Raw genomic sequence first — 140,163 nt, forward strand, 5'->3', positions numbered from 1 at the left:
TTTCCTGACCTTTTCTTTTTTTGAGGCACTGTGATGCCCATCTGAAAGATGTGCTTCTGGAGTGACCACGGCTTTTGCATACACTCTTCCCTCTAATCTGCTCACCCCTTCTCCCCTTCACTGGTCAACTCTTACTCGTGCTTCGGATCTCATTTCAAATATCAGTTCTTTAGGGAAGCTTCCTTTGACACCTCTTCCACCTCACCTCATATTTTCCCTTCAGAGTACTTATGATTAGTATATACCATTTATTTGAGAAATACAATCTCCCCCATAAAAATGCAAGTTCCATGAGAGCAGAGAGACTGCTCCTGTTTTGTGGCCACCAACAACTCAGCATCTACAGCAGTGTCTGCCACAGGATAGACTCCAGAAATTTTTGGGAAGGAGAAAATGAAATGCTGCATTGCACTTATTGTTTATGGAGAAGGGAATGGCATCCCACTCCACTATTCTTGCCTGGAGAATCCCATGGACAGAGGAGCCTGGCAGGATATAGTCCATAGGGTTGTACACAGTTGGACATGACTGAAGTGACTTAGCATGCACACACTTAATGTTTAACAGCGAGCTCTGTGTTGAGTTCTGGGCCATTTAAAAGGGAATTTTAAAGAAGGGAATTTAAAAGAAGCAGAAGCATGGATTAAGTTCCCAAAGAGCTTATAATTGGTTGGGAAAGCTAGTCCATTAGGAGAGGTGTCTTGTGATTTTTAAAAGTATATTGATTTTCTATCTTATGTGGCAGCCTGGATGGGAGGGGCATTTGGGGGAGATTGGATACTTGCATATGTATGGCTGAGTTCCCTTGCTATTCACCTGAAATTACCACAACATAGTTAATCAGCTATACCCCAGTACACAATAAAAGGTTTAAAAAAAGGTATATTGATTTTCTAAGCACATGCATTCCTTCAAAAATCACAAGTATTAACAGAGTAACATTAATACCCAGTAATAGAAGACATTAACAGCATAAGTTACATCATCAAATCTGTAGGCAAATTTATACAGTCTATTGTTTTACATTTTTTTTTATCATGCTATGTTCCCTTCTTTGGCTCTATTATGAGTACAGCTATATGTTCTTCTTCCTTTCTTGTTATTATCATCATTACTTTCTTGCATTTATCCTGGTCCTATTAGCACAGTGTTGTAATAGGTAATTTGAAAAGAAGCTAATGATTTTTGGGTAAAAAAAATCAACATAATGCCTGATGTTACAGGCCAAGATAAATCCAGAGTTTAGAAAGACAAGTATCTAAAGGTAAAGGGAAATAGAATGGGATACTTGTTAAAACTATGAAAAACAGATTAACTTTCTCCGATTTGAAGAGAGAAGAAACACTAAAAAGCAGACCTGTAGATTTAATTTGATAACATTCTTAGTTTCCTTATCAGCAAATCTAGTATGGCTGGCATGGAGTAAATATTGCAAAATATCAATTATAATTGTTTTATTATTGCATTGTAGCAATGAAAAAGGATGTAGCCAAAATAAAAAGAGCAACCTAGAGAAATGATTTTTAAGGGGAAAATATAACAAAGTATGAAGTTAATAGTTTAATTATTAAATAATTCATATTATTAATAAATGGGCAAATGATCCTATAGATATAAATACAAAAGAAGAAATTCTAGAAAACATCAGTTCAGTTCAGTTGCTCAGTTGTGTCGGACTCTTTGCGACCCCATGAATTGCAGCACGCCAGGCCTCTCTGTCCATTACCAACTCCCAGAGTTCACTCAGACTCACTTCCATCGAGTTACTGATGATATCCAGCCATCTCATCCTCTGTTGTCCCCTTCTCCTCCTGCCCCCAATCCCTCCCAGCATCAGAGTCTTTTCCAGTGAGTCAACTCTTCGCATGAGGTGGCCAAAGTACTGGAGTTTCAGCTTTAGCATCATTCGTTCCAAAGAAATCCCAGGGCTGATCTCCCTTAGGATGGACTGGTTGGATCTCCTTGCAGTCCAAGGGACTCTCAAGAGTTTCTCCAACGCCACAGTTCAAAAGCATCAATTCTTTGGCGTTCAGCTTTCTTCACAGTCCAACTCTGACATCCATACATTACCACTGGAAAAACCATAGCCTTGACTAGATGGACCTTTGTTGGCAAAGTAATGTCTCTGCTTTTGAATATGCTATCTAGGTTGGTCATAACTTTTCTTCCAAGGAGTAAGCGTCTTTTAATTTCATGGCTGCAGTCACCATCTGCAGTGATTTTGGAGCCCCCAAAAATAAAGTCTGACACTGTTTCCACTGTTTCCCCATCTATTTCCCATGAAGTGATGGGACCAGATGCCATGATCTTCGTTTTCTGAATATTGAGTTTTAAGCCATACATATAGAAAAAATATTCAACCTCCTTAGATTCACTGACTGAATTTACTAAGTAGTAAAAATTAAAATGTAACTGATAATACTATAGTAAAATTAGAAAGAAATTCAAAAGTATGCATGGATGATAAATCATGCTAAGAAATCATCTAAGATATTGAAAACTCATATTCCCCCAAAATTTTAACACAGAATTCTTTCACTAGAAGCCTGTTAAAATTTACCAGCAAAGAAGTGGTTAAATAAAATATTCTTCATATGTGTATCTAATCTTCTGCAACTATGAAAAGGGTGGGAAACATAATTTTAAGAAACATAATATTAAAAAATGTTAGCATTGGAAGGTAATGTGGTAGCATTTAGTATAATTTTATATATCCTCTGGTCTATTGTACTTCCAGATATCTGTTCTACAGAGCATGTATGCAAAGATGTCTGCACAATATATTTGTTGTTTGTACAAATACTGATTTTAAAGTAAAAAGTGGGAAACGACCCAAATATCTAACAATAAGGTTATGGTTAAAGTAATTTTTGATTTTAGTGTGGTGAAATATTATGTTATCAATCAAAAGAATGATATACCAGCATGGAAAAAATTTTCACTGTATACTGTTAAGTTTAAAAATATCACGTTGCTGAATAATGTATACAATAGGAACTAATTTTATTAAAATAAAACATGTTATATATGTGTAGTTCAAACACATGGCTATATACAAATCAGAAGAATAAATTTGAGAGTAACACATGCTGAGATGTTAAACAGTTTTGACCTCAGGGAAGGGGAGTAGTGAGAATTACAGAGGGGAATAATGTATTAATTTTTAATAATTAATTTTTTGAAACATGAGCTTATAATAATGTATTTCTTGTGTAATGTTAAAAATAATGTAAGAATAAAAGCTAAAACATAAAAAAGTAAAAGAGTAAAATCAAAAACAATACTTGTTATTTTAGGTCACAAGATTATGAACAAGTTTTTTCCTCCACAACTACTAAAATACAGTTATATTCCTTTTATATGTAAAATTCAGAAAGAAAGATTTTGTTAGATACGACTTTCCCCCTGAGACAATGGCTTGCAACTCTGGTTTTATAACACATCGGGGAAGAGGATGGGGAGAAATCCTTGCTTATCCCAGCTGGAATTATAAAATTCTTCTAAATCAGAAGAGTTTTAATTTACATAAAATCAAAGTCTCTTAATTTCAAGTTCTCCAATCCTCCTCCCTCCTTTTTTTTGGTTGTGGGGAGGTGGGGCTAGGGCAGCTGTCATAGGGATTTTCAATTCTCAAAGGTGGGGGATCACTGCTTTAAGAACTAACCATCTAAGATAGATGACATGTGACACAGACACTTAAATAAAAAAAAAGACATGCAGACAACTGTACAAGTATTGAGAAAACGAAGTATTTACATTGTGCATGAATAATATATCTTTGTGCACGTCTCTTGGGTGAACTTGTCAAGTTATCTTTCTCTTGTCAGCTTTGGTGTTTATTTCCAAACCATTTCTACCCTGAAAAATATTTTTGTATTGTTTTTGGACCCTCTGGGAATGGCTGACTATGACATATGCTTTCCTCCTATCCAGTATATATATGCGTGCTCGCACGCGCGCGCACACACATACACACACACACACACACACACACACACAGGGCTTCCTTTCCTCATAATTTTTGCTTTCTGATTTGTTAGTTTAATTTAAGCTAGATGCTGACTGAATAAAGATGGTTTCACCTTCCTTAATTTTCTTTGAGTCATCTCCACCACATTGTGGCATCTAATAATGGTTAAATAATTTATTACTGCTATATAGGAAATATTTTCTGAGATTTTATACATAAACACCTTCAGTAAAAACCAAATGGTTGAATTTACTCCTAACCATATTATTTTCAAAATAATAAGAATAAGGGCCAAAACATAAAGAGGTAAAAGAGCATAATACTCAAAGATAGTAATGATTATTTAGATCATGAGATTGAGGGCGAATCTGTCTCCTTTTTTCCCCATAGCTACTATACTGTGGTTAGACTCTTTTGTATTTAAAATTCAGAGACAAAGATCAAGAAATACAGCAATCAGCAGTTGTTTGCTTTCAAAATAATAGTTGCAGACTGAATTGACCCCCAGAGCCTTTCCTCATGCCTCTGTTTTTTGTTGTAGAAACCGCCATGGATTTGTTTTCTGCATTCATTTTTCATGTTCATATTTCTCAAACTGCATGGAAATTCCAGAAAAGCTTTTAATAATTTAACACAAATGAAGAACAATATTATAGTTGAAAATTGGTCTAAGAGAATGTAACCTTTTTATGTTAAAAAAAAAATAGGAAGGACAAGAAGAAGCCAAATTAGCTGAACAAAAAGGTGCATAATGCCCTGACACACAAATAGGAACGTTGTAAATTGGAAACTAAGTGCTCACTGAAGAGCAATGTGGAGACAATTGCTAAAAGTAAAATCAGAAGAGTTAGACCAAGAGACTAGATCCTACCACAAGACATTAAAAGGAATAAAGTTTCAGAAGCTTATTCTTTCCATGTATCTTTTAAGCTCAGGTACACAGAAGGCCACCAGGATGTCTTGGCATAATGAGAGAGCTTGAGACCATTTTTCTTCTCTGCCATCATCGGTGCCAATGGAAGTGGACAGCTCGCTTTGGAGACCCATGCACTGGAGACCCAGTCTGAGTTCTATGCCTGAGCTGCCTCTGCTGCTGACTTTGAACATTTGCATCAGCGTCTACAGCTAAAACCAGATCCCTTGTACCTCTCCCTGGAAACTGAACTTGATCCTGGGTGGTGTTGCTCCTTCCAAACTCCATGTCTGGCTCCTGGGTGAATAGAAGAACAATGGAGAGTGAAAATCCCACCTATTACTAAAGGCTGATCTTATCATTGACCCTACCCTTCCCTTTCCCCGTGCTGTCCTTAGGCCTAGTGGGACAACAAGAAGAGGCAAGTCTCACTGGTGGAATTCCAGGCTGTCCTCTGGTTTTTACACTTTTCATCATGGTTGGAATTTTGTATCTTACCCTTAGGAGCTCTGGCTTCATCCTCTCTCTCCATTTCTATCTCTTTTAAATATCTATATCCACAGAAAAAGATTTGATAAACTCAGTAACTCTAAGGTAAATTGCAAATATGTTTTGAACTGTGACTGCCCCCTTTCTGATATGCTTGTAATAGGCTTGAAGACAAGGCAGGCAGGGGGTGTTTAATTTCAGAAATTTCACAGGTGTTTGTTTAGTGATTCTAAAACTACTCACCACAAATCACTGCTCTTATAAAAGACTTCCCCAGTTGTCATCCATATAGTTTAAAGATTTTTTTTCATCAAAATAAACTTATTAAGTTGCTTTCCCCATTAATGATCTTATGGGTTGATATAATTTTAATCAAAACAGAAACTGAGGTTAGGCTATATAGTTTTAGGTTGACGTGGTTAATTTGTAAGGACCAATATGGTTGGATGAGAGAAAATGCCACTAAGTATTACAGAAAAGAAATGTCTCAATGGAAGATGTTTCCCTTGTAACCTATATTTTATCAATCATCAAATCTGTAAGCTCTACTTCTAAAATATATTCTGCATCTCATTACTCTTTACCAGACCCATATTTCAGATACAAGCTGAAGACAACATAACTTCTCACCTGGACTAATACATAAGTCTACTTAATTATTCCCTCTGCTTCCACATTTGTATCCTTTGTGCACTTAGCTCCATTTCTTCATTCAGCGACTAGGGCAATCGACTCAAAGGGTAATTCAGATCACATCACTCCTTGCTTAAAATCCTCAACGGCTTCTCAGTTCAATTAAGATGGAATCTAAAGTCCTTTCTAAGACCCAGGAAGCTCTAAGGGATCTGCCCCAAATTTCCTTGCTGATCACACCTATTTCTGTCCCCTCTCCCCATCCTAGGGATTTTGGCAACAATGGTTTAGCTTTCTTGTGTTTAAATAGGAAACATTTGTCCCTAGCTCAAGGCCTTTGTTCCAACCATCTGCCCCTGCCTAGATTAACCTTCTCTCAGATCGTCATGTGACCTTCCCCTTCTTAGGACTTATGTTTCAGCTCATTGTCCCCTTCTCAGACCAATTTCCTCAGACTCAAATTTGCCCTCATCTCCTGCCCAGTCTATTTCATCATACACTTTATTCTTCAGAGCATAGTCCCTGCCTGGAGTCATCTTGTTGATCTGTTGATGTGTTTATTTTTGTCTTCTCTCACTGGACCATGTGCTTCAGAAGAGCGGGAAACTGGGCTTTCTTGGTTACTGCTGCAATCCCAGAGCCTGAAATATTATGTGCCACTTAGTCAGTGCTCAATAAATGTTTGTTGAATTCAAAGAAAAGTACCAGAGGCACAATCCGCTTCATTGGCCCAGCCACGAAATATTGTCATCAGATATCATTTATAAACAGTGAGCAAGACACAGAGCAGTGTCTGAAAGCTAGATGTTTTTATAAAATGATTACTCCAAATGAAATAAGGGGGATTTATTTCGAACAGTCTGAGAGTGAATGGGCTTAAATCATGTCTGGTTGGATTGGGTTGGTCAACAAGTAGCAAAATAAACATCAGTCAGATTTGAGGTTTTAGTATGTTGTGCTTGCTTTTATTAAAACAGCAGTATTTTTAAATGACCTGAAGCTCACACTTCTATTGCAGTGACTAGTCAGCTTGAAAAATGTGTTTCTTCAGGGTGGGAGGAGAATTTTAAGTTCATAATTCATTTGCTGTGAAGTTCATTTGTTAAAGCTAGCCCTATTCTCTTGCATTATTTCCTTCTGGGACATTTTGCCTTTTCTCTCTCTTTTTATCATACTTTACGCATGTATGAACATACATATAAATAAGAAATTATAAAACACAGTTTATGTTAGTAGAAAAAGCATTTTGAATATTTGTATGTGTAGAGTGGAGCATGCTTTCTTATGTTTCATTATAATTGGGCTTGTAATGTTAAAATGTGGAGTGAATATGAACACAAAGAGCACATACTTTTTTCTCTCCCTATTTATGGCTCCAAACAAGAATTCTATCAAGTTTATGTTTGGAAATGTGGCTAAATCAGATCAGGGAATAAAGCTCACATGGATCTCTGAATTAATTGAATTATTCAGTTTCATACTAACCCAAGGAAACAACAGATCCCCTGTGGGGTAGAGGGTATAATCTGTGCATTCATCTCTGTGCAATACCCTTCTCACTAAGGTTCTGTTAAACCACCGCAATCATTAAGCTGGTGTGCAAATCACCAAATTAAACAAAGAGGCTATTTTTTACAAAAGGGGATGGGAGGCAAGGCAAAACATTTTTTAAAATAAAAAATGACTTTCCCTCAAAGCCCAGGAACAGTAGCAGAAGGCTTTAAGAACATAAACATAACCAATCTGTCTATTCTAGGGGATAAAGTCTATGTTTCTTAAACATAAAAGAACAAAATTTCTAAGTAGCAAGCAAGTTGGAAGCATTTGCATAATGGATTCTATTTACATAAATTACACTCCTTATAGCACTCTTCTGATAAGACTTGAGAAAAGTGGAAGGCGTAAGTTGAAGTGTAGTGAAAAGAGGGGTGAGTGTATAGTTCTAGGACCCTGTCAGCACTTTTTGACTTATCCCCATTTTTCTGAAGTCTGTAATTTTCTAGTGTCTAATATTTGCCTCTGACTTTACAACTATTGCGTGTCAAGAAGAATTAGATTTGGTCATTACTAAACTTTCTGTACCCCCGATCCTATTTTGTTCTCTTTCATGAAGGTAAGAACGAGTGCATCTGTCAACTGCTGCAGCATCTTAACTCCTCTGTGTTGGGCTTTGACATTCACTGACTGTCGAGTTTCTTGCCATAACAACCAAATGAAAATGTCACCAATGAATCTTGCGTCTAAGTAGCAGATATTCTCTTTCTCATATATACTCTTTCCCTTTGACCACATAGAAAATTTCAGTTATTTTATATAGCTCCAAGGCAAGCAACTTATTTCCAGTGTACAACATGATAGCTCACAGTCTACAGTCCTTCCAAGATTGCAGAAGTGTTGAGGGTATGTGGTGCAACTTTAGGTACATCTTGAATAGGATCTCAAGTTAAAGACATTCTGGGCTCAAAGACGTCTGGCTATAGAGAACTTACAATCTAAGATGGCTATTCCCCAAGAATATTTTGGCTTTCTATCTGAGATCTCCAGAACAAGTGATGCTTCAGGCTGAATGAATTATGGGAATGAGGTAGGGAGCTAGCTATTCACATTTTGCTCTGCTCTCCTTGTATAAGGTGTTTGATCTGATGAGAACTGGACAGACGAGAACTTGCTTACTCCTAAAGTTCCAGACTCTAGAATTTCATAAGCATTGACTTACACTAATTCATCTATAGTGAGATTGATGATTGAAATGTGGAAACCGTTGGCTGTGCTTATTGGATCAACTGGGAATATATTTGGCTGCAGGTATTAGCACTCTCAGCTAAAGGTGGCTTAAACACATAAATATTTATTTTTATGCCATAACAAGAACTCTAGAATTGGGCAGTTTCTGGCTTCGGTTCAGCTGCTTAATGATGCCAGAAGAAACCCAGGCCTTTTTCTGTTTTTTCACTCCATCATCCTCAAGCACTGGCTTTCATCCTTGTGCTTGTTGCTTCGTGGTTGCAAGATGGTTGCCATAACTTCATACATGGAAACATCATTTGATACAAGAAATAGAGGGTAGAGAGAAAATGGACCAGGCCAGTAGCATTTGCTTTCTTTTATCAGAAGAGAAACAATTTCCCTTTGAAAGTCACCCCCCCTCCCACCAGCCACCTTCCTCTCAGGGTTTTGGTTTTCTTTTGCTTATGCTTTTGTTTTTTCCATTTGCTTATGCTGCATTGGCCAGAGCTGTGTCAGGTGACCCTTTTTATCTGTTAGTCAGCTAGGGAAGCAAATATTTAGCTTCTACAGGCATCTAAGAAGAGACAAGTGAAGAAAGATGTACCAAGTGAGCCAAGCTACAAGGTCAGCCATAATTACCAAGGAATTACAATACTCTGGGTAGCTAAACCTTCCTCTACATTCACAGTCAGGAGCTGATGTTCTTTTGAGTATTTCAGAGCCAGTCCTAACTTTTCCTAGTCCATTGATTCCTACCTTCATCTAAAAAATGTGCAGGACTCGATTCTCCCTCTGTTTACTTCTCAGAAGGGTGGCTAAGGCTTTTGATGGATACCTTTCTCTGAAATGCTGAAATGTGATTCTAAATACACTTTAACTGAAGGGATAGTGACCACAATTTAAAGTAGAAAAGAAATGAGGTACTTCTTTCAGTATTTCAACAAATTTTGGTGTCAATGAAAATCTGGGAGGAGAAACCTTAGCCAGTTTGTAAACTGCTTTGAAGTTATTGACTTATCAATACAATTCACCTTTTCTCCTGGTTTGTCCAGAACACATATTCAAAACATGAGAGTAGAAACCCTTGAAAACTTTGATTTTCTCCCCATGAAGAATGCATACCCCTCATCTGAAGTTTCTCTCAGGTCACAGGGCAAACCTCACAGGATATTGCACACTTCCCAGAAATACCTTTCTGACCAGTGCTGCAAAGACAAAATAATGCATCTTGTAGTGAAAAGATGAAAACTTCTTACTCTTCCTTGGCATGAAGCAGGCAGCTGGCAAGTAAAGGAAACTGGCAGGGTTCCCAGAGACGGGGCTTGGGCCACAGGTTGGGCAGAGGAGCAGTTGCTGTCTCATTATTTCATTGTCGTGTGGTTGCTGGGCACACTAGCTGACATGCCGAATCAAAGTAAAAATTACTACTGTCAGAGACGTGATACTAATGGCATTGGCTCTGTTCAGTCCTTCAGTGTCTTCCAGGGACAGCCACCTCGATATAGTAGACCTGCTTCCAGCTGCATTAACCCCACTAGGACGGTGGCTGGAATATGCTTTCTGAACTAGAGACGCTGGGTGATTTGTTTTAATAATTGTTGGAGGGCCAGAGGAATTAGTCACTGTCAGTACAGGGAGGAGGAAAGTGTGTTCAGAAGCATCCCCATATTATGGCAGTAGGAAGAAATCAAAATGAAGCTTAAAGCTAAAGAAACAAAATACTTGTTTAGCCTTTTAAAAGAGAAAGCACATAAGACTGTTCTATACATCAGGATGGGGAACACATGTATACCTGTGGTGGATTCATTTTGATATTTGGCAAAACTAATACAATTATGTAAAGTTTAAAAAATAAAATAAAATTTAAAAAAATAAAAAAAAAATAAAAGAGAAATCACAGTAAATATACATCTTGGGGAACTCTGATACAGAAATGCCAAAGAGGTGAAAAATTCACTCATCATAATGTTCATCAAGAGGAAGTCAATAATTGAGTATTGGTACTTGGTAATTTATCATTTATTAGTCTCAGCACCTCTCCCCATTTTCCTCTCCTTTTCAGTTCTTACTTTTATTAGGAGTGCTGACTGTTTGGGAACATCTGAACTCTCTTTGTGATTATAGTGACCAAATGAACAGAGATAACCCAACAGTAGGCAGTGATTTATGTCCCCGGAGGTTGGATCTAGTGCTGCAGCAAGGTCTGTTGTAGCCTCTGATGTTATCTAATACTATAAAAGCACCAGCAGACATGAATACACAATCTTGTCTTAGTTCTGAGTATGCCTGTACTTGAGTGCCACTGTATCTTAGAGGAACATTAAAAGAAGAGTTTCATTATATTCTGTGTAAATATTTTAATCATGGCATATTCATACATATATGTGTATTTTGATTCTGTGTGTATAACATTTCATTAAACCCAAATTTTAAATGTATGAGTATATAGGATCACAAGATAAAGAGTGAATAAGAATAAAATCAGAATGAAAGAAAAATAAAGGTAGAACAGTAAGTTAAAGCCCTGGAAAAGAATATATATTATAAATGGTCTGAAATCTAAATTATTCACTCGAGATGGGCTGAAAATTTGGCTCTGAGATTTCTAGCAGCCAAAGAAAAGAAAAACATTTTATATGATTCTCAGTTCTATGTAATAGAAACAAAGGAACTGCTGAAAGGCAGCAAAAAGCTCTGTTCTACTATGAAATCTTAAATAATTATTTCCTACTGCAATAGGTAGGTTTCTTTTCACAGGTATAGGCATTCTGTGTTAAAAAGATGTGTTACCTTATGTATAAAGGGCTGAAGCGTGTTGGCAGCTAGTGCTACAATTAAATGAGCAAATTTAAAACTAGTATTATCATCTCTTTCTTTGAAATGTTAAATTGTCATCGGCTGTGTACCTGGGCCTCTGAACAGGGAAGTAAATACCATTAAAAGGAGAGCTTCCTATTAATGTTTTTAAGAGATTAGATAACATAAAAATCTGGATATTTTTATTTTCAGAGAGTCAGGATGATTCAGGGAGCTGAACTGAGTCATTAAATAATGTTAAGAGAGAACACACTTAGGAGACCCAAAGAGAATCAAGCAACCTGAATGTCCATCCCTTTCTAAAAGGTGTTCAGATGACCTGCAAAGCATTGCCATAGATTGTGCTGTGGTCCTTCAGTCACCAGGCAGAGCCCAGGGCCAGAGGGCATGTGCTTCATGGTGGATGGCCATAGTCCATGGACAGGAGTTTGGCTGATAACAGTCACTGCAGTAGATCCCTCTGCACCTAGAGTCTGGCCACAAACAGAGCATGCCATCAGTGGGAATGCCTCGCAGCATGCAAATGCACTGCTAATGACTGTTGCTCTTTAGAGATTGTACCTGTTCTCTTGACTGGAGGAATGAAGTGATCTTTTAATGCTTTCAAATGTAAAACATTTAGGCTGAGTGTTTGAATTTCCTCCCATGTTGAGCATCACCACATCCTAACAAATAAGCAGAGCCTAAGCTGGAATCAAGATTACTGGGAGAAATATCAATAACCTCAGATATGCAGATAACACCACCCTTATGGCAGAAAGTGAAGAAGAACTAAAGAGCCTCTTGATGAAAGTAAAAGAAGGGAGTGAAAAAGTTGGCTTAAAGCTCAACATTCAGAAAACTAAGATCATGGCATCTGGTCCTATCACTTCATGGGAAATAGATGGGGAAAGAGTGGCTTCCTTTATTTTTCTAGGCTCCAAAATCACTGCGGATGGTGACTGCAGCCATGAAATTAAAAGACTCTTACTCCTTGGAAGGAAAGTTATGACCAACCTAGATAGCATATTCAAAAGCAGAGATATTACTCTGCCAACAAAGGTCCATCTAATCAAGGCTATGATTTTTCCAGTAGTCATGTATGGATGGGAGAGTTGGACTATAAAGAAAGCTGAGTGCAGAAGAGTTGATGCTTTTGAACTGTGGTGTTGGAGAAGACTCTTGAGAGTACCTTGGACTGCAAGGAGATCCAACCAGTCCATCCTAAAGGAGATCAGTCCTGGGTGTTCATTGGAAGGACTGATGTTGAAGCTGAAACTCCAATACTTTGGCCGCCTGATGCGAAGAGCTGACTCACCGGAAAAGACCCTGATGCTGGGAAACATTGAGGGCAGGAGGAGAAGAGGATGACAGAGGATGAGATGGTTGGATGGCATCACTGACACAATGAGCATGGGTTTGGGTGAACTCCGGGAGTTGGTGATGGACAAGGAAGCCTGGCGTACTGCAGTTCATGGGGTCGCAAAGAGTCGGATACAACTGAGCGACTGAACTGAACTGAACTGATTGGTAAATAACTAAGACTTGAGTGTGCTGTCTTTAAAAAAAAAATCTTGACTTTATTTTAAATGATGTTACATGGAGAAACCTGTAAAATGGGCAGAGTTTAAGAGAGAGGACCACAAGTCAGATAGATGAAGTCAGATCTATGTCTATATCTGTATCTCTATTTATGTATCTAGAATGTCAACCTCTCAAAGTGGGCAAACTGCACAAACATTTAGATTCAGCAAGGTCAAAAAATAAAGTATGAGAAGCACTTTTAGGTCAGGACCACTAGATAGAAAGCAACAAATCAGCATATTCAAAAATTAAATTAAAAAGAAAACTATTATTATAAAAGTCACATACTTTTAACTCTATACCTTGTGATAAAGGCAAATAATTCAGGCACAAATCAAGATTAAAAAAAAAAAAGTAGTATTAGAAGACCAATGCCCCATTGATGTTCTTCTACATTATCTCCTTTGCTGCTGACAGAACGAAAAATTGTTTAGGTCTTTGGAGACAGCTTGGCCACCTTTACAGGTAGAATATTTTCTTTCCAGATGCAAAGATAATATTACATGGTTTGTAAAGATTGTAAGAGAATGTGTAAAGCCTGGTATTGAGGAAAACAGATAAAATGGCAAAATGATGAAATGGAACTAGCTATTAAAAATGTCCATTTCTGGCTCAGATGCATTCCTCTCCCCTTTTTATTTTCAAAATTGTCCCCTTTTGTCCCACTTTCTCTTGATTTCATGCAGCAGAGTTAGAGATCAATAGATAATGCTTTATAAAACATTCCTTTGTTCTGTGAGCATGAAATGGGGGGACTAAGGGAAATGGACCAATTGGGAGGTCAAACTAGGTCAGAGTTGGATCTGGCAAGGTGATTTGACTCTTTAAAATGTGCTGTTCAAGGGGAGTTTACAAGGTTAATTACTGGGACATTATAAAAATTAAAGATAATTTAGGAGGAGGAATTTGTTATGCTTGTGATATATTGTAAAATGGGTCAAGTAACCAAGTAACTGCTTGTTGGTGAACTACTGAAGCTTAGAAATCAAATATTTTTGGATGACAATCTTTATCAAACAATGTTCAGATTTTATAAGGAAAGGCAGAATACTAATGATTGATATAAAACACCATTTTTAAAAAGAAAGTATATTTGAAATTAAAAAAAAAAAGCTTTGGAAAGTTTGAGTTTCAAGAAAAAGAGTCACTCAGGAAACTTCCAGGAATGGAAGGGAAGGAGTGGTTATTATAGAACCTTTGGAAATAAGCTGGTGGGGGTTTCATGCATGTAGTATGAACTTTCAGGGTCCCAGTAAATCTTCACAACCAGTCCTCACTGGAAAAATAGGAACACAGAGCCAGAAAGCTTGTCGGCTAAGAAAGCCCTTGAAAGTTGAACTACTGCTGTGTGTGTGTGCCTGCTAAGTCACTTCGGTTGTGTCTGACTCTCTCTGACCCTATGGACCATAGGCTCCTCTGTCCAAGGGATTCTCCAGGCAAGAATACTGGAGTGGGTTGCCATGCCCTCTTCCAGTGGATCTTTCCAAGCCAGGGATCGAACCTGCATCTCTTAAGTCTCCTGCACTGGGAGGTGGGTTCATTACCACTGTTACCACCTGGGAAGCCCAAATCTAATACAGTTATGTTAAGTTTAAAAATAAAATAAAATTAAAAAAAAAAATAAAAAAACAAATAACTAACCCTGAAACAAGCTATCAACTTCTTATAGGTTATTTTTACATTTGAATTCTTTCCTGTCACAGTTTGTTTTCAAGGAAAGATAAGGGTATGTGTGCTAAGTTGCTTCAGTTGTGTCCGACTCCTTGTAACCCCATGGACTGTAGCCTGCCAGTTTCCTGTCCTCTGTCCATGGGATTCTCCAGGCAAGAATGCTATAGTGGGTTGCTGTTCTTTCTCCAGGGGATCTTCCCAACCCAGGGATTGAACCTGGGTCTTATATTTCCTCTATTGGCAAGCAGGTTCTTTCCCTGGTGGCTCAGATGGTAAAGCATCTGCCTACAATGTGGGAGACCTGGGTTCGATCCCTGGGTTGGGAAGAACCCCTGGAGAAGGAAATGGCAACTCACTCTAGTATTCTTGCCTGGAAAATCCCATGGGCAGATGAGCCTGGTAGGCTGCTTCACTCTTTACCACTAGCGCCACCTGGCAAGCCCAAGATAAGGCTAAGCCTCTAATATTTTTAAGGACTGCAATTTGTATATTATTGAAGCTATCAGTTAACAAGTACAAGTTTAGTTACCTAAGGACAGGCACATTCATTGCACAACAAATCTTTACATACATTTACTATGTGTCAGACATTGCCTTGCATTCTGGACATGTAGCCTGTGTATTTTGGGTGGGGGACTTTGGGTAGAGCTAAATAGATTACAAAATTGTACTTCTATTAGTTCTTGACTCCTATTATCTCTTCCTCTGGCCATTTTCTGGGGCTTAATTTATTAATTGGAAGGTGAAAGCAATCAAAGGAAAGTTTCTTTGGTTTCTACACTTTGTTTTTCTTCCTTCCACTTTCAGTGTTACTGTGAAGTACTGCTGTTGAGCATCTTAACACAGGCTTCTCTGCTACCAAGCACCATGTTGTATCTTTTTATTCTTCACTGGTATCACTTTAAATCATGGGCATCCTCCTAAACTCCTAATGGGTCTTCTTTTTCTGACCTTAAAGAAAACCTGATATAATTTGTTGAACTGTGATCCCATTAACTTAAACTTTTACTTACGAGAGGTCAAGGTGTTATAGTCACCACTTTTCTCAATCTTAGAAATAGATGAGGTCAGCTTCATTCTCTGCCCTCAAAGGTACATATTGGTCAAAGCAGTATAAAGTTTGATTTTTAAGCCACTTATAATAGACAACTGGTTTAACTTGAGTATTCATTAAATTGATGGTCATCTAGTTGATCACAAGTGTTTCTGAGTAGTTGAAAGTTCAGTGCTGGGAGAGATGGAGGCCAAAATAACTGGAGCTTTCTATATGTCTCATACACTATGCCAGGCACTGGAGGAATAAAGATGAATTTCATCACAATTCTAAAACAGTAAATTCTCAAAAGCTTTGGGTATATTTTTTTATATCAGACAGGTTTGAGGACTCATGCGTGGATAGGAATTTGCCTTTCCAGGTTTGTTATGTTATTAAAACTCTTTCTAGCGAGGTATGAGAATTTGTGGAAAATGAACTGTAGAATAAACACAGGGGCTTGATGAAGAATGAGATGGAAGGATAAGTCAAATGATGAAGACTGTATATTTCTTGTAAGAATCATTCCCTCCTATCAGACTCTGATATTTAAAACAAAAAGCAAACTATTGAAATGAACATTGGAAGCTCCTATAATTTGTAGAAACCCTAGCATGATACTCAGTGGAAGCTAACAAGAAAAAATATGTTAGGCAACTGAATTATTTTTACAGGTTAATAAGGTTGCCAGAAAGCAACAGAGAAAGTACTTTCAAGAAGGGAATTATTTAACATAATGACATTTCTTTTCATCCAAACCAAATTAATTTCTGAAAGTACATTAGAATACTCTCACCCCACCCCCTTTTACAAGTTTTCAAGCTAATTTGTGTTAGATTTACAAAAACACTGAAGAGCCCCCCTGCCTATCTTCAGGAGCCTTTAAAATGAAAATGTGTGGGAATGAGAGTAGAAAGAGCGATGACACAAACCAAGAGAACTAGAAAGTCAATCCATATCAAGGAGCAAGCATAAGGTCTGCACTGTCAGTAATTAGCATTCATACTGGGAAAGAAATTACATATTAATATACTGTGTGTTCTTTTATTAGGTGGCTCATTTTTTAGCAGTGACATGCCTGTGGACAGAAATGTAATTCTTCAGAGAGATTTAAAAGGTTGGGACTACATGCAACTCACCACATTAATCATGTGTTAGATCAAATAAACACCCATTGTGGGCTTTTTGTATTCATCAAGAGTTCAGAAGCAGTAACATGTTCTGTTTCAAAATTGTGAAAAAATAAAATCTGAGCTGAAAAATAAGGGGAGAAATGAAAGACCTGGAGAATCAAGGAATGTTTCTTATTTCCAAAATCCATCTTCTCTTTCTATAATCAACGTGAAACTTCAGACTAATCTTAGAGTCATCTAGTCATCTATCTGGCTGATATGAGCACTTTGTATTAATTCGTGTATGAGATAGGATAAATCAAAATGTGTAACAATCATGGGAAATAATTGTAGGGATTTGCTGCTGTTTAATCAGTATTTGAATGCCATTTTTATGCCAGTTCAATTCTTGCTTGTGTGTGTTGTATAATGCCTGGTAGTAGGAGAGAGGGGGAGAAAACCTTGCCTCTGATTATACAATACATTCCCATGGAAGTTATGGCGCACCGAGAGTGTACAGTGTGAGGCTAATCATCTTTAAATGTTGTGATGCGTTTTCAGAGGATTAGAATGTATAAGGGCGTAGAACTCCTTATAGTTTATCCTTTAAAAGATACCAACATTGGAAATGGATTTTAAAGCACTGTTCATGAGTCCATGTCATGGTATTGTCTAAAATAACATGATGTGAAGCACGGATTGCATTCATACATGAAAATGAAATCCGAATGCATTCTGCTAATGGAAGGCAAAAGTCAATTGTCATTTAGGTCACCATGTGATGGTAAGAAATCATTTTAATGAAGCTAGTCCTGTTCAAAACAGTTTGGATCTCAGCATATAAAAGAATATGAGTTCCTAAACAGGATTTCACTGGAGGCAAATACTATCAAGCGAGCAACTCAAGTGTACAGTAAAAGCTCCCACTAGCAAAAGGTTGAATAAGCTTGAATCAACAAAATAGATGGCTTTAAGTATTTTATTTTTCACATTTTTGATGACTTTCAAAGTAGTACCCTGCTGCCTGCACTGTCTGAACTTCAGGGACAGAATTATGCTCATTATAGCCCTTAAAATAGTTAAAGACTGTGTTTCATTTAATTAAAATTATACCCAAAGATAAACAATGGAGACTGTAGAATCTTCACTAGAGAAAACAAAGGCCGAAGTGTATTAATTATGTCATTACTCTTCAAGGCTCTCCTCCCTCCCTCTCCGTCTTTCCCCAATCAAAATTCCTTCATAATTTCCAATTCTACTTTTCCCCTCTCCTTCCTCAAAATTGGCAACCAGACTCTTAAAATGAAATCCTCAGCAAGCCTTCCAGTTAAAGGTGCTCTTTGTGGGAGATTTAATGGTAATAGGGACTGCAGGTTCCTACATTTACAATCTTTTTCAAAAGACAGCAAATTTTGGCAAGAAGCTAAGAAAGTACAGTCCTTAGTTCAATCTGCATTTATTCAAGGCCGTGCTGTATGCCCTTGGGCAATCAAAGAGTTCCGGAATGTGTGCCAAGTGTCATGTCATTGGGCTTGCCGCTGCCATCGTCTTCTCTCACCCAGGAAGGCTGCAGGGGAAGATGATGACTCTAGGGAAATCAAGTCAAGTTTATTCAGCATTCCGTCTCAGGCTATTGGGTAAGAAGATAATAGGAGTTTGAGATGCAAAGACTCTTCATACCTCTTCTCTCCCTTCTCTCCACTGAGTAGAGACAGGCAGCTGAATCAGTGCAGTCAGGTTTATTAACACCTGAAGATAAAGAGGAAGAAAATGTGTCCACAATAAACCTGTGAAACAAAACTTTGCAATTCTTTCTTATTACACACATTTTTGTTTCTGTTTAGGAATATGGGGAAAAAAAACAAAAAACAAAAAAACCCACGTATCCAAACTATAGAACATTGTTGTATGTATGCAAAATATTTGCTGGGAATCCTGCCCCCTAGTGCTTCTGTGGCATTTTAAAGTTAAAAATATATACTTTAGTAGACAAGTAAGAGAGCTATGAGCCAAAGAGACAGTTGACAGGCAGTATAATGGAGCCATTTGGACAGTGTGTAGTGATTTTGTATTAAGAAGAGCTGTCTGCCCTTGGCAAATTAATTCCTCTAAGTTTCAGTTTCCTCATCTGTAAAATGGCGATATTAAAATTAATGACATTTAATTGGATGGAGTGAAATGAGGTATCTGAAGAGCTTGGAATATTGTCTGGAACAAATTAAATGTTGGTTATTAGCAGTGCTAAATATTACAATAAAAATCTAAATGATTACATTTTAACTTTCATCTAGGTGTTTTGTGGGAGCTATCCACTATTTTGCAACAAAACTTGTATAGTTCTTTCTTCTGTCTGTCTTTCTCTACAGAAGGGTATTTCCTGTTGCCCAGGAATTTGCATTAGGGTTCATGGATGAAAATTACAGGTATTAAATATTCCATGTTAAAAAAAAACAAAACACTACATTGGGGGCCAGGCTTATGTCTACAGGACTTAATAAAGGGTATAGAATTACCATGAGCTACCATCCAGTCATCCCTTTGTCTGCCCAGGTGAAAAGATTGGAGGGGGAGAAAGAGTCTTCATGGCCCGCCTTGGAGCAATGTTTGCAGTGCAGGAACAGGATGAGGTGCTTACCTCTGCCCAAAGCCACGTGAAGGGAGCCTTCAAGGCAACCGCTCGCAGCCTGAGGACATCTACATTAAGGAACTTGACAGAGTTCACCTAGGCCCTTTGAGGAAATTTGGTGTGTGTGTGCTCACTCAGTCGTGTCTAACTCTGCAACCGCATGGACTATAGCCCACCAGGCTCCTCCATCCATGGAATTTTCTAGGCAAGAGTACTGGAGTAGGTTTCCATTTCCTTCTCCAAGGGATCTTCCTGACCCAGGGATTGGACCTGGGTCTCCCGCATTGCTGGCAGACGCTTTACGGTCTGAGCCACCAGGGAATCCCAAAGAAGGTGTATATGTGTCCACAAGTAGGCCAGTGCCTGGATGCCTACCACATTGAGGTATTGTCTAAGGGGAACTGTGACAGCAGGGAAAAAACTACAAACTGGGGGAATTCAGTGAGGAAGCCCTTATCTTTTACATTCATCCTTTCTTTGCCCACAGCCATGTGTGCGATTAGACATAGGAGAGGGAGGAGGAATTTTAGAAGTCACTTCCCTTTGTCCTCTGAGGCATGCTGAGTTACGGGAGCAAGAGAGCAGACATTTCTGTTCCACTTTAGCTACCTTACATCAGGTGTCTGATTTGCATGAGGGGATGGCGAGGGTTGAAAGTTTTGACCTGAACTGTTTTCTCTATCTCAGTACAAAGTCAGTACCCAGAAGATGTTTGCTTTTATTTGGTAAGGATAACTGTGCCCCCATCGCCTTTGTGTTAGAATTATATCACCTCTCAGCTCTGTGTCACAATTTCGTTTGTAGGAACTTTCAGTAGTCCAGCATTCCACAGGAAATCATGTTGGTGTACCATATTGATAGAATGATTATGATACAACATGGAGAGCAGGTACCTTGAAATGAGGCATAATTGCTGCAAGGTGGGAAATAAAGCTCTCAAAATACAGGGTCTACAATTTCAGTGAAATTTCTGAAGCTCCAGTGGTCTGTGAAATATCTGGAAATGTCTTCAAATTAAAAAGGCAAGTTGTTGGATTTTTCTTCTCCATCAATTAAGTAGAGACGATGCTTGAACAGCTTCTTTGCATTTTGAGATCAATATATGCCACATATGACTCGTTTACAAAAGCTGCTAGCTTTTTGTGGTGTTTAGAGTAAATGTTGTTTCTTTAGCTTATCTAAACTGTCGTATAAGCAATCTTTCAACTCTTACTAGTTGGTGGATCCAGTCAGTCAGTAATGGTCAAAGTGTCTGAAACAAATTAAAATTTTCACTGGAGCCTCTGGTAGATAGAGAAATCAGAGTGAAAATACCTAACAAGATTTTGGAGCAAAGTTATACTCTTTTTAGTAAGTAATTACTCTTTGAAAAACAGATCTTGCCTTATTAATGGACCCTGATAGAGACTAAATTGTATTTTTCCCACTAAATCTGTGACCAGTATCTGGAGTTATTTCTTCAGTAGCCAGAATAGCCAGATCTAGACACAAGGAGGAAAAATTCACTTTATCATGTCTAATTGGTCCACTTAAAAAAAAAAAAATCTTAGTTGTGCCTGTGACTCTGGACTCAGTTGGTTTAGAGATGTTTTACCCACACAGGATATCTTTCCACTTGAGGTACCTCCTAAGGGTTCAGTAATTTGGAAGCTAAGACATTAGTCACTGGTGATGAATAGACAGAAAGGGGGCATACTGTTCACCATGATGATTGATTCTCATCGTCCAGGTTGAAGCCGCCCAATGGGAATAAGGGAAGAATGGAGATATCCTGTACTTCTCCTTGTGATTTCTTTCATTATTGTCATTTAAAGTCTGCTACTTAAATAATCCCAACAGTCTGAAGTGCTAGTTGTAGGTAGGGCAAAGGCAGAATGTGGAGTGAGAAAAAAAAGCTATAGAAACAATCTATTGCCTTAAGACCATATGCAGGAATATCTATCTTATCTTCCTTTCTGTGACTAGAATTTAAAATTGTAGGTATGGTGGATTGTATTACTGTTCCCTATTACTTGCTACTTTTCTCTAAGGAGAGAAAATATATTTTCCCATGCCACTAACTTCAGACTTAACTGTTTAATATCTCTAGTGAGGAAAAAGTGAGCAGAAGTGATGTGAATAGCTAGTAGAAATTTAAGTGGGTGAATAGTTCTCTGTACACTCTTTTTCTTTTATCATTAGATCAGCATACCTACGGTCAGATCCACAAACATGGGTTTCGAAGTACAGACTGAGGGGAGAGAGTTGTAGCTAACTCACAATAGATAAGTAGTGCAAGTAAGAAATATTATTGGAACCACTGAGGTTTGGGGGTTGTCTCTTAATGTAGTATAGCCTTGTTTATTCTTGCATATGTAGCATATTTTTCTTCAACAAAATTTCCTATTATTCTCACTTCTTTTCTCCCAATCTTCTATAAACAGTGTGTTGATAGTAGTTAACTATACAGTCACGCTCATGGGCTATATTAATTGATAATGAGACCAAATAAACTAAGATGAGGAGTGGATAGTACCCAGTGATTCTGGACCTGACATTGGATACAGTAATTGATAATTTTAGTTGGATAGCTGATGAGTATATTTTTGGGTTATATGACAGTTGTCGTATATTTATGGGAAAAAATTTAGGAAGTGGGTATTTAAGTATGGAAAGAAGACTGTCTATTGGTGTTTGGCAAGTGCCAGATAGATGGTGGTAGACACTTGCCATTTTTCCAGTTGTCCACATTTGAAATCATGTCCCATGTTTGTGATTTCCATGAACATAATTGACAGGCAGAGCCAGTCTCCCACCAAAGAAGCTGAAAATGCCGGTAATAGCTCTCTTGGCCTCTTTCAAACCTGGGACTTAGTCCCAGCAGTGACCTAATCGCCACCTATTAAATGCATAGTGCCAGACCTTTTTTTTTTTCACTCAGAGTAGGGATTTGAACAGCTGAATTTGAACTCAGGTTTTTGTAATTCCAAAATCATGTTGACCCTTTAACTAAAGAGTGTCGCTAACAAATGGGAGTTAAGTGGTACTGCCATCTATTGGCCTTAAGATCTTGGGCAAGTCATTTATCTTCTCTGAACCTCAGTTCTTTGTCTGGAAATTGACGGTAATGAAAGTGTACCTTCATAGAGCGCTTGTGAGGAATAAATGCAAGAATGTGTACAAAATACATTAAACTCGACAATGTATAAAACAGGACCTAAGTAATTGGAAGCATAGTCACGCAGAGAGGCAGGGGTTGCGGGGAATGCTCTTGAGAGTACTGGTGGCAAGAGCAAACCCTGTTCCCAGGACGTCCATGGCAGTGAGGTCATCCTTAGAGCTGGACTCCACTGTTGTCTCTAGAGTGACTGTTTCCTCACTGGGCGAGTTCTCTGATGTGATGAAACACTGCTCATCTGGAAAATTCCACTGTGTTTCTCCGGCCCTCTCACTGTTTTTGTGAAATGCCCAATAGTCTTTTAGTAAATTCCTTATCTACTGTGTCTGCCAAGTCTGGTTTTGTTGCTTAGAACTAAGAACTCTATTTTAATAGTCCTTGCTTTATTCCTGGAAGGAAAAAATACATGAATTATAGAAATGAGGCAAATCTGATTTGAATCCCATTGTGTCATTTACCAGCCTAAGCAACTTGTTCAGATTTCTCGAGCTCTTTGAGTTTCCAGCTTCCTTTCCTTAAATGGAGATAATAATATAGGATAATAATATATCCTACCTTATAGGATAATCATGAAAATAAAAGATATTATATATGAAAAACTCCTAATACTTACTGAACCTCACCTCTAGAAAGCATGCAAGATAGGTTAAATTTCCTTCTCTAAAGCTGGTATGACTATCTTCCTCTCCTTCATGATAGGGTTTGGGCTGTAGAAATATTATACAAATAACGATTGGACCTGATATTGGGGCAAGTGTGCCTTTAACAGGACATAGAAAATAATTGGAAAAGGGAATTTCTCTAGCTCTGGGCTGATGTTAACTGAGTAGAAGGAATAGGGATAACACAGAATGAAGCATGTTACATCTTTGATTGCCCTTTGGCTGCATTCAGTGGTAATTGAGTCTGCATTATTTGTAATTTTCTGCATTATTTGTGTTGAGCCTATTAGGCAACTACATCATTAGTATCATATTCACAAATGTTATCATGCAGTTACAGCCAACAGACACTTAATGGAAAAATCTACTTTGAGGGTGTTTCTTTCTATCCACATAGGTGTTTTCTTTCTTTCTTCCCTATTTTCTTCTTTCATCTTGGTGGTCACGCACACACACACACACACACCTCATAAAGCATATTGTATATGCTAAGCTGTCCTATTTATGATGAAGGATCTAGCTACTAAGTGTACCCAGGAAAATGATTCAGTGAAGCCACATTAACTCACTCATTTTGATATTTGGCAAAACTAATACAATTATGTAAAGTTTAAAAAATAAAATTAAAAAATAAATAAATAAAAACCCCCCCAAACCAAGAAATATTGTATTTGCTGCTTTATTGCTATTTTTAAAAGCATTTCTTTACAGCAGTGTTTTTTTTTTTTAACTTTATTGTGCATACAAATGTCAAGGAGATGACTTAACATGCAGATTGCACTGCCCACTCAAATGAGGTAGGTATTATTATTGCTTTGCCTCCACAATGTGGAAACCAGGCACAAAAAGGTTAAATGATTTGGCTCTAGTCATCATCAGTGGTGTCAGAATTCAATCCTGGACATTTCTTAACCTAATTCCATAAAGCATAGAGCAACAAAACAGAGTACCATGCACTCTGTCAGGCAACTAAGGACAAGTTTAGCTTTAGTACTGGCAGGCTGCAGTTCGTAAAGTCACACAGAGTCGGACATGACTGAAGCAATTTAGCATGCATGCATACTTTTTTCTAATTGAATGAAAATAGATATCAAAATAACTGTACACCAAGTCAAACACTTAAAAAAGTAATCACTTAAAAGCATTTGCTTGGTTTTTTCAGACCTCTCAAACCTTTCCATGAATTTAAGATTTAAAATTGAGAAATAGATCCTTTCAAACTGTTAGGGGATTATCATCTTGGGAAATTAATCCATGGTAAAAATGAGTTTACAATACTTGGGCTTTCTTAAACCTTCATTTAGAGAAAAATTTTGGCTCTTCTCCTCTCTACTGCTGCATTTTCAATTTTTCATTACCATTTGTTGAATGCTTTGTACAGTTACTTTCTATACATTATTCTCTATACTATCCTCAAGGACAACAGTCTATAGATCTCATCCTATTTTATAGATGAATAAAAAGATGTTTAGAGACTAATTTCCCTAATACCACACAAGTAATAATTAGTGGGGCTAATTTATTGTTATTGACTCCAATTCCATCTCACTTTACAATCTGTGTGCCCTTAATGACCAACAGGGCCTGTCTACTTAACAGAGTCACAGGTTTTTATCTTCTCGGGACAAGCCAAATTCAATTTTATCTTTCTCGGGACAAGTAAATTCAGCAACAACCACCACAACACAAAGCTAAACAAACAGATTTTACATCCTCCCGCATGTTATGAAATCTCTGTAAAGCACAGAGAGTTAAACTGCAGTGGAACAGGAAGCTTGAGATCTCTTTATGACACCGTAACTGTTCTCATGTCAATGACAAAATGGCAGAAGAGCCAAACACAGGTGCCAGGAATCCCAACACAGCACTCTGCCTGCACAACCTTTATTAAATGGAGCCGTTGGCTACCACCTGTGGTTTTGTAGTTGTGTCTCCCACTGAGCATACACTTGATCTTCCGATTAATTAGGTGCACCTTGGCTAGAAGTCCACAATCAAGCATACATATTTCAAAGCTTAAACTGGGTTCTTCCTAAGATGAAAGCAGAATGTTTCAAAGTGCAGCATAAATCCTCATGTCATCTTCTGGGAAAAATTAATGACATTAATAATATTAATTTATTGATAAAATAAAAAGCATTATAAAAGAATGATACGCTTCAATTTTTACTTCTAATTTTTATTTTTATGACATATTTTCTTTTTTTTTTTTAAATTGGAGTAAAGCAGCAGTGATCTTTTTGAGGCATTTGAGGAGATTTGTAATTAGAACAGACTAATTCCATCCCTTTGGCATTAAGAAGATGAAAAATTGGGTTCCCAAATATATTGTCTTTAAAATGTTTGAAAGTCTGCTTACATTTTTTTCTGAGATGGAGACATTGCATTGCCTTTAGTTTTTCTTAAAACAATCCAATATTCTATGGGACAAGTAACATTTCCCTATTTAATTGCTATTTTATCCAAGAGCTGTATCACTAAGCTCCTTCCTTTTAAAGAGGTTCCAACTGTCTGAGTTGCCTGTTTATTCCCCTTCTCTTTGACTTTCTTCCAACCATGTGTCTTTCATCTCTGCAGTGAGCAACGAGTAACCAGGCAAGACTGTCTCCCCCACCTTACCCCCTTTCTCTGTCCTAAAGCAGTCTTGCTGTGTTGTGTTTCCTTTCTCCGCAGTGGCTAGAGTACTGCCAGTGTGTGAGACACCAACAACTCATTTTCAGTTTTCAGCCATGTAATTAACAGCAAAGATGAATTGATAGGACAAAGATCCATTTGCACAGCCTTGGTGGCTCTCTGTGTGTTACCTAGGATGAATTATCTATATTTTCATTTTCCTGCTCATTTGCTTACCTTAATAGGTGTCCTGATAAATGTAGAATAGCAACCAGACATTTACTTATCAGCTCTGCAGTGTAGATCATTCTTCATTTAAACTATTTTGTGCAAGGCTGCAATATCCAATGGGGGCTAGCAAAAAAGATCCATGAAGAATATAATTGGAATTGTCCATTTTATTTCTCTTTATAAATTATAATTATGCTACAACTGTATTAATTAAAATATAATAATAAATTATATAATCAATATATAGCAAACTCTGGAGATAGTAGAGGACAGTAGAATCTGGCAATGGGGCTGCAGAATTGAACATGACTTAGGGATTAAACAGCAACCACAACAACATTATTATTTTATCTGTTATTTATTGTCTTTAATAAACCTTCTAGGCTTTTTCCTTTAAAGTTTTTGTTATTATATTATTAAAAACTTACTAATGTAAATGCATTCTTGTTATAACAAGTAAAAATATAGTCTTTATAAAGAGAAAGCTAGTAATTTCCTCTGTTTCTCATCTCTTTAAATAGAATTTCAATGCTAAGAGCCAAGGGTGTATGTTTGTATCTCTATTTCCATGGGTACATATGTATCCCTGTATGTATGTATATATGTGTACATGCTGCTGCTGCTAAGTAACTTCAGTCGTGTCCGACTCTGGGCCACCCCATAGACGGCAGCCCACCAGGCTCCGCCATCCCTGGGATTCTCCAGGCAAGAACACTGGAGTGGGTTGTCATTTCCTTCTCCAAATATATGTACATATATAGACACAAAAAATCCGTGTATATATAGATACAAATATATCTATGTATGAATACTCAGTTCAGTTCAGTTCACTTCAGTCGCTCAGTCGTGTCCGACTCTCTGCAGCCCCATGAATCGCAGCACTCCAGGCCTTCCTGTCCATCACCATCTCCCGGAGTTCACCCAGACTCACGTCCATCGAGTCAGTGATGCCATCCAGCCATCTCATCCTCTGTCATCCCCTTCTCCTCCTGCCCCCAATCCCTCCCAGCATCAGAGTCTTTTCCAATGAGTCAACTCTTCTCATGAGGTGGCCAAAGTACTGGAGTTTCAGCTTTAGCATCATTCCTTCCAAAGAAATCCCAGGGCTGATCTCCTTCAGAATGGACTGGTTGGATCTCCTTGCAGTCCAAGGGACTCTCAAGAGTCTTCTCTAACGCCACAGTTCAAAAGCATCAATTCTTCGGTGCTCAGCCTCCTTCACAGTCCAATTCTCACATCCATACATGACCACTGGAAAACCATAGCCTTAACTAGATGGACCTTTGTTGGCAAAGTAATGTCTCTGCTTTTGAATATGCTATCTAGGTTGGTCATAACTTTCCTTGCAAGGAGTAAGCGTCTTTTAATTTCATGGCTGCAGTCACCATCTGCAGTGATTTTGGAGCCCCCAAAAATAAAGTCTGACACCGTTTCCACTGTTTCCCCATCTATTTCCCATGAAGTGATGGGACCAGATGCCATGATCTTCGTTTTCTGAATGTTGAACTTTACACCGACTTTTTCACTCTCCTCTTTCACTTTCATCAGGAGGCTTTTTAGTTCCTCTTCATACTGCTGTGGTTCTATTTTTACAAAACTGAAATAATATGTGTTCTTTACAGTTATTTTTTTAAAAAAACTATATCCATTCAAAGCTAGTCATTGCATATCTCTATGTGCCAAGCAATGTCCTAGGCACTGGGAATGTGACAGATTCTAAGCAAGATGAATAACCTACTGCCTTCTAAAAACTTCCATGGGAGTCATGGATACCCCTCAGGTCAATAGAAATAGAATCAAATGATTTAACAAATGGCTTCATAATCTTGTAAATTTCCTTTCCTACTGGTTAGCTTTTATATATTTTTTGCTTTCATTGTTATTGCCAACAGTGCTATTTTAAACATCCATGTATAGCTAGTCTTATGCACTGTTGTTTTGGTCTTGACATGAGAAAAACCACTGATAAAAATTTCTGATGGACTAGCCTTTTCACGCATCTCAGTCAAAACTTCATGCTTTTTTGGTCTTATATTTTACTCATTTAGTTTCATAGTTTAAAGCTTAAAGTGAAGTTGCTCGGTTGTGTCCGACTCTGCGACTCCATGGGCTGTACCCCACCAGGCTCCTCCATCCATGGAATTTTCAGGCAAGAATACTGGAGTGTGTTGCCATTTCCTTCTCCAGGGGATCTTCCTGACCCAGGAATTGAACCTGGGTCTCCTGCATTGCAGGCAGACACTACCATCTGAGCCACCAGGGAAGCCCCTTTTAGTTTCATAGCCATCGGTAAATAGACTTCTTAATCATGGCCCTTACACTGTTGTTAAATCTCCCAAACCTTAAAGGAAATAAATCCCTTTCCTTCTAGCAGTATACTTCCTTCTTTTTTTCCCCTCCCTTGGGGATCTTTCTAAACACATTATGAGTGTTGGATGGTTGTGGGAGCAATTACCTATTAAAGTTTATATCCTACTATTTGAAATATCTTTGTGCTGTAGTAGGGAAAACTACTGTAGGAATCTACACATAAAATGTTGGTTTTGTGTCTTTGTTCTTTGAAATCAATATTATAATCAGTTCTGTTATCTTTTGAACTTTCTCTAACCCAGTTCTATCCTACTGGCAGTCAGCTGGTTAAAATTCAGTGCTTTTTCGGTGGGGATACTTACTGGTTCTGCAATTCAGCACTTTTAATTTTTTGTCTAGAGAGATGGTGACAAGAATACTCAAATAATTAAATTGCCTATCCTAATTGTCTTATATGATGGCAAAAGCAAGTTCACAAGGAGAAGATGGGCTGACACTTAATTCTCTCATCAAAAATATATTAACATTAAGTATGCTTTATATTTCTATGAAAATAAATATTGAGGTCTAAAAAAACAGTACATTCTTTTTTCCTTTTCTGTCTCTTTTTCTTTTCTTCCTCTCCTCCTTCTTCCAATCTTTGTTTATTTCGTGAACTGTGGTCTTCACTGATATAAGATTTGTACTTCAATTTCAATAGAAAAGTCAGGAGAGAAAGTACAGAATTAGAGAAGCAGTAGGTTGTACACATAAAATTTAAAAAAATAGGTGTTCATTTCATTTTCAAAGAAAATAACCAACAATGGTAAATACATTATTTCATATCTAGTCTCAGTAGAGTTACGTAGAAAGAGAAAGGTTCTACACTATTTTCACTTTATGTGCTACTTGGAAGAATACTTTTTACTTTACTGGCAAATTCTTATGGTTGCCATTGAAAAACTCCTCTAGTTGTTCCTAACTCCCTTAGTATATATTTTTCCATAGACATTGTTTTTTAGACTGCTTTTCTCTTATATTTTAATTGCTTTTTTAATTTAGTCCTGTGGGGAAATTTTTTAAGCAAGGAAATCTATTTATATTTCAAACACAATTTGCTCTATGATTTGTTCTCATTCTTAACTTTGAGAGTAGAGGGACACAGGTAGGATACAAAAGCAAAGACATTACTTTGCCGGCAAAGCTCCTTCTAGTCAAGGCTATGGTTTTTCCAGTAGCCATGTATGGATGTGAGAGTTGGACCACAAAAAAAGCTGAGCCCCGAGGAATTGTTGCTTTTGAACTGTGGTGTTGGAGAAGACGCTTGAGAATCCCTTGGACTGCAAGGAAATCAAACCAGTCAATCCTAAAGGAGATCAGTCCTGAATATCCATTGGAAGACTGATGCTGAAGCTGAAGCTATAATACTTTGACCACCTGATGAGAAGAACTGACTCACTAGAAGAGACCCTGATGCTGGGGAAGATTGAAGGCAGGAGAAGAAGGGGACGACAGAGGGCAAGATGGTTGGATGGCATCACTGACTTGATGGACATGAGTTTGAGCAAGCTCTGGGAGCTGGTGATGGAGAGGGAAGCCTAGCATGCTGCAGTTCATGGGGTTGCAGAGTCAGACATGACTGAGCGACTGAACTGACTGACTGAGGATAGCATCTATAAACAAAAGGAATTCTTTACACTACTTTATTAATTAATGAGTCATAAAACTTGGATCTTTATTTCTGGCTCTGCCTGCTACTTGCTTTTTCTCTTTTTACAAAGTTATTGACAATAATGTTTTATCTGTACATCTCACATGTCAATACTGGAAAGACCCTGATCCTGGGAGGGATTGGGGGCAGGAGGAGAAGGGGACGACAGAGGATAAGATGGCTGGATGACATCACCAAGTCGATGGACATGAGTTTGAGTAAACTCTGGGAGTTGGTGATGGACAGGGAGGCCTGGTGTGCTGTGATTCATGGGGTCGCAAAGAGTCGGACGTGACTGAGCGACTGAACTGAACTGAACTGATACAACTCATATGTAAAATGTGGGATATTGAATAGAAAGGAAAGAACTTTAAAGGTTGTAGTAAGATAATAATAAAGTCTTACATGCAGTATTGTTTTCTGGAATTATTTATTTCTTATTTATTCATTCAAGTGAATTCAGCACCTAGACTGTGCTGGGCATTGTACTACATGTGGATACAATGATAAAGAATATAAATTCTTATCTTAAGACAACATATACATCATTGGGCTTCCCTGATAGCTCAGTTGGTAAAGAATCCACCTGCAGTGCAGGAGACCTGGGTTCGATCCCTGGGTTGGGAAGATCCCTTGGAGAAGGGAAAGGCTACCCACTCCAGTATTCTGGCCTAGAGAATTCCATGGACTGTGTAGGCCATGGGATCACAAAGAGTCAGACACAACTGAGTGACTTTCAATTTTCTTTCACTGTACCTCATTAAGATTTGCTGAACCATGAACTTATAATTATTATAAGAATTATCCTCATCTGATTTTGTGAGTGCCCCTAAATTTTAATAGTTTCCTAATTGTCCCTAAAGAATCTGCTTGCAGTGCAGGAGACCCTGGTTCAATTCCTGGAGAAGGAAATGGCAACCCACTCCAGTATTCTTGCCTGGAAAATCCTATGGATATAGGAGCCTGGAGGTCTGGGTCACAAAAATCGGACACGACTTAGCCACTAAACCACCACCTAATTGTTCAAGTCCATTTTCTTAGTTCATTGGTGAGAGGAGAGTTGAGGTTGCTTAATTTAAATAATGGGTCAATATCCAGTTAATGTCTTGATTTCTGTGACTTGTCCATACTCCACCCCATCGCTAATATAGATACCAACTTTATTATTTTTTTTTATGATTCCTTTTGCTCTTTAGTGTCTTAGTTTGCCTCTTTTGTATTTTGGACACACTCTTTAATTTTCTTTGACTGAATCTGATATCTTTGGCTCAAATTGTCTTGTTCTTGACTTTATTTTCTGTCTATCACAAATTATGTATTTTACTTGTCTTTCTGTTTTCAGTGGAGAATTTTAGTTTCCATTCAGTACTGAATGATTATGTCAGGAAACAGTTACTTTTTTTTTTTTAACTGTAAAGTTATGTAATAAAATATTGGTTAAATGTTTTTGGAACTGAATGAGAGTCCATGTAATCTGTGATCATTTTTTTTGTGCGTATGTGCATGCAGCCTATACCCTCAGTTTACAAAAATAATCTGATAGATATTTCCTAAAGTTCATGTGGCACTTATAAATTAAATAAGTCCATCATGATTTTCTTTTATTTGAAGGAAGTCCTTGAAAATGCTTAGAATTTCCATGAATAATCTGAAAATTGTTGTTTTAGGAAATGTACTTGTTTAAAAGTCTTCTAGAATTATCTTACTCCTCTATTCTCAAGAGTTTATTGGCTTTGACATGATCTTCCATTGGAATTGGGACAGATATTCTTAGTTTGCTAAATATATTTATGAAGATATTGCCACATTTATTGATTTAATACAAACCTAAACTTATAAAACTGACAATGAAGCATTTAAAAAAAATCTCTTCATGGGAGGAACAACTGAATATTACTAGCATTACCTTTTGTATTATTCAGGAATATTTTGGTTGTGAATGACAGAAACCTAAGTGGAACTCAGTTAAGCAAAAAGATGACTTATTGGAAAGATCCTGATAAAATTCTGAGAATCATTGGAATTAAAGAACGATCAAGGTTTGGAAGGCAGGAATTTTGGAAAGCTCCTCAAGGGTTTTATTAGTTAGGAAATCAGTTTAGCTATTTTTAATAGTATAGCTTAAACAAGACAGCTTTATTTATGTTTTGTGTAAAAGCATGAGTGAGCAGATGGTCTAGAAGCAGGTGGTCATGTGATCTATGTGATCCACAGTCCAAGGTTTGTTCTGCCTGATTTTCCATCATACCTAAGCATGTTATATTTTCTGCGTGATTTATTCTGGATCACTTCCCGTTAGGTCTAAGCTCCAGCTGCTGGGATTGGGGAAAATGGGGGAACAAGCTGTTTCCTTATCAGAAGGTGACACGGAAGTTGCTTATGTCACTTCTGCTCACATGTCTGTGTCTGAACTTAGTCATGTTGCTGCAAGAGAGGCTGAGAAGTATATTCCCCAGCTGGTAAACCATGTTCCCCACTCAAATTGGAGGGCTCTATTACCAAAAGGAAGAATGGGAGAAAGGATAGCAGGAAGAATTTGCCGTCTTTACCACAGGACTTGCCCTTGGACATGGCCAAGATTCTGTCTATGGCTCTTGTCTCTTATCAGTGGGATTCATTCTGTTCTACTACAGGACACAGAGCAGGAGAAATGCTTATCAATGGCTCTGTGTTAACACTTCCTCTGCATCATGATCAATGTCATCTCCAACAAGTAGACTCAATTCGTTTGGCCCTGGAAAATTGCCCTAGGGAGCAGTGACTAAAGAGGAGGATGGAGTTCTAGGTAAGGATAACAATTTGTTTAACACATATTTATTAAACACCATGTACCGGTAGTATTATAGTCCAGGGATACATCTGACCTGCCATCTATTTTTGTAAATGAACATTTATTGAAACATAGTCACACCTGTTTGTTAGCAGATTGTCTGGGACTACTTTTGTGCTACAGCAGCAGAGTTGAGTAGTTACCACTGATGTGATATGTTCTTGAAGTCTAGAATATTTATTATATGGGCCTTAATGGGAAAAGTTTGCCAACCCACTATTAAAGCATTGGGGATACAGTGGAGATTAAGATATGCAAACTCTCCATCCTTTTGGAACAAATATGCATAGGATTTGCCCTCTGAGATTTGGTTTTCTGGGTGATTCCTGTCTCTTACTAGGGTGTCTGACAGAGCAAACAATCTGTCTGTTCATTATCTACATAGACTTTCAGATCTCTTTAGGATAGCCCTATGTGCTATGATATGTCCATACAAGGAGGGTTATACCACTACAGCCTAGTTCAGTGTCCTTATGAACTTGTAGACTAGATTTAGCAGTCATCAAAATAACCTTTGTAGATTAGGTTATATTTTGTACTTGGCTCCCAGTCCTTTTTGGGCATGGATAATTCAATCTGTCATTGTTGTATTATCTGCCTTGCTGTCTTCTTGCTTCTGACCATTTTCTATATGGATTCTTTTACTTTCTTGCTCTGTATCATCATGGCATTTGGATTCTTTTGAAAATGGGTGTAAAAATGTGGCTGAAATAGTGAGATATATATGTGTGTGTATGTATTTTTTTTTTTCTTATTTAGCTATCTCTATCCTCTCCAGTTTGCTCCTTCATTTTTCTTAAAATTTTATAGAGGTGAGTACAGGATGTGGAAATTCCTTCAGTTAGATTGAGGTTACTCATTACGGGTCTCACTCAATCTGCAAAGTAATGCAGTATATTAGTTTAACTCTCGTGTGTCTTCCACTGCAGGGTGACATCCCGCCAACATCTGATTATAAGTGTCGAGATTAGAGCCTTCCTGTAACACAGCCATTGGGAGTTTAGCACTTGTCTGCCTAGAAATATGCTGCCATCAGAAGGTGGATAATTAATATAAGGGGAAGTAATGAGGTAGGGGGTAAAGGTGCAAGAGCCTCATGGCAGGAGAAATTTATGATGGGAGAACTTTATAATGAGAACAAAGTGTAGTGTTCATTAGTAAATTCATCAAAGGGTCAAAACTGAAAATCTGTTGAGTATGGTGTGTACTCATTGACTTCATCTCCAGTCTAATCAGGACTGAGAGACTTACTGTGGCCTTGTTTAGTTATTAGTCATCTGCTTTTTCTTCTTAACTTTGCACTCTTTCCCTTTCTCCCTCCCTCCCTTCCTCCCCTCCTCTCTGTTTTCTCCTTTCTTCCTTCCTTCTAGCCCACTTGCTTGCCTTCTTCCTTCCTTTTTGCAGTCCCTCCTTCCTTTTCCTCTCCCTTCCTTTTTTCCACAAACCATTATGCAGTGCTTACTTAAGTGATAGGTTCTGAGCAAGATATTGAGAATATATCTCTGAACACTAGAGACATAGTGCTTATCCTTGCTTATCCTCACAGAGCTTATGGTCTCAAATGGGCGACAAATAAGAGAACAGGAGGTGACTATGGAAGCACATGCCAAGAACTAATAGATTTTTTTTTTCCTAGTGAAAATGCATTAGGAATTATATAACTACTTTTTTATTAATACGAATCTCAGTGCATTTTTTTTCTATAAATGCCAATGAAGTTTCTAAATGACTAGGTAAGTATTTAATAGCATCCATGAACTATAGCTGGAATCAAGATTGCTGGGAGAAATATCAATAACCTCAGATCTGCAGATGACACCACCCTTATGGCAGAAAGCAAAGAAGAACTAAAGAGCCCCTTGATGAAAGTGAAAGAGGAGAGTGAAGTTGGCTTAAAAGTCAACATTCAGAAAACTAAGGTCATGGCATCTGGTCCCATCACTTCATGGCATATAGATGGGGAAAACAATGGAAACAGTGAGAGGCTTTATTTAGGGGGTGGGGGCTCCAAAATCACTGCAGATGGTGACTGCAGCCCTGAAATTAAAAGACGCTTCCTCCTTGGAAGAAAAGTTATGACCAACCTAGACAGCATATTAAAAAGCAGAGACATTACTTTGCCAACAAAGGTCCATTTAGTCAAGCCTATGGGTTTTCTAGTAGTTATATATGGATATGAGAATTGGACTATAAAGAAAGCTGAGTGCTGAAGAATTGATGCTTTTGAACTGTGGTGTTGGAGAAGACTCTTGAGAGTCGCTTGGATAGCAAGGAGGTCCAACCAGTCCATCCTAAAGGAAATCAGTCCTGAATATTCATTGGAAGGACTGATGCTGAAACTGAAGCTCCAGTACTTTGGCCACCTGATACGAGGAACTGAAAAGACCCTGATGCTGGGAAAGATTGAAGGCAGGAGGAGAAGGGGATGACAGAGGATGAGATGGTTGGATGGCATGACCGACTCAATGGACATGAATTTGAAAAAACTCCAAGAGTTGGTAACGGACAGGGAAGCCTGGTATGCTGCAGTCCATGGGGTTGCAAAGAGTTGGACATGACTGAATAACTGAACTGAAGAACTATAACATGGTAAGTAGATGATATAATCATGGGCTAGTATCTTTGGATCATCGCTTTGACACTACTAGTTAAAACAGTATCGTCTTTTAAGGCAACACTGGTTAGCTTTATGTACTGTGTGTAATAAACTTGAATTTCTTTAAAAAAAATTCTGTAACTCGCAGTTTTTATTAGGTTACTCTAAGATTCTGGGGTTTTTGATATACAGATTTCAGGGACATTCTTTGTACTCCCTCCCATCATGACCACTAGAGAGGTGGGAGGCTAGTGACTGTATCCGAGTGTGAATGGGTTTCCAGAATTTGTTGATTACTTATACCTAAGCAGGGATGATGGTGGTTAATAATAGAAATACTGATAAATAGCTAATATTCCCATAGTCTTAAATTATAAATGTTTTACATGTACGAACTCATTAACCCTCACAGCAACTTTACATTAGCTTCATTACATATATGAGGTTACTGAGGTCCATAGCTAGCAAGTGACTGAACTGGGAGATTCAAACCAGGCTCTGGGGTACATGTTTGTAAACATTATTTTCTGTTCTCCTTCACTCCTGTAGAACATGGAACAGGTTCCTGGTATTGAGAAAAGAGGACATTTTTAAAATGAAATGACCTGAGTTCTCATGTCAACTCTATCAACATGCCTTTTGCCTAAGTTTACATGACTAAATTGAGGAATTGAGTTATATTGATATTCCATAAAGTATATTCTTAGACATGTTCTATAAAAAAGGGCTTAGTAGTTAAATAAGCTTAAGAAATGCTGCAGTCCATCTCCTGGAAAGTTGCAGTGTTCCAAAAAGCCTTGTAGTAAAGATGCCTATTTAACTTTGTTTGACTGAGTTCTTCCTAAACTTTTGACTAAAAGATGCCCTTTTGGAGAAGAATGGAAAGGGTAACATATGTGAACACACTGGAGAACTAGTGGTTTATGAAATTATTTTCAGGAACTCTGAACCACACAATCTTTAATGTCTCCTTCAAATTCAAAATTCCTGTAATTGTAAACATCAATCACTCATCTATGTATGTTTGCCAGTTTTACTTATTTGTATTGATCTCTGATGTTGACATCAAACTGAGAGTTTGACCTACCTGCATAGAATGTAATACTGTGGGTGGAAGGTATCCTTTATATTTTTTGTAGACAAACATAGCCCAGCAGTGTCAAATTTACAGTTAGAGGCTCTTCCAACTGGCTTTCTGGCATGTGTAACTTATGTTCCCTATCAAGCTAAAGTAGAACCTGCCTTACCCATGACTTATTAGAAGGTTTAATGATAATAATTTTCTGTTAAGGTTAACTGAATTACAGTTTTACTTGCAAATGTGTGTACATTGTAACATCCCTGAAGTGTTGGTGTTGGTAATAGAAAGTAGTGTTTACAGTATTTGTTTCACCATTCAAGGGGTTTTCTGCAAAGATCTGCCTCTAGCACAACAGTTTTCTTACTTTTTTCCTAGATCTTTCTTTTTCCCTTCCTTTTTGTGGAGTAGTTTAGAGGTTTATCCTTAAATTCTGTCAATGCTGACATGTGTGAGCTTCCTGTTCTGTATTTGTGAAAACACATATGGGGAGGACTTAACTGATTCTGTTCGTACAGCCACAGTTCAAGACCACAAAGGTTACATTGCTTTGCTTTTAAAGCAAACACACTGAAGCCACTTATAATACAAGTTCTGAGAAACTGAGAACCTTATCCAATTTCTTCCCACCATCAAGAAATAAAAAATTGGAATAGGTAGAGTAGTTCTTTTTAGGGTGGTGAAATTGAACTTATATGACTTATTATCCCCAAGTTTTACCCACAGTCAGGAAGTAAGAAATTAGCCTTGTTAGGTAAAAAGATGTCTTCCTGAGGAATTGAGCAAATGGGCAATTTGACAAAGTGCTACTCTAATATGACGGGTTACCTAAGACTTTCAGAAATGAGATACTCTGTAGTACGAATGAACTCTATTAGAAAAAATAAAAGTGGCAGAAAAAATATCTTGTGCAGAAACACTGAACTGGGTCTTTTTCTCATATAAGAATTTTTAATGGTTCTAGTAAGCACTGAAAAGAGACTTAATGGGATAAGCTGGCCTCTTTTATGGAATTTTCAGCTGGTGCATTTTTCTAGCTTTTAGTGAAAAATATAACTGCTAGTGACTTAAATTGAAATTCTTGACAGACATTTCACCAAATGTCTTCTCCCTCTTTGTTAAAGACAAAATACAGATCTTTAGCTGACCCAGAGTCCCCTTTCCTTTCCGAAAGTGCTTTTCATTCATTGCAGGGCTGGCTTGCTGGTGATTATGAATCTGGCCTTATGGAAGGTCAGTATATTAAATTGGTCAAGAAAGATTAGTCACTTGTTATCGTAATCTGAAAGTGGGAAGGAGCAGAAACACCCCCACAAAAACTTACTCTCAGGGGATTCTTTGGCATGATGGTACAAATAATCAGAACTTCATTTTCCAGCTCCATCACTTTCTAGTTGCATCATCTCAAGATAATTACTTCACTTCTCTTAGCTTCAGTTTACTTATCCATAAAATAGGGACTGTAAAAATGCCCCCACCCTGGCAGAGATGTGAGGATTAAAAGAGGCAGCATATATGAAGCATTTGGGGTATTATTGTCATCCAGAAATAGTAGGTGCCATATTCAGTGGTTGCAGAGATTCACATATTTTCATCAAGTTTGTTAATTTAGGGAAGTTTATCTAGTTCGTTTATCAGCAGAATCTTTGTAAGCCCTTGAAAAAAAAAAAGCCACATTATTTCCTCAATGATAGAGCCAATATAATTGTGGAAATTGTAGCAGCAGCAATTTTCTTCATGGTTATAATGTTATATTGCACCTAGGTTCTTAAATATATCTCTTAGTTTCAGCTTATTATGGCTTAAGAACATCAGGAAGAGGAAGAAGAACCAGCATGAGGTTGATGGTTGAGTGGCAACTGTAATTTTCCCACAACAGAATCTTTGCTAATATAAAAGCTACCTTCTACTTATGCAAAAGTTTAATGAAATATAAGCACAAAGCAGTGTTTTCTATCCAACAAAGAACAAGTGCAGTCACAGAATTTATCACGTTGAGTTATTCTTTCCAAAATCAGCCACCCAAGGACCAAGGAATACAATTTAAAACAAAATTTCTATGCATTCTTTTTTGAGTGAACAAAACAGCTTGTGTAGCTAAACTGGGTAGCTGCAGTGTAATTTTGTAATGTTTCTATTTGTTGAAGAAATGCCGAATATTTGCAGGAATGGCAAGAAGCAAAACATAGCTCTCATTTGTATGCAACATAGTCATAACATAAAATTACGAGCTCAGAGATATGATTTCTGAAAAGATTGAATTAACATTGTGAAGATTAGAGCCCCCTCATTTGCATAAGTCTGGGAAATGCCATAACATGACAAAGCTAGCAATTTCTCTGGCAGTAGTGAAGAGTGCATTTGCACTGCACTCCACAGTTCTGGCTCCCTGGTGGAAGAAAGAAGTGGGGAAGTAGGAGTTCACTCTTTGTAGAAGGACCTGGGAATAGGTATAGTTCAGATGCCACTCCCAACTCAAAGCTCACTTGAAATAAAAAGAGGTAACTTTAGAAATGCTGCCTGAAAAATGATGAGTAACTTCTGACATGCAGTTACCTGTAGTAAAAATTTCTCTGGGAAGGAAGAGTAGAATTATTTGCTCAACACAAACCCTTGTAGTCTTTGTAGCTAGCTATGGTCACCTGCAGGTGACTCTGATATTCCTTGAGCTCTCAAGAAGGAGAACTTAACCTGGAGGGGAATCAAAGCTTTTATTAGGAAACCTGCTGACATGTTCCTGGGTTCATGTGATCATTTTATATATGAAGTCTTAACTAGAGGGAAAAATCACTTGTGTTCACAGAACACGCAAGCCAGTGTCTCTTAGATGGCTGATATGTCTGTCTAGTCAAGGCTCCAAAATCACTGCAGGTGGTGATTGCGGCCATGAAATTAAAAGACGCTTACTCCTTGGAAGGAAGGTTATGACTAACCTAGATAGCATATTAAAAAGCAGGGATATTACTTTGCCAACAAAGGTCTGTCTAATCAAGGCTATGGTTTTTCCAGTGGTCATGTATGGATGTGAGAGTTGGACTGTGAAGAAAGCTGAACACCGAAGAACTGATGCTTTTAAACTGTGGTGTTGGAGAAGAGTCTTGAGAGTCCCTTGGACTGCAAGGAGATCCAACCAGTCCATCCTAAGGGAGATCAGTCCTGGGTGTTCATTGGAAGGACTGATGCTGAAGCTGAAACTCCAATATTTTGGCCACCTCATGTGAAGAGTTGACTCATTGGAAAAGACTCTGATGCTGGGAGGGATTGGGGGCAGGAGGAGAAGGGGATGACAGAGGATGAGATGGCTGGATGGCATCACTAACTCAATGGACATGAGTTTGAGTGAACTCCGGGAGTTGGTGATGAACAGGGAGGCCTGGCGTGGTACGATTCATGGGATTGCAGAGTTGGACAAGACTGAGCCACTGAACTGAACTGAACTGAACTGTTAAAGGTGCAGGGGGGAAGAGCAGAGCCATGGGTGTGGAATGTAAAAGATGAAATGGCAGTTACAATGTTGCATTATAAAGATGGAGGGAAAAGGAAGTGGATACAACATAAATAAAAGTACAGAGAGGTGTTCTCCTCTGCACTTAGATGAACTGAGACTGGGATGAATTGTAAGTAAGAAATATGGTACATCCCAATGCATGGATACGACTGAGTGACTTCACTTTCACTTTTCACTTTCTTGCATTGGAGAAGGAAATGGCAACCCACTCCAGTGTTCTTGCCTGGAGAATCCCAGGGACGGGGGAGCCTGGTGGGCTGCCGTCTATGGGGTCACACAGAGTCGGACACGACTGAAGTGACTTAGCAGCAGCAATGCATGGAAGAAGGGTTTGATTTAGAATGGTGATGTCTGAAAAGGCCCAAGAGGTTGATCCAAGTGGGAAAGAGGGCCTTTGAATTAAAAACATTGAGTTTGAAAGAGTCTGTTTTCCTGCCTGCAGAGATGGGGGCTCCTGTTCTTATCTCAGGTAATTGATATTGGCACTCTAGGGTTCTATTCTACACTGAGTTTTCTCGTATTGTGTGACTGTGCTTTCCCTATGGACTCTTTTTATTGTCCAGAGACCTGGGCCAATCTGTGCAATATTCATAAAACAAAAGTTAAAAATCAAAGTTAACAATTAAGGTGGATAAAAATTTCTTTTCTCGCACCAAAACAATCTCCCCCTCATTAAATTAGCAATTAAGTAAACAAACACACTAACACATAACTTAAAGGAATTCTGAAAACCATAGAATGGAGGTGTAAATGGCTAATTTGTTCACTATAGATGAAGTAAAATTGATTCTGAAGCCCTGAATAATTCAGTCTCACATCTTATGGAGCATGCAATTTATAACCGAGACAATAAATGTTAGAAAAAGCCTAGATTGCTATAGAAGAAGAAAGTATAGGGTAGTTAATTTTTAGCTGTAGGAAGGGCAACAGGGAACACTCTACAGAGAAGAGGACATTAGAGCTGGAAAATTAAGAATGAATGTGATTCTATTTCTTAGACAAGAAGTGGTAGACATTCTAGGAGAAGATGAGATAAATAAGGGCAATATGTTGTGAATGTTCATGGTGCAGTCAGGGAAAATTAAGTAGGTCAATGTGGCTAGAATAGACTTCATGAGTAGGAGAAGGGGCTAGGGATATCTAGTTGGAAGGCAAGTTGGAATTATATTATAAAAGGTGCTTATAAGTCAGTCATGCTCTTGGTTTTGAATCTCATTAAACACTGAAAGGGTTTTAAAGCAGGCCAGTGCTTTGTTTAGTCTCTGCAGAGTAAAGGATACATCCATGATGTAGAAATCTGGAGAAAAGGGAATGGATTAAGTGGCTATTGCTATAGCCTAGATAAGAGAATATGAAAGCATAATGAAGTAGGAAGAAGAGATGGATTTGAACAATATTTTATTAGGATAATCAGTTGGGCTCAGTAGTTTGCTGGATGTGGAAAGTAAGTTAAAGGGATGAATCCATAATGACCTTGAGTTTTCTATTTGGGGGATTGACTGGGTGGACATGTCATTAGCGAAGATAGGGAACATACACAGAGGAAAACAGGGATTGATGGGAATACTGAATTCAGTTTTGGACATAATGAATTTTTGATGCTTACAGGATGGTTAGGTGAAAATGTTCAGTAAGTGATTCATAGGTGAATTTAGAAGCCAGAGGAAATAAGAAGTGGAGATATAGATTTGTATGTTACTAATAGACAGGTGAGACAGTGAGAGGTAATGAAATCACCAGAGAGGTGTAGAGAGGAAACAAAAGTGGATCAGGGAGGCACCCCGATGACCATCTGATGTTTTCTAGGCAGTCTAGGGAAGGGTGGCCAAGGAAGAAGATTTAAAAGAGGACAGAAGGGCAGTAAGAGAACCAGAAAAAAGCAGTGATTTGGAGAGTAATATAAAAAAGAATTAAAATAAAAAAAGAACAGAGAGTGGTCAGAAATGACAGATACTACAAAGAAATCATGTTGGATAAAAATCTTCTATTTTTTTTTTTTTTCAACTGTGCTTTGCTACCCAGTGGGCTGTGGATAGCTCATACTATTCATGTCTATGAAACAGAAAAAGGGTTTGAGGAGCCAAGGTGACCTATGTATATACTAGACAAATGAAACCCTCCTTCCAGTTGAAGGTAGCATTTAGCCTGGCAAGCAGCACTTTTCTTGCTTCCCTGCCTGAACAGTCCCTAACCTCCTTGGGCCCAAGGGAATGATGTGAAGAGAAGAGCCTGACCAGCTTGAGGAAATGAGTTAAGAAGTCAATAGAGATTTGATGAGACCTAAGAGCAGAGTTTCTAAAGATTGGTAGGGGTGAAATAATTGATTACAAAATCAATGGGAATGGATTCTGGAGGACAAGTAAGGTTTGGAAACGAAGGGTGTCATGAAATGATGAGGCCAAAGGTGTTGGGTGGTTTCATCAGAATATATATTGAAATCACTTGGGGTGACAGAAGGCAGTTAAGTAGAAAAGACAAATGTGATCCTTCAGAAATGGGAGGGAATGAAGGGGGGGTGGTAGTTGGAAAATTATCATGAGGTTGGAAAAAGAGTAGTGTAATTTGATGTCACGGAATTCAGCTGGTGGCTAAAATTCAGCTAGTGGGAAAAGGGACAAAAGTAGTTTTTTCTACAAGACTAGTTCAGTTTATAACTTAACAACTCTTTGGGTAAATAAAAATTCTTGCTCTGGCTGTTTTGTTTGGTTGTGATGAGCAAAATGCAATAGATGAGAAAGGCAATAGCAGAAGAAACCATGGGTTTAAAAATTACAACCAGAAAAGTGGGTGGTTTCTGGAGATATTACAATTTTTATTGCTCTAATAGAAAATAACCAGTCCAAAGGTACATACCTTTTAATAGAATTTCTTTAGGTGGCAAAATTTAGAGTGAGAATTCTGTGCATTTCACCTTAGAAGGTATTTCAGCTCTGCTAGGCTTTTTGACCCAATTGTCCCAACCGTTAGAAAACCTGGAATAATTCCGAAGTTTGTTGCTGGGCAAATTTGATATGCCATCAATATTCTGATCTCATTCATTGACTCAGTGCTTAAGAACTTTGGATCACAGTTTTCAATTTCTCCTTGATTAAGATCTTTAATATGGATCTTTAGTTTATTTGGGAGAGCTGAAAGCCTTGGGCTTAACCTTGTCTTTCAAGAAGGCACACACTTCAAGAAAGAATATAAACATACTTTTAAAATCAAATATTTTGTTCTTCTCTGCTTCTAAGGTCTTAAGAGTTAAAGGGACAATGACAAAACAACAGAAAAAGTGTCAAAGACCTCAGTTAGTCCCTTATTTGTGTTCTCTGATACTCAGTGGCATAACTAGTAAAAATGATTCTGATTAAAAACTTGATGTGGTTCTCCATTACTGTATGCTTCTACTGCTGCTAAGTCGCTTCAGTCATGTCTGACTCTGTGCAACCCCATAGATGGCAGCCCACCAGGCTTCCCCATCCCTGGGATTCTCCAGGCAAGAACACTGGAGTGGGTTGCCATTTCCTTCTCCAATGCATGAAAGTGAAAAGTGAAAGTGAATTTGCTCAGTCATGTCTGACTCATAGGGACCCCATGGACTGCAGCCTACCAGGCTCCTCCATCCATGGGATTTTCCAGGCAAGAGTACTGGAGTGGGCTGCCATCACCTTCTCCGCCATTACTGTATACCTCTGTTCAGAATAAAGAGCTCTTTTCTCCTGTACCATGTCATGCACCTCTGTTCATAGTTCTTCAGGCACTCTGTCAGATCTAATCCTTTGAATCGATTTGTCCCTTTCACTGTATAATCATAAGGGTTTTGATTTAAGTCATACCTGAATGGCCTAGTGATTTTCCCTACTTTCTTCAATTTAAGTCTAAATTTGGCAATAAAGAGTTCATGATCTGAGCCACAGTCAGCTCCTGGTCTTCTTTTTGTTGACTGTACAGCAGTGATCAAACCATCCCCAAGAAAAAGAAAGGCAAAATGGTTTTCTCAAGAGGCCTTGCAAGTACCTGAAAAAAGAAGAGAAGTGAAAGGCAAAGGAGAAAAGGAAAGATGTGCCAATCTGAATGCAGAGTTCCAAAGAATAGCAAGGAGAGATAAGAAAGCCTAAGTGAACAATGCAAAGTAATAGAGGAAAACAAGAGAATGTGAAAGACTAGAGATCTCTTCAAGAAAATTATAGGTACCAAGGGAACATATTGTTGAAAGATGGGCACAATAAAGGACAGAAATGGTATGGACCTAACAGAAGCAGAGATATTAAGAAAGAAGAAGTGGCAAGAATATATAGAAGAACTATACAAAAAAGATCTTAATGATCTGGATAACCACAATGGTGTGATCACTCACCTAGAGCTGGACATCTTGGAGTGCGAAGCCAAGTGGGCCTTAGGAAGCATCACTATGAACAAAGCTAGTGGAGGTGATGGAATTCCAGTTGAGTTATTTCAAATGCTAAAATATGATGCTGTGAAAGTTCTGCACTCAATATGCCAGCAAATTTGGAAAACTCAGCAGTGGCCACAGGGCTGGAAAAGGTCAGTTTTCATTCCAATCCCAAAGAAGGGCAGTGCCAAACTTCCCTTCAAACTAAAGCACTCTTGCACTCATTTCACATGCTAGCAAAGTAATGCTCAAAATTCTCCAGGCTAGGCTTCAGCAGTACATGAACTGAGAACTCCCAGATGTTCAAGCTGGATTTATAAAAGGCAGAGGAACCAGAGATCAAATTGCCAACATTCACTGGATCATCAAAAAAGCAAGAGAATTCCAGAAAAACCTCTACTTTTGCTTCATTGACTATTCTAAAGCCTTTGACTGTGTGGATCACAACAAAGGTGTGGAACATTCTTAAAGAGATGGGAATACCAGACCACCTTACCTGCCCCCTGAAAAACCTGTATGCAGGTCAAGAGGCAACAGTTAGAACCAGACATGGAACAAGGGACTGGTTCCAAATTGGGAATGAAGTACGTTAAGGCTATATATTGTCACCCTGCTTATTTAACTTTTACGTAGAGTACATCATGTGAAATGCTGGGCTGGATGAAGCACAAGCTGGAATCAAGATTGCCGGGAGAAACATCAATAACCTCACATATGCAGATGACACCACCCTAATGGCAGAAAGTGGAAAGGAACTAAAGAGCCTCTTGATGAAGGTGAAGAGGACAGTGAAGAAGCTAGCTTCAAACTCAACATTCAAAAAACTAAGATCATCTGGTCCCATCACTTCATGGCAAATAGATGAGGACATAATGGAAACAATGACAAATTTTATTTTCTTGGGCTTCAAAATCACTGCAGATCGTGACTGCAGCCATGAAATAAAAAGATGCTTACTCCTTAGAAGAAAAGTTATGACAAACCTAGACAGTGTTTTTAAAAAGCAGAGACATTACTTTGCCAACAAATGTCTGTCTAATCAAAGCTACAGTTTTTCCACTAGTCATGTATGGATGTAAGTGTTGAACCATAAAGAATGTTGAGTGCCAAAGAAGTGATGCTTTTGAACTGTGGTATTGGAAGAGACTCTTGAGAGCCCCTTGGACTGGAATGAGATCAAATCAGTCAGTCCTAAAGGAAATCCACCCTGAATATTCATTGGAAGGACTGATGCTGAAGCTGAGGCTCCAATGCTTTGGCCACCTGATGCAAAGAGCCAAATCATTAGGAAAGACCCTGGTGCTGGGCAAGATTGAAGGCAGGAGGAGAAGGGGATGATAGAAGATGAGTTGGTTGGATGACATCACTGACACAATGGACATGAGTTTGACCAAACTCCAGAAGATGGTGAAAGACAGGGAAGCCTGGCATGCTGCAGTCCATGGGACTGCAAAGAGTTGGACACAACTGAATGACTGAACAACAACTCTTTTCTCATTGGGGTGCAGGAGATACTGGCATTTGACTAAGTAAGTTGAGTGGTTGAAAGCCAGAACTTTGAACAGCAACTGGAGTTGAGGAGAGAGAGCTGGACAAAAGTCTTTCTATGGACACAATCTCTTTCAAAGCTGAACTGATCAGGAAGCATCCTAAGACCTACTCTGAACTGCCTTGCTTTCATTTTATTGGCTTTGACTTACTAGTTAACAATGGATTAGAGGTAGCCTTTCTAAACTACTTATATTTACTATATAACTACTTAATATAGTGAAAAGTTTTATGATTTCTACTATCAAATCTAGCTGAGCCAAACCTTCATGTTCATGCACACACTGTACATGTATATACAGTTATGTATTTCTTGGGATTAAGAGAACTTAAGAGTAAGATGCCATCTGTCCCAGTGGCTGTTTTGCGGTTGTCTATTACTTACCTTGTAGTTGCTTTGGCCATCACAGTGAAGTAGATCTCATAAGAGACTCTAGTCAGAGTGAGGTTCACAGCCTCTGTCCACAGAATTGACCTTCATTACCATTTGGAGGGTGAAGAGACAGCTATAGAAACTCAGAGTTCTTACATTGGTGAAGACTTTTATGTGGTTCCTAGATATGGTGAATGCACATGCTGGTTCTGCTATCACCATCCTTTTGGCTGCTGATTTTCCACATAAGCAGATTAAACACATCTTCTATCCTCCTGCCCCACCAACTTTCTTCCCAGTCTCACATACCAACAGCTCCTCAGCATCAGGGAGGAACGATCATTTTGTATGGTCAGACTGTGATGGGAGGAAGTTGCCTTCAGATCTGACTCTTTGAGCCTCTGGGAAGAGACCCCGAGGTTCTAAACACATACAAGGCATTTTCCAAATGTTCTTCGTCCTCCTTTCGGCTGCCTTTCCTGCCTAACCTGGAGACCTGGATGTGTGTATGATTGTTTTTGATATTAATACAATACAGCGCGATTATTTATTTTCTAGATGGAGACGATCCTGAGAGCAGACATTAGTTTATCTTTGTCTTTTACCACCTACAATAGTGCTTGGGACCAAAAGATGTTTAATAATTTTCCTGAATTAAATTTAATTTCATCTTCCTTGAGAAGATGGAGCTGAGGCAGAGATGATGATAATAAACCATTGAGTGTTTGCTATGCTATAGGTAATGTTTCAAGTGTATACATACTGACTTATTTGAGCAATAGTCCTATAAGATAGGTTACTATTTCCTCCATTTTACAGATGGGGAACATGAGGCTAATTAACCTGCCTAATGCCATTTATCTAATAAATAATAGTTCTGATCTGGTTTAGATGGTCTTGCTTTAAATCCTAAGCCCCAAACTGTAGGCTAAATTGCCTCTCAAGAGTGGAAGGGCTAGGTAGAGAAAGTAGATAAACAACTTCAGTGTTTAACACTCCCCCAATCCCATCCCCAGCATGGATTATTTGTACCATCTCCCTTTTTTTCCCCTGTATCTAGTTTTTCTTCCTTCAACATGTGATCTGGAGCAAGTCCATCCCACCTTAAATAGATGAACAAACAAACTAGCTTAAGCATATACCTTTCTATAGTTTCATGGTGCCTGCAAGAAAAACGAAATCTGTTGCCTCTGGGCCACCAATTATCCTGAGCTGAGACCTGTAGAAATGTGTGTGATCAATCTTCATAAAGGATATTGTGTAAGACAAACATGGCTTACAGGACATGCTCACAGTGACTATGTCGTAGGACTATTCCTATAGCATTCCTTAATATGGTCCAAGGTTATAAAGATATTGCTCATTAGAAATGATTTTAAGATGAAAGCAGTGTATTCTGAATTTGTTACTTCCTACTGGTTGCTTGAACTGCATGCCTAGTTCTCTGTTACCTTTGTGGAATCTATATTACTCTGAATGGCTGGGGCATGTATTTTACCAGTTGCTTCGCATTACCATATAAATACTGTGAATAATACAGGCCCTTAGGGATTCCTGGGTGGCTCATTGGTAAAGAATGCACCTGGCAATGCAGGAGATGCAGGTTTGATCCCTGTGTCAGGAAGATCCCCTGGAGAAGAAAATGGCAACCCACTCCAGTATTCCTGCCTGGAAATCCCATGGACAAAGGAGCCTGGGGGGCTATAGTCCATGGGGTCCCAAAGAGTTAGACATGACTGAATGACTAAACAACAACATAGGCCCTTCAGTTCTTGGTTTCAGTTTCGATAGAGGTCCACTTGGGAGGTTCTTTTGGGTATGCGGCGTCCTCCATGCAAAGGAGTCAAGATGTGTCCTAAACAAATGTGACTCAGAAACAGCACTTTTCTTTTCCTTTAAGTATTCTCCAAAATTAAAATAACACCTGAAATGTCCTCCCATAGATTTACTCTATGTCCAAATATAATACTAAACCTCACATATCTGTATTTGTACTTCCCTGTACAAGGGACATGGGGATGGCAGAAGGGTAAGACTTATCATAATACTTGCTGCAGAGGGGTGAGACTCATCGTAATACTTGCTGCTATGACCTTCAGAGTCTTAAATAAGTAAAGGGATTTATTTTTCTTATTAATAAGAAGGATAGAAATAGCTGAAGTGGCAGCTAATAAAGGAATATTTGAAGGCAAGAAAAACATGAAATTACTAGAGAAACAGGCTCTGGTGATTCTAATTTTTAATATTTTTTTGCTTTCTAGTGAAATATATAAAGAACTGGCATTATTTGAATATCCACCTAGACTTCTCCTAGACTTTTGATTTTATGTCTGGAAATTTATGATTTATTTTATTTTTCTCAAATAGAATGGGAGGAAACTCTGATGGACCCTGTCCAGAAAAGTTCACTAAACTCCATTTACTTACTGACATGAAGAGAAGAAAAATACAGCTTTTCCCTGTAATGATTTCCCCAGTTGAAAGATGAATTAAATAAGAAAAATTCCAGAATACAAAATGTGACCAACATGGCAGATTGGAGCAAGTCTAATGGATGCTTTCCCTGAACCTATGAAGGAACCTGTATTAAAAACTTATTTGGAATAATGGTGTATGGAAATGGAAAAGTTCTTGTAGTTTGCTTAGTTCAAAGGCATAGAGAAAACAGCAAAATGTCAACCAGAAAGTGTTACATGTCAACTCAATGTCAATCAAGTAAAAACAGTTAACAATTAAGAGACAAGGCGATTTAAAGAGAAATACCCTGGATTTAGAATACTTAGGTTTTAGCCTTAATTCTACTACTGATTTTGTGAGGTTGGAAAGGTCAGTCACTTAACATGCCAAGGAATTGAATTTCTTCATTTTTAAAATAAAGGTGTTGAATTAGATAATTTCAAATGTTCTTCCCAGTCTAGAATTTCATGTTTTTCATTGAGATCAAGATTGTAATAACTTCTATGAGTTATTATAATTTATACTTCAATAATTCACTTTATTCATCAATAATTTAAAGTTTATACTTCCAATAGCAGTTTATACTTCAATAATTGATGTGTAAAAACAGTTGATAAAGAATCTGTCTGCAATGCAGGAGACCCCGGTTCAACTCCTGGGTTGGGAAGATCCGCTGGAGAAGGTATAGGCTACTCACTCCAGTATTCTTGGGCTTCCCTTGTGGCTTTGCTGGTAAAGAATCCACCTGCAATGTGGGAGACCTGGGTTTGATCCCTGGGTTGGGATGATCCCCTGGAGAAGAGAAAGGCTACCCACTTCCATATTCTGGCCTAGAGAATTCCATGGAATGTATAGTCCATGGGGTCACAAAGAGTTGGACACAACTGAGCAAGTACTTCATATTCACTTTCTAAAAATTGAAAAAAATATAATAAATTAGCTTAAAAAGGCAAATTAGGTGAATTATTTGCAGTATAAATTAGCTTTAATAAGCTGGAAACCAAATTTGTATTACCCAGCTAGAGACTCTGCCACCCATATGTTCATAAAAACACTGTAGTGGTTTTATTGTTCTCTCTGGCAGTGCCAATCATAGTTAGCACTAATTAATGAAATTCCAGGGCGCTGTTTGCCAGGAGGTTCATGCAATGGGTGAAGCAAACTACAGTGGCAAAGTTTCCATCATTTATATTGCCGTGACAATATTGGCTCAAGTTTCAGAAACAGTAATTCCAGCTCCCAGTCCCTGTGAGAACAAATGTAGATTGATTTATGTTCCGAGCCTCTCTAGCATATTGTCAACACTCAAATGGCTGCCAGAGCTCATCATACAAGGTGCTGACATTTTCTGGGAATCTGCTTGCCTTTACACATATTTCCTCTTGCACACATTGCTATGTTTTTTCTTTCTTTGTTTTAAGCTTTACAACAGAGTTGGGCATGACTGACATGACTTAGCAGCAGCAGCAGCAGAGATTATTGCTATTAAAAGCAGTCTAACATTAATAATTTAGTTTATGCCAATACAAATGTTTTAGGGGTAAGCCATGCTCACAAAAGACCATAAACTTTCTTTAACCCACATTGGTCTTACAATCAACAATGTTTAAACTTAGTGACTTTCCTTAGAATCATGCTTCCTATTTAGTCAACTCATCCCCACCTGCCACAGTACCCCTCCCTTCCTGCCCCTGGCCTTATTGCCCACCTATGTTCTTCAATTTCCAAATCTCCCTATTCAGGTCCATTTCTCCTACTCCAACCCTTAATTGTCATTGCTGCAAAGTCTAGGTCTTTTGGGCTCTGTAGCAGCTTTCCAGCTTCAGTTATAGATATAGACACTCATACCAGTGGTTCAGTGGTAAAGAATCTGCCTTCAGTGCAGATGATGCAGAAGACGTGGGTTCAATCTCTGGGTCAGGAAGATCCCCTGGAAATGAGAATGGCTACCCACTTGAGTATTCTTGCCAGAAAAATCCCATGGGCAGAGGCGCCTCATGGGCTAACGACTGTGGGGTCGCAAAGAGTCGGATATGACTGAGCACACACGCATACACTGATTTATTTATTTTTAAATTTGTCTCTTGAGAAGAAAAAGAACCAAATATTTCTATTGATTGTTATAGTGAAAGATAAACACATCATTTCAATAATGAAGCATCTCTGTATGGATTAAATCAAATGAATTGAATAGTTCCCTCAGTTGTGTTGTGATAAGTCAAATGTTATATTGCAGATTTCTAGCACTTTTTTTTTCTTGGAAATGTAAGACATTTAATTGCTTTTCAGAACAAATCATAAAATCAACTATGGGCTCATCATGGTCAGTTTTTGGTTCTGTGTTTCTGAATAGGAAAAATTTTCCCCACTTTTGAGAAATTGAGATGCAACTTGGGTAAAGTGTAATCTCAGACATACAGCTTGATGAATTTTTATAACTTCCCTCTTACGCTGATCAAAATATAGACTATTTTTCACTTCCTGGAAGGATCTCTTATCCTCTCTCTCAGTATGCCAGATCTCCATCTCTGCAGAAGGAAAAAAATTATTAGTAAATGAGTAGTGATTTGAATGTTTAAAATTTTTATTATCTATTTTTACCTCCTATTTTTTTGTCATTGCAGAATTGTTATATCTTTAAAAATCCTCTTTCAGATCTTCCCTGTGAAGAATAGGGTAGAAAATAGCTGAATGTTTGTATCATAATTTTATAGTTTATAAAATCCATCTTTCCATTTTATCTCATTATTTTTAATGACAGCTTTGTACAGTAAATATTATAAGCCTGTTATCCTTTCTCTCTCTCTTTTTTTTACTGTTATGAATCTGGAATTTAAAGAGATTAGGAGTTTTCCTTAAGTAGTTTGGTTCCTTACAAACTGCTCCACAGTTAGAACCCTAGGGGATTTCTAAGTTTATTAATGACTCTGAAGCACATATTAGTTAGAGCCATATATTCAGGGAATAAAGGAAGTCATGCCAAATGTGCTGAGGATCCTTCTAAGACTGAAATTCTAATATAGTACCAATAAAATGGGATTTTGTAGGACAGCCCAATCCTGGACAAGTTTCTTGTCCACTCATTTTTTATATCATTAGTTTGAATTACTGCAGTCTGTGGTTTCAGAAGTAACTTTTCCATGTGGATATTGCTTGAACTTAGCTCTTTCGGCACCCCAGGCTGAAAGACCTTAAAGCCATGAACTTGTCAGATTGGATGCTACTAGGATTGAAGACCAGCCAGCCTAGATTAACATAGTGTTGAATATGGTGAGTAACTAATAAATATTTATTGAACAATTGAATGGTTCTAAATATGGTTTTTGGAGAAGGCAATGGCACCCTACTCCAGTACTCTTGCCTGGAAAATCCCATGGACGGAGAAGCCTGGTAGGCTGCAGTCCATGGGGTCGCTGAGGGTCGGACATGACTGAGCGACTTCACTTTCACTTTTTACTTGCATGCATTGGAGAAGGAAATGGCAACCCACTCCAGTGTTCTTGCCTGGAGAATCCCGGGGACGGGGGAGCCTGGTGGGCTGCCATCTCTGGGGTCGCACAGAGTTGGACATGACTGAAGTGACTTAGCAGCAGCAGTTATTTGTTGCTGGATGGCAAGAATAAGAGCTTTGTTAATTTTATAATGCTGTTAACACAACAATGGAATTTACAGATTCACAGTTTTACTCCAATATTCTGGATATGATCAGTAACAACAGAACTTCTGAATTGTTCTGAAATTCTTGGAATAAACAAAGGTCTGTGTTGACAGCAAAAACTGCAGGCATGATATTTCCTTTGTTGGTAGATTAGTAATATCAACAAGTTATTAAAAATGTTAGCAAAGAAAGAATGAAAATTGCTATTTAAATCCTTTTTGCCTCTATATTTTATAGAAATGTCATAGCTGATCTTCTTTTCTCTCAGCCACTGGATCTTAAGAACTGTAGATGGCAATCCAACCACAAAAATGACCTAGTTTGCTAAATTTAGTCATGGATTTGTTTTTCCTAGCCACAAAAAATTTATGTTGCTCTGGGAGAACAGCATATCAGGAAAAAGAATCATAAAAACAAAAGCAAATCTCAAAGAAATAGAAAACAAGATAATTTTTTGTAGCCTTTACTTTTTTAGTTCAACTACATGTAAGTTTACAAAATGTAATTTCAGGCTCATGAGTTAATCAAGAAATACTGTGGAGCCATTTCAAATTATGGATAGCTGAACATCTCAGTTACCATGGAAACAAGATACCATACATGAGAACAGGCCACATCATATAGAAGATTTAATTACAATGAAATGATAAATGAATAAAGGCAATTTTTTAGGCTATTTGTGGGTAAAATCCATTAGAACTCTGGTTTCCAAGGAAACCCATGTCTAAAAACAGTAATAAGAAAAATTATGGAATAAGATAAACTACATTTGAAAAAGATTTTGAAAAGATTATAGCCGTCCCATCAATTAAGAAGAATATTTCTAATTTTAAAAGAATCACATTTGGATGAACTTAGAGTTCTTGTGAGAATCATGAACTAACTATAATGACAATAACACATGGGCTTTCTACACAGAATAATAAAATATTTGTTTGATTGAAGAGTGTTCATGAATCTAAGTTTTAGAATATGATTGGAATGGCATATTTAGACATGTTTTTATTTTGAAGTGAGTTTCACTGTGATTTGAAAGATCAAAGCATGGCTGTGTCAGCGGATCATTTTTGATTCTAAATGTTGTGCCCTATTACCAAATTTGCTGCTGATTTATGCATGTGTGTTTGGGCTGAGCCAACAAGAAATAAACCATCTGGAGGACCCTTTTGATGTAAGGATATGTGTAAAAAATATTCACTATCCAATTTAGTCTTGCTGAGAAGTTGATTTAAGACTAGATGGCCCAGAGGGTCCTTAGAAGCACGGTATGTTCCAAATTTTAGGCCACTAGCAAGAAGCTTATTTGCAGGTGCATTGTTTTGGTAGTGTGCATCTACAGTAGGCAGTGGTATTTTAGGGGAGCAGAACACTACCACCACCTCTCTCCCATCATGGGATGTGATTACATGCAAGGCTGGTGAAGGGTGTGGGTAAAAGAAACAAGACTTGCGGGCTGATCTGTACCTCTACCATGTCAAAGGGCAGTCATTTGGCCAGTGGTCAGTTCATTCTATGCTGCTGCCCCGCCTTTGCACGTTCACAACAGCAGTCCCTGTTGATTTGGACTTGTGTAAAAAATATCATTTTAAGACCATGGGTTGTAGAGTGAATACCAGCATGAATTTGGATCCCAGCTCTCTTCCTTACTAGCTGCGTGCTCTTGGGAAAGTTTCTGAAACTCTTTGACCTCATTTTCTTCATCAGAAATAATATTTACTGTTGGATTATGATTATTAGTGTCAATACATGTAAAGCAGGGTTTCTCAGCCTCAGCCCTATTGAAATTTTGGGCCATATAATCTTCACTGTGAAGGCTGTCCCATGTGTAGCTGGACGATTAGCAATATCCCTGCTTCTTCTCATTAGATGCCAGCAGCAATTCCTCCCTATCCCTACCATTACTCCCCAGTTGTGGTAATCAATGACGATCTCTGACATGGCCCAGTGTCTTCTGGTGGTCACAACTGCCCCCCGTTGAGAAACACTGATGTCAAGCGACCTGCTAATAATGGATGATACATGGTAGTTAAATGTTATAAGTTTTTGTGAGGATGTAGTATACAGTATAGAGGTTAGGCGTAGACTTAGTCACTTAATTTCTCTCATGACCCATACTTTCCTATGCCTTTGTACAATTCTGAAAATTTCTCAGGCAACATCTTTTCAAATGTTCACTCACTTCTGTTCTTTCATTTTCCCATCTAGTTTGCCTACTGAATTATGTTGAAATTTCTTGTTCTATATTCCATGTCCCTTAATCTCTGATAGTTTTCTCTGTTTTCACCCAGACTATGTTCTAGATGATTATTATGGAGCTATCATCTATTTGAGGATTCTCTCCTCAGAGGAATCTTTTGTTTAATCTTGGCTACTGAGTTTTTTTAAAAAAATTAATGGCTATAATGACTATATTTCCATTTCAAGATGGCAGAGTAGAAGGATATGTGCTCATCTTCTCTTTCAAGAACTCCAAAATTACAAGTCACTGATGAACAACCATCAACAGGAAAATGTTGGATCCCAGGAAAAAAAGATACCCTACAAACAAGAGCAAAGAAGAAGCCCCAGCAAGATGGTAGGAGGGGGTGAAATCACATTTAGAATCAAACCTCATACCTGCCAGAGATGCTTGGAGGGCTCAAACAAACCTTGTGCGCACCAGGACCCAGAGACCCCACAGGGACTGAGCCAGAACTGTGTTTGAGTATTTCCTGCAGATGTACGGGTCAGCAGTGGTCTGCTGCAGGGGTAGGGGCTCTGGGTGCAGCAGGCCTGGATATGGCATAAGCCCTCTTGGAGGAGGTCACCATTAACCCCACAATAGAGCTGCCAGAACTTACACAGGACTGGGGAAACAGACTCTTGGAGGGCACAGACTAAATCTTGTGCACACCAGGACCCAGGAGAAAGGAGCAGTGACCCCACAAGAGAGTGACCCAGACTTGTGTGTGCCCAGGAGTCTCTGGCGGTGGCCTGGGTTGGCGGTGGCCTGCTGCAGGGTTGCAGGCACTGAGGGTGGCAGTGCATACACTGGGACTTTTGAAGGAGGTTGCCATTATCCTCATTACCTCTGTCATACTTTGGCCTCAGGTCAAACAACAGGGAGGGGACACAGCCCAATTCATCAACAGAAAACTGGATTAAAGATTTACTGAGCATGGCTCCGCCCATCAGAACAAGACCCAGTTTCCCCATCAGTCAGTTTCTCCCATCAGGAAACTTCCATAAGCCTCTTATCCTTATCCCTCAGAGGGCAGACAGAATGAAAACCACAATCACAGAAAACTAACCAAACTGATCACATGAACCACAGCCTGGTCTAACTCAGTGAAACTATGAGCCATGCTATGTAGGGCCACCCAAGACAGACGGGTCATGGTGGAGAGTTCTGACCAAACATGGTGCCCTGGAGAAGGCAAAGACAAGCCACTTCAGGATTCTTGCCTTGAGAACCCCATGAACAGTATGAAAAGGCAAAAAGATAGGACACTGAAAGATGAACTCCCCAGGTCAGTAGGAGCCCAATATGCTACTGGATGGGTGGAGAAATAACTCCAGAAAGAATGAAGAGATAGAGCCATAGCAAAAACAACACCCAGCTGTGTATGTGACAGGTGATGGAAGAAAAGTCCGATGCTGTAAAGAGCAATATTGCACAGGAACCTGGAATGTTAGGCCCATGAATCAAGGTAAATTGGAAGTGGTCAAACAGGAGATGGCAAGAGTGAACATCGACATTTTAGGAATCAGTGAACTAAAATGGATTGGAATGGGTGAATTTAGCTAAGATGATAATTATATCTACTACTGTGGGCAAGAATCCCTTAGAAGAAATGGAGTGGCCATCATAGTCAGCAAAATAGTCCAAAATGCAGTACTTGCATGCAATCTCAAAAACAACAGAATGATCTCTGTTTGTTTCCAAGGCAGTCCAATCAATATCACAGTTATCCAAGTCTATGCCCCGACCAGTAATGCTGAAGAAGCTGAAGTCAAACAATTCTATGAAGACCTACAAGACCTTCTGGAACTAACCCAAAAAAGATGTCCTTTTCATTATAGGGGACTGGAATGCAAAAGTAGGAAGTCAAGAGATACCTGGAGTGACAGGCAAATTTGGCCTTGGAGTACAAAACGAAGCAGGGCAAAAGCTAACAGAGTTTTGCCAAGAGAATGCACTGGTCATAGTAAACACCATCTTCCAACAGCACAAGAAAAGACTCTACATGTGGACATCACCAGGTGGTCAATGAAAGATGAACTGAAATCAGATTGATTATATTCTTTGCAGCCAAAGATGGAGAAGCTCTAGAAAGTCAGCAAAAATATGCCTGGGAGCTGACTGTGGCTTAGATCATGAACTCCTTATTGCCAAATTCAGACTTAAATTGAAGAAAGTAGGGAAAACCACCAGACCATTCAGGTATGATCTAAATCAAATCCTGTATGAATATACAGTGGAAGTGAGAAATAGATTCAAGGGATTAAATCTGATAGACAGAGTGCCTAAGGAACTATGGACAGAGGTTCATGACATTGTACAGGAGACAGGGATCAAGACCATCCCCAAGAAAAAGAAATGCAAAAAGGCAAAATGGTTATCTGCAAAGGCCTTACAAATAGCTGCAAAAAGAAGAGACGTGAAAGGCAAAGGAGAAAAGGGGAGATATTCCCATTTGAATGCAGAGTTCCAAAGAATAGCGAGGAGAGATAAGAAAGCCTTCCTCAGTGATCAATGCAAAGAAATAGAGGAAAACAGTAGAATGGGAAAGACTAGAAAGAAAATTAGAGATACCAAAGGAACATTTCATGCAAAGATGGGCACAATAAAGGACAGAAATGGTATGGACCTAACAGAAGCAGAGATATTAAGAAGAGGTGGCAAGAATACTCAGAAGAACTATACAAAAAAGATCTTCATGACCCAGATAACCATGGTGATGTGATCACTCACCTGGAGCCAGACATACTGGAGTCCTTCCTAAGGAGGGCCTTAGGAAGCATCCCTATGAACAAAGCTAGTGGAGGTGATAGAATTCCAGTTGAAAGATGATGCTGTGAAAGTGTTGCACTCAATATGCCAGCAAATTTGGAAAACTCAGCAGTGGCCACAGGACTGGAAAAGGTCAGTTTTCATTCCAATCCCTAAGAAAGGCAATGACAAAGAATGTTCAACCTGAATTACAGTTGCACTCATCTCACATGCTAGCAAAATAATGTTTAAAATTCTCCAAGACAGGCTTCAACAGTATGGGAAATGTGAACTTCCAGATGCTCAAGATGGATTTAGAAAAGGCAGAGGAACCAGAGATCAAATTGCCAACATCTGTTGGATCATTGAAAAGGCAAGAGAGTTCCAGAAAAGCATCTACTTCTGATTTACTGACTATGCCAAAGCCTTTGAGTATGTGGATCACAACAAAGAGATGGGAATACCAGACTACCTGACCTGCCTCCTGAGAAATCTGTATGTAGGTTAAGAAGCAATAGTTATAACTGGACATGGAAGAGTGGACTGGTTCCAAATTGGGGAAGGAGTATGTCAAGTCTGTATATTGTCACCTTGCTTATTTAATTTATATGCAAAACACATCATGCGAAATTCTGGGGTGGATGAAGCACAAGCTGGAATTAAGTTTGCTGGGAGAAATATCAATAACCTCAGATATGCAGATGACACCACCCTTATGGCAGAAAGGAGAAGAACTAAAGAGCCTCTTGATGAAAGTGAAAGAGGAGAGTGAAAAAGTTGGCTTAAAATCCAACATTCAGAAAACTAAGATCATGGCATCAGGTTTCATCACTTCATGGCAAATAGATGGGGAAACAATGGAAACAGTGAGAAAGTTTATTTTTTGGGGCTCCAAAATCATGGCTTGAGAAATTTGTATGCAGGTCAGGAAGCAACAGTTAGAACTGGACATGGAACAACAGACTGGTTCCAAATAGGAAAAGGAGTACGTCAAGGCTGTATATTGTCACCCTGTTTATTTAACTTATATGCAGAGTACATCATGAGAAATGCTGGACTGGAAGGAAACACAAGCTGGAGTTAAGATTGCTGGGAGAAATATCAATAACCTCAGATATGCAGATGACACCACCCTTATGGCAGAAAGTGAAGAGGAACTCAAAAGCCTCTTGATGAAAGTGGAAGTGGAAAGTGAAAAAGTTGGCTTAAAGCTCAACATTCAGAAAACGAAGATCATGACATCCTGTCCCATCACTTCATGGGAAATAGATGGGGAAACAGTGGAAACAGTGTCAGACTTTATTTTTCTGGACTCCAAAATCACTGCAGATGGTAACTGCAGCCATGAAATTAAAAGATGCTTACTCCTTGGAAGGAAAGTTATGACCAACCTCGATAGCGTATTCAAAAGCAGAGACATTACTTTGCCAGCAAAGGTCCATCTAGTCAAAGCTATGGTTTTTCCAGTAGTCATGTATGGATATGAGAATTGGACTATAAAGAAAGCTGAGCACTGAAGAATTGATGCTTTTGAACTGTGGCGTTGGAGAAGACTCTTGAGAGTCCCTTGGACTGCAGGGAGATCCAACCAGTGAATCCTAAGGAAATCAGTCCTGAATATTCATTGGAAGGACTGATGTTGAAGCTGAAACTCCAATACTTTCGCCACCTGATGTGAAGAACTGACTCACTAGAAAAGACCCTGATGTTGGGAAAGACTGAAGGCGGGAGGAGAAGGGGATGACAGAGGATGAGATGGTCGGATGGCATCACTGACTCAACGGACATGAGTTTGAGTAAGCTCTGGGAGTTGGTGATAGATAAGGAAGCCTGGTGTGCTGCATTCCATGGGGTTGCAAAGAGAGGGGCACGACTGAGTGACTGAACTGAGATAATGACTATAATTTCCATCAAATTTTTTATGTTTTATTTATCTGCCTTTAGTAATATTGTTTTTGTGGTTTTACTTTTTCCCCTGCATTGGATATTAAAAAATAATTATATTATGATATAAAAGTATCTTTTCAACTGTTCTGTTATTGATGATTCTTCAGCTTCTGCTGGCTACTCTTGGCAGTGTATTCGTGTATTTTCTTACATGCTTTATAATTTTGTCAGCTCACTTTTTTCTAAAGCAATCCCATTTATTAATAGATATATTAAAACCATAATAAAATATTAGGAAAACAAATGTACCAATGTATTTTTAAGAATGTACTTTAATAAAGTATGGTTTATTCTGTGAATGTGCGAATGGCTTGACATGAAGAAATTTATGGTCATAATTTATGTTAATTTAATAAAGGGAAAAACTATACCATTTATCTCACATGTACCTAATTATTGAGATAATCTCAAATGACAAAATTCAAATCGATGCATTAAATTAAATATCTATTTAACAAAATTCTTCAAAATGTTAGCTCACTTTTGATGAAGTTACTTATTGTTGGTATTTCATCTTTGATTTATGTAATTGACTCCATTGATAGTTTAGTGGTTGTCTCTGATGTAGTCTAATATATTCACTCATTCTGGACATGTTTTTATGTTAGACTTCTAGCACTGTGTCTCCATGGAAGTAGTAGAAGAATTTGAATCCCACACATTGATAGATATAAGCTAGGGAATCTTATTTCTTGAGATAAAATTTTTCCCTTTCAAGCCTCAGAATAGATAGCTCATATTCATGTCATGTCCTTAGTAGGTGGAGCTTTGCCAATGGAATTTTCCTGACTTCCCATATTATTCAGAGATTGTAATTTCAGGTTCCTATAGGAGTACTAATCCTCAAACTTCAAGGATTCCATTACACTCATCTGATTTCAATATCCTGTTACCACTGTGTATTCCCTTTTCATTTGTGGTACCTGAAGAATTACACTCCTTGCTTTGAATCTGTACTATTTATTTACATTAAAAACTATTTTCTTCTGAATAGTTTTCTGTGTTTTGGAAGTAGTAGAAGGTATTCGTTTCTTATGTCGGTTCAGCCTGCCATTTTGACTAGAAGTTCCACTTTAACCTTTCTAAACTTCAGTTTATCTGCAACATTGGAATAAAGATAACAGCTACATTGTAGGGTTGTTGTGGGGAGTAAATGAGATAATGAATATAAAACTTTTATTTACTGGACACATAGTAATTGCTCAGTGTACACTATTAGCATGTGAATCAGCTACTGCACTTCCTGCCAAATTTCAGATACTCAATAATTTATCACTTTAATCTATAATTATGGTTATTTGTATATATCCTCATCTCAGATCCATTCATGATTGGGAACCAGATCAAGAATTGAAATAGTGCTAGCAAATAGTGTCAGAACTATTCAAATATTTCTACAATCTGCTAGTCATGGACATATATACACACTGACATATATACTTTGACCAGGACAGAGTTCTTTGTTGAGAGCAATTTTGCCTCTAAAGGGACATTAGCAATGTCTGAAAACATTTTTGAGGGGTGAGGTGCTACTGGAATTTTTGTGGGTGGAAGACAGAGATGCTGCTAAGCATCTTGCACAGCCTCTCACAGCAAAGACTTACCTGGCTCACAATTTCAGTGGTGCTGAGGTTGAGAAACCCTGAATTAGTTTATTCGAACCTTTTCATGTTTCAAATATCTTAAAACCGGTTGTATTAAAAAAGTATCGTGAATGGTGCTGTTCACTGAGTTGGTAACAATGTTGATTTCTAAATTGGTGACCAAGGTTATCAATCTGATTCAAAGGAAACTTTTCATATAACCCAGGATTTCTTTGGCAGGGTAGGGTGAAGAGAAGTTACCACATTCACATATTTATGTGGCAAAGAACAATATTAATAAACAAGACAACATCAATAAACTCAATAGCAAAAACTCACAGTCAGACACCTACATGCATAAACATATAGTCACACAAACAAAAGCCAGTGGGGCATGATAATGCTTTTAAATAAAATGTGAAATTGGCTAGGGATGCTTTTAGAATTCTGGAGTACATAGCATGTAACATTTATACTGCTGAAGTTTCTGAATTTGTTCTGAATATAAAATTGAATTCCTTTGGGGATCTAGCCCTCATCCTAGTCTCTTAATGGCTTTTTAAGAAAATATGTTTCATTGTATTTTAACTTTCTGTTTTTCTGTTTGTTTCCTTTTCTAGGAATCTTTGGTGGCAAATATCTTGCCTTATGTATTTTTGTATCTATAGCATCAAGCATGGGACTTGATATACAGAAGATAATAAAGGTCCAAATTAATGAATGAATAGGTGAATGACCAACACCTATAAAATAATTTATCAATATTTGTACTAATATTTAAGACTATATACCCTGGGTAAGTGAGGTACTGGAGGATGCAGTGAGTAGTTATAGAAGGAAAGAGAAAATGGAAAGAGAAATGGAAGCCCAGCCTCAAACAGAATGCAGGGCTGGAAAACAATGTTAGCAACCAAGATACTTTATATACAGCAATCCAAAATGACATTTCAACAAAGACAGAAGTAATTCCTATTGTCTTGGAACCAGACAAACATCACTGGTCTCTGCAAATATCAATGGCATGCCCAAAGTCAAGAACACATTTTGCTTGTGTGTGTGTGGTTGGTGTTTTGGGTTTATGACTGTTAGCCAACCAGCTGGGCTTTTCTCAGGCAGACTTCAGCACAGCATCCAGCATTTTATTCTTTCCATAGATTAGACAAATTCAAATACTAGAACCAAATCTCTAGTGAACAAATCCTCTATTGCCACTACTTGTATGTTCAATTTAGGAAAAGCTGTAACATCAACCCAGATCTAGAGAAGTATGCATCCTAAGTGAACATTTTATGTATGAATAATTTTCAATCTTTTCCAATTAATGATTTCTTAATATTAAAATCTTGCTATTTTGTGCTCTCTTGATTAGCAACCATTTAATCTATTCTCTCTTAAGATGCTTCCACATTTTCATCTGGAAATCTTTTCCTCATTTTACATATGAGAAAACTGAGTATTTGAAAGCCAAAGAAACTTGTCCAAGAACTTCACCACTATTAGTGATGGGGCAGAGATTCAAGGCCAGGTCTTTTTGGCTCAGTGTCTTGGCTTCATGTCTGGGTCTCCTCATGACCAATGTATAGCAAATTTCCACTCCTTAGACAAATTTCTCCATAGGAGGCCTTCACATTTTCTATTTTTAGTTGTTCACCATAAAACATATTTGAACATAAAAGTTTTAGAATTATTCATAAATTTCTTCATGCTATATGACCTTCTGCTAGACTGTGAACAATGTGAGATAAAAATGGTATTTTTCTTAAGAATCAATTTTATTCCTTTCATGAATGTATTGGACAAATACAAATATACCTCATTTGATAATCAGCCTAGAGCTTTCCTTAAGAAATGTTATTTTAAATTTCAAGTAAAATGTGGATATAGTCCTATGAAAGATTCAAACAACAGAGCAAAAGCAAAGCCCTCCTCAAACTTCAGTCCCACGTCCAGGTGTAGCCACCTGAACTGGTTATTATCTAGATTCCTCAGCAACAAATTCAGCTTACCTTCTTATATTTGCGACATTGCTGCTGGGGCTGTTCATTGCCAACGGTGTTTCCCAGACTACTCTACCAGATGGCTTCCTGGGAGGTTTTATCAATAGGGGGTAGAAGGAGACAGAAAAGACTTCTCAGTTTTTTCCCAATACCATTCAGTATTAGTCCCAGCAGTGGAAATTTGCCCCTTCAGTCTCTGTGTTCTTTTGACAATTCTGAGACCAGCCTCAGGGACTCCCCAGAAGAACAGCTGAGGCGGATGGGTCTCCCCACAAATGGCTGAGCCTCCATCTCCAGGCTCTGCCTTTGTGTGCCTGGATTCTTATAACCCGACTGCTTTGCTTTGTTTGTTTGTTTCCCCAGACTGATAATGGTAGCTCTTCCCTGCAGTTAGTATCTCTGGTTTCCTTTAGTGTTTCCTCTGTATTGTCTTACCCTTTTAACTTGTGTGTTAAATAACTTCTCTGTTTGCAATATAGTAAATTGGTTTCCTATTTTGCTGACTAGTTTTCTGTTTTTCTCTGAAAGTTATATCATCACAATCATATATACCCCATACAGATGTTTTTCTTATCTTCAATTTCATATTTTATAATTCTGACCAATGATTATTTCTGTTTAAAGAGAATGTGATAGGTGATAATATAGGAAAAGAGTAGCGAGTACAAACCCAACTGTGTAGGATAGGGCAGTACTGCCACTGACTGATGCAGACTTTGAGAAAATGAAAAGCTGAACTGAGTTTCCGGCTCATAGTCTGGCTTCTGCTTCCTTGAGATTTATTATAGGTACTCCTGGGAGGGTAAGTGGATGGACAAGACCATGAGTTAATCTTCAGAGATGTCAGGCTCACTGCAGTGGTCTATCAGCATGGTTGTATTGAGCCAGGTACTGGTAGTTTAGCAGAAATATGGTCAGGGGTCCAAGATGGTGGGCTGCTCTCTGTTTTCTATTTCTGTGTTCACTTTAGCCAGCTTCCAGTTCTCAGAAGTTTGTACGATCAGAACTTCTTTGAGGTGTAATGAGTGTTCTCACCACATCGCCCATTCAGGACATCTTGGTAATGAGAGCACAACACTCAGCAAGTTTAACTTTGGAGTACATTCCTCAAGCTGTGTGGGTGGCCCTCTGTACCGCGGTATGCCGCTGTCTTCCTGGTTCTTCATTCACCATTATCCTGGGATTCTCTTTGCCTCCCTCATGTGTTCAGTTTTCTGCTTTCTATATCCTATAACTCTCTATTTCTTGGGTTACTGTCTCATTTTGATGGGGATTACTCTCTGTCTCTCCAGTAGCTTCCTAAGAAATGATGCATGGGAAGTGAATAATTTTCATACCTTGAATATCTAAAAATACTCTTGTTCTACTCTCAAAATTGATAGTTTGCCTAAATATAGAAATATAGATTGGAAATAACTTTCTGTCATAATCTTGGAGATATTTTCCCACTATCTTCTAGTTTACAGTGTTTGCTATGAGAAATTGGAAGGCATTCTGATTTCTTTTTCATATAAACTATTTTTTTCCTCTTAGAAAGCTCATAGAATCTTCTCTTTCACCTCATCTTCTGAAATTGTGTGATGATGTGCCTCAGTGTATATCTGTGCATGTGGTAGGCCCTTTATGTCCGGAGATGCATGTCCCTGAGTTCTGAGAAATGTTCTTGAACTGTTTAGTCAATAGTTGCCTCCTTTACTTTTGTTGCTTTTCGATTTCCTTTTTTGGAACTCTTAGTATACTACACCTGTTCTCTAACTTCTTAAAATTTTCTTCCTCTTTTTAAAAAAGTAGTTCTGTAAGATTTTCTCTGCCTTCTGAGTCACTATTCCTTTCCCATCTCTGTCCTTGGCTGTTTCTAAAGAGAGAATTGGAAGTACCTGTATTATTTATTTATTTATTTATTTTTGGTGCCTGAGCAGTTTGCTATCTGCAAAATGAGGTGTTTTTGTGTTTGAACAGTCTCACTCCTTTTTACTCTAGGGTATGCCTCCCTTTGGAGAAGGCAATGGCACCCTACTCCAGTACTCTAGCCTGGAAAATCCCATGGACAGAGGAGCCTGGTAGGCTGCAGTCCATGGGGTCGCTAAGAGTTGGACATGACTAAGCGACTTCACTTTCACTTTCATGCATTGGAGAAGGAAATGGCAAGCTACTCCAGTGTTCTTGCCTGGAGAATCCCAGGGACGGGGGAGCCTGATGGGCTGCCGTCTATGGGGTCACATAGAGTCGGACATGACTGAAGCGACTTAGCAGCAGCAGCATGCCTCCCTTGGGCTTCCCTTGTGGCTTAGTGGTAAAGAACCCATCTGCCAATACAGGAGACGCAGGAAACTTTGGTTTGAATCCTGGGTCGCAAAGATCCCCTGGAGAGGGAAATCACAGCCCACTCCAGTATTCTTGCCTGGAGAATCCCCATGGACAAAGAGTGTGGCAAGCTATATAGGCCAGGGGATCGCAAAGAGTTGGACTTGACTGACTGACTGCACATGCACCCAGGTGGTTCCCTTGCCAACTCGGGTCTCACAAATACTCAGTTGGGTGTTCACGTATTTGATTCCATTTTAGTCTGTGTGACAAAAACTACATCCACTATTATTTTCAAGACCTGCCTCTTCCTCTAGATTAGCAGCTACTGTACTTAATGTCAGGCTTTTGTGGTACCAGAGTCTTAAGGTTCATTGTCTTCAGACTTTCCGTGTTCTTTTTCAGAGTTTTAAAGCCATTATGATTCCTGACTATTTGCATATGGTTTTTCTTCTTTCTTTTCTAGAGACTTATTAAATCTCTGTTGAACTCATACAGGTTTGCATTTCTGATTCTCCACTGAGAATCATGCTCAAAGGCAGCTATCTTTGCTGGACATACATAGATGTTTTGCAGGCAGGTGAAATAATACATGTCTTCGAATGTATTCTTTGCTCCCTATTCTGCTTCTTTTTCTATATTCTCGATACTCTTTTTTTAAAACTGCCATCTACCTGTTGTTTTAGGTCTATTACTCAGGTTTCACTCTTGACTTCTCTCTAGCTTCTTCATTGCACATAAAATTATCACCACAGTCTGCTTGTTGTGATCTTTTCTTACAAATTTGTTGAATTAAAAAATTTTTTCTTGTTTATATCACTACAAGGTGTAAATACTCTCCTTGACTAACTACAACAGCCTAGTTGTGTGACTCTGCTACATGACTTGTGTTCACTCTCAGCAAATTTGTCAGAGTTATTCATCCAAATGTAACTCTGACCTTGGCCTCTGCTCTCAACATTTCAGTGACTTCCCTTTGCTTACAAAGTAAAGTGGAAGCTCCTCAATACAGGCATTTGGGGCCTTCCATGAGCTCATTCCTATCTACGCATTTCAGTTTGCTCGAGTTACTGTTAACAAAATAAGATAGACTGAGTGTCTTAAACAACAAACAGGTATTTCTTACAGTTTTGGGAACTGGGGACTCTAAGGTCAGGGTGCAGATTGTGTGGCTATGAAAGCCCTCTTCCTGGCTTTCAGATGGCTCCTTCTTGCTGTGGTCTTAGATGGAGGAGGGAGGAAGGTCTGACATCACTTCTTCTTCCTACAGGGACACTGATCACATCAGGAGGGTTTCACCTTTGTGACCTCATGTAAACCTAATTACCTTCAAAAGGTTTCACCTCCTAATAGCTTCATATAAAGGGTTAGGGCTTCAACATATGAATTTTGAGGTGATATATTTAGTTTATAACACTGCCTATTCAGCTTCATGTCCCCCAACTTCATGCCTTATCATGCTTCATAACTTACACTTAGGAAATTTGAAGCTGTGTGTTTATGTCAGCATGCCTCATGCTGTTCACCGCTTTACATTTGTTTGTGTTTTACACCTGCCTTGAATGCCTGTCCTACTTTCCTTTACATGGATATTATGATTTCTAGGAAACCTGTGCCTAACCTTCATACTGGATCAATTTCCCTTTCTCTGTACTCCCTTAGTACACAGTCTCCCTTAGTATTAGTTCAGCAAACACATGTTATAGCCCCACTATGTGCATATGGTTTTCTTTTCCTCTAAATGCTAAGCACCCCAAGTACAGAGATTACATCATTTATATTTTTATGCCAGTGAGCACAGTGCCTGGTTCATGGCCCTCAAGAAATATTTGTTATTAGACTAAGAAAATATATAACTTTACTTGTGTTGTTAATCTGTGTTAACTACTTAAAACATCCTGAACATTTTGTTGGTATCTATGCCTGCATTTTATTTTAATTTTCTGTGTTGAAATGCTTAACATAAACATAAATTTGAAACAGTTTTGACATCAGCACTCTTTTTATAGTCTCAATCTTACATTTATAGCATGCATGAGTTTATATGCTGAGACTAATGGGTCCCATTTATGACATTAAAAAATTGTGCTTAAGCTTTATCAGTAGGGCATTGCCTCAGTGGATTCTCAAACACTGATCAGTGACTGGGTGAGAGTAGATTCAGATGTGGGAAGTCCAGAGTACTGTGTTAAAGAGCAGTTGCTGAGATCAAGGCTAAACTTTATAGCTTCTGGAGTGCTTATATCATCCATATCCTGTGATGCTAGTTTTGAAGAAGTGAAACATCAGGCATTCTAATCATTATTTCTTAGAGAAGATCTCTGAAGAGATAACAGCAAATTAGAGGCCATCTTCTGGCAAGAGTGAAAAGAAAGTGAATCATTTTATAAAGGAAGTAATGTGTGGAAAATATTTTTTCATCTGTGACATGCTATACAACTGTTTACTCTTGAAATCACTATGATTGTTAGTAAGGCCAGTGTGAAAGTTAATTGCCTGTCTCAGCTCAGCCAGATTGTTAGGTCTCTCACATTGTCCCATGACTCAAGATGAGCAAATTCTCTTTGCCTTTTATAATGGACTCTAGTAGCTATTATTTCTAGCAAATAGGTTGCTTTTTTTCATTGTTTTAAGCAAACTCTATCTTTGGCCAGGAGTGTGACTGAGGCCTGGCCAAACTTGATGCTTCATTCTCCTCGTCAGAATAATTTGTTTAAGGGGATCCAAGCAGAACCAATCTTAATCCTTCTTTGGGATGTATGTATGGATGTTGGAGAGAGACATTTTTCTTTTCTATTGGTTTTTGAGTTGGGACATTATAGACATTTGGTGGGCTTTTTAAGTTGTCACTGGTTAACTTTCTGCATTAATGAAGTCCATGGGTAATTTTGTAATACTATAGATTTAGAATGAGAAAATCAAAGTTGAGAGATGGAGCAGGTGAAAAAGAGAGAGCGCTAGTAATATAATTTGCATTACTTAATCCAGTTATGTTTGAATCTAGCAACCTCTGAACTTACCAGTTACATGATGAATTCATCACTTTTTTTTTTTTTTTTTTTTGGTTAAACTGTTTTTAGTTGTTTTCTTTTTCCTTTTTGCATCTGAAAGTGTTCTGACAAAGATATCACTAGGGTGTTTTGGCCACCATTATCCTGGCCTCATTCTTTTCCCCGGGCCCTATTCTACTTCCTAACTGCATGATGTTTGCTAGTTAAGCATAGGGATGATGAATCCAACTACCTGAACTTGAATCTTAGCTCTTCTAATGATTAGCTATATAATCTTGGGCAGGTTATTTAACCTCTCTGAACTTATTTTTGTGTCAGTAAAATGAGATAATTACTCATGCCCACTTTTTGTGTTAATGCATGTAAAGCATCTGCAAAAAGACCTGTGACATGTTAGTGGTTTAGTAGATATTAGTTATTTTAATATTGTTTTCTAAAAAAGAAAAAATTCAAAATATTTATGTTCATCATTATTGCCTGATGTGCAGTTGTTAGATTTTGAAGGATAAAGACCTTGTCTTCTTAGCTCGCATAGCTCGCACAGATTATGATACCTAGTGTAATCTCTTGTTTATGGTGAACACTTCTCTGATTTACCTGTTCCCTCACCAGTTGCCTATACGAAGACTTGTCATTCACAGTCTCCTTCCTGAGGTCTGCATGCCTTGGTCTGCTTCCTGGTGCACTTAGCTTTTCTCTTGACCTCATTACTTTGTACTTTACTGGAGGCTCTTGCTTCCTGTCCATTTCCCCTTCTTTGACTATAATTTTTATTCTACTTCTTATCATGCTATTTCAACCCATTACTTCCTCACCAAACCTTTATTGAGAAGGGCTCTTCCTAGGTTTACTCGAATCTTATGAGCAGGTTTAGGGCAGCATTAAATAAATATTTATGGTTAAGATATTACAGAACACATCCCAAGCAGTAAAATTCTAAGCTCATAGTGAAAGGAAGTTAACTACACACTGATTGTTATGATATAATACAGGCTTGTCAGATTTGTGCTTTTCAAACTTGATTATTTGCTGCCTGATGTTTTCCTCAACCATTAATTTTCTTTTGTGGTAAATGATTTTAATATTAAAGTAAACAGTGATATATTTTTAACTCCAAATAAAAATTTGCATGGTTTGAGGAAATCAAAACACTTTCTAAAGAAATGTCTTCATTTCCGTGGGTGTTAGGCCTGTGGACATGAATGCTCTAGAGTGTAGTTGGTGGGACATAAGTTACTGTTCATTTTGTTAAAGATACCTCTGTGGAAACATTTGAGAAGATGATCATACTGCATATTTCCTTGGCCAGTGTTGGATGGGGTTTATGTTCAACAGGAGTCAGTACTTAATAATAGCTACCAGTTTAGAACACACTTATATGCCCAAGACTCTGCTACACACTGGAGATCCAACCAGTCAATCCTAAAGGAAATCAGTCCTAAATATTCACTGGAAGGACTGGTGCTGAAGCTGAAACTCCAAATACTTTGGCCACTTGATGCGAAGAACTGACTCATTGGAAAAGACCCTGATGCTGGGAAAGATTGAGGACAGAAGGAGGAGGGAATGACAGAGGATGAGATGGTTGGATGGCATCATTGACTCAATGGACATGAGTTTGAGTAAGCTCTGGGAGTTGGTGATAGACAGGGAAGCCTGGCATGCTGCAGTCCATGGGGTTGCAGAGTCAGACATGACTGAGCGACTGAACTGAACTGACTGCTACACACAATACACATGATTTGGTATTCACAGCAAGTCTATTTTACAGAAGAGGAAACTGAATTTTAAAAAGCTAAATAACTTGAATGAGGTCTCACAACTATTTTGTGTTATGATGGAGTCAAATCCAGGTCTGTAAATCTATAAAGTGCCTTTAACTACTACTGTGCACAACCTATGAGGAAACATTCAGAATAACTTCATTCAAGATGAGAAATTTATGAACAATTAAAAAGAGCAGCTTCCATCAGTAAACACCAGCTTGAGGTCTTTAAGAACTTAAGGGCGAAAGAAGGAAGGGAAAGAAAGAGAGACAGTGTTTGTATGTATGTGTTTATGTGTGTGTATATTTAAACACAGATATAGTTTGTATCTATAGCAACTTTCTTGAGAAGACAGAATTGTAAACTTATCCTTGTATCTCAAAATTACTGTTATTATCATTGTGTCTTCTGCCAATTTAGTTTTAAAACCAGCTAGGTTTTGTTTCAGGAAATAGTGCTGTAGAATTTGCTTTGTGTAGGTCATCATCTATTCAGGCCCCAAGCACAGAGTGGTGAATGTAACGAATGCCAACATTTTGATGGACAATTTGTCCTGAACATTGTCACCTAGGATTACAGTTCTTCAGTTAAAATCATTGGAGAAGGTCAAATAGTCTGCTTTATTGTACATTATTTACAATAGAAAATCTGTTAAATTCCTTACTTAAAAGCTCATCGATAGAGCTATTTACCATCATCATATTTTCCTTCTTCTTTTCTACTTTGCAAAGGTTGACTTGACAAGAATGTTATTTCACTTTGCTACACTGTGAACCTCTGGTGCATATTCTCATTTATTTTAGCAAGTGAACCATTTTGTCTATTAGGCTTAAAGTGGTCCACTGTACTGTGTGATAGACAGTGAGAACATGGCCTAACATATTTTCTGTTGATGCATTTAAACCTCATTGATCTACATGCACAATGCTTAATGAAAATTTGTAAACATATAGCTCATTTTCACTTCTAATCTTAATATTAGTTCTATTTATGGGTGCCAGTGTAGAAAGTCAGACTGTTTCTCAGAGTGTTCTATGGAATAAACATCAGGACCCCAAGGATGCTTGTACAAGGGCTTCTGTGGTCAAATGATTTATGCAACTGTTGTAAAAATATCATTTAAGAAAATCTTTGTTGAATTTGAATTTGTTACAATATTGCTTCTGTTTTATGTTTTGTTTTTGTTTTTTTTGGCCTTGAGGCATGTGGGATCTTAGCTCTCTGACCAGGGGTTGAACTTGCACTCCCTGCAGTGGAAGGTGAAGTCTTAACCATTGGACTGTCAGGGAAGTCTCCTGTAAAAGTATATCTTGTCTTAAAGATTCACACCATAATTAGTTTATGAACATCTCTAACCATCTCACAATTAAAAGACAACTGACATTGTTTAAACCAGAATTTTATAAATTTATTTATCCAAGTTTAAAAATATTAGTTTTCAACTTCCTGTGACACTGTTGTTCCTTGAAATAATACTTATCAGTACCCATTGGCTTTTAAGTTCAGTTGAACTGAGGTTAGAATTTTAGCTCTATTATTTGAGTAGCACATTTGTCCTTCACTTGCCAAAGATTCCTCTTTTGGGGAATATTTTTCTTACAATATTGTTTTTAAATGAGTGAAACCATCTATAGCATATTACACAATGCTTGGCATAAGTTTTGGTTGTTGTTGTGTTGTTTAGTGGCTAAATTTTGTCTGACTCTTTGGGGATCCCATGGATTAGAGCCTGCCAGGTTCCTCTATCCATGGGATTTCCTGGGCAAGAAAACTGGAGTGGGTTACCATTTCCTTCTCCAGGGGATCTCCCTGACCCAGGAACTGAACCTGCATCTCTTGCATTGGTAGGTGGATTCTTTACTGCTGAGCCACCTTTGTTTTCCTTCATTTTCTTCAAGAAGCATTTAAAATTGCACCTCCTTTATGAATTTTTACTGCAGAATTGGTCTAGAAAAATAATCTGGACCTAAGCAACCCACTCCAGTATTCTTGTGTTGAGAATCCCCATGGACAGAGGAAGCTGGCAGGCTACGGTCCATGGGGTCGCAAGAGTCGGACACTACTTAGCGACTAAAGCACCACCTCCACAAACTCATCTGAGTAATCACACATTTCTCTTGACTGTATTTTCAAATATCAACACAAAATTTATCCTGTGTTCAATATATACTCTGCTTAAAAGCAATGATAATAAATAATCCCTCTTAATACAGAGGTGAAAATCATATGGTTCTGAGAAAGGGAGTGCAGACGAAGATCTAAGTTTTGGTCTTATATTAGGTTCCTCAGGTCGCCAAATGCTAAGATTATTGGAGTAAACTAAAGAAAGTTCTTTTAAGGCTGTGTGAGTCATCATAGAAGTAATAGATGCGTTTAGTGTTTGTGTCTAAATGTGGTACTATTATTAGAAAAACTAAATGAAAAAATATAGCTATAGCCCAATGAGTTTTGAGATATCAGTTTTGCCTTTGAACAATGATTTTTATTGTCAGGTACCTTGAGTAAGTTCTCAACTGGCTGAATTTGTTGGGCCTTCAACCAGTCAGGTTATAAAAATGAACCTGGAAGGATTGCACTTCCATGTGTAAAACTGCTTGTGGTTCTGGTTATTTGACTTAAGAAAGATGTAAGAGAAAAAAATTCAGGTGAACAAATATACCTTGTTTATGATGCTGTGTTAGAAAGAATTCTAGGTGGTTGAACTGCGAACATTGGCCCATTATGCCTTTGTGATGCTGGGATGCAGTGCAAGTACCAGAAGGAAAGCAGGATTACCACTGGTGGGTTAGGAACACAAGTAGAATTCAAGGATGATGTATTGAACTGCCCATCATTTCACACAGAAGCAGTTTCAGGATGCACCAGGTATTCACTTTATTTTGGTCATCTCTCCTGTTTTCTCCCTCTGTGATTTCATCTCTAGGTACAGGCTCCATTAAAGCAGAAAGCCTCAGTGCAAGATTATCCTGGGAAGGCAGCAGTAGATCTCACCTAGTAGATTAAAATTTTTCTGTTTTAATCAGAATAGTGCATGTATTAATATGAGAGAAATTAACTTTTCTTTCACTAAATCACACTCCCTTTCTTAGCGTGACTTTGGAGTGTTGGTGTGCCAAAAGATCCACTAGCTTCCACTGAATAGGAGAGAAAGTGGCAAAAAAATGTGAGAAAGGAGGGAACCTTATATTTCCACCCCTACATCCTTATGAATCTCTTTAATATTTATCCCATTCCTGAATATTCACTTTGATCAACTCATTTAAAAGAGATTCCCCTTTATTTTTTTTTCCATAAAGTTTCCTTATAATGAGATTTAGCAGTAAGTAAACAAACACAGAAAGAATGAATATTTAAGACCCACTGAACACATGAAGGTCAAGGATTTCAAAAGTTAATCCACTTTTCTTCCCCCAAGAGTTTATTTTTGGTAAAAGGCAGAAAACTTAGTTTTTCTACAAGGGAAATCTGCTTCTAAATGATAATTTGAAAATCTTGATATATATTCTATATTAAAAAAGACACACAAAAATAACAAAAAAGTGCGAATAACAGATTAGGTACTGTAACTTTATAAAGGCTTGCCTAAATCAAGAAGCAGCACACACACACCCCTAATGTATGCAAACTAAAGATGTATATAAACAGCACAATACTGTGATACTGGATCATGATACATTACCTGTACACATAACTACTACTGTTATTAATAAACCTTTGGGACAGTCAGTTTTATGCCCAACAAGACATCAGTAAGTCTTTAAAATCTTTCTTCCTCCTTTACGGGAGAGTATTTCTAGACATTAGTTTTCCCATCTAATATTCGAACATAGGAAACCAATTCCACAAGGTGCTTTAATTGATGAGACCTCAAGTGCTGTTTTCTCTTGAATTTTTGGATAGTAAACAGTCCACGGGGATCACACACAAATACTATGACAGAAGAGTTGGTACATTAAGTCTTTTGATAGGACTTGATTGGTGATGAAGCTTTATGACATGCTTGAGCAACGCACAGAAGGGGATCCCATCTGAGTTAATGCTTTGTCCAACCACTGTAGAGGTCCATTCAGATGAAGTTCAATCCAGCAAGGAGTGCTTGTTACCGTCTGCCTTCGGTATTCTGCTCCCCACTCTTTCACAAAACTCATTCTTATGGTGCACATTCTAGATAGCTGATACACGGCTTCAAAACCCTGATTAACGGACTGAGCCAGCAGAGTAGCAAGTTCCTGGTTGTTGAAGATCTTCAGATTACAGCCTGGTGGAGTTTTACACACTGTTGCAGGGTGCCAGCCGTATCTCTGATTACAGTTGGGGCTCTGCACAAAGATTGCACTATTACTTAGGCACTTAGCAAAAACTTCCCCACCTTTGTAATATAAGCGCACTCCTCTTCCTATGTCTTCTTGTCGTTTCTACCGTAGCATTTCTGTTTACGTTGGAGAGTAAACCTAGGCAGAACCTCTCAGCATTTGATGGATCTGTGAAGCCATCTACGGTGAGCGAGGGCTGTGAGGCATGGAAGGTCTCTCCAATCCTCTGGTTTAATTCATAATATGCTATTGAACACCAACACGCAGGCTCTGAGTAAGTAACTGGCTGCAAGTCCAAACTATAATTAACAGGGGAAAGAGTAGTAGGAGATAATTCTGCTGGAGATCCTGTATCCATACTTTGGTTCAACTGTTGATCACTTGTTTCTCCATCTTCACTGATATATCCAGGAGGTGGCGTTTCTGGGATATAATTACTCTGTGGCTCAATTCCTGCTGGGAAGTTAGTGGTTTTCTGGAATGGAGTGGGTATAGTCATCCAGAGGGGGCAGTTCTGTTGGGATCTCAGGGTGCCGGGGCACCAGCATGGGGGCAAAACTGGTGTCTCAACTCTCTGGTAGTGGTAAGGGTTTACACATACTTCATCCTTTTTAAGATTAAAAGCATATTCGCAGTTTTCAATTGCTTTGAGTTCATGATGACTGACTGTGAAGATCAGGCCAGTGCCATAACCGGCAATATGTTACATGAGGCAGGCTTTTCGATGGGACACCTGAAGATGGCCATCTAGAGACCTGGTTTGTTCAGAGAAGCTGTAAAGGCCTGTTGTATCCCACTGATCTATCTTATGTGGTGTACTCAGTCTCCAAATTTCAGAGCAAGTGCTCTGCTGTAGAAGACTTGACCAAACTCGAACATGGCTCCTAGCGAGAGTCCTCTTTAATAGAGAGAAAAACAGGGATTAGGAGGAGTCCATGGTGAAACATGAAAGCTGAAATGTAGGAGGGTCAACAGTGTGGGCTTTGATTTTTGGCAGATCTTGTGTTAAGCATAGGCTCTGCAATGTACTGGTTGTGTCACCTTGATTTCTGAGATATCAGATCAGATCAGTCGCTCAGTCGTGTCTTACTCTTTGCGACCCCAGGAATCGCAGCACGCCAGGCCTTTGAGCCAACTCCCGGAGTTCACTCAGACTCACGTCCATCGAGTCAGTGATGCCATCCAGCCATCTCATCCTCTGTCGTCCCCTTCTCCTCCTGCCCCCAATCCCTCCCAGCATTAGAGTCTTTTCCAATGAGTCAACTCTTCACATGAGGTGGCCAAAGTAGTGGAGTTTCAGCTTCAGCATCACTCCTTCCAAAGATATCTCAGGGCTGATCTTCTTCAGAATGGACTGGTTGGATCTCCTTGCAGTCCAAGGGACTCTCAAGAGTCTTCTCCAACACCACAGTTCCAAAGCATCAATTCTTCGGCGCTCAGCCTTCTTCACAGTCCAATTCTCACATCCATACATGACCACAGGAAAAACCATAGCCTTGACTAGACGAACCTTTGCTGGCAAAGTAATGTCTCTGCTTTTCAATATGCTGTCTAGGTTGGTCATAACATTCCTTCCAAGGAGTAAAAGCGTCTTTTAATTTCATGGCTGCAGTTACCATCTGCAGTGATTTTGGAGTCCAGAAAAATAAAGTCTGACACTGTTTCCACTGTTTCCCCATCTATTTCCCATGAAGTGATGGGACTGGATGCCATGATCTTCGTTTTCTGAATGTTGAGTTTTAAGCCAACTTTTTCACTCTCCACTTTCCCTTTCATCAAGAGGCTTTTGAGTTCCTCTTCACTTTCTGCCATAAGGGTGGTGTCATCTGCGTATCTGAGGTTATTGCTATTTCTCCCGGCAATCTTGATTCCAGCTTGTGTTTCTTCCAGTCCAGCGTTTCTCATGATGTACTCTGCATTTAAGTTAAATAAACAGGTGACAATATACAGCCTTGATGTACTCCTTTTCCTACTTGGAACCAGTCTGTTGTTCCATGTCCAGTTCTAACTGTTGCTTCCTGACCTGCATACAGATTTCTCAAGAGGCAGGTCAGGTGGTCTGGTATTCCCATCTCTTTCAGAACGTTCCACAGTTTATTGTGATCCACACAGTCAAAGGCTTTGGCATAGTCAATAAAGCAGAAATAGATGTTTTTCTGGAACTCTCTTGCTTTTCAATGATCCAGCAGATGTTGGCAATTTGATCTCTGGTTCCTCTGCCTTTTCTAAAACCAGCTTGAACATCAGGAAGTTCATTTTTCACATATTGCTGAAGCCTGGCTTGGAGAATTTTGAGCATTACTTTACTAGTGTGTGAAATGAGTGCAATTGTGTGGTAGTTTGAGCATTCTTTGGCATTGCCTTTCTTTGGGATTGGAACAAAAACTGACCTTTTCCAGTCCTGTGGCCACTGCTGAGTTTTCCAAATTTGCTGGCATATTGAGTGCAGCACTTTCACAGCATCATCTTTCAGGATGATGAAAAATATAATTATAGAAAACTATATCTCTGAGATATAGTTTTCTATAATTATATTTGGACACTGTATAGCACAGTGGCTCTAATGGACATTTATTCCAGCATCTATTTCTTGGAAGTAGGCTTGACATCACCCCCAGCTCTATGCATGGACATAGGCAATCATAGCCCTTGCCACAGAAATTGGTTCAGTGGTAAGCAAAGACCTAGGCCATTCAGTGCATGGCATTGCACTGAACTCTGGTCCACTGTGATTGCTCCAATCAGGTGAAGTACATGTCAAGTACAAGGTAGGCACTGTCACTTACTCTGAATGGTATAGTGTGTAGGTGATGAGTTTTGGAATCTGTAACACTTTATTTCACTGCTATAGAGGATGGCAGTCTGCAGATAAAGCTAGTATACAGAGGTTGAAAGGGCAAAGTGAATGACAAGAGAGATTGAACTTGACTATGTCGTTCCAAAACATGCTCTTGCACTAGAATTTCTAGTTACTTGGGTTTAAAGTTTCCCTTTCGTTTAATGCAAATCAAACTGTGTTTTTATTAATTTCAAAATAAAGAATCCAAATTCACAAGTGCATTATAAATGTATCATGTCTGACATATCTGTCAGATTATTGTTGTTCATTTGCTAAGTTGTGTCCAACTCTTTGTAACCCCATTGACAGTAGCATGCTAGGCTTCCCTGTCCTTCACTCACTCTTGGAGTTTGCTCAGACTCATGTCCATTGAGTCAGTAATGTTATCTATCTCCTCTGCCGTCCCCTTCTCCTCTTGCCCTCAATCTTTTCCAGCATCAGAGTCTTCAAGTGATATGGAAGAAAATACAGAAAACAGGAGAGAAAACTTTGCAATGGGGTGCTGAGTAACTCAGCTGAAATTAGGCAGACTGACAGAGAAAGCAACCCTCAGGCAGAGACCAAAAGGAGGCAAGGGAGCAAGTTATAAGACCATCTGGGAGAAGCATGTTTTGGCAGAAGCAAGAGCAAATGCAAAGGCCCTGAGGCAGGGCTCTGCCTGGTATGTTCTAAAAACAGTAAGGAGGCCAGCATGACTAGACTGTGGGGAACAGATGGAGAGTAGAAGATAAGGTCAGAAAGATAATGTGAAGTAGGTAGATTACAAATGATCTTGAGGCCATTATAATGATTTTGGCTAACTCTCAGTTAGAAAGGAAGCCATTGGAAGATTTTAGGCAGAGAAATGAGATGACCTGACATATTCTAAAAGGATCATATGGTTATTTGTCTGAATATAGACTTGATGGGGATATATGCTAGTGGCAGGCAGAGGAATGGCAGAGCTGGAAAACCAGTTAGGAGGCAGTTGCAGTAATCTAGGGCAGCGGGGATGGCTCTTAGGCCAGGGTGGTGAAGGGGACATGCTGAGAAGTGGTCAAGATCTGATCATAGTTTGGAAGCAAAATCTAGATGATTCACTCTGTTGGATTCAATGTGTGGTGTGAGATTAATGGGAGTCAAGGATGACACAAAAGAAAATAATACTTTTTATGTGGTGGGGCTGTTATGATTAATGAAATAATTTATAAAGACCAGGTATATAGTAGGCTGTTGAATGCTAGTTATAAAATAGTAATGAATACTTACTTGCATTGTATAAGATATTGACAACCCTATAGTAATAAAAGTAATAGCAATATATTTGATAATAAATAGGCTTTGTAAATTGATTCATGATTTGTAAGGTCTTTTCACATGTCTTGTCCTTTAAGCCTTAGAAAATCCTGAGATAGGTACATTTATTCCTATTTTGTAGAGGTAAAAAACAGGGATGAGATGGGTCAAGTAGTTTTGGTCATTATTCCATTGAAATGGTTACCTCTTTTCAAACCTGGGTCTTATGGCCCCAAATACAGTTCTCCTTTCACTATAATATTCTGTCCACCTTTCTGTTCAAAAGTGCCATTTTTGAGTTCACTTCTAGGACAGATTATAGATTGAGAGCAATTCATATTTTTTTCTTAATTTTTCTTATTGTGACATACCTCATAGAGCAAAGTAGGAGCTTTTACTTGTGTAAATGTAGAGAAATAATCATAGTAAATAACTACTGGATTGGTTAACACCAATTGCCATACATTAGTATTACTTGCATGACTATATGAAGTATGTCAAGTAAGTTTTATAGAAACTCTCTGAAGCAGTGTATCAACCAGGGTCCAATAAGAAGACAGTAATCCCACCAGTAATGTAATATAAAGAATTATTAAACAGTAAGAGGTGATTACCTACTAGAAAGAGTAAGAGACATCAAAAAATGCAGGGAAAGGAAATATAGAAAGCGGCTACTAGGGCTGAGGAAGTATAAACAGGAAGAAACTAGGAATGTGGAAGAGGGATCCTCACTGAGGCTAAGATTTAGAACTCAGACCAGAATGAAACACACAATTTGTAGGCCCCATGCAAAATGTCCATTCAGGTATGACCTAAATCAAATCACTTATGATTATATAGTGGGGGTGACAAATAGATTCAAGTGATTAGATCTGTTAGACAGAGGCCTGAAGAACTATGGAAAGAGGTTCATGACATTGTACAGGAGGCAGGAATCAAGACCAAACCCAAGTAAAGGAAATGCAAAAAGGCAGAATGGTTGTCTGAGGGGACCTTACAAATAGCTGTGAATAGAAGAGAAGTGAAAGGCAAAGGAGAAAAGGAAAGATATACTGATTTGAATGCAGAGTTCCAAAGGATAGCAAGGAGAGATAAGAAAGCCTTCTTCAGTGATCAATGCAAAGAAATCAGTTCAGTTCAGTTCAGTTATTCAGTCATGTCCAACTCTTTGTGAACCCATGAATCGCAGTACACCAGCCTCCCTGTCCATCACCAACTCCCAGAGTCCACGCAACCCCATGTCTATTGAGTCAGTGATGCCATCCAGACATCTGTTGTCCCCTTCTCCTCCTACCCTCAATCTTTCCCAGCATCAGAGTCTTTTCCAATGAGTCAGTTAATTGCATCAGGTGGCCAAAGTACTGGAGTTTCAGCTTCAACATCAGTCCTTCCAATGAACACCTAGGACTGATCTCCTTTAGGATGGACTGATTGGATCTCCTTGCAGTCCAAGGACTCTCAAGAGTCTTATCCAACACCACAGTTCAAAAGCATCAATTCTTCAGTGCTTAACTTTCTTTATAGTCCAACTCTCACATCCATACATGACTATTGGAAAAACCATAGCCTTGACTAGACAGACCTTTGTTGGCAAAGTAATGTTTCTGCTTTTTAATATGCTGTCTAGGTTGGTCATAACTTTCCTTCCAAGGAGCAAGCATCCAAAGAAATAGAGGAAAACAATAGAATGGGAAAAACTAGAGATCTCTTCAAGAAAAGTAGAGATACCAAAGGATCCTTTCATGCAAATATAGGCACAATAAAGGCCAGAAATGGTATGGACCTAACAGAAGCAGAAGATATTAAGAAAAGGTGGCAAGAATACACAGAAGAACTATACAAAAAAAGATCTTCACAACCCAGATAATGACGATGGTGTGATCACTCACCTAGAGCCAGACATCCTAGATGTGAAGTCAAGTGGGCCTTAGGAAGCATCACTATGGACAAAGCTAGTGGAGGTGATGGAATTCCAGTTGAGCTATTTCAAATCCTGAAAGATGATGCTGTGAAAGTGCTGCACTCAATATGTCAGCAAATTTGGAAAACTCAGCAGTGGTCACAGGATTGAAAAAGGTCAGTTTTCATCCAATCCCAAAGAAAGTCAATGCCAAAGCATGTTCAAACTACTGTACAACTGAGCTAATTTCACATGCTAGCAAAGTAATGCTCAAAATTCTTCAAGTCAGGCTTCAACAGTACATGAACCCTGAACTTCCAGATGTTCAAGTTAGATTTAGAAAAGGCAGAGGAATCAGAGATCACAGTGCCAACATCTGTTGGGTCATAGGAAAAGTAAGAGAGTTCCAGAAAAACATCTATTTCTGCTTTATTGACTATGCCAAAGCCTTTGACTGTGTGGACCACAAGAAACTCTGGAAAATTCTTAAAGAGATGAGAATGCCAGACCACCTGACCTGCCTCTTGAGAAATCTGTATGCAGGTCAGGAAGCAACAGTTAGAACTGGACATGGAACAACAGACTAGTTCCAAATAGGGAAAGGAGTACGTCAAGGCTGTATATTGTCACCCTGCTTATTTAACTTAAATGCAGAGTACATCATGAGAAATGCTGGGCTGGATAAAGCACAAGCTGGAATCAAGATTGCCAGGAAAATATCAAACACCTCAGATATGCAGATGACACCACCCTTATGGCAGAAAACGAAGAACTAAAGAGCCTCTTGATGAAAGTGAAAGAGGAGAGTGAAAAAGTTGGCTTAAAACTCAACATTCAGAAAACGAAGATCATGGCATCTGGTCCTATCACTTCATGGCAAATAGATGAGGAAACAATGGAAACAGTGAGAGACTTTATTTTGAGGGGGGCTTCCAATATCACTGCAGATGGAGACTGCAGCCATGAAATTAAAAGACACTTTTTCCTTGGAAGAAAAGTTATGACCAACCTAGATAGCATATTAAAAAGCAGAGATATTACTTTGCCAACAAAGGTCCGTCTAGTCAAAGCTATGGTTTTTCCAGGTGTCATGTATGGATGGGAGAGTTGTACTATAAAGAAAGCTGAGTGCAGAAGAGTTGATGCTTTTGAACTGTGGTGTTGGAGAAGACTCTTGAGAGTCCCTTGGACTGCAAGGAAATCCAACCAGTCCATCCTAAAGGAAATCAGTCCTGAATATTCATTGGAAGAACTGATACTGAAGGTGAAACTCTAATACTCTGGCCACCTGATGCGAAGAACTGACTCATTAGAAAAGACCCTGATGCTGAGAAAGATTGAAGGCAGGAGGAGAAGAGGACGACAGAGGATGAGATGGTTGGATGGCATCACTGACTCAGTGGACATGAGTTTGAGTAAATTCTGGGAGCTGGAGATGGACAGGGATGCCTGGAGTGCTGGAGACCATGGGGATGCAAAGAATCAGACATTACTAAGCAACTGAACTGAACTGATGCAAAATGAAAGTTGTTCGGGGCATTTGTTAAAAAATTATTGAGAATTTCAAGATGTTAGCATCAGTGCAACCTTGAAGGTACTCTTGACTATGGGCGGAACTGTCTTAGGAACATGCCAGCTGCTGAAGGGAAACAAACTCTGCAGAGAGTGTGAGCCAGAGTTGGTCTGTAGGAAAAGCCTGCTGAAGACACCTGAGAAAGGTGTGAGTAGGCTGGAATTTATCTATAAGAAATACCCACAGATGTTGGTTTGGATTTAAATATGCCAGAGGTGATCTGCAGTAAGTTGCTTCTGGGGGAGAACCTGCTGGAGAGTGAGTGCCTCTGGGGCCTCCTAAAAACTGCTGGTAACTGTAACATGGGAGGGAGATGCAGCCAGACTGGAATTAGGAATGGAAGCTCCTTTCTCTTGCAGTGACCCTCTCGTGCCCTCTACTGAGAAGCCTGACACTGTGTCAGCTTGGCAGAGGAGAAATGTTTGTATGGCCCATTTGTAGTGTCACAAAGCATGGCAAAGAAAGGAGTATTATAAGGCAATAAAATAACTGGCACAGGCAAGTATTGTGATAATTCTATCGTTACACATGAAAAAACTATTTCAGAAAGTTGGAGTCTCTTAGTTGAAAAGTTATTGGCAATTGTAGACCTCAAGACTATCAGTTTGTTGTGTTTCACCCATTGAATTCATGAGTTTGGCTGCCTTAAGGCGGGTAATCAGAAACAGAGTGGGGTAGAGAGGGCTTGAGGGATAAGCGGCATGGCAGGTAGTCCTGGGAGGCAAGTGCATCACTGAAACACTCACGGAGACTTCTCATAGGAAACAAGTCTCAAGGACAGAGCAACAGGAACATCAAAGGTTTCCTTGCATTGTACTTAAGGACAAGCACATAGTGAGGGAAAGCTCTTTTTTATAGAAGACTTTCAGCTAATACATGAAAAAGGATAGCACAGAATTAAAATAACTTTATTTTACAACCCCTAGTGATATAAGGGTTATAAACAATCTTCACCGATGTCTGCTAATATCAAAAAAGGAAAAACAAACATGTGCTACTTTTTTTTTTTTCATCTCCCAGTCTTCTTTTCTTCTGGAGAATGTCCTCTACCAAAGAGTGAGGTTTTGAACCAAATAAATACATCCATAGGGTCTAGGATTTCCAACACAGGACAGAATCAGAAGGAAACCTGAGGGTGGGAGTAACGGGGACCCAGGCCAAGACAACACTGAACCCACATTGTTAGAGGAATCTTTAGGAGTGGTTTCTTCAAGGAGACAAACCTAACAAAATACCTAATGTGCTTGAAGATGTTGAAAAGAGATTGGCATAATCAAGGACGTGTTTGGATTTGAATTATTGCTAAGTACATAGAAAATTAAACCAATATAAAAATACCAGAAAATCATTTCACTGCAGGGAAAACAAAATGCATTGGAAAAGACAAAATAATCACAGAGTATTATACTGTTTACCTATGAGCAGATACCAGACTGTTGTTTAGTTACCAAATCATGTCAGACTCTTTGTGACCCCATGGACTCTAGCCTGCCAGGCTCCTCTCTCCTTGGGGTTTCCTAGGCAAGAATACTGGAGTGAGTTGTCATTTCCTTCTCTAAAGCATGAACTTCTTGATTGAGGCAACATCACCTATGAAGTATTATCCAAAAAAATCTATTACCTAACTACTAATGGACAGAACATCCAGAGACAGGGGAAAATGTTAAAGGAAACTGCTAGCATAAAGTCAGAAAGCCCAGAGCGTGTAAACTACAGGACAAATGATCAAGATTTTCCAATAAATGAATTAAAAATAAAGGACATAGAGGAAGAACCTGGAAATCAGAAACTTCAGAGGCACACAAACAAGTGCAGTAAATGGGTCTTCTGTAAATTGTTAATTGAATGCTGTTCTGTAGCCGTTAATTGAATGTTGTTGTTCTACTAGTTGAGAGAAAAAAAAAAAAAGGCATTTCTCACTATACTAGAGTCATATAACTCTGTTTTGCAAAATGGAATTTTATGGGAGGATAAATAGGGTTTTTATTATAAAGCACTTAAGCTATATTGTATGTTTATGTTTTTGAGTTATTTTCTTTAATTAAAAAAAAATCAAAGGAAGGAAATTGTCATCTTCACTTTGGAAAGTTTGACAAGAATTTTCCTCTAAAATGACTTAAAAGATTCCTCTCTTTTCACTTCAAAGTGTCCTTGATTCTTAGACTTGCCTAATCTTAGAGGAGCTGACAGAACACAGCATTTAATAAGATTTCATCAGTGTCCAGAAGTGCTGTTTTACCCTAGGTAACTTGAAACAGAAAAGAAAAAAAAATGCATATTTTTCTGTTAATCAAAATGTTTGAAACAAGCTTTTAGGGTATCCTTGGGCTAACAAAGCCCTGTTTCTTTACCTTTTTTTTTTTTTTTTTTTAATAGACATCTCTGAAAACAGGGCAGCTACAAGCCATAGCAACATTAAGAGGCTTCTTTTCTTTCAGATACAATTAAAAAAACAAAACAGAAAAACAACTCTACTCAGGGTACTTGATGGGCCTAGTATAGTTTCTTGCACTTAGTAGGCACATGTGTAGGGTTGCTTGAATTGAATTGTGTTCTTAAGAGACAGCATGGGGTCCTGAAAATAACTGCTTTCTGCTCTGTGTGGTTGTTTAGCCACTAAGTCATGTCTGACTCTTTTGCAACCCCATGAACTGCAGCATTCCAGGCTCCTCTGTCCATGGGATTCCTAGTCTGGTCTGTGACTCACCATCAAATGCTCTTGGGACCTCGCATGAGTTACATCACCTTTCTGGGCCCCAATGTCTTCATCTTCAAAATTATGACAATGAAGTAGAAAAGTGCCATGAGCCTTTCCAACTCTGCATTTGATGGATAAAAAAGATTAACACCATTCCTGCTTCACATGTGGTAAGTTAGTATTGGAGATATTAAAATATGCTTTCTCTGACGTTTCCTCTTTTACCCCATTTTCTTTTCAAGCCTGGGTCAAAAGAGGTTTGCATCAGGTCTGAGTACTTGAGAGAATGAGGATCTTGTGTGGATAAAAGCTGACCAATGATCGTATGTTCATACCCAGATTCCCTGGTGTTCTGATCCTGCCTAAATCTGGCAGAATGTCCATCAGTTCAGTTGCTCAGTCATGTCTGACTTTTTGCTACCCCATGGACTGCAGCATACCAGGCTTCCCTGTCCATTACCAACTCCTGGAACTTGCTCAAACTCATGTCAATTGAGTTGATGAAGCTATCCAAGTATCTCATCCATTCTCCTGTCATCAATCTTTCCCAGCATCAGGGTCTTTTCTGAGTCAGGTCTTCACATAAGGTGGCCAAAGTTTTGGAGCTTCAGCTTCAGCATCAGTCCTTCCAATGAATATGCAGGGTTGATTTCCTTTAGGATTGACTGGTTGGATCTCCTCGCAGTCCAACGGACTCTCAAGAGTCTTCTTTAACACTACACTTCAAAAGCATCAATTCTTCAGCCTTGTTTATAGTCCAACTCTCATATCCATACATGACTACTGGAAAAACCATAGCTTTGACTAGATGGGCCTTTGTCAGCGAAGTCACATCTCTGCTTATTAATATGCTGTCTAGGTTGGTCATAACTTTTCTTCCAAGGAGAAAGTGTCTTTTAATTTCATGGCTGCAGTCACCATCTGCAGTGATGTTTGGAGTCCAAAAAAATAAAGTCTGTCACTGTTTCTATTGTTTCCCCATCTATTTACCATGAAGTGATGGGACCTGATGCCATGATCTTAGTTTTCTCAATGTTGAATTTTAAGCCAGCTTTTTCACTCTCCTCTTTTACTTTCATCAGGAGGCTCTTTAGTTCCTCTTCGCTTTCTGCCATAAGGGTGGTGTCATCTGCATGTCTGAGGTTATTGATATTTCTCCCAGCAATCTTGATTCCAGCTTGTGCTTCATCCAGCCTAGTGTTTCTCATGATGTACTCTGCAGATAAGTTAAATAAGCAGGGTAACAATATACAGCCTTGATGTACTCCTTTCCCTATTTGGAACCACTCTGTTGTTCCATGTCAGTTCTAACTGTTGCTTCTTGAACTGCATACAGATTTCTCAGGAGGCAGTTAAGGTGGTCTGGTATTCCCATCTCTTAAAGAATTTTCCATGGTTTGTTGTGATCTATGCACTGAAAGGTTTTGGCATAGTCAATAAAGCAGAAGTAGATGTTTTTCTATTGCTTTTTCTATGATCCAACAGATGTTGGCAATTTGATCTCTGGTTCCTCTGCCTTTTCTAAATCCAGCTTGAACATCTGAAAGTTCATGGTTCACATACTGTTGAAGCCTAGCTTGGAAAATTTTGAGCATTACTTTGCTATTGTGTGAGATGAGTGCAATTGTGTGGTAGTTTGAATATTCTTTGGCATTGCCTTTCCTTGGGATTGGAATGAAAGCTGACCTTTTCCAGTCCTGTGGCCACTGCTGAGTTTTCCAAATTTGCTGACATATTGAGTGCAGTACTTTCACAGCATCATGTTTTAGGATTTTAAATAATTTAGCTGAAATTCCATTACCTCCACTAGCTTTGTTTGTAATGATGCTTCCTAAGCCCTACCTAGCTTCACACTCCAGGATGTCTGGCTCTAAGTGAGTGGGCACACCATCATGGTTATCTGGGTCATGAAGATTTTTCTCGTAGAATTCTTCTGTGTATTCTTGTCACCTCTTCTTAATATCTTCTGATTCTGCTAAAATAAAATGGAGGGGAGTGAGAAATCCCTGAGTGACTGTATTTTCCCTTGAGCCACTGGATAGAAATGAAAGCAAATACTAACAAGGTAAAATAAAATTATATTTAATTTAATTTATTTATTTATTAATATATTATATTTATATATCCACTGTATATATTATTCAAAACATTCATTTTAACTGTTTTTTTCTTTGCATCAGCTGGTTGTTTTGGTGTCCTATAAAGACAGTCTTAAATTATATAAGAAAAGAGGTTTGACATTTCTGTCACATAAAATGTTATGGACTGAATCATGTCCTCCACAATCTCCATGTTCAAGTCAAATCCCCAGTGTGACCGTATTTGGAGATAGGGCTTGTGAGGAGGTGATAAAGCTTAAGTGAGGTCATAGCATGGGGACCAATCTGACCACACAATTCTCCCTCTCTCTCTGCTATATGAAAACTCAGCAAGATGGCCATCTGCAAGCCAGGAAGAGAGATCTCACCAGAAGTGGATAATGCTGGCACTCTAGTTTCTAGAACTCACAGCCTCCAGAATTGTGAAAAAATAAATGTTAAATCTGTGGTGTTTTGTCATGGTGGTCTGAGCAGGCTAACAAATAAAGCCTTAGGAAAATCAACGCAGATGGATCTATAGTGAACTTTGTTGACATCAGAATGTCCTCAGAGGTAGGCTGTGGCAAGATACCGGAAGAGGTCCGTTTTCATTCCAATCCCAAAGAAAATCAATGTCAAAGAATGTTCAAACTACTGCACAACTGAGCTAATTTCACATGCTAGCAAGGTAATGCTCAAAACCCTTCAAGCTAGGCTTCAGCAGTATGTGAGCCAAGAACTTTCAGATGTACAAGCTGGATTTAGAAAAGGTAAAGGAACCAGAGATCAAATTGCCAGCATCTGTTGGATCATAGAAAAAGCAAGGGAATTCTGCTGCACTGACTACTCGAAACCTTTGACTCTGTGGATCACAACAAACTGTGGAAAATTCTTACAGAGAAGGGAATATCAAACCAACCTACCTATCTCCTGAGAAACCTGTGTTCTGTCGAGAAGCAACAGACTGGTTCAAAACAGGGAAAGGGATATGTCAAGGCTGTATATTGTCACGCTGCTTATTTAACTTTTCTGTAGAGTACCTCATGTGAAATGCTGGGTTGGATGACTCACAAGCTGGAGTCTAGATTGCCAGGAGAAATATCAATAACCTCAGATATGCCGATGAACAACTCTAATGGCAGAAAGTGAAAGGAACTAAATAGCTTCTTGATGAAGGTGAAAGAGGAGAGTGAAAAGGCTGACTTAAAACTCAATATTGAAAAACTAAGATCATGGCATCCAGTCCCAGCACTTCATTGCAAATAGAAGGGGAAAAAGTGGTAGCAATGACAGATTTTATTTTCTTGGGCTCCAAAATCAATGTGGACAGTGATCACAGCCGTGGAATTAAAAGACGCTTACTCCTTGGAAGAAAAGCTATGACAAAACTAGACAGCATATTAAAAAGCAGAGACATCACTTTGCCCTTAAAGGTCTGTTTATTTAAAGCTAGTGTTTTTCCAGTAGCCCTGTACAGATGTGAGAATTGGATGATAAAGAAGGCTGAGCACTGAAGACTTCATACTGTTGAACTGTGGTGCTGAACAAGATTCTTGAGAGTCCCTTGGACTGCAAGGAGATCAAACCAGTCAACTCTAAAGCAATTCAACCTTGAATATTCATTGGAAGGATTGATGCTGAAGCTGAAGCTCCAATCCTTTGGCCACCTGATTCGAAGAGCCAACTCATTGGAAAAGACCCTGATTCTGGGAATGATTGAGGGCTAGAAGAGAAGAGGGTGACAGAGGATGAGATGATTGGATGGCATCATCAACTCAATGGACATAAGTTTGAGAAAACTCTGGGAGAGAGTGAAGGGCAGGGAAGTCTGGCATGCTGCAGTCCATGGGGTCACAAAGAGTTGGACCCACCTTAGGTACTGAATGACAACAAGAATCAATTATTTGAGATAATTAAAGATAAAACTCAAGCTATGATCAGCTTTCCCCAGGTGAATGAAATCAGAGTAGAAAGCTACCTGAAGAGTTGGTAATTAGATCTAATGGACTGTAAGTGAAATCTTAAGTGTTTAGTGCCATTGATTTTATTCTTAACCTCTTCTCTCTTATTTAGAACCTGTGAATTTTATGCTGACAAAGGGGCAAAACTGAAGAAAAGTGGGAGTAAGTGGTGCTTGTACAGAGATTTTGTGGGGATTTCTGGCTACCCAGTTACAAACCAAGGAGCACCCCCTTCATTCCTTCTAGAGAACAGAAATCTCTCCATTAAAATTTCTCCACTCAATCCCTGCCAGCAGCACACAACCTATCTTATCATAAATAGAAATCAAGAAACATCTACTAGATTTTAAAGCAGGAGACCCTCCTCTATCTTTGATCACTTCTTTTACTTACAAAGGGGCTTCCCTGGTGGCTCAGATGGTAAAGAATCTGCCTGCAAAGCGGGAGACTTGGGTTCAATCCCTGGGTTGGGAAGATCCCCTGGAGAAGGAAATGGCAACCCACTCCAGTATTCTGGCCTGAAGACTCCCACGGACAGACAATTGTGGCTAAATCAACCACAGAATTTTGAAAGGTCACTTGAATTTTGCTTGAATTATTGGAATATTTGTTTTCTATCTTTGTGTTTGTTAGCATATACATCTCTTTCAGCTAGCTTGTTTAGATTGTATTGAAATTTATTTTCCCATGAACATACCCAGGACAGAAATTAGCTTCAGAACCTGTAGGCCAATAATATAAGTTGACCTATTTTACTAAAAATCAACTTAAGATGAATTTTTTTAAATTTTATACAATTCATTAAATTTTATTAAATATTAGAATTCTCAACTCATCCAGAATGAATTTAATTTGCATGTAGAAATTTGGTTGTACATAAAACTTGTAGCTACTGGAGATCTGAATTTTCCTTTTTATCTTTATCCAATAAGCAAAATTTAGCCTCACCTTGGTTATATGTTCCTTGTGCTTTACTTGTGATAACCATCATGTCCCCTCTTGATTCTGGTCATCAGAAAGCCCCAGTGAGTGGCAAGGTATCATTTTTTTTCATTGGATCTTTGTCCTCGACCCTTCTCTGTAATACCACAGTTCAGTGCATGTCAATATTTAGATTGAAGTCCTGGAAAGAGCTCCAATTACTTACACTCACTCTTGGGCCTGATTTTCACAGTCCGAACTCCTTGTATGACCTCTATGCCCTGGTATTTCAAAGGAAGATTGGATAGCATGTGATGATGAAGGTTACTAAAAATGACAAATAACTGACCCTTTAATAAGATTTAATAACAGGTTTATTGAGCTGTGAGGTTGTCAGTGGTAATGAGATTTTATTCTCATTTTCTCACATCTCTTTTAATTTACAGCAAATTGGAAAAAAATTGTTTTTAAGGGCTACCAAAAATATGATTCATGGCTTTTGCTCATGGATATGCTAAGTTCATTAAAAAATTATGAAGATGCATAATGCCCAGGGTAAACTGAAGCCTCATAAAACATTTTACTTAAGGTAAAATTGATTTCAAATGTGCTGGGGGAGTGAATATTAGTTAGCCTTAGATTAATTCCCTTTAGCTTGGAGACTAAATGTACGGGGCAAGGTAGTTCTTTAAATTAAAGATGGCATAATTAAAAGTGCAATAAATTGAAAGAATTACTTTATTTGATATAACTCTATGCAGTCTGGTCTCACTGTCTGATTCTGTTATGGCATTGCCAATGAGTGGTGACGACCAGGTACTGATTTTCAACTATATTATTCTTCACTGTAATCACCTTTCATTATAACACTTATCTGAAAGGGTACATCAATCAGAAAATGCCCATTAATTACACTGCTAATGGTCAGCAAGTGAGAGGATTATGCTAGAATGAATAGGGAACGAGCTGTAAGTACCTTTGGGATAGCGCTCTAAGTACAGCAGTGGTACCCTGGGCGATGCTGAATTGGTAGGCAAAGCTGCCAGCCTGGAGCCAGCAGGTAGCATGCATTATTGAGCTTTCATTTACTTGGAAAGCTGCAGGAGCCTGAAGCCCGATATTAACCAATGATACTCAGAGCTTCTCTGGCATGGAAAGGCTTGGGAATGTAGTCCCCTGATAATGCACAGAGAAGAAGATGTTTCTAAATGGCATGGCTTGATTATGCTTTAGGTTTTTGAAGGCTCCCCTTTTCTGTGCCGAAGAAGGATGAAATTTGAAACATAAGCTACAAGCTTTTTATACTTGAATGTAAAGTATGGCAAAGAATAATGATTTTTAGATAAATTGTTTCCAAATATCTAGTGGGTTAATAGGTGCATTTATTTAGTGTACTTGTATATTGATTTTTCTTGAAACAATTTCCATATACTTTAGAACTGTTGCAATGTTTATAAATATGTGAATTTGTCATAGAGTCTTTATGTAGCAATATCTATCTTTGACTCCACTGGTATTGAAATTACACTTCTATTTTTTTTAAAGCTTTATTTAATGTTTAGAAAAATCTCAAAAAAATTTGTCTTGTTCTTGTATGGTGAGATATATTGTTGTTATAGATTTTAATTACTATTGTGTTTAAAAATTAGAGAAAAAAGAAATGAGATAATTTTGACTGACTTTAATATAGAAGTGAGGAGTAAAAAATTTAATGATTGGAGAATGAAGAAAATGGGATGATTATGGACTGTTCACTGGAGAAATTAGGGTATGAATTGATTTTCATGTTTGAAGTAAGGGAGGGGAGAATAGGCAGGAGAGCTGCAAAGACTTTTGAAAGGGAATGAAGTTACTCCTCCTTTATCCATCTTCACTGCTAAAACAAAAGAGAACATTGTGGTGCTGGTCTTGAGTCAGAAGTGGGACCCATAATAAAGAAGGAGCATCCCAAAATGAATAAATGAAGAAACAAATGACTGAAATGGTGATCTTCTTAAATATCACTGCTCTTTACTTGCCTCTTGGCAGAAACACAAGAAACTTAAAATTATTATGCTATGCCAGTTAGGTTTTTAAGAAGTGAAGCGCTTAGTTTTTTCAATTCGTTTCTTTGTATTCTTTACCAAACAAATTTAATTTTATTTTCTTTTTTAAGTTGTATGAATATACAGCTTCTTTGGGGGTATTAAGAAGATAATGCTTTTGCCGCTTGTGGGTGGCAAATACAGGACAAATTAACATTCAATACCTATTACTTGGAAATTAAAACACTATTACATTTTTCAGAATGATTTCTTTTATTACAAAGGTATATTTAATTAGGCATTTAAAAATGAAGTGTTCCTTGAAATTTGGAAGTAATTTTATTATTTCCATAATTCTCTTGCCAAATTAATTAGATACTGTGGGCCAAATGTGTAGTTAAAAATCATCAGATTAATGCAAATGACATTTTATGTATAAAATTAGATAGGAGACTTTTAGAGCTTTTAAAATTTAATCTGAAAGACAATTCTGAAAAAGAGTTCTTTATATCAAAATTAAAGATGTTATTTAAAATTAATTCTAAAGCTAAAGGACAAACATTATTTCAGATTAAATGCTATAGGACAAAGATTAATGGTGAAACTCTTTAATTAGTGGGAAGGAATTGAGTGGAAAATTATTAACTTGTCCCTTCATAAATCTTTAATACTAATTGATTAGTACTTTATATTTAAAGATATAATCACCAGAGTGTAAATAAGAAGTGTAACTCTTTTTTAATAGTGAGCTAAAATATTCCACCAGACATTTGAAAAGCAATGCCTTCTGGAATAATTGGTGTATCCTATTTCTAGGATATTGGAAGTGTTTTATTAGAAAAATTAAATAGTTGTAAACTTTAGAATCATGAAGAAAAAAATAAAATGGCCATGCCACATGACTTGCAGGATCTTAGTTCCTTGAGCAGGGATTGACACTGGGCCTGTGGTACTGAAAGTTCCTCACCCTAACCTCTGGACTGCCAGGGAACTCCCTAGAGTCATTTCTGAAATTTTGAATCTCTCTCTCTCTGCCACAAACATCACACTAGCTATTTCAGAAATACTAAATTTACCTCTATTGTTAAAAAATTTATTTCTTGAACTGTCATTAGGTAGTCATTTAAAAAATTTCCTAAAAATTTGTTTTTAATCTCTTAACCCTTACATTTATTTTATAGAACTGTTAATACACGTACAAACTCATGCTGGTCTAAATGTGGGCATTTTTAAAAAAAGTTGCTTCATTAATAAATATAACCGGGAATAGTTTTCTCACCTTCCATAGTCATAGAGAAGTCTAAAGAATAAGGATGAAATGAAAACTCAGTTAAAGTTTCATTAGCATGTGATCAATTATTTGATGAAAATTTATTAGAATTTCTCTTGAGGTGAGTCCTGGGTAAAAGAAGTACTTTGATAAAATGATTGTGGTAGATGATGACACCCCAAAGGCATGTATAGGTAATAAAGAAATGGTGCCTAATCTTCTGGAAATGAAAGAAAAAGAATAATTTTTGTTTTTCCTGGAAGAAAAATAGAAGACAGCAACAAGTAAGCTATCAGAATGCTGTGTGTTGTATGATGCAGTTAATTCATACAATTCCCCACAAATGCTTGCTATGAGTATATTTCTAGAAGTGAGAAAGTGCTGAGTTTAGCCACACCTGTTGATATGAAGTGAAATAGATTCAGTGTGCATGAAAATAGAAGCCAAGGAAAGGTTCTAGACCTAGAGTTGAAATCTGAGCTACGTGAAATTACACATAGGCCCTTATCCCCAGGTAACTCAGTGGTAAAGAATCCACCTGCTAATTCAGGAGACACAGGTTCGAACCTTGGGTTGGGAAGATTCCTTGGAGGAGGAAATGGCACCCCACTCCATATTCCTGCCAAGAGAATCGCATGGACAGAGGAGTCTGGTGAACTACAGCCCATGAGGTCGCAAAGAGTCAGACTCGACTGAGCAACTGAACGTGCATATGCATTATTATCAGCACAGTAATGAAAAATGTCTGACTCATCATCTTTAGGAACCAGGAATGAGATTGAAGAGGGAAGCTTTCTAAGTTGTCTCTGGCTACCGTAACAAATAGGGGCTTTCCCAGTGGCTCAGCGGTAAAGAATCCACCTGCAATGCAGGAGCTGCAGGAGACCTGGGTTCAATCCCTGGGTGAGGAAGAACCCCTGGAGGAGGGTATGGCAACCCACTCCAGTATTCTTGCCTGGAGAATCCCAAGGTCAGAAGAGACTGGTGAACTACAGTCCACAGGGTTGCAAAGAGTTGGACACAACTGAAGCCACTTAGCATGCACACATGCACACCATAACAAATGTTATAGATTGAATGGCTTAACCGACAGACATTGATTTCTCACAGTTCTGAAGGCTGGGAAGTATGAAGATCAAGGTGTCAACTGATTCAGTTCTTGTTGAAAGTGAAAAGTGAAAGTGTTGCTCACTCAGTAGTGTCTGACTCTGGGAGCCAGTGGACTGTAGCTCACCAGGCTCCTCTGTCCATGGAATTCTCCAGGCAAGAATACTGGAGTGGGTAACCAGTGCCTTCTCCAGGGGATCTTCTTGACCCAGGGATCAAACCTGGGTCTCCTGCATTGCAGGCAGATTCTTTATCATCTTAGCCACCAAGGAAGCCCCAGTTCTTGCTGAGGGCTCTTTTACAAGACCATCATTAAGCTATATTCTCATGTGAAGGAGAGATCATCTTTCAGGTCTTTTCTTAATAGGGCACTAATCTCATTGTACTACACCTTCATGACCTTATTACCTCCCAAAGGCCCTTGCCTCCAAATACCATCACGCTGGGAGTTAAGGCTTCAATATATGAATTTTGACAGGCCACAAATCTTCAGTCCATAGCAGAAGCACTATTTACAGAAGATGGAGAAAAAAAATGACTTCATTGTGATGTATGGAAGAACAGAATTGGACAATGCAGTGGTTCTGAGGATCTCATTTTATAAAAAGCAAAGTTTTTAAATAGATCATTTCCAATAAGAATGTGGCCACTTCTTTGACCCAAATACAGTTATCATTTCTTTCTGTTTTCAGGACTGCTAAAATAGCACTCTTATTAGCAATAATTTATGAGAAGAAGTTCAACCATAGTTGAAAGTGTCAAGTTCATTCAGCCACTCAATAACATTGAATGGTGTGGGTTCAGGGTAACAATATACAGCCTTGACGTACTCCTTGGTATTTTGGTGGACATTTTATTCCATAATATATTTTAATTTTAAGGAAATGTATATATACTGGAGTGGGAGGGTATCCTCAAATATTTTTCTTTCCTTGAAGTGTATGTAATAAAAAAAATTGGAAACCAGTGTTTTAATCAACTTGTATTTTTTGTGACCAGTTAGACACATTTGTGTTTGAACCTATTAATTTTCCTGCCAAGAAATATTTATTGAGTGAATATTGCTGTGTGCCAGACAGTCACAGTGCCAGACAAGGAGGATAAGGTGATGATCAAACATATATGGGCCCTTGTCTTTACCAAACCTATATTCTAGAAGGAAAAGTAGACAAGAATGAGAAGAGTTATATAAGCATAGTGACAGTTGTGAGTGGGTAAGTCTTATGGGGAAAAAAGAAAGCAAGTAAAAAGTTGAGAATAGAGAATAAAGACGGTGAGGTGGTGTATTTATTTACAGGTGATCAGGAAAAATCTGTGAGGTGGTGTTATCTAAGATGAAACTAATAGTCAAGTGCAGGATAAGGGTCAGAAGAGAATTCCAGGCAGTTATGCAGAGGTTTGCTTGCTAAGTCACTACAGTTGTGTGTGACTCTTTGTGACTCTATGGAGTGTGGCTCCCCAGGCTCCTCTGCCCATGGGGATTCTCCAGGCAAGAATACTGGAGTTGGTTGCCATGCCCTTCTCCATGGGATCCTCCCGACCCAGGGATCGAATCCGTGTCTCCTGTGGCTCCCACATTGCAGGCAGATTCTTTACTGCTGAGCCACCAGGGAAGTCCTACACATAGGCATATTCTTGGGACTAAGACCAGTGTGACCAAGACTACATGACTGAGGGTGAAAATGGTACATTTGTGGTTACAGGAGCATACAGGTATAAGATCATGCAGAACCACAAAGACAGAGGTTGTCAAATTACTGCCCCTGGGACAAGTTTTGCTAGTTCATTATAAGTACAGTTTAACTGAAACATAGCCATGCTCATTCCTTTTTATATTTTAATAGTTACTTTCATGCTACAAGGCAGAGTTGAATAGTTGTGAAGGAAACTGTATAGCCCACAAAACCCATAATATTTAATCACTGGATCTTTACAGAAAAAATTTGTCTATTTCTGATATAGAACATGGAGACATTCTGGATTTCAACCTAAGAAAAATGTATAAGCAATTAGTGGGTTTTAAGCAGAAAAATATGACTACTCTGGTTTATATCTTAAGAATATCCCTCTGATAAATGAGTGAAGAATGGATCAGAGAGGATAAGTATGGAATTAGAGCTGTTTTAGGACACATTAATTGTAGCCCTGATAAGAGATGATTGTGGCTAGTCAGTCCAACAGTGGAATATACAAGACTTACTTTTGACTTAGATATGAAGGCCTGAAGGAAAGAGTAGAGCCAAGGGTGGTTCCTAAGGTCTTGGTTTAAATAACTGAAAGTTGGTTTGGCTTTCTACTGATATCGGAGAAAATGGGTTTGGTTGGGGTGTATGGAAACAAATTTTGGAAGAAAAAAATAAAGAGTTTTCTGTTTGTTGTAAGAGTTTGAGATGTCAAGAAAGAAGTCAAATAGAGGAATCCAGAACTTAGAGGAGTGGTCTGGGAAGATGACATAAGTTTGGGAATCATACACATGATAATTCTAATTTATACATTTGGCATTTAATGGCATATCACTTAGAGAAAGTGCATAGAGAACAAAATAAGCACACAAAGCACTACTGAGGTATCTCAGAACTTAGAAGTCAGAGGAAGAGCATAACTGAGCCAAGGAAAGTGAGGGGAAGCAGTGGAGATGGGTGACTAATCAGTATGTCACTGAGGTTTAGACAAGAAAATAGTATTTTTAGCGTGGAGTGGTCAACCTTGTTGAAAGCTTCTGAGAAATCAAGTGAGATAAGAGAAAAAAAAACATTCCCATTGAATTTGGCAACATGGATTTACCCTCCATAGAGGTCCTTGGAAACTTGCCTGAAAGATTTCCCATGAAATGAGAGGCAGAAACCGGTTTGTAGAGGACCTCAAGGTAAATAGGAAGTGAGGAAGTTTGGGAACTCTTTAAAGAGAGACCATTGAGGAAGTCTGACCATGGATGTGAGCAAAGTGAGGCCATATCTAAACCAATATATGGGGCTTAAAAATTATTTTTAAGTTATTTAATTATATATTATTAAATATGGGAATTAAAGTTATATATTATGGATTATTTATTTAAAAAATAGTGGCAGCTACCACAGCATATTTGAAAACAATGGAAATACAACAGTAGAAATAAAAAGATTTACAATATAGGAGATTGGAGATTAAACCATGGGTAAAGGCTTTGTGAAGAAAAGAAGGAACTGGTGCTCAAGCACATGGAATGAATTGAAGAGAGACTCTGTAATTGGAGAGAATAGAAGGTTCAAGTTCAACCGGTTTTTAGGATTATTTGTGGGAATAGGATGAGACATTTGTCTATAATGGCTCCAGTTTTCTGGCTGGAAGAAGAGGCAACCTCACCAGGAGACAGGGCGGCAGAAAGGAGGACTGTATAGAAAGGGGAAAAAATGACACTATCAAGTGCCGACTGATAAAATGAAATCTGTCAAGTAAGTTGTGAATTTCTTTTTCAGAAACTGCCAAAACTGAATGTTATGAATGCTGTTAGGCATTTGTGACAGTAGCTTAGGTTAGGGCACAGATTTTGGAGTAAGGACAAATCTGAGTTCAAATTCTGCCTTTATTTCTAGCTCTGTGACTTCAGGCAAGTTACTTTTACTTCTCTGACCCTCAGCTTTCTTGCCTGTACCATGACTATGACACATAACTTACTTAAAAATGAAATGTTAGTATGTATAAAGTCCTTTGAGGAAGTAAAATAAATCCCTCATAAATCCCTATTGAGGCTTCCCTGATGGCCCAGTGGTAAAGAATCCACCTGCCAATGCAGGAGACACCTGGGTCAGGAGATTCCCTGGAGAAGGAAATGACAACCCACTACAGTATTCTTCCCTAGGAAATTTCACAAACAGAGTAACCAGGAGGATTACAGTCTATGGGGTCGTAAAAGAGTCAGACACGACTTAATGACTGGACAACAACAACAAGTTTTATTATACATGGTTATTTCCCTTATAAAATGAGTAAGAAAGCTTTATTTGAATCTTTAATCATTTTATTTATTTGTGACATATTTTATTTGTTACTAATTTAGACCAAACTGTTTGCAGTTTGATACCCAAACTAATACATTGCTTTGAATCTCTTTATGTTACCATGTCCCCATCTTCAATAACAACCAGAGGATTGCCTTTTTTTGAGGGAATAAAGGACAAAAGAAATCCCATATTTGTTTGCAATTAAGGAAGAAGGACTTTCCAAAGAGATGAGGGATGAGCAGAATTTTGAAGGGTAACAGGATATTGATGGAGAGAGCAGGAATGAATTTGTAGGTCAGTGGGTGGGTAGTTGGAATGAGAAAAGATATCAAGATGAAAATGAGCAAATCACATGTAGGAGATGGCATGCATATTTTGCTTGTGGGAACAGAGAGACGGCAGTGAGAGGTAATGAGAAATGAAGGTGGGATGGGATCCTAGGGGGTGTAATATTAGTGGAAAACCATGAAGGCCAGAGAGTGCTTGGGATGTGTATAATAAGTGACATAGAAGCACCAGAGATTGCTAAGCAGGCAAAGGACCTGAAGAAAATGAAGTTGGAGGAAAATCATTAGAGTGTCTATGAGTAGGTGGGATCTGATAAAAAGAGATTGGATGCAGAGAAACTGCTTCTAAGCCATCCCTGCAACTCAGGCTTGAACTGATGAGGATCTTGGATTGGGTGACTATGAGAGTGGAGAGGAAGGGGTCAATTAAAATGACCTGATTCTAATCCTTGTGGGAAGGAGTATGAAAAACAGAAAGATAACAATTGAAAATAACTAAAAATGTGAAAACCTAGAGTCCAGAGAAAGCTTGGAAATGGCAGTATTTTGAAGGGAGGTGAAGTGGAGGCAATGGGAGAAAAAAAGAGGAATGTTTTAATGAGGTTGTACATGCTTATATAATTTCGCTTATTTCACATGCTAGCAAGGCAATACTCAAAATCCTTGAAGATAGGCTTTAGCAGTACATGAACCTAGAACTTCCAGATGTATAAGCTGGATTTAGAAAAGGCATAGAAACCAGATATCAAGTTGCCAACATCTGTTGGATTAGAGAGAAAGCAAGGGAATTCCAGAAAAACATCTACTTCTGCTTCACTGGCTACTCGAAAATCTTTGTGTGCATCACAACAAACTGAAACATTCTTAGAGATGAGAATACCAGAGCACCTTACCTGTCTCCTGAGAAACCTGTATGCAAGTCAAGAAGCAACAGTTAGGACTGGACATGGAACAACAGACTCAAAATTGGTAAAGGAGTACATCAAGGCTGTGTGTTGTCACCTTGCTTATTTAACTTCTGTGCAGAGTTACATCATGAAAAATGCCAGGCTGGATGAATCACAAGCTGGAATCAAGATTGCAGGGAGAGATATAAACAACCTCAGATAGGCAGAGAGTGAAGAGGAACTAAAGAGCCTCTTAATGAAAGTGAAAGAGGAGAGAGAAAAAGCTGATTTAAAACTCAGCATTCAAAAAGCTAAGATCATGCCACCTGGTTCCATAACTTCATGGCAAATAGAAGGGGAAAATGTGGAAACAGTGACAGATTTTCTTTTCTTGGGCTCTAAAATCACTGTGGACATTGACTGCAGCCATGAAATTAAAGGGCACTTCCTCTTTGAAAGAAAAGCTATGACAAACCTAGACAGCATATTAAAAGCAGAGACATCACTTTGCTGACAAGGGTCTGTATAGTCAAAACTATGTTTCTTTTTTTTTTTTTTTACATTGTGAAATAAATTTTATTGTGATTATTTTACAAAAGAGAAATTTGGGCTTAAAGGTAATAAGTAATTTGCTCATGGTCACAGAGCTGGGAAGTGACAAAACTGATTTCAAATCAAGTTTTTCCAACTCTCTGGTTTTTTTTTCTCTACTTAATATGCTGGATTAGGCAGCATACAGTTTTTAAGGAATTTGAGTTCTTATTATAAATCTGTTGTTGTTTAGTCGCTAAGTTATGTCTGACTCTTTTATGACTCCATGGACAGTAGCCTGCCAGGCTTCTCTGTCTATGGGATTTCCCAGGCAAAAATACTGGAGTGGATTGTCATTTCCTTCTCCAAAAATAAAATAAAATTGAAAAAAAAAAAAAGAATCCACCTGCCAATGCAGGAGACATGGGTTCAATCCTGGTTGGCAAAACTATGTTTCTTTTCCATTAGTCTTGTACGGATGTGAGAGTTGGACCATAAAGAAGGCTGAGTGCTGAAGAATTGATGCTTTTGAATTGTGGTGCTGGAGAAAGCTCTTGAGAGTCCCTCGGACAGCAAGGAGATCAAATCAATCAATCCTAAAGAAATCAACCTTGAATATTCATTGGAAGGATCGATGCTGAAGCTGAAGCTCTAATACTTTGGCCACCTGATGCGAACAGCCAACTAATTGGAAAAGACCCTGATGCTGGGAAAGATTGAGGGCAGGATGAGAAGAGGGTGACAGAGTATAGGATGGTTGGATGGCATCATCGACTCAATGGATCTGAGTTTGAGAAGACTCCAGGAGATAGTGAAGGACAGGGAAGCCTGATGTGCTACAGTCCATGGGGTCACAAAGAGTCAAACACGACAGCAACTGAACAACAGCAATGCATAGTTGTGTCTGATGCTTTGTGACACCATGGACTATAGCTCGCCAGGTTTCTCTCTTCATGGAATTTCCTAGGCAAGAATACTGGAGTGAGTTGCCATTTCCTCCTCCAGGAGATCTTCCTGACCCATGGATTGAATCTGCATCTCTGCATCTCCTGCCTTGGCAGGCAGATTGTTTACCACCAGGCCACCTGGGAAGTCCCACTGTTTTAATAGAGCGAGGGATAAGAAGACAAATATATATTTCTATAGAACTTACATTTGAGTTACATGATGAAAAACTAGGACTATTTGGGTAATCTTGGGCCACAATGTTTTTGTTTAATTTTGTCTATGGATCTAAGACAAAGGAAAACAAAAGAAAGATAGTGAGTTAAGTTATGTATTCCTTGGATCCATGCTTCTAATTCTCAGTCTTCTCTCTACTGTGTCACCCTTGAACACAGGCATTTCAGGACTGGGGATATGAAAAGGGAGTTTGCCATGAGATTTGATACTCAGTGCAATACCTCAGAACTTCTACCAGCCTCTCTGCAGCTTGGGAGTGCAAGATGTTTGAGAGTTGGAATTTGTTGAGGAGATGTCTTAGAGGCCACTGATGCTATGGGACCAAAGTCTCTAATGACTGGCATGGGACGAGCACTTAGCATGCCAAGCACTGTGCTTGGTCCTTTGAAGATGTATTTCATAGTCATCAGTTATACATGGCTCTCTTTGCAATCTATGCATATAATGCAGTCTGTGTTAGAAGTAAAATCTTTTTCCTATGAAAAGCTCCTGTGAATATCTTAGTTTGAAATGTCTTTCTCAACTTTTTCTGTGCATAAGGATAGGAAAGACTGTGCCCTTTTAAGATTGATCAAATCACAGAATTACTGTTATCTTTAACACATTTAAGGTAACTTTAACTGTGAAGTAAAGTGTAAATTAGCAGGAAAACATGTTTGGTTTCTTGGCTAAGATGGGGAAGTTTTAGCAGTTGACATCCAGCTGGTTTTTGTGTTTGGGTTGTAAGCATTCTGTGTTTTTAATAGTGCTGACAAAATTAAAAAAAATAGGAATATGTAGTGAATGTAAAACCCAAGTCCTCTCTTAAAGAATCTCACCTGATTGATTTTGTATAGATACACATATCTTGCTTTCCTATATAATTTATTATGTATTATGCATCTTATATACCTTTTGCCCACAATAGAGGTACATGTATGTCTTTATAATGTCTGCATCTTTTCCAAGTTTAATCTCCCAATTTAGTGGACTTTAATACCTTTTAATATGCTAACTTGTTGTTGTTTAGTGCTAACTTATTCTTACAGCAAATATGGTAAATTGTGCTTATTTTACTCCATTTCTAAAAGTACTTTTAGATGGCCTGAAGATTTAAATTAAATGTGCATGTTATGTTGGCTTTTAATTGCATGCTTGCAATTTCTATAGATAGTGAAAATATTTTACTTTCTTTAGAAATAACTTTTGCATTTCATGGCTTAATAAAAATATTATATAGTTAGTCATAATGTGTGAAAAGGAGTTAATCTATTTTGAATTTGAATTTGTAAAGAATACTCCTTTAAAAAATTAACCCAATAGTGTAAAACTATTAATACACACAGTTGAGGGAAAACTCATTTAAAAGTGAAGAAGTCAGATTTTAAATAATAAAGTATTTGACCAGCTGTCTATGGATTAGGCAGGAACCAGTGTGTGGGCGAAAGTCTTTACCTTTGGCCACACTGAATCACCAGGAAGTACATTCCATCTCCTTTCTTCACTTAATGGCCACGTGGGTTGGAAAGTATTTTTCAAATTGGATTCCACAGTTTTCTGAAGCATCTTTGAATGTAGTAGCTCTTTGAAATTAAGTGTGATTTTTGACAGACAGGCTTTTGTTAAAGCAGGGTGAGAACTTCTTAAGCGTGAATTGAAAATACATGTCTCGTCTTCAGCTCACTTTATAAGACTTTTCATGCTTGTGTTGAAAGGACAGTGAAGATGGCTTCTCACTTAAGTGGTCTCAGGGCTTCAGTGCAGCCTACGCAAGGTACAGTAGCAGACTTCTCTCCACTCCAGCTGGTGGTCACAGTCATTCCTCAGCTCTGGCTGAGCACTGGCTGCTGTGTTCCCTGGAAGCTTCGCTGAGCCTTTGAATGATGAGAGGTCAGACACTAGCCCTTCATTACTCAGCTCAGGAAGTTTGCTTTAGGCACACACATTCCCAAACCCTACCTCCAAAATCTTTTGGGTAAGCTTTTTAGAAAAAAGTTTTCTTTTTTTTCCCTTCCCTAAAATGTTGGAGAATATACAAAATTAAGATGTTGGGCTTGAGAACCTTTCATTTAGAAGCTGGGGTTAGAGGAGTACAGAAAGGAAGAAAGCCTTTTGGTAGAGTTAAATTTTTTCCTAAATTGGGTTTAAGGGTAGCTGGTGGAGAAGAATAAGTCTTAGGAACAGAATGAACCTAAGATTATTAGGAAAACTGCACAGCTGGGACTTGACAGAATCAACCCATGAACCTCGTTTGTGAATTATGATCTCCAAATCTGATCTTAGATATTTTTTATTTGAAAGTAGAAATTAAAACATTTTAGACTTTTTCATCAAGAGGAAATCCAAATCCTGATCTGTTTTTAAAAGACTAGTTTCTTTTATTTTTCGTATTTTTCAAAGCCTGCTCACCAAACCCAGGCCAGTCCAGGGTTTCTTTCTTATGGTTCCATTTACTGGAGTAAGTGGGTCATCCCACTGCTGGTCACCTTATGCGTGGAAATTCAGCATCTCCTTTAGATTCAAGCATCAGAGGTGTTGGTTCTTGACTGACAGTCAAGGCTGAATAGCCATATATGAGGAATAAATGAACTAATTAATTCCCAAATTGTCCTTCATTTTTGTGTCTTCCTACTCTTCCCACGCAATGGCTGACCTTGAAGAACATGTCTTTTGAGAGAACCAGCAGTGTTCCTTATACTTTCCTGAAGGTTGATGAACCTAAGAGAAAGTGGTGGAAGAAAACTGGTCAGAGGTATTTCAGGAATGGAGACCTCTGCTTTAACCTGTTTTTGGAAGCTTACTATACTATGGGAATGGAGACTTGAGATTTCTAGATGGAAGTGTAACAAAGCACAGATTTTTACTCTCTTTGTGCTTGTTAGGAATACAGAGTCAGGCAAGGGTCACTAATTTTTGTATCAGGACATTTTTTTTAATAGCAAGTAGTAGAATGCCCAATTCAAACTGATTTAAGGTATTTGTTAAGTTATAAAATTTAAAAACCTGAGAATAAGGTTGTTTATGAAAGTCAGGAATGAAATTATTTTCACCAGGACCAGATTCTGTCTCTTAATTTTGTCATGTAACCTTTATGGTATTGGCTCTTTTCACTAATGTGTGCTTCCCAGGTAGCTCCATGATAAAGAATCCACCTGTGATGCAGGAGGTGCTGAAGATGCAGGTTTGATCCCTGGGTTGAGAAGATCCCTCAGAGGAGGAAATGGCAACCAAATTCGAGTATACTTGCCTGGGACATCCCATGGACAGAGAAGCCTGGTGGGGCCAAAGTCCATGAGGTCACAAGGGTCAGACACGACTGACCAGGTACACATTAGCCTTACACCTTACTAGAGTCAAGTGTGAATTCCAGTGTCCCACAGTAAGGTTAAAGTTCTGAGACTAACCCTGTTTGAATCTAACTGACTCAACTTGAACCATCGCTCATGACTGAACCAATGCCTGACACCGAGGGGAAGAAATAATCAAATTAACCAGGCTGAGATCATATAATTCTAGAAACTGAAAGGAAACTTAGCTTTACAGGAACCATGTTTTCTGTAAATAAAGAAAGGCTGAGTTCCTGTATGAAGGTTGACATGCTGCTAGCCAAGTGAAATAAATGGATTCTGGAGATTCAGAAGCAGTACTTATCTACTCTGACCCTGTAGTTCTTTCTCCTGAAAGTATGTTTACAGAGAGACTTAATACATATTTCACAGGACCAAGATACCTGAGTAGTGAAGTTATATAATAAAAATAGTTTCTATCAACTTGCTCCTCATTTGAAAACATTTTTTTCTTTCTAATTATAACATATTTCATTGTACAGCTCAAGTCTATACTAGATTTACTGATGACAATGCAATCATCAAACATTTATGTATGTGATGTACTCCAATAACTGTTGCAAATGTGTGTTTATAGCTCTTTTTACAGCTAACATGAAAAGACTAACAGAGATCAACTGAAACTTGTCAAATATTTTGCATGACTGTACGTAATCTTAACACATTAAAATTGCTAGAAAAAATTTGAGAAATACAGAAAGGATAAGAGAATTCAATGAAGAAAACAAAGAGAAATTTCAGTAGATGCTGAAGTTATATAATCCATTATGTATCAATTTTGTCTTATACCTAATAATCCTGTTATTAAATTTTTTTTCTCATGTCTAAAGACTGTTGTGACATTATTTCTTAGTACAAGTCTATGGCCAAAAAAAGAAATCATAGATTCTGCTGACATCCTATTTATTCTTACGATTTTACGACTTCAAATAAAAATCTGCCGCTGTCAGTGTTTCATCCTTTTTTTTTTCTTTCTCAGCTTCTCTGAGTACTGGGTAGGCTTCTATCTCCCCTGTGAATGAGATCTGTTTTGTAAACAATTGACATAGCATTGTTGACAGTTCTGACAGGTCTTAGAGAGTCAAAGGGAATAAAGAATAGAAAAACATTGGCAAAATCTGCATGGGTCCAAAAATGTGCAATATATTTCATGTTAATATTTTAGATTAAATGTTGCTTTTTATTCAGTTATTCTGAGTAGGATACACATGCATTAAATACATATGTACACATATATTGTATTTGATGGAGGAGCCTTAATATTGGGATAATCAGGATATATACTTACTACACAGTGCTAGCAGGTAAAGTTTTTAATAAATTAATAAGGTGATGAGTTTTACTTTTCAACCCTGTGCTATTGAACTGAACCAATATAATTGGCCAGTTATTTTGGTGTTATTGAAGAACATCATGTTCTTTTCCAGGAAATAATTTGGGTCTGATAATCTCACCATTCAAAGAACTGTGTCCCAGGTTTACAGGTTTTGGTCAAGAGTGCTGCAGCTGCTAAGTCACTTCAGTCGTGTCTGACTCTGTGCGACCCCATAGACGGCAGCCCACCAGGCTCCCCCGTCCCTGGGATTCTCCAGGCAAGAACACTGGAGTGGGTTGCCATTTCCTTCTCCAATGCATGAAAGTGAAAAGTGAAAGTGAAGTTGCTCAGTCGTGTCTGACCCTTAGTGACCCCACGGACTGCATCCTACCAGGCTCCTCCTTCCATGGGATTTTCCAGGCAAGAGTACTGGAGTGGGGTGCCATTGCCTTCTCCATGGTTAAGAGTAGTTGGGCCAAAATAGAAATGCAGTAAAGAGTGTTGGCCATAGAAACCAGGATGTCACGATGGAACTGTGGTACCTCTAAGTGCAAGGGTACAAGAGAGATGGGAAGGCACTTCGAGGAAAGGCTCAAATAGGTATTCATAGATGGCCAATTAGTTTTTAAAATGAGGGAACAACCAATGCTACAGTTAAGACTATAGTTAATGTAACCTGCTGTTTGTTTCCCCAGTTGGTTCAGGAGAATCCGTGTGCTAATCTACACCTATTTGTAGAAGTTGCATCAGGATCATTAACAAGCATCTATTGAGAATCAGCCATGTAAAATACATGCGCTAGGCCAGAATATTAGAAAGTCACAAAAATTTCTATTCTTGAGGACCTTGAAAAGAAGTTGGGGAAGTAGGAAATATTTAAAAGCATAAATATTAATACTAAGTAATATGGGTTAATTCATAGTATAAACTGGGGTTAGTAGATATAAAATGTTATACATAATGGATAAACAACAACATAATGGATAAACAACTAGGTTCTTACTGTATAGCACATGAAACTATATCCAGTCTCCTGGGATAACCCATAATGGAAAAGAATATTAAATATGTATGCATATGTAAGCTGAATCACTTTGCAGTATAGCAGAAATTAGCACAACTCTGTAAATCAACTATACTTCAAATAAAAAAATGAAAATAAAGTCAACAATTTTTTTAAGGATCAGTTAGTAAATATTTTAGGCTTTGTGGGCATTTGGTCTCTGTTGTAGCTATTTAACTCTGTTGTTGTAGCATAAAAACAGCTATGTAAATGAATGAGTGTGATGTGTCCCAATAAAACTTTATTTGTGGACACTGGAATTTGTAATTCATATAATGTTCACGTATTGTGACATACTAATCTTCATTTGATTTTTTTCAACAATTTAAAACATAAAACCTATTCTTGGCTTGCATGTTGTACAAAAACCACATGGGCTAGATTTCGTATGTGGGCTGCAATTTGCTGATTCGTGGTATAGTTGATAAGTGCTCTGGCTTACTGGGCTACAGTCAGTCAGTTCAGTCTCTCAGTTGTGTCCAACTCTTTGTGACCTCATGGAATGCAGCATGCCAGGCTTCCCTGTCCATCACCAACTACCAAAACTTGCTCAAACTCACGTCCATTGAGTCGGTGATGCCATCCAGCCATCTCATCCTCTGTAGGCCCCTTCTCCTCTTGCCTTCAGTCTTTTGTAGCATCAGGGTGTTTTCCAATGAGTCAGTTCTTTGCATCAGGTGGCCAAAGTATTCAGTTTCAGCTTCAGTATCAGTCCTTCCAATGCGTATTCAGGACTGATTTCCTTTAGGATTGACTGGTTTGATCTTCTTGCAGTCCAAGGGATCCTTAAGAGTCTTCTCCAACACCACAGTTCGAAAGCATCAATTCTTTGATGCTCAGCTTTCTTTATAGTCCAACTCTCACATCCATACACGACTACTAGAAAAACCATAGATTTGACTAGATGGACCTTTGTTGGCAAAGTAATGTCTCTGCTTTTTAATATGCTGTCTAGGCTTGTCATAGCTTGTCTTCCAAGGAATGAGCGTCTTTTAATTTCATGGCTGAAATCACCATCTGCAGTGATTTTGGAGCCCCCAACCCCAAAATAAAGTCTCTCACTGTTTTCCAATGAGTCAGTTCATTGTTTCCCCATCTATTTGCCCTGAAGTGATGGGAGCAGATGCCATGATCTTAGTTTTCTGAATGTTGAGTTTTAAGCCAATTTTTCACTCTTCTCTTTCACTTTTATCAAGAGGCTCTTTAGTTCTTCTTTGCTTTCTGCCATAAGGGTGGTGTCATCTCCATATCTGAAGTTGTTGACATTTCTCCTGGGAATCTTGATTCCAGCTTGTGCTTCATCCAGCCTGGCATTTCACATGATGTACTCCACATATAAATCAAACAATCAGGGTGACAATATACAACCTTGACGTACTCCTTTCCCAATTTGGAGCCAGTATGCTGTTCCATGTCCATTCTAACTATTGCTTCTTGAACTGCATACAGATTTCTCAGGAGGGTACAGGAATGTGACAAATTCATTGTCAATGACTGACTTCTAAGAGGTAAGTCAAATATATAAGACTATATGCTCGTATTTGCAATAACTATGTTTAGTCTCCAATGTCTTGTAGTCAACTAACTGGTTAATTATTTTCAGTGGAAGCTCAGAGGTATATGTGTGTGCCATTGGGTAATGGTTTAGTGTCTAAAGCATAAGCCTTGTTTATAAGAGAGCAGTGAGAGAAAACTGAAAATGTGAATAGGAAGCAGAGATCTCTGAATGCTGAGCTGAGCGGGTTATCCTTCAAGAAAGAAGTGCTTTAGAGGCTTCTGAGCTAGGGAATAATCTGTTCAGAATTGTGCTTCAGGCGGTTTAGAGTTTAGACCAGAAAGATGAAAGAAAAGCAGAGTAAGGGAACTAACATTACTGGACTTCTATTATATGTGGGAAACTGTCTAGAAGTTTGTAAAATAATTTATCCATTTAGTGACATGAAAGGGAAAGCCAGTTTGTAAAGTATTGCAGGAATGTGATGAGAAGGGAAAGGTGCTAGAAAAGTCTTGTACTCTTTTGCTTCAGACTGAATGTAGCAAATACAGGAAAGAATCAAAGAGAATTCAAGGGTGACTGAAAGGATGTATTGGGCAGTCAAGAGGAGGAGTTGGTTTCTGGAAAGATGTTTGGGCAGAGAAACATGTACTCATCCAAGTAAATTAGCACTGGCCAACAGACACAAGTTCCAAGAGATTCAGCAGAAAATTAATTGAGTTTTAGTAAATACTGCCCAAAGATGACTTTAAAAAATGTTACTATACGCCTTAAATTATTAACAGTTGCTTGTATTGTTGCTTTGTCATTTCATTCATAACAGTGGGTATGGGAAGTTTTGGTTATGCCTTGTGGATTAGTAAAAATGTTTGGATAGCTGAAAAAAAACTCAAGACATTAAGGAAAATGAATACAAACACAGAAATTGTCACACTGAATTTAGTAGTTTCAGAAATTGGGTGTATTATGAGCAGTAATTGTTTTAGTTCCAAATTAAATATGTCAAAATCCATGTGTTTAACACCTTTAACATATGCCTCAAACATATTCTATTTCTTATCCGCCTAACATTTGGTTTATGAATTGTAAACCAAAGATTTGATTTGCAGAGGCCTTACTGCTTTAGTTTGCTGACTTGTGGCACCTATTCTTTTTCGGTAGAAAATCGTCAAAATCACAGACAGTTTCTTTTTGCTTTTGACTGATCCATTCCGTTTCCCCCGAGTTCCTTGTGTGATTACCTAGATGTTGTCACTGCTCTTTCGGTCTTTCCTCTGAGTGGCTCAGTTACTCTGTCCACTCTGATTATTAATCTGCCAACATGGTCACATTTTCTAATTTAGAGAATTAGTGACGATTTCTTGTGAAGCCCATCTTCAGTGATTTGCATTATTGGTACCCGTGGATGCTGAGGAAGACTGGCTTGGAGTCACAGTTCCTGACATTTTAATATTTCCGCTGCTCTCCTGAGGAGGTTGAGTGCATGTAGAATTAAGGATGAGGCATACTGCTGGGTCTGTTTAGCTGTGTAAAACCAAGAAGGCAATTTTGTTCCTCTCTCCTCCTTTCTTCCTCTTTCCTTCATTTCTCATTCCTTATTTCCTGTGTTCTTTTCTTCTTTCCACTGAAGTATTCATTCCAGTCAAGATGAGATGAGGGAAACAGAAGCCATTTTAAATCTTCCAAGTGGGAATGATTTTAATATGGGAAAATAGAGGCTTTTATAGTTACTGGATAGACTGGTGTCATAGGAGTCAGGGAAGCCACTGCCTCTGGAATCTACACCAAAGTAGAAGATTCTCAAGCAGGTTCTTCTGCTTCTCCTTCTTAGTTTGCCAAGATATATGCAAATTCTTCTCATTGGAAGATTGCAGTGGAGAACAACGTGAGGAAAGGAATTCTGGGAACTGTAGTTCCAATCTCCTCATCTCTGCCCCTCAAAACAGAGGACAGAATAGATGGAGAGAACAATGACATCAAGCTGAAAACACTCTGACATATTTGCTGAGCCTCTATCAAGCTAGACAAAGCTGAACGTGGTGATTTCTATCCTCAACATGCTCACAGTCTGGTTGAAGTGAAGTGAGTCATTCAGTTGTGTCCGACTCTTTGTGACCCCAAAGACTAGCCCACCAAGCTCCTCCAGGCAAGAATTACTGGAGTGGCTTGGGATTTCCTTCTCCAGGGGATCTTCCCGATCCAGGGACTGAGCCCAGGTCTCCTACATTGCAGGCAGATTCTTTACCATCTGAGCCACTAGGGAAGCCCCATAGTCTGGTTAAGTTGACCAATATGTTATTTTTCTAAGATGGTAAATTTTGCTGAGCAACTATGCCAGGACAAATTCTCCCAGTAAAGCTCTGTTACAAAATGGATTATTAATCACCAGGGTTGTTTATATCCTAGCTCATATCAAGTCCCCAGATGTTAGTAGCTACTTGCAGTGAAAGCTTGTTGCTTTTGTTCAGTGACTAAGTCACCTCTAACTCTTTGCAACTTCATGGACTGTAGCCCACCAGGTTACTCTGTCCATGGAATTCTCCAGGCAACAATACTGGAGTGTATTGCAGTTTCCTTCTCAAGTGGGTCTTGTTGGACCAGGGATCGAACCCATGTCTCCTGCATTGGCAGGTGGATTCTTTACATGGAGCCACCAGGGAAGTCCACAGTAAAAGCTTGATATATAAGCATTCCAGAGATATAAACATTGCCCCCAGCATATGTAGTATAATGCCACTAAATTCTCAAGCTGATTTTCACAATATTAATGATAATTAAATTATTTTCAGTTGATTTTTGATGATAAATTAATTTCAAATTACATTATCCCTCTTGACGGGGTAAAACATCCCATATATAAAGAGGGTAAAGGGTTATACGAGAATAACTTCATAATACTTCAGACCAGCTCTGTTCATTTTAGCACCATATATGACTACATTACAAAGATGCTTTCAAATGGAATTTAGTGACTATAGATTATTGGGGATTTGGTGAAATTGATGTTTCCAGTCTTAGTCCTGTCATGTATGTAATACCTTTCAACAGGGGCAAGTGATATTTTGAGAGATGGGTATCCTATGCATGAGAAACTAGCTGCCTAAATTATATATTGTCTCTTCCAGACTTAGTTTTCTCAACAAGATGCACTGAATCATAGGGGACACAGAACTCAGTAGCAGAGTGTTATATTTAAATGTGTGCTTGTGGCAGTAATGCACAAACACACCTGTACACAGCTGCCTTCTATGGCTCCCACATCCCACATGCAGGATAAAATCTTAGCCCCTTATCATAGCCCAAAGCCTGGGCTCTGCAGTCTCAGAACTCAGGGCTTCCTCACATTGGTCTTCTTTACCAAGTCCTTCCTGATTTGTTTTGTCATCTCATACCTGGATATCCTTGTAAATGCGTTCTGCTCAAACTGAGACTCTATCATCCTCCCCTTCTCCTTTCCTTCATCTACACTGGCACTCCAAGCAACCTGATTCCTGTTCATTTTTTATACTCTGAATCCTGCCATGTGCTGTGTCCTCTATATCCATGGGACTCATCGCTCGACTATTTTACCACTTAAATGTTCATTTTGATGGCTTGGTTGCTTTTAAGTTTTCTGCATCAGACTAAAAGCTCCTCAAAGATGGAGACTATTCTTATGCAATTTGGCACCTTTAAGACAATTATTATTTATTTATTTGGCTGCACTGGGTCTTAGTTGCAGCATGTGGGATCCAGTTCCCAGACCAGTGATCGAACTCAGGCCCCAAGCATTGGGAACTCGGAGTTCTAGCCACTGGACCACCAGGGAAATCTCACAACTTGCCATCTTCAGAGCTGACCAGAAGTTCCAATACATAGTAAATGCTCATTAACTGATAAATGAATGAATGAACAAAGCTAGGGAGCAGGCAGCTTATAATCACAGTGATAAAATGAATAAAACAGAGCTAACTTTCCACTTATCCTCATTTTATTACTTCATAACTGTAATTGTTATAACTTTTTAAAATCATAATTCTCCAAATGGAAGGAATTACAGATCTTCCATGGTGTTTTGCCTAGTGCCTTGTATTCTACTGGGGCCCTCAGTACAATCAGCAATGCCTATAATAATGAACTAAACTGGCTAATGTATAATTTTTCCTTCTAATTAATTCACTCTCCCTAGTTTACCTTGCAAATCCAGCTGCTGGGAGAAGCTCTGATGGTTATGGGGTTAAAGAGGAAATGGTCATAATTTTTATTTAGTGTTTTCCATATAAATGTACCTCATTATCTGCTGTACCTCATTATATATGATCTATTTTATGACCATTTAGTTCTCCTTAGCAGTCCTGCTTTTATTCTGTTATGCTTGCTGTCTAAACTCTCAACTTTATGACTCCATTACCCCAGCTCCCTGCTGCCTGCTGTCCCACTCCCACTGCTGAGGTAGATAATACAGCTTTGCTGTTGCCAGGCCAGCATTTCTAATAAATTCCTCACATACAGACAGGCAGCGGCATAAGGCACAGCGGCTCTGTGTAATGCTTTCATATCACATCACTAGACTCTCATTAGATACTTGTGAGAGAAATTACCACTGAGGCTTCTTCAGGCACAATAGCATTAATGAAGTTAGGAAATGACTCCCACAGATGTTTGACACTCAATCAATCCTACTTAATTTAATTACACTCCTGACTGAAAGACAAAAGAGATGCTCTTGTAGTCCAACTCTTGCTTTTTATTTTCTCATATGCCTTTTACCCCCTTCTGACTTACTTAATCCTTGCTGAGAAATGTCAATGTAATTAAATTATAATTATTTAAAAGTGGACTTTGTTATAATGCTTTGTATCATTTTCCACTTCTCTCCCCCTACCAAGCTGCAAGTACTTGAGAGCTCTACTATGTAAATAGAGTGGTGGAGTGGGGAGAAAATGGCTCTTATAACCTTGATTCATCCATGTCTTACACCTCCATAATTAAGGATACTCTTGATGCTGCCACTTACAACTCTATGTCATGAAATTTTGTTCAATAACATATTTTCAAGGAAGTTGAATAGATTCTGGGAAGATTTCTTTTCCCCAGTCTTAGCATGTTAGAATATGTTTATAAATAACCAGCATTAAAATTAAGTGATACTATACTGTACTTTGGGCTTCCCAGGTGGCCCTAGTGGTAAAGAACTTGCCTGACAATGCAGGAGATGTGAGAGATTGGAGTTTGATCTCTGGGTTGGGAAGATCCCCTGAAGAAGGGCATGGAAACCCACTTAGTATTCATGCCTGGAGAATCCCATGGACAGAGGAGCCTGACAGGCAACAGCCCATAGGGTCACAAAGAGTCAGGCACAACTGAAGTGACAGCATGCAAGCATTCATACTGTAATTTATTTGCACACATAAGACTACTTCAGTCTTCACAATGGCTTAGAAGCATGAGTATAATTGTCATTTTAGACATAAAGGATTTAGAGATAAAAGATAAAACAAATAGTGGTTAAGTGACTACCTTGTTCAAGACTTTATGGTCAGTAAACAATGATCTTAAAACTTCAACTTTTCCCCTTCATTGTTGATGTGAAGTCGCTCAGTCATGTCTGACTCTTTGTAACCACATGGACTGTAGCCTACCAAACTCTTCCATCCATGAGATTTTCCAGGCAAGAGTACTGGAGTGGGCTGCCCTTCTCCAGGGAATCTTCCCCACCCAGGGATCGAGCCCAGGTCTCCTGCATTGCAGGCAGATGCTTTACCGTCTGAGCCACCAGGGAAGCCCATTCATTGGTTCATTCAACTAACAATTGCAGTATTCCTGGAACTGAAAAAGTTGATGAATAGATATACAGCGTAAAAGCCAGGTGGTATGGCTTGGATAGACCTATGCAAAGGAGGCAGTGGGAGCAATTGGAGGAAACCAACTAGGGCATGAGAGGTGCTGGTGAAAGAAAAGCCAACAGACTCCAAGAAGTGTGGAATATACACTGAAATAAAAGTGACTCTGATTTTTTTTTTCTTTTGTAATGTGATCAGCTTGAATTTTAGGAAGAATCCATCTAGTTTTAGTATGGGTCACGTTAAGAATGCTTCACAGAGTGGATGCACTGCCTTATGTAAGCACAGGAAGAAAAGGAGAATTGGGAGGGAAGATTGTAATTTTCACTTTGAATGTAGTTTTCTTGTCCATGGGACACGAAGGTGGATATATCGGTGTGTGGCTCAGTAGGAGGATCTGGCAGTGTGGGTTGTGTGTTTGTTCATTATATTACTTAATACATTATGATATTTTATCATAGTCATTTGTTTACATGCTTGTCTTCTCTACTAGAGTATAACCTCCTGAGGGCCCAAACCACTGTCTTCTTCAAGTTGATATTCCCAGGTTCTAGTAGATGTTTGTTGAATTTTATTAGAATATCATCAAATTGCTTTCTTGGAAGTTATTTTTTTTAAATTACTCTTTTATTCAATATTATAATATAGATTATTTGTGTATTTGTATTAACTATACCATGAAAGTGTTAGTTGCTCAGTTGTGTCCAACTCTTTGCAACCCCCTAGACTGTAGCCCACTAGGATCCTCTGTCCATGGGATTCTCCAGGTAAGAATAGTGGAGTGGGTTGCCATTCCCTTTTCTAGGGGATCTTCCTGACCAGGGACTGAACCCACATCTCCCACATGGCAGACAGATTCTTCACTGTCTAAGCCACTATGGAAGCCCATAGTGAAGGTTTACCATAACCTCATTTTAAAGATATAGAAATTGAGATGTGCGCTTTTTTTTTTTTGGCTGTACCTATGGTATGTGGGCTCTCAGTTTTCAGACCAGGTATCATACCCACACCCCCTACCGGGGAAGCATTGGGTTTTAACCACTGGACCACCAGGGAAGCCCTGAAGCTACTTTTAAAATTTCCCAATATTCCTTAACTTCAAATGCTACTAGCTGCATGATGTCTGAATACAATACTCTTGCCAGTTTTACCTTCCAGTTTTCTCTGGGGCATTGTAAAGGAGAGCGGAGCTTGAGGATTCATATTTGTATAGAATCTTTCTGCTTCTGAGACCTGCAGACAGACAGAGCAGGTTGCAAACCTAACCCAGCTATCTGAAGGCTCTATGGTCTTTGGCAAGTTTGTTAACCAACTTTAATTTCCATTTCTATAATGTAAGGATAATATTATCTTCGTTACAGCACTTTCAATTAGCTAAACAAATATTTATTGGATATTAATTATGTGTCAGGCTCTGTAATGGGAGATGAATTTGAGTATCTGCCTCTTATAGTTCCCCTCCTGGGGAACTCCAAAATCTTTTTTTGCCAATCAGCACCTATTGGAAAGATGATAGCCATAAAAAGTAGCTCTTTCCTCTGAGGAAAGGTGGACAACTTGGGATAGTGAGCTTTTTGATGGGTATGGGGGACCAATAAAGCCATTTATGCCACTATAAATGTCTTTAATAAACTGTTTTGTTTCATTATAACACCAAAATTATATTGTGAAATAAGCCAAAATCTTAATGCAAGATTTTGAACTGTATGTATCCTATAAGCAGTGGAAAGCCTTTGTAAAATTTTAAGTCAGGGAGAAAAATACCCACATTTATCTTTGAACAAGACTCCCTCAGCCTGCAGAATGAAGAACAGACAAGATTTAATGCTGGGGACAAGATAGAAAGTACTATAGTTCCTCAGTGGAATCTTATAGTGATTTGGGCTAAGGTGATGGTAGTAAGATGGAGAGAAAAGGGAGATAAAGAAATACTTAGAAAATGTAATCAAATGTATTTGGGAATAGCATTGGTATAAGTGGGTGTTAAAGGAAAAGGAGTCATTCAAAAATATTACTCTTGAGCACTGGATGGTAGAGATAGACAACACAGTAAGAAGAGCAGGCTTATTGATAAGATGATGAATTGTGTTTAGTTTGAACTCGATCAGTTTTATGTGCCTGGGGTACACAAAAGTGCAGATGCTATGGAAGCAAGATTTAAGTGTCTGTATTAACTCTATAATATTCTAGCTTTCCATGGAGCAGTCCTATTGCTTAGACAGCTTGATAAATTTGATAAAACCTAAGAAAAACCAGGTATCCACTGGAGCCCTCTAGGTTGCTGATTGCAATTCTTCCATTGCTCGTGCTTGGGCAGGTGGGTGGCTGTATTACCAGGCGCATGCCTGGTGGCTCACAGAGGCAACTGGATTGGGAATGGCTTAACCAGCTAGTTTTTTCCAACTTCAAAATCAGGACAACAGATGAGAATTCTAAGTTGGATAATCCAGAATGCCAATAACACAAGAATCTAATTTGGAAACAAGCCATTTCATCTTAATGGGCTTAGTGTAATTAATATAATAATTATATTATTAATATTTGTTGTACGTTTATTTGGATTCCATGGTGGCTCAGATGGTAAAGAGTCTGCTTGCAATGCAGGAGACCCAAGTTTGATCCCTGGGTCGGGAAGATCCCCTGGAGAAGGAAATGGAAATCCACTCCAGTATTCTTTCCTGGAAAATCCCATGGACAGAGGAGCCTGGCGGGCTATGGTCCATGGGGTCGCAAAGAATTGGACATAACTGAGCGACTTTTATTTATAGGACTGTTTAGTTATAGGATCTTTGTGTCACATTGTGTCACATACAGGATTACATGGCATAACAACATTTTATTAATCTGTTAAAAGGGATTTCTTGTAATTTTCTCTTCCTTTTTATTGCCATATATATTGCAAACCTCCTTCCTGTATGTAATAAAAGAACACTGTAGACGAAACAAAGCAGACCTTATGTGTTTGGTTGGTATTATATATTCTTGCCATTCTTAATCTTACCATTTGCAGAAGGTGACTAATTTGAGAAGGCAAAATGTGCAATCAAGGCTTAAAAAAATGGTGATAATTACTCCTTTTCTGTAGGAGTAAAGCATTATCTATTCTGAAAATTGAGTGAAATTACACAACAGTCTCAGCGGACAAATGTGTCCTATTTATAAATCAAAAGTTGATAGGTAGGCCTTTAACACATGCTTTGAATATTAATAAGTAAGGCTTAATGTCTGAGCATTGGGCTATTATTTTATGACCGCATTTGCTAGAACAAGCAGACCTAGTCTTAAATGCACATCTATGAGACTCCAGGGATTGATAAAATGACTGGAAATAATGAAAATTCAAATGAGGCATGTTGTAGATAATAAGGGCCCCGGTTCTTTCTCTCTTTGCAACCACACCCTTTGCCTTGTGACTGAAGTTTCTTCTGCTGCTGCTGTTGCTGCTGCTGCTAAGTTGCTTCAGTCATGTCCGACTCTGTGCGACCCCATAGATGGCAGCCCACCAGGCTCCCCCGTCCCTGGGATTCTCCAGGCAAGAACACCAGAGTGGGTTGCCATTTCCTTCTCCAATGCATGAAAGTGAAAAGTGAAAGTGAAGTCGCTTAGTCGTGTCCGACTCTTCGCGAACCCATGGACTGCAGCCCACCAGGCTCCTCCTTCCATGGGATTTTCCAGGCGAGAGTACTGGAGTGGGGTGCCATTGGCTTCTCTGGGCCTTTATGCAAGTTTGCCCACATGATTTGCTTTGATCTGTAGCATGTTAGGAAGTGTGGTGAAACTGAAGCCTTGAAAAGTATTTGCTCATTTGGGCTTGTTCTACTATCTATCCCCTTGCTATGAAAAGAACAGGTCTTAGTTCTGTAATTCTGGGAGGATTACAGGAATCAGTGGAGCAGAGCAGACTTCTGAGAAGCCCAGCCTAGAGCAGCCAACCCTCTGACCCTTAGATTCACAAGAACAAATGGTTGCTGTTTTCAACTGTTGAGCTTTTATGTGGTATATAAGGCAACAGTAATATTATATTGGGCTTCCCAGGAGGCTCAGTGGTAAAAAAAATCTGTGTGCCAATGCAGGAGACACAGGAGACGCCTGTTCAATTCCTGTGTTGAGAAGATCCCCTAAAGAAGGAAATGGCAACTCACTCTAATATTCTTGCTTGGAGAATCCCATAGACAGAAGAGACTGGTGGGCTACAGTCCATAGGGTCACAAAGAGTTGGACACAGCTTAATGACTAAACCACCACCAACAATGTGATATTAGCTAAATAATATGGGGAGTTGCAGACTCAACAAAAAGACCCTAGCTAATGTTAGTAACGGAGAAGGCGATGACACCCCACTCCAGTATTCTTGCCTAGAAAATCCCATGGACGGAGGAGCCTGGTAGGCTGCAGTCCATGGGGTCGCGAAGAGTCGGACACGAATGAGCGACTTAACTTTCACTTTTCACTTTCATGCATTGGAGAAGGAAATGGCAACCCACTCTGGTGTTCTTGCCTGGAGAATCCCAGGGACGGGGGAGCCTGGTGGGCTGCCGTCTATGGGGTCGCACAGAGTCGGACACGACTGAAGCGACTTAACAACAACAATAACAACATTAGTAACCAATAAACCTGAGGGGAAACAAGAGAGTAAAAAGAAATGGAGAGTGAAAGTAAGAGCAAGAGCGAGAGCGAGAGAGGTAGAAGGAGAGGGAAGTGGAGCGGGAGACAGAGACAAACAGAGACACACACAGATTGACATTGGATCAATACATAATTCAGTGCAAGAGAACACAATGGTTCTGAGGTTAAAGTGAAATCACTGGGGAAAGTCAAGGGCTTGGCACACGAGGAATGGAAACATGAAAGCATCCAGAAAAAAGGTTCAAGCAGATTTCAGGTCAAGGAAAATAACTGAACACCAATTTGTGAATGGTCTAGACAGTGGGAGTTACTGCAAGAAAATGCTCTCTGTCCTAAGGTTAATCTTCCCTTTCTCTGCCCTCTGTCTCGCTTCAGCCCCTGATACACTTGTTCTGTTGGCATAGTTTGGTCTCCTACCATACTCCAAGAGACATCTGGTCATGACTGGAGTTTCGATTGTCATGATTAGATGGATCAGGGCTACTGGCACACACAGTGTGTAGAGGCCAGCAATTCTGCCAAATACTCTGTAGTGCACAAAGGCAGCTGCCAACAACAAAGAACTATTCTGTCCAAAATGTCTATAGTGACACATTTGAGAAAGCTTGCTTTGGAGATAACTGGTGTGGCCTGGCCCTGAGAAATTCCCGAAGCCTAACCAAGAAAGAAGACCAAGTGAAAGTCAGACAATTTATTTTGGGGGGCCTTCCACACACCAGACCCTTTATTAGACACAAGGGTTATAAGCATGAAAAAAATTATTTTTCATAGTTTCCTAGGCCTTTTTGAAGGCCTAGGATCCTTGTTTAAGAGTAATAATGAGCCACTGATGGATTTAAAGAAATGGTATGCTTATAATTATATCTGAGAAAGATGGCTCTGATTACCCAGTAGATAAAGATCTAGGGGCTCACAGGAGGAAAAATCACCAGGAAAGGAAGGATTGATCCTGGAAATGGCCCATAATGCAATTCCCTGGTATTTCACTCACAGATGAGGAAATTCATCTGAGGTGACTGAAAGAAAACTAGAAGCTGGGGAAGGGGCTGAAGCACGTAAGCAAGTAGCTCAGAACCTCCCAATAACAGGGAGGCACTGGGCAGGGCTCTGGTTGGTATGGGTAGATGAAGTGGCAAAACCTCTCTTACCCACAAGAGTGAGTGGAGAAGCTCTAACTAGTACTTCTTCCTTTTACCCTGCAGGTAGGTAATGGCATGGAGGGCCCTATCATATTTTCCATACAGTCCTCAGGTCAGTTTACTAAATAAACATATATTGGAGCCTACTGTGTGCCTAAGGTAACAATCTATGTTCAGTGTCTGCTTTATTAGCAGTAGGACTTTGGTAAATTTATTTTCTGATTCTCAGCCTCAGTTCTCTTCTGTAATATGAGAATAAAAATACTACTGCATCACAAGGTTGTTTTGAGGATTAAAAAATTTTGTTCATGTGAAAACAGTGTCTGGTAAACATTCTTATAATTGCTTGTCGAGCACCAGAGATAGAAAGATGAATACAAATGATCCCAAATCCCAGGGAATGTACGGAATGATAGACAGACAGTAAACATATAATTTCAATAATGAGATTAATACAATGATAGAACCGCATTCTATAGAATTGCAAAAGAAATGTGTCTTTTACAGAGCTCTCTGTCTCCAGCCTGGGATGTTCTGTGGATTTCTCAACCTATGTATCTCTCTGCTTTGTGGATGTAACCCCTGGAATGTTCCAAAGGAAATGCAGGTGCCCTTATTTATTCTGTTGCCTGAGGGAGAAACTTGCATGTCATTCTAGTGCCTCAACCTCATTGCTGCCCAATCAATCACCAGGTTTGGCAGTTTCAACCTCCCAGTATCTCTTACAGCCAGCTGTTTCTCTCCACCCTTGCTGTCATAAACTTTGTTCATAACAGCTTTATTTCTTCCCCTAGATTACTGCCATTGCCTCCCAGTTGATCTTCCTTCCTCTAGTGTTGCTCCTTCTATCTTGCCTGCACTGCAGCCTGAGGGATCTTTCCAGAACACAGAGCTGATGGTATTATTCCCCTAACTAAAACTCTTCAATGGTCCCAGTTGTTTCAGTGTAAAGTTCAGCCTCCTCAGGCAGCATGCGATGTTCTTTATACGCGTGACTTCTCAGTCTGCCTTCTGTGGCTGTCCTCCTTGCAGTAGACACTTCCTGCATCCTGAACAGCGTGGCAGTCTACGAACACGGCACTTCCTCTCTCAGATCTGTGTGCATGCTCTGTCACTTCAGCCATGTCTGACTCTGTGGGACACTATGGATTATAGCCTGCCAGGCTCCTCTGTCCATGGGATTCTCCAGGCAAGAATACTGGCGTGGGTTGCCATGTCCTCCTCCAGGGGTTCTTCCTGACGCAGGGATTGAACTAGCATCTCTTGTGTCTCCTGCATTGGCAGGCGGGTTCCTTACCACTAGCCCATCTAGGAAACCTTCTCTCACATCTGGGTTTTTACAAATGTGCCTCTGACCTTTTTATTCCTTCTTTGATAGAGAGTTAATGCAAGACCTGGAAACCTGGGGGAACAAGCAAATTTCAGTGATTCACCCCACAGTGTTCTCCTTTCTACAGAGCATACGTGAGAGGCCATTTTCCTCCTTATGCTTTCCCCGCCATACACTCTTTTCCTTTTGTTGTGGTGTAGGGATCCAATTTCTTGAATAAATATTTGAAGTTTACCACTTCAAATATTTATTTAATAAATTTGAAGGTAAATATGGAAAAGCTACAAAATACAGAAATTTAGTTTATTAAATTCCTTTCAATTATAAGAAAAATATGAAGCGTGCTTCACATCTGTATTTTTTATTTTGAAAATATTGTGCTAATAAATCCTAAAGTCAGTGCATTGAAGGTATCAGCAAGACTGAAATCACTACATTTTTTTTTTTTCTGAAGGAGTAGAATATATAAATGCAAGTCATTCCTTATTAACCCACTCTTTATTTATCTCAAATATGGTACTTTTGCTTCTGTTTTCTAGGATAATTGCTGTGCATTGTATCATAGTTCTCCTTCACTTTGGATTATTAGCCATCTCTATGACATGCATATATGACTTCAGCTGACTTGTTATAGGATGATTATTGGTTATTTTGGCTTTCTAAATTTCAAAGTGATACTTCTGTCAAAACAAACCTTCTTTAGAGAGTATCTCAGCTTATATTCTTTAAAAAATTTTCATGAACAGTTATGTTAAGAAGCTTGACCTTTATTTTTTGGATTTAAGCAAATGGTCTGATTAAATTTTTTACATAAGGACCTTTGACAAAATAATATTAAATCACACTACTACTTAAACTTTTGATGAAGTGCCTAATAGAAAAAAAAGTTAAAGCACCTGAAAATAAATGCTGAAACTCCTCTATGGGTCAGAAATCTAGTTAATGAGAATCAGAGAGTCCTTCCTCTAAAGGACAGTTATCCTTAAGTAGCTTAGCTAAGTAATAATCATGGGACTAATACACTGGTCTATAAAGAAAAGTTAATTGCATTTTCTCACCTTCAACTGAGCAGATACACATATAAAACCCAGCACTATTTTCCCCCACCCATAGGGTTCAAGGTTCAAGTATCTTAGATGAAAATTCTGTGTAGCTTATGTTTGGATGTGACCATTGATGATAAGCGTGATGCAGTTACTTGGACTAGCTTCCACAATTATGTGCAGTGCCATTATTATACTTTGGGCATGCAAGAGAATACAAATCTAACAAAATTTAATAATCAGTCAGTTCAGTTGCTCAGTCATGTCCGACTCTTTGCAACACCATGGACTCAGCATGCCAGGCTTCCCTGTCCATCACCAACTCCTGGAGCCTACTCAAACTCTGTCCATCAAGTTGGTGATGCCATCCAACTATCTCATCCTCTGTCATTCCCTTCATCTCCCACTTTCAATCTTTCCCAGGATCAGAGGCTTTTCCAGTGAGTCAGTTCTTCACATCAGGTGGCCAAATTATTGGAGTTTCAGCTTCAGTATCAGCCCTTCCAATGAATATTCAGGACTGATTTCCTTTAGCATTGACTGGTTGGATCTCCTTGCAGTCCAAGGGATTCTCGAGAGTCTTCTCAAATACCACACTTCAAAAGCATCAATTCTTTGGCACTCAGCTTTCTTTATAGTCCAACTCTCCCATCCATAAATGACTACTGGAAAAATCATAGCTTAAACTAGACAGACTTTTGTTGGAAAAGTAATGTCTCTGCTTTTTAATATGCTGTCTAGGTTGGTCATAACTTTTCTTCCAAGGAGGAAGGGTCTTTTAATTTCATGGCTGCAGTCACCGTCTGTAGTGATTTTGGAGCCCCTCCACCCCGCCCCCCACGCCTGCCAAAAAAATAAAATAAAGTCTTTCACTGTTTTCATTGTTTCCTCATCCAGATGCCATGATCTTAATTTTCTGAATGTTGAGTTTTAAGCCAACTTTTTCACTCTCCTCTTTCATTTTCATCAAGAGGCTCTTTAGTTCTTCTTTGCTTTTGCCATAAGGGTAGTGTCATCTGCATATCTGAGGTTATTGGTATTTCTCCCAGCAATCTTGAGTCCAGCTTGTGCTTCATCCAGCCCAGGATTTCACATGATTTACTCTGTCTATAAGTTAAATAAGCAGGGTGACAGTATACAGCCTTGACATGCTCCTTTCCTGATTTGGAACCAGTGTGTTATCCCATATCCAGTTCTAACTGTTGCTTCTTGACCTGCATACAGGTTTCTCAGGAGGTGGGTCAGGTGGTCTGGCATTCCCATCATTGAAGAATTTTCCACAGTTTGTTGTGTTCCACATTGTCAAAGGCTTTGGCATGGTCAATGAAGCAGAAATAGATGTTTTTCTGGAACTCTCTTGCTTTTTTTACGATCCAACGGATGTTGGCACATTGATCTTTGGTTCCTCTGCCTTTTCTAAAACCAGCTTGAACATCTGGAAGTTCACAGTTCACATACTGTTTAAACCGGGCTTGGAGAATTTTGAGCATTTCTTTGCTAGCGTGTAAGATGAGTGCAATTGTGCAGTAGTGTGAACATCCTTTCATTGGGATTGGAATGAAAACTGACCTTTTCCAGTCCTGTGGCCACTGCTGAGTTTTCCAAATTTGCTGGCATATTAAGTGCAGCACTTTTACAGCATCATCTTTTAGGATTTGAAAGAGCTCAACTGGAATTCCATCACCTCCACTAGCTTTGTTCTTAGTGATGCTTCCTTAGGCCCGCTTGACTTCGCATTCCAGAATGTCTGGCTCTAAGTGAGTGATCACACCATCATGGTTAGCTGGGCCATGAAAAGCTTTTTTTGTATAGAAGTTATGTTTTAATAGTAATGTAACCTAGGTGGCTGAGGGAAGATTCACTTATGATGGTACTGTCTAATGGCTTTCGGAGATGGAGCACCTGGGGCAAAGAGAAGGAAGCTCTCTGATCTGCAGATGGGAAGTAGGTATGTGTGGAGGGAAGGGAAATGGTGGGCCTTTACAGTGGGTTTTATTTAGTGCTGAAACTAAATAAGGAAAACTCTCCTCTCTCATCTATGTAGTTTATGTTCTTCTATTTAACTGACCTAGGCCCTTTTCTTTATAAACAATATTCCTGACCTTATGTTAATAGTGAATTTGCCCCTTCTCGTTCTGTATTACATTACCAAACTCATATACATTAGCTGACAGCACATACTACTAGGCCCAAATGGCTTTTCTTTGCCTCGTATTTCTCTCCAGCCTTTATAGAGGTATAGGGAAAATGTTCGTTTTCCCTGACACAATAAAAAGAAATGAAGAAGAAAGGCAAGGTATTACAGGAAGTTTCTTCTTCCCTGTGAAGCTTGTCTTCACCTTTCACTGCCCCTGGCTGCATGAACTACTCTTTCATTTGTGTTTACCATTATGACTTCAATCAATTTGTTGTAATTATCACAATGATTACTGTATATTACTAATTTTTCTTATTTTACTATGTCTGTAAGTTCAGTGCTTGGAAATAGCACTTGGAATTTATTAGGTACTCAATTTTTTAAAAAATGAACAACCAAATTATCTCTGGCACTAGAAATATTATTGACATTCAATAACTAATTTTTAAAATAATAACAATAAAATAACAACTAATTTTTTTTAGCACTTACTATGTGATAGGCACTGTGCTAAATCCTTTATATGGATTTTATCATTTAAATATCATTGATAGCCTTCTAGATTTGGGTACCAATATTCTCCCCCTAAAAACATGGAGAGGTAAAGATAGCTCTCCCAGGTAACATACAGCTTGTTAGTGGTTTGGATTAGAGCTTCACTGCCCACACTCTCTTAATCTCTGCAGCAGACAAATGGGAATGGGTGTAAATAATTGTAATACTATGATTAATTGAATGATAGATCTATATATTTGGCCCAATTGTGGCAGAGAGGATAAATGATCAGATTTCTCGAACAGTCAGGGAAAATTTCCCAGAAAGTGCAAAAGATATTGGCAGACATGCGCAATGATGAGAACACTTGGCCTCATTTTCTTTATGGTGTTGCCACCGAGTTTTAGTAAATTAGGCAGACCTCCTGCAAAATATCACTTGTTTCTATTTCCTCTTCTATAAAAGAAGGATTGAATTAAATGACATCTTAAATATTGCGATTCAAAAGAAATTCTTTCACTGGAGTGTGTGCCTTGCATACAATGTAAACTCTATAAGCATCTACTGAATTGAATTATTTTGGAACAGAGAGAATACACCCAATGAATGGAATTGCTGAAGCTAAAACCATCATCTGTCTAGACTAATACACTTTCTTTATCTTATATAGTGAACCACAGCTTAGATAACTTTCATTCCCCTGTGAATGCTCTGCTTGACCAGAAATGCAGTGTATCCAGTTGGCCAATCCCCAAACACTCCAAAATCAACTTCGGACTCTATACCTACTTTATCATTCCTTCTTGTTCCAAATATAAGGTTGACTGTGTGGCTCCAGTCAATCAAATATTTTCTATTTTTCTCTCCCTTGTTCCTTATACTTTAACTTGTAAAATCTGTCTTCTGCTCAATTTTGCAGTTCTCTGAAAGAAGACTGAATATTTTCATGAAATGTTAATTAAGGCTTGTTCGTATTACCTAAATTGTTTTTTTTTTAATAAATTTGTGACAGGTTTTGGTAACAAGGAATGAGATCTGAAGCTGATTGCTAATGGCCTATGGGACAAGGAGACACGCAGACCAGGTGTCCATGGAACCCTTCCAGTTCAAGAGCCTCTCACCATTACCAAGGGCCATGGGTAAATCACTCTTGGATTTGAGCTCCACTCCCTTGCGTGCAGCTCTCCAATCCAAAAAATCAGTATTAAAATGTTATTATTATTTCATGTATTACTGCTTCCAGAAAGTTTCCAGAGTAGTTTTATTAGGGGTCAACAACAGGTAGCAGTTGTTAGGGAACTCACCAAACATCAAGGTAAGTTTACAGCATAAACCACTAGGGGACTTAGGAAAATAAACTGACAAGAAATTTGTACTTTTTTGACTCTTGAAATAAAAATCTAAGTAGGCATAAAGCATAATTCAGATTATTAGAACATATGCCACCTCAAAGAAATCATCTCATGAAAGAGGAAAATGTTAATGGGAATCTTGGAAGTCAAAATTGGTGGGCATGAATCAAACACTTGAGTGCTGTTCTCTTATGCTAAGATAAGTTGGTCATGGAGTGGGTTAGATTGACATTAGGTCACCTGCCAACCTCAAGAAAATTTCCATGCAAGGAAGTACTGTGTAAAACACCACAAAATCCTAAATCTAAAAGCACATCCCTTTTAGGAATTAATTTGATTCCAAGAAACTCATGGCTTAGCTTAAAAAAAGAGAAGGATCCTCAACTTTCAAAGAACTGTGTGTGCCACCTTCTGCATAATTATTTATTTTATGTCTAAGATCTGTGGTCCCAGAAACTGTAATATCTATAAATATGGTGAAATATTATTAAGACAACCTAGAACTACAATGACCATTATAGGAAATATTTCAGTTAGACAAGATTGTTCATTTAAGAAGTATACTTGAGGACTTCCCTGGTGGCTCAGTGGATAAGAATCTGCCTACCAATACAGAGGATGTGGATTCAATTCCTGGTCCGGGAAGATGGCACATGCCTCAGAGCAACTATGCCCTGAAGCAAAACTACTGAAGCCTGCACACCTGGAGCCCATGCTTCACAACAGCAGGAGCCAATGCAGTGAGAAGCCTGAGCACCGCAACACTGAGTGGCCCCTGCTTGCTGTGACTAGAGAAAGCCTGTGCACAGCAAAAAGGACCCAGTGCAACCAAAAATTTAAAGAATTAATTGACTAAAAAAGAAATGTACTTGAAAGCAAGAGTTCCCAAATCAACAAAAAGAATGGGATAACTATTTTAATATTCCAAAATATGATAGCCACTAGCCAGATATGGATATTTAGTTTAATTAATACCCATCTTTTATCCACAAGAAAAAATTTTCTAATTGATCCTATGAGTTCAAGAGCTTGAGATGTCAGACCAATAAAGCAACTGATATTTTAATTTTTCATTCTCCCTTTTTTATTTTCTTGAAAATATAGAAAAGACAGTTATGTTTCTATATTTTCCTTAAGCAGAGCTCCAAAACAGAAGAAAGTTACCTCCAATCCAATTTTCAAAAACACAGTTTGATATGTTTTACGTAGACCTATATGTGTATATACATATATCTAGCTTACTGAAGCTTCACGTTTCTAATTTTTAAAAATTAAATACAATTTAGTTTTAAAATTAAGGTTTAGTTTTTTAAATTAAATTTTAAAAACTAAATAAAATTTAAATTTTAGAATTAAATAAATTTACATTTAAATTCAATTTCTCAGCATATTTACAATGCTTTTTTAGCCACTTATGTCTAGTAGTTATTGTACTTGGCATTTCCACCATTATGGAAGGTTCTCTTGTGCAGCCCTATTTTGGTTGACATCTTGATCTTGGTCTTTAAGACCTTGCTACTGCTAACAAGATGAAGTGTAGAGAGACCAGTCTGAGAGTCAGGGAAATGAACTTCATTTACATGAGGCTTAAGCTGTCCACTCAAAGACTTCTTCTAGAAAGGGTTTTTATCATGAAGGAGGAGAAATCCATAGGACGGTCTTAATGCATAACATTCCAAAGAAGAAGCTATATGACAAAATAAATTATTCCATTTGAAAGAAAAAAGGATTTTCACTGTTTTTGTTTGTGTCATCAACCATATAGTGGGTAAAATAGTGTTTTAATCAGATTCTGGCCTTGGGGGTGGATGGCATTTGAGGTGATGCTGGTATCATGTGAGCTTCTGAGACTGTAACTTGGGATAAACTGAGAGTCCAGGTGGGAAAGGCTTAATACCTTTATTCTTGATATATGCTGTGTGCTTATTTAATATCTAGCTCTCTCACTAAACTGAAAGCTCCATCCTGACGCAGAATATCAGTTACATTCACCTTTGATCCTCAGAACATAGCAAGATGTCTGGTGTTTAGAATGAATGAATACTATTTTGGAAGCAGTTTACTCTTATTATTTGATACTGTGTATCCAGTTAACGAAATTTGATTTATTTGATAAATAACATAAATCAGGTTAGCTCTTATAACTTTTGTTCTGCTTTCCAATTTTTCACTTCTCAAATGTACATATCCTAGAATTTTGTGTGTGTTTTTAAACTGACCTAGAGGTTCTTTCACTGAGTCCAAGTTGATTTATACCTGGGCTTCAGGCACATATGTGTATGTGCTTGTATATATTTTTCTGGTGAATGGATTCTCAGATTTCATTAAATGTTCAAGTAAGTCACTAACTATCCCTCTTCCCAATATTATTAACAATTAGATTAGTGAGTGCTGTACATATATTATGATATAACTGAAATGTTACTTTTCAGTTCTGTAGCATCAGATCAGATCAGATCAGATCATATCAGTCGCTCAGTCATGTCGGACTCTTTGCAACCTCAAGAATCGCAGCACGCCAGGCCTCCCTGTCCATCACCAACTCCCGGAGTTCACTCAGACTCACGTCCATCGAGTCAGTGATGCCATCCAGCCATCTCATCCTCTGTCGTCCCCTTCTCCTCTTGCCCCTAGTGAAGGATAAAGAGTGATTAATTGGGATCTAAAAAAACTGGATTTAGTTGCTTTATTAAAGTCCTTAGTCTGACTGAGTCCCATATTATTATAATTAAAATGAAAAAAATAAAAAACGATGAAAGATGACCTCTATGGGCCCTGGGACCTTGAGTTTTACTGTGTTTTACATCTTGAGTCACTGGTTTCCCAATAAGCTTGTGGAACCTTGTGTTTGATAATTTGAAGTAAGTTTCCACTATTAACTGAAGTTCAACTTATAATTCTTTATGAGCCATAGACTATTATTCAGTGCATTTAAGAAAGTTATGTTATTTGTCAAGTATTATTTCTGTAGATGTTTTTTATTTCTCCTATTTACCCAACTAAAGAGATACTTTTTCTCTGATATCCTTGTTCTCCCACAGCGATTTGAATTCTCAATCTTTCTTCCATGGTACTGGGCTTTGTGCAAAGTAGAAGGTTTGCAGTGAGGCTTAAGAGTCCCAAAGATCCCACTGGGGTTTGTGAGGTCGAAACTATCTTTATAATAATACTAAAATCTTATATACTTCTTTTCACTCTCATTCTCTTGTGAATATATGATACAGTTGGATGTAACAACTGATAAATATGGAAGCAGATGTAAGGATCCATCTGTCTTTTTTTAAGCCAGCTGTTGAAGATGTCTACAAAAATAGAAGCCAGTGCACTCTCTGACTAAATTGTTTTTGTGAACACATAATTAATTTTTCATAAAAATATGTAATTTATATTGATATGCAATGGATTTATTATTTTGTAATAAATTAATAAATAATTTAAAATAATGTATTTTAATTTTAAACACAGTCAGTAGATATCCATAGATATAACTCGCAATAAGCAGAAGTTCTTTGGGGTTCTCAATAGTTTATGAGTATAAAAGAGGTCTTGAACAAAAAGATGAAGTGGAGGAATCATAGTAAATAAGAGCAACATTCCTATTCCAAACCTTAATCTTACTTGTGTTTTCATTTAGAGGAGAAATAACATCACCCTTATTGCCTTTGATTTTGCATTTTTAAAAGTTATGTACAGTGGTATATTATTCAACCATAAAATAGGATAAATATTTGCCATTTGTAACAACATTGGATGCACCTAGAGGGTATTATGTTTTGTGAAATAATAAATCATATAGAGAAAGACAATTACTGTATGTTTTCATTTATATATGGAATCTAGAAAATAAAATGAATGAATATAACAAATAAGGCAAACTTGGAGAAGGCAATGGCACCCCACTCCAGTACTCTTGCCTGGAAAATCCCATGGATGGAAGAGCCTGGTAGGCTGCAGTCCATGGGGTCTTTGAGGGCTGGACATGACTGACTGACTTCACTTTCGCTTTTCACTTTCATGCATTGGAGAAGGAAATGACAACCCACTCCAGTGTTCTTGCCTGGAGAATCCCAGGGATGGGGGAGCCTGGTGGGCTGCCATCTATGGGGTCACACAGAGTCGGACACGACTGAAGTGACTTAGCAGAAGGCAAACTCACATACAGAGAACAAACTAGTGATTACCAGAAGGGAAAGGGGTAGGGGAGTAGCAAGAAAGGTGAAGGAGATTAAGAAATACAAACTACTAGGTACAAAATAAATAGGTTACAAGTGAAGAAAGCTGAGCACTGAAGAATTGATGCTTTTGAACTGTGGTGTTGGAGAAGACTCTTGAGAGTCCCTTGGACTGCAAGGAGATCCAACCAGTCCATTCTGAAGGAGATCAGCCCTGGGATTTCTTTGGAAGGAATGATGCTAAAGCTGAAACTCCAGTACTTTGACCACCTCATGCAAAGAGTTGACTCATTGGAAAAGACTCTGATGCTGGGAGGGATTGGGGGCAGGAGGAGAAGGGGACGACAGAGAATGAGATGGCTGGATGGCATCACTGACTCGATGGACGTGAGTCTGAGAGAACTCCAGGAGTTGGTGATGGACAGGGAGGCCTGGCGTGCTGCGATTCATGGGGTTGCGATGAGTCAGACACGACTGAGCAACTGAACTGAACTGAACTGATGTGATATACAGCACAAGGAATTTAGCCAATATTTTATAATAACCTTATATGGATTATACAAAAATATCAAATCGCTATGTTGTATACCCAAAACTAATATAATATTATAAGTGAACTATATTTCAATTTGAAAAAGTGCAGGTCACCAATGTGCCATGATCAGATTAGCAAATGAAATCTCTAGGTAGGGAACTTGCTGGAAACTCACCTTGCAATTTTTGAGGGTATGATTCTCCTCCCACATGACCTCTCCCCTGTGTTAGAGATAATGAGTGGATTCAATTGTAAAACTCTGTATAGAAGTTAGATGGCTAATTAGTAGCTATCTAAGTAAGTCTAAGGTACTATCTTTTTAGGGTGATTCCTAACCCCAAAGAATTTGGACCATGAACTTCTACAGGAGACTGTTATTTATTTATTTTTCCTTAAACAGCTGTTTATCTCTCTCAGGGAGTTTCTTCTGAACAGGACATATACCTGGTATTTCACGAATGATTCACTGAAGAATATGTGAACTCTTTTTATGTAATCCTTATTTAAGAAAAAAAAAGTCCTAGAGGCTTTTCTGCCAGGCGAGCCCCATCTTTAAGCAATTATTTTTGGGTTCTGAGTACTAGCAGTACCCAAGGGCTTGTTGGAAGCAACATTTCTATTATTGATAACGATGAAAATGTTTGGCCAGGGAGTACATTCATTTTCCTCTTTGCTATTTATAATCGATTAATCATGGTAATCTTAAGTGTAGAGTATATTTTTATGACAGCTGTGCCTCAGAAAGAGAACAGGAATCTTGAGTTATTGGTTATTAAGTTTTGCGTATCTGTAACCTGCCCATTTTCAAGGCAGCCGTGGAAGTAGAAGGTTATTTTCTTTTTAAATGCATTTAGTTTCTTTGTCAAATTATTTTTACTGTATCTTAAAATAAATGAAAATATGGCAAAATGTGTTAATACTAGATGTTAGAAACGTGAAGCTTCAATAAGCTAGATATACGTATATACACATATAGGTCTACGTAAAACATATCAAACTGTGTTTTTGAAAATTAGACAGATTGGAGGTGACTTTCTTCTGTTTTGGAGCTCTGCTTAAAGAAAATATAGAAACATAACTGTCTTTTCTATATTTTCAAGAAAATAAAAAAGGGAGAATGAAAAGTTAATATATCTCAGTTGCTTTATTGGTCTGACATCTCAAGCTCTTGAACTCATAGGATCAATTAGAAAATTTTTTCTTGTGGATAAAAGATGGGTATTAACACATATGACTCTTCCAGAGGATAGGAAAGAAGCAAAGTCTAAAATGAAGAGAAAAACCACAAATATAAATGATAAAACCTGGCAATACATCACCTAGTAATGATGCTGTTTTAAGTGGTTTAAGTAGAAGGTAAAGGAAACAGAGCTATATAATGTAATAATGTAGTTTTGGAGCCCTTCACCATTAATACTAATCACAGGATCTCCTGGAGTTTTGGCGTATGAAAACTGATCATAAGAAAACTTTAAAAATTGAGTGTTGAATCAGTTTGGTAAAAATTGATGTTAGTTGAGAGTGAAATCTAAAGACACAGACATCCTTTTTAATACTCTGTTGGTGGCAGAACACTTACTTCAGTATGGCTTATATTAAAAAAAAAGGTCAAACTTTGTTACATAGAAATAAAACCTGAGAGAAGAAATATTATAGACATTTAAATATTATCCTGATTAGTAATGCTCTCTTTTGAAAAAAATCTGTCCTATTTCTCTAAGGTCTTTGCTTTAAACTGTGTGTGTGTGTGTGTGTGTGGTGTGTGTGTGTGTGTGTGTGTGTGTGTGTGTATGTGTGTGTGTGTATGTGTATGTATTGTGTCAATACTGGTAGCAAAATTGGAATCTGACAGTTATCACTAAAATCTGTTTTTAGGCCTTTATAGCAGATAAAATCAATCTCGTGTTAGTAACCATAACAAAGTAAAATAGAAAATAAAAGAAACGTTTGTATAAAAACCAAAATAGACTCAGACATAGCAAACAAACTTCTGGTTCAAAGGGAAGAGGGGAGGAATAAATTAGGAATCTGTAATGAACAGAGACACACTACTATATATATAATAGATAAACACAGACTTACTATATAGCAGAGGGAACTATATTCACTATCTTATAATAACCTATAAAGGAAAATAATCTGAAAAACTATATATACATATATATATATAACTGAGTCTATTTGTTGTAGACCTGAAGCATTGTAAATCAACTATACTTCAATTAAAAAAACTAAAAAAAATTTTGCAATTAATAAAGGTACTCTTATTGTCTTCTTACAGAAATATAATTGAGAATTAACAATATTTTACTTAATTCATTAATGAATAAACAAGTCTAAAGTACAACTTTAAGAAAAAAGTTTCCAAAAACTTGGAGAAAATACTGGAAGATGTCCATAGAAGGATATAAGAAATAGGTAGAAATGAAGGGTTCTAAAACAAGGTTTTTTGACTATACGATCACAGATGATCTCAGGAAGGAAGTTGAGGAAACACTGAAAGAGATCAATGTGTCTGTATAGAGAACTCTTTGAGCTCAGACATAAAACGATCATCTATAAAAGAGGCACATGCCAAGGACAAACACAAAAGAGCGGCACATTTCTAAAGAGCAGGGTCAGGAAGGCTAAAGTCCAGAAAGACTTTGTGAGAAATGCTAATGGCTACAAAAGTCCCGAAAGGTATGTTTGGAGCAAACTAAAAACAAGAAAAGGATAGATTCAAACTCAAGGAAAATAATGTAATGTCAAAAGAGGGCAGAGAGAAAGCAGAACTTTCTAATTCCTTCTCTGCCTCTGTGTTGTCTGTCAAAGACTAAAATTTATTTATTTGTTATCAACTTAATGAACATGCCTACCTGCATATGCAGTCATGTCCAACTCTGCTACCCCATGGACTGACATCAATTTATATTCTACTCGAAGTATGGTCTATTACAGAAAAAATTCTGTTCAAAATGCCTTAGTTTTTAAACATTTTGATATGATAGAGACGTGTGTGTGTGTATGAAGTTGCCTCAGTCGTGTTTGACTTTTTGTGATCCCATGGCCTATAGCCCGCCATGGGATTGTCCATGGGATTCTCCAGGCAAGAATACTGAAGTGAGTTGCCATGCCCTCCTCCAGGGGATCTTCCCAACCCAGGATTGAGCCCAGGTCTCTTGAATCTCCTGTATTGGCAGGCAGATTCTTTACCACTGTGCCATCTGGGAAGCATAGTGAGTTATTTCAGAGGTGAAGGGAAAGGATTTATGGAATGATGCTCTAACCTGCAAAGTTACTATAAAAATTGTTCAGTAATGTGTAACAATAACCCTGTGTACGAGACAGCAAAAGAGACACTGATGTATAGAACAGTCTTATGGACTCTGTGGGAGAGGGAGAGGGTGGGAAGATTTGGGAGAATGGCATTGAAACATGTAAAATATCATGTATGAAATGAGTTGCGAGTCCAGGTTCGATGCACAATACTGGATGCTTGGGTCTGGTGCACTGGGACGACCCAGAGGGATGGTATGGGGAGGGAGGAGGGAGGAGGGTTCAGGATGGGGAACACATGTAAACCTGTGGCGGATTCATTTTGATATTTGGCAAATCTAATACAGTTATGTAAAGTTTAAAAATAAAATAAAATTAAAAAAAAAATTGTTCAGTAATGAGTGTTATTAACTAAACTAGTCTATCTAAGAATTTTCACATGTGCTAATGCTTAGACTCATCTTACCCACTGAAATGTAATACCTGTTGGTCATTCCACATAGAATTTTTTTTCTGAAAGAATGTCACAAACAACACACCATTTATCTAATCAACCAGCATGTCCTTTAGCTTTCTCTTCAACATATATCCACATTCTGACTACTTGACATTTCCATAGCCATTACTTCTCACTATGCCCATTGCCACCATCCAGCTGCCATTATCTTTCACCTGAACCATTCTCATAGCTTCTTATTAATTAATTTTTTACAAATCATTTTTGTCTGTGCTGGGTATTCATTGCTGTGTGGGCTGCTCTCCAGTCGCTGTGCATGGGGTTCCCGTTGTGGTGACTTCTCTTGTTTTGGAACCTGAGCTCTAGGGTGACAGGCTTTAGTAGTTGTGGCACTTGGGCTTAGTTGTTCCATGGCATGTGGGATCTTCCCAGATCAGGGATTGAACCCATGTCTAATGCATTGGCAAGTGGATTCTTTACCACTGAGCCACCAGGGAAGCTCCATAGGTTCATAACTATTTTCAACTCTACCTCCCTCTACAGCTTGTTGTCCATGGCCCCCAGCACGCACACACACACACACACACACACACACACACACATGCACACACACACACACACACATGCACACGCACACACAGACACACACACACACACACACATTGCTATAGTAATAATATATATAAACAATTCGATGAAAAGCCTAACTGTGCATACGATCTCAGCATGACTATTTTTTATCCCTCACTTCTCCTTTAAGTTTTATTTCTGGATGAAAACTTGGTGATGCTCCCTGACTACTTGTCTATCCAGGGTAATAGACAGTTTTACCACCTCTTTAAGTTACACTCATGTCAGAAATTAGAATGTCCTGCCCTTGATAATAATCAAAACCTTGAGCTTGTTTAAAATCAAACCTTTTACACTCCTGAGCCAGACCCACATGAGCAGGTCATTTACAATAGGAAAAGGAGGCATCTTGCTCTCTCTTTTTCCAGCTGAGTAGGTAAAGATTCAGACCCCCGCTGACTTAAGTCCATGGACAGAGAGAAGAGGAAAGTTTTAAAATGTAGCCACCAATTCTTTGCTACTCTTCCCATTCTGAGGTTGGGTGCGTATGTAATACCTTAGGATCTTGGTAGGTCTGTGACTGTCCTGGTCAAGAGAGTGTAGCAGAAGTGATGTTTGAAACACCCCCAGTCATTTGAATCTTCCCAGCTGAGGTCCAGATAACATGGAGCAGAAATAAGCCTCCCCTGCTGTGCCCTCTTTGACTTCCTAACTGACAGAATCTCTGAGTTTAATAGAGTTACTGTTGTGTTAAGTCACTAAATTCAGGGTAACTTGTTACATAGCAGTAGAACATAAGGCAGGGATTTTCTGTACTGAACTTGAACTTGTTACTTAAGTTATTATTTTTGTGGTCTCTGGGGTTGGTTAATGTTTAAATTGGACTCTTTCCCTCAAGTCATTTTTAGACTCTCCCCACAGATCCTTTCTAGTGGCAACTCCTGTGATGAGAGAAGAGGATGGGGCTCACAACGTATCATCTCCAAAGAACTTTCTCTCATCTCCACTTCCTCTTCTGCCCTCTCTTGCTCCTTTTCTTGGAGTGCATGAAGGTCTCATGATTAAAGGGCACCCAAGTTGGGAAACAGACTCTGAATATTTCCTCATAAATTCCACTTAACAGAGTCTACTCACATGTGCTTTGTTAAGTACTGGTACTTCTATTGAAATTGAAGTCCCATTTTAATATCCTATTAAACAGAATATAATATGTTAATTTTATTTTACTTACAGAATTCATTAGTAACCTTATATTTATAGGATGATTATTGATATGTAGGCATAATTTTAAGTGTTCATTTATACTTGATGCAGTTTAGTTTTTGCCTTTGCTGTATTTGACATTTTGAGGATCTGTGAAGGACCTGGGTGGTATTTCTTGCAAATCTCAAAGGCTGTTTATATCTTGCATCAAGTACGGAAACAGTGATAGTGAAACCATTGTTCTCTCTTCTATTTACAGCCTGGTCTGCCTACAGTACCATTAAAGATGAGGAGTATCAAGATGGGCAATTTATTGATGTGTCAGATGTTCAGAGTCAAGAGCCATCCTATTGTTGTTACTTTTACAACCTGCCTGAGTGGCTGGGAATACAGCCCGAAAACCCCACCCCACCACCCGTGTGCCTGGAACTTAGCAGACACTCAATACATATTTGCTTAGTGGTAAATATATTCTTTGTGGGCCATATGGATTTTGTTGCAAGTATTCAACTCTGCTGAGGTAGTGTGCAAGCGTGCATACAGTATGTACCTGAATGGTTATGGCATGGGCCAACCCCTGCTTTAGATTCAGACAGGTCTTGGTTTTCAGTTTAGCTCTACTCTGTGCAAGTCATGGAATTTTAGTAGGTCATGTAATTTATCTGTGCATAGTTCTCCTTATCTGTAAAATGAGGGAGAATCATTTCTTCTTCTTTGTTGTTACAAGGAATTTTATGAGATATGTACATGAGGCAGTTAGTATAGTATCCAGGACATTCTAAGCATTTGGGAAAGTGATGATATTATCATTTTTCTTATGCTTCTTCAAAACCTTGAAGTACTGGCCATTTCTTTAGACCATATTTCCATCATTCCTGCTTTGCCCAGAATTAGTCTTGCTTCACAGGGAACTGGGAATGCTCTTCTGCAGAGACTTCTGGTCTGTCTGAGTTACTCCATTGCTGATTTTGAAAGATGTATCAATCTCTTTATACCCTACCAGACACCCTCAATCCTTTAGGAATGTTTTTCAAATGTTTCACTCCTCCATTCTCACTGTCATTGATCTAGTTCAGTTCCTCATCACAAGAGCTTCCTTACTGTACTTTTGTACACTGAGATCTTAATTCCTCAATGTACCTTCTACCTACCTACCTAATTTAGCTTTTAAAAGCATACCATGACATCACTCCAGTAATTAAAAATATTTGACTCCTCCTAGATGATTATAGAATAAGTGGAAATCTCCTGCTCTGGCATCCAAGATCCTGTATCTGGGTCCATTCTGCTTTTCCAGGTTCATCTCATATTTTCCTCATGATCTTTATCCTGGCTTTACCAGATTACTCACATTTGCCTTTTCATCCTGAAAAAGTATCATGTTTCTTCCTTGCGCTTTTATATTTCTTTTGTATTCATAATTATGATTGGCATAAGAATCTCTATCCAGCTAAACTTTGACATTCTTAAAGATAGGGGCTACTTTCTTTATCTTAAAATTAATTTTGGACTGTCAAAAAGGTAATGTAATGGTCAGTTTCAATAATCTCCTTGCGAAGGTTCTATGTGAAGTGTTGCAGCTGTCTTTTTAATCTTCTCTTCCAGAATCTCATTTTCCAAGTCAGAGACGAATATTAAATGACGGTATGAAAAACACAGAATCTTTATGTCCTAGGGGAGGAAAAAAAACTACACACAACCTGAGTTACTACATCTAAAAACCTATTAAACCTTCCTCTCAACACTGGTGGGGTTTTCATTCCTATTTCTTAAATGCTATTTGTACAAATCTCTTTCAGCATTTCTCAGATGTCACTGTAATTGTTGTTCACACATTTTTGTACTAGATTTAGAATTTTCAAGGGTAGGAATCATGTTTTATTATCTTAGTATAATATCATAGTAAGTATTCAAAAATTTTTGTTGAATGGATAGATGGATGAATGGATGACTGAATGGTTAAGTCCCTAAGCAATAGCCTTTTTAATTAAATCTATTAAGACTACAGTGTTTAGTTAATATGTTGAAATTTCTTTCTGCTTCTAAGTGTTAAACAAGTGAAAAAGGAGCTATTTAAGATGACAAACATCTTCAAACATTGCTTCATACTATGCATAGCTCTGAAAAATCCTGAAAACTAAACAAAAAAGCAATTAAGGAAAGCAAATTGACATGAAAGGTTGAATCACTAAAGAGATAATGGGAGAATTATTTTACGTGTGTAGATGTTTAATGCATAAATGTCAGTCAGTGTCAACAGCGTAGTATTCTGCTTAACTTGGAGCATTTGTGATACCGAGAAGTACAAAATGTTGGGGAATAAGGAGACAGAAAGCTAAAGGGATTTGTTGTTTCAGAATGATGTTCTCAGATTAGCCAAATGTGAAACTTTAATTATGATTAGCCCTGTTTACTTCGCATTTGACAGAAGTAACACATGCTTCAGAAATGTCAATTCAAAAATCTACTTGCCTTTTATTTCCCTCTGAAATTCTGAATGTTAACATTCTATGCAATTCAGTCCATAAAGTGTATTGTTTTTGGTCATGAGTGTTATTAAAAAATAGAATTTATTTTTTTTAAGTATATGCAGGCCTTCAATTCATGTCCATGTCTTTAATAAATCCAGAAGTTTCTCCTTAAGTAAATAACAGACACACCATGATTATAATATTATCATCAATTAAACAATTCTAAATGTTTATTGTATTTCTTTCTAGCATAGAAATACAATAAATGTAATTTTATAGAATTTGTGTTAAACAACTTGAAAAAAAAAACATTTTGCTACACTTCTTTAGTTGTTGATTACTGGGGATAATTCGTCTCCAAGTTTAGAAAGTTAGGCTTTCTAAAACAGAAGTTTTTAGCAGTTTTTGAATCTTAAGTAGTTCTATACCATTTATTCTAGGCAACATATTTTTTAAAAAGAAGTAAAAAAATAAAACCAAACAAAACACCTGGCATTTTGGACATCAAATGGTGTTAGTTAAAAGTAAAAAACAAAAACACAAAAATGGAAAAAATGACCCACATACACACCTAAATTCTGTGATGAGCATGCTGGAGAGATTTCAACAGAAGATTCTTTATAAGGGCCAAGTTATATGATCATTGACATAGGTAAACAAAGCAGAAACCCACAAACTGAATTTTTTTCATGGAACTCATGCCTCACTTACCAGTTAAGTATTCTGCTGAATTGCATGCCCTTGCCTTGTGACTAGAGCTACATAAAAGCATTGAAAACACTATTAATTCTCTCAAAAGACTGAAGAGAGACCTCTTTTTGGTATTTCAGGTGGATCTATGGAAATGGTTGTCATCATGATTAAGGAACGGGAATTCCAGTTGAGCTTGCCATAGAGGCAGAGAGGAAAAAGCTGTGGGAGTGATTGGCAAGAACTACTAACACTTACACAGAGCTCCCCTTTGTCAAAGCATCACACATACGCGAGCTTATTGATCCTTACCATATCTTAATATAATTACAATTTTCCTTTTTTGAAAAATTGTGAAGAACTAAAGTATGGATCAGTTCAGTTCACTTCAGTTGCTCAGTCACGTCTGACTCTTTGCAACCCCATGGACTAAGCATGCCAGGCTTCCTTGTCCATCACCAACTCCCAGAGCTTACTCAAACTCATATCCATTGAGTCGGTGATGCCATCCAACCATCTCATCCTCTATCCTCTCCTTCTCCTCCCGCCTTCAATCTTTCCTGGCATCAGGGTCTTTTCTAGTGGGTCAGTTCTTCGCATCAGGTGGCTAAAGTATTG

General features: G+C 38.4%; 1 long non-coding RNA gene and 1 pseudogene across 1 annotated transcript in view; one reads left to right on the forward strand and one right to left on the reverse strand.

Moving 5' to 3' along the window:
* LOC129657913 (uncharacterized) overlaps positions 1-5,220 on the forward strand; it is a 5,823-nt gene extending 603 nt beyond the window's left edge. Inside the window, exon 3 of the long non-coding RNA XR_008717167.1 lies at positions 4,906-5,220. This is a non-coding gene — a long non-coding RNA (uncharacterized LOC129657913). The remainder of the gene's footprint in view (positions 1-4,905) is intronic.
* A 68,553-nt stretch (positions 5,221-73,773) lies between these two features.
* On the reverse strand, positions 73,774-120,956 carry LOC129657081 (mothers against decapentaplegic homolog 2-like; annotated as a pseudogene).
* Positions 120,957-140,163: the final 19,207 nt, after the last annotated feature.

Source organism: Bubalus kerabau, chromosome 7 (genome assembly GCF_029407905.1).
Source record: "Bubalus kerabau isolate K-KA32 ecotype Philippines breed swamp buffalo chromosome 7, PCC_UOA_SB_1v2, whole genome shotgun sequence".
In the NCBI taxonomy this organism is placed as follows: Eukaryota; Metazoa; Chordata; class Mammalia; order Artiodactyla; family Bovidae; genus Bubalus; species Bubalus kerabau.